At 36.1% G+C, this 128,507-nt stretch overlaps 1 protein-coding gene across 2 annotated transcripts; it reads right to left on the reverse strand.

The window, feature by feature from the left end:
* Positions 1 to 6,485: 6,485 nt before the first annotated feature.
* LOC121414468 (syntaxin-binding protein 5-like) lies at positions 6,486 to 73,225 on the reverse strand. Of its 2 annotated transcripts, XM_041607651.1 has the most exons (26): positions 73,150 to 73,225; positions 72,277 to 72,377; positions 66,165 to 66,299; positions 63,775 to 63,838; positions 63,147 to 63,354; positions 61,899 to 61,977; positions 56,695 to 56,849; positions 54,278 to 54,350; positions 52,534 to 52,690; positions 42,979 to 43,046; positions 42,690 to 42,730; positions 42,168 to 42,373; positions 41,272 to 41,687; positions 39,820 to 40,054; positions 39,005 to 39,116; positions 29,077 to 29,460; positions 26,067 to 26,183; positions 25,058 to 25,180; positions 23,550 to 23,678; positions 22,898 to 22,992; positions 21,846 to 21,936; positions 19,828 to 19,936; positions 18,505 to 18,600; positions 17,107 to 17,231; positions 15,764 to 15,885; positions 6,486 to 14,140 (listed from the first exon to the last, which is right to left on the reverse strand). In XM_041607651.1, exons 1-26 carry the CDS (start codon positions 73,165 to 73,167, stop codon positions 14,003 to 14,005), a joined length of 3,597 nt encoding a protein of 1,198 aa, XP_041463585.1. In that variant the 5' UTR covers positions 73,168 to 73,225; the 3' UTR covers positions 6,486 to 14,002. The 2 variants fall into 2 exon arrangements, with proteins under 2 accessions (XP_041463585.1, XP_041463586.1); XM_041607652.1 differs by lacking the exon at positions 29,077 to 29,460.
* Between the last annotated feature and the right edge of the window lie 55,282 nt (positions 73,226 to 128,507).

Raw genomic sequence — 128,507 nt, forward strand, 5'->3', positions numbered from 1 at the left:
AATAATTGATTTAACCTGCATGTACATGTGATGAGGCATTCAGAATAAGAGAGAATTCCAGAGTGCTGGTGGAGCCTTCCTTAAAAGCCCGATTCCCATATGACGTAGTCTCGACAGAGATTTGAGACAAAGAATTTCTTGAACCGGAACAGGGAATTTGCTTGGGTGAATGAATGAATTGGGACAAGTTCTTGAAGATAAGCAGGGGCAATACCATGTATGCGTTTGAAAGTTCTATAAAGTGACTATTACGGTAACTTTGCCATCCAGTGGTAACTACCATGGTAATGCTGATCAACAGCCAATCAGAATCGAGGATTCCATGCAAGTTACCATTGCATGGCAAAGTTACCGTGATGGTAACTTTTGTGGAACTGGGCCAAGAAATATATATTTGATCCTCGGTTGAATGCCTAGGGTACACACGTGCAACTATGAAATGCAATTTTTTCTAATATGGATGTGCTTTTCTGTAAAGGGTTTCTTGTGGAAATGGCGCTGTTTTCAGAGATTTGTTTCTGAATGAATAAGTCCGTGTAACAAGTGTAACTTCTGAAATGGCTTCCTGTTCTAAGAGATGGGCATTATTCTATCACTAAAATTGATTTAGTTTAGAACTTAGTTGGTATATTCCCTTTTGTAGGTGCTTCCTTCTTTAACTCTGTACAGCATGAAGCAAGAAACTTTATTTCTTCAATATTCTGTATTATTAAGCAATATCTTGAATTATCTAGTAATAATGATGATATTAATATTTACATTTATATAGTTCTTAATGCAATGATTGTAAGCACTGCATACCATTACCGTGGCTTTTGCATGGATACCCTGATCGGATGCTTGAGCATTCAAGGAATTTCTTCCAACCGGGTACCATACCTGGGTGGAGAGTGGCAAATGTAGATAAATGCCTTGACAAAGGATGTGGGTGCTTGGATGGGATTCGAACCCCAGACCTTATGGTTCAAAGTCTGGAGACTTATCCTATGAGCCACAATGCTTTAACAAGTGATAATCCGCTTTAATGTTGCGTGCAATATATTGGAACAACGTGCTAAGCACTTTACAGTGGCTGTCATCGGATCGTTGTGTCGGTGCAGGAATGCCTTTTGCACCACACTTCAGCGCACCCCACATCGGTGCAGAAAAGCCTTTATGCAGTGCCTTTATGTGCGCTACTAAGGGCATTTCATGCACGTAAGGCGTGGTTTTTAGGGCGTTCCTGACAAGACGAGATTAAGTCTTGCGTGTGCATAATTCATACACTTTCGTTACTCCCTGATTCCTAGCAAGATTTCCAAACCCGTTTGCTTGGCCTACATCCTTCTCCAAGCCCCATGTTCCATCATTTAGATGGTGATGTTATACCATGGTTTCCTACAGTATAATGGTGATGAATGAATTGAATGATCAAAGTAGAAAAAAACCCAACATATACCTTGTCAATATGCCTGTAAATTTATATATCAACATGATTAGAATTTATAAGCATTCTTTTATCATAATTTTAATGAGAGTGCTAATTATTGAGACCTGAAATAACATACATTATTGGCAGAATCTAATATTTTTAAACTATAGCTTTATTATACATCCCCGATTGAATTAGTAAACCTTGAATATGTATGTCATAAAATTGAACGAAATTATTTCCTTATTTCGGATAGATTTCATCGGATTTATAGTACGAAATCTGTCTATGGGACCTTAGATATTTAGACTAAATTATATTGATAATGGGATATTGCATTGAATCTGTGTTGCTATGTCGGTGCTTAAATCCTTAAGGAAAACTTGGTTGTGATCCTTCTCACATTAAAATTATAAGGCATCCAAATCCAATCTATTAGATATTATTCTTACAGTGCTCTCATGATACACAATGTAGTAGTATAGTGTCATGTTGGTGTAAGACATTTCTTGGCATGATGTAGTGATTTGTTTCATCAATGCAAGAACACCCAGGCACCGTGTATTTGTGCCTTGTCTAAGGGCACCCCTGTGTTGCAGCTGTCGGACAAAGGTATGCCCATGGGTGGTTCACTCTCAAATACCAGAATAGCTCTTTTGCATTGCGAAAATAGCTCTTTGCCCGTCTTGCGACGAGTCCCCTTTGATTTGGTCAGAGGAATGCAGAAAAAACTTGATAATTCAAGAGCAAATTCTGGCGTTACTGTGGAAGGAAAGATGTTCACCGATATGTCAGGCATGCATGGGTTTAAAGGGCTGTCATACTTGTAGCCAGTGCATGCCCATGTACTTGCTTGTTTGGCAAGTTGTTTTTTTTTCACTGAATTACACCTCTTGATATCACAATTTTCCTTTTGTTAACAAAAAAATAATGATTTAATATGAATAATTTGATTTCTTAATATTTGTTTACAAAGAGTATTGAAGGTTTTATCAAGCATGGAAAAGTGATATCAAGGATTTAGAAATATGAAGAAATGAGCAAATAGCTTTCCATACGCTCACTAGAAAGTCCAGATGTGACAGCCTCTTAACACCATGTTCAGAAAATACTTTGAAGTGACCAATGCATTCTAGACGTTGGCATTGCTGTCTTATAGTGTAGTTGTGATTGATGTCCACTCTTTGTGAAAGTCCACCCTACTGAATAACCACAGGGCCTGTTTCATAAAGAGTTACAAAAACTATAACTTTGGCATTACGGTAACGACCATGGTAATAGGGCTCAGCAGCCAATCACAATCGAGGTTTCCATGCTAGTTTACATTAACTTGAAAGTTACATCAGTTCTAGCTTTTTTGTGAAACAGGCCTCTGGCATAAAATACAGTGTGCAATACAGCATGGCTAGGAGTAGAAAAAAATCTCTGTTCAAAAGATGTTTTCCCCTGGTTGCCATGTACGGAAATGCGGTGCTTAAGGCGTTCTTGCACCAAACAATACGACTTTCTCCTTTCTTCCATATTGCATTGTTTGCTATTATATTTACAATGTACTGTTCTATATTTTTCAAAGTTTCCTATTTTTCATGCAGAGATTTGCAAGAATTCTACATCACATTGGTGTGTCTGTAAATGCGTTGAAGGGTGAACAGGGCCCTGTCTTACAAAGAGTTGCGATTGATCCGATCAACAACTACGAAGGAAAGCCAGCCTTGTTGAACACCTAAAATGCATGTTTGTCCAAAATGTTTTCTAGATATGATATCATTCATACATTCATAGTTGTATTGACAATTTGATGTGCTCCCCTTTGAGTAAAAAAGAGCTTTGTGCAGAATTTCGATAGAAAAGTTATGACAAGGATGGCTTTCCATATAGTTAAGATTGATTGAATCAATCGCAGCTCTTTGTAAGATGGGACCCAGAGTCGGTGTTGTCTTTGAAATCCTGATTGTGGCAGGGTTAGAACTTACTAATATCAATGGAAAGCAGTCTGATTTTTATAGGCTATTGGAATGCTGTAATGATGTCTAGGCACTATCAGTGGCCCGTAACACAAAGCTTGGAAATCATTGTAAAAGAATATCTTTACGACTGATTCAGTTGTATGATCACTCACTCTCCTTTGTGTTATGGAACCCAGGGCCCCCGTTACGATTGATCCAATCAATCGTATCTCTATGGAAATCCATCAGTGTCAATTTTTTCTGCGGGAAATTTGCAAAATGTCCTTTGTAGACAAAGGCAAACACACCAAATTATCAAGTGAACAATGGATTTATTAATATACGTCATATCTAGATAACATTTTCAACTATCGCGCATTTTGGATGTTGACCTTGCTGGCTTTCCATAGTTGAGATTGATCTGGGGAGCATTTCATGAAAGGACTTGTCGGACGTTTTATCCGACAGTTACTGTAGTAACAGTGCTTCTCAACCAATCAGATTCCAGGAAAGTTGTCAGATCTGACAACTTGTCGGACGAAAATATTGATGAAATGCCCCCCAGATCAATCACAACTCTTTGTAAGACAGGGCCCAGATCTTTCTTTTGCTTGCATGAGAAGCATCAGGGGCAGTGTCATCACGAGTTACACCTGACTAAAAATCATTCTTAAGTACCTTTTGTACACAAGATATTTAATTGGCATGTCCAGTCTCCTAGATTGATATGCAGAAGAGCATCTCCTTTATGCAAGATCTAAACCAATGCAGCGATGTGTTATATCGCTTGCAACTGGGAATTCAAGTGTGAGGTTTCAGTCAGACCCGATGCTTTTCGAAACAACCCCTGGTCTACTCTATTCACGTGCAGGCGCTAATTCATTTTGCAGTATGTTGAAAGCAGTCTTAATTTGCAGACTATTAAAGCGAGGAGGATATGACTTTTGCACTGAAGCTCAATTGACACAGCAAGTTGATACTTGAGCTAGTCTTGTGTCAAGATGTATTTGATGATTAAAGTGTCAATTAGGGTCTGTGCCTGCGTACTACTTGTCTCCAAGTCTGACTTTGGTAAACTGCATGAGAATGACATCTTGCTTGCGTTAGCAAGCTGTACAAAGTGGTCCACAGACCTTCGTTTTATGCTATTTGAATGTCTCAAAATCTCTGAAAGAGTCTAACGTGAACACATTGAAATCTTTAATGTGAACACGTGTATCGAGGGAGGCGGGAAATCATCTGTATAGAAAAAACATTTATATATATATCTATAGACATATTTATGGCATGAAATTTAATTACAGATGTGAAGTGAAAGTGTTTGTTTTGAAGGCATTCCTTTCAAATCCATGTCAACGTGTTTTCACCAAATGGTAAGGGTAGAAGTGGTCCACTTTTTCTGATTTCATTCTGTTAATACCCAAGTGCATGTGTGTCTATGTATATTGGAGGCAGGCGAGATGACTCTTTATATGATGTACTTCTGCTTCGCTAGTAATGGGCATATCTTTGCTAGTATTTATCTCTTTCATTTACAAAAAATGCAACTGGATGATGAATATGAGGGATAATGATTCTGTATCAAAATTAATGTTATCAAATGATGTTATAATCATGAAAGCATATATTTTTGTTGGTTTATGATTAAGAGAATATGATTATGTATTATTGAATAGGAAGATGATGAACATGTAAACATAAATTGTGTAACTTTTATCATATTATTCGACGTTGTAACATTTTGCTGATGGAAAAACTCTTGAAGATGACTAAGTTGGATGAAATAAAGCATAAAAAAGATGTATATTGGTTAGATTGCTTAATTACTTATGTGGTATGCAGTTATTTGAGTGTGACATTGTTGGCAGACAATATGAATGTCACTTTTTTGCAAGTTAGAAAGATAGAGACATACAAACTGACAGAGAGACATAGAATAGGAGATTAGCGACAGAAAAGATGAGAAAGGGTGAGAGAAGAGATTACAGAAGACACAGGAAGATACAGGAGAAAAGTACAGGATAGCGAGAAATAAATATACATTTGTAGACAAGGACATTAGTGACAGAAAAGAAGATAAAGGGAGAGCACAATAAGAGAAAAAGAAAAAGAGAAGAGATTACAGAGAGAGTTAAAGAATGAGTTTATTTCTTGCAGTTCATAATACATGCATGCAAGTTGCGCCCCTATACTGGGCGTCACTCCTACGCGGGATAATGAGAGATTGGTCAGTTACAGTGTACATGTCTTAAGGCCTCCGCATGATACCTTAGACCTCGTTCACGATTCAATTTTGGAACTAATCGCATTTTTATTATTTACCGAAAATGTGAATGAGAAGTATCTTTTTTTCTTGAGGTTCAAATTAACAAAAATATTACTAATATAACTGTTTTGGATGATTTCAGGCCTCTATGTTGGAGTAAAGAAAAAAAGAGGAATATGGTTTCAAACCGTAGCCGATCGTACAAATGATATGACATCATTACGAATATTATTCAATTTACTTTCATTCTATGAATGATGGCAGCATAGATTTGAACAATTGCATTCATAACCGATATGTTGGCTCAGTTGGTAGAGCGTCCATCTCACAACCTGGAGGTCGGGGGTTCAAACCCCGGCCACGTCAGACCAAAGGACGTTAAAAGATGTGAGTTGCTGCTATCCTGTTTGGTGTTCAACGATTAAAGGGATAGAGCCTCGTTGATCTGGCGCTGCACAGCGGCTGCCGGGCCCACGATCCATTGGTCAAAGCAAATTCTATTTCGAACAACAAAATATGGATATTCATCATTTTTTTTCATATGATGATTAAGAACTGTGCACAGTAAGATGTTCTGTGTCTCAACATTCGCATCAAATTCTGCTACGTTACATTCCAAAATCGGGTCGTAAACCAATTGTAAGCTATACAGTGTCCTTCACGGAAGAGTTGTCAACCCATGAACCTCTCACCGTAATGAACGTTGGCAATGCATGTATTATGAAACGCACAAATTGAAGAGATAAAGATATGAATATATCACCAACGAATGACTGATGAATATCTAAACTACGCCAAAATGCGACAAAAAATAAAAAATATGAGCGGAATACAAAAAACATAAGAGCACACGGATACCACATGTTTGAGTAATGCGTGAATATACCGTCTTTTAATAGGATGGTGTCTACACAGACAGTTTTTAATCTAGCCACTGTCGTCTGTACATAATTTGCAACAAGGAACATCCACAACTCTCCTCCCGTAACGTACAAGAAGAAAAAAAGGAAAAATAAGAGGAAAAGGGGAAAACACACTGTCCAAATCCGACAGTGACATCAACCATAAGGTTTCAGATATAATATTTGATATAATATAATTCGTAAGAGTCATTTATCTGTTCTTTTTCCATTTTCAAACAAGAAGTACAATGAAAAGAACCACATATTAAACCGATTTGGTATTATGATACATTTATATATATTTCTCTATACTTATATCTAAATATCAATTAGATTTCCTAAGGTTCAGCTATTCACATTGTCGCACCATCACCATCATTATATTGTAGCATTTATGAATCATATATATTTATTTTTTATATATATATATATTTATATTTTCTCTTGCAAATTTCTTCTTTTTTTCTAAACACACATCAATTATTACAATTTTCATCAATCGAATATGAATAATCTGTGATATACAACTACATCATTAGATTGCACAGTATGATGAAGGGAAAATAAATCTGGATTTTTAAAAATCCCGCGCCCTTCGATTGAACAACACTGATGTCCAAAACGCAAGTTTAAGCATTAAGCATACATGAAAACAATTTTTTAAAGAAAAAAAATAGAGTCGCATCATGGCAATGATCAGTTTCTACTCAACTTCACTCGTCACAACCAAAGTGACAACTTCCCTTCTAATATAGCAACTTCTAGCTGGCATAAAACTGTCCTAAAATCCTCATGTAACTTCCTTTTACACGAATACACTTCATATACCAGTTGTATTGCTGATAAAGTATCTCAAATTTTGTAAATTAGTTGTTTCTTTGGCAAAGGCTTTCTTTGTTTAGAAATTATTCATATTATCAAAGATATTGAGATATGCTACATAGGCTTTTTCAAGGAGGGAAAGGGAGGGGGGGTTCAAATAAAGATGCTAATCAATATTGCTTGGGTACATTAAGAATATAACATGTGCAAATCATTGAAGACTTGAAAATTGTTAATTTACCATTAATAATTTAACATAAATTTGCAACGTCCAGTGTATTGCCTTAAGAATAACAAATCATTTCTTTTCAAAGTTATCTGCAGTTAGAATATTATTCGACAGGATTGTGCATTGTGGAGTGGGGCAGAGGTTGACATTTCTTGAAAATTGTATTTTATAACTTTCTTGGGAAAATAACATTTTTATTTGAATTTTTTAGACAGGCTATTTATCTTTATATTTTATGAATTTGATAAAGCTAAACTGGATCAGCAGCATATCAATATTGATCTTATTTAATATAATTAATTTCACTTTTGAAGATAACAAAATGCAATCTACAAGATCTTTTAACAAATCAGTTGTAGCAACACAATTACAACAAAAATTTTTTACTGGGGCATGTCTTACAAAAAGTTGTGATGAATTCAAATCAAACTTAAACTGGAATTAACTGGAATTAATCTTAAATCATGTTTTTTAGAGATAAGAAATTTAAGCAATCATAATCGATCACAGCATTTGAATCGTCTTCTGCATGTATTATTTGATTATGGTTGATATTTTGATGCAAATGTGAAATGAAAATATACAGTTGGTTAATAAATACTGTTGAAAGAAAAAAGAAATGAGTTTCATTTGAATTTATCAAAACTCTTTGTAAGATGGGGCCCAATAAATAAAGCCTGTTGATAGTCCTAAAGATATAGTAATTCTGATGGAGTGAAAGCATATCATCCCATAATGGTAATAAACAAATTAAAAAGGAAAGATGTGTCACTGGATGGGAATACTAAAAAGCAATGAAGTTCATAAAGAGTTCAGTGCCTACAATTTTTTACAACGACATACATTTTTCATCAAATTTCCCAATATAAAAACTGGTGCTATTGGAATGCCAATAAAATGAATTAATCTTTAATAGTTTCCGCAGAATAGCACTGCAAAATAATAACATTTAAACAGTATTTTCAACCATTTTGGAGAGATGGAAATAGATTAATACAAAAATATGGATAGTCAAAGAATGTAAGATTTGAATAGGTATATGTAGCTTTGGAATGTAAGTTACATCATATTCCATAGACAACTTCTGTTGGTATTTGGCAAAAATCCAGAATGTTTCAGTCTTTTAATTAGAACACATAACTCCAATGCAACAACTAATATCTTCATGATCTATCAGAAATATCAAATAAAATAGCAATATATGATTGTGTAAAACGTACATTTCAATTTTCATCAATATCCAAACGTATCATGGAATGGCTTGGCATAAAGGAAATTCAATAATCATTAACTAAAAAAAACAAATACAAATCTTGCAAGCTTCATGATCTATCATTCCACCAACATTATGCATTATAAGCAAATTCCAATAATAATCTAAATAACGGCACTTACAGATGCCTCGACAAATATATAGCTAGACATTTAATCAACAGAATCATATATTCTCGCTAGTCTAATGTTATCAATGTAAAATTACAAACAAATCAGATACAAAATGATTGGCAGATCGGGACACCAAACATATTCAAATTTCATCAATATGATCAATATTTCTGTGTAACGTGCCGTAGATACAAATAACCGAATGAAAAGAACTGTATTATGCAAGAATCGTTGACATGACGTAATTAAAATGAGCCATTCTATGCTGCACCGATGATTAAGTTCAGGTGAGTGCGTTTGTAAGCTATGGAATGTTGGTTGAGTGAATGTTCGTGCGGTGTATGTTACACGCTATATACATACGAGTGCTGTACAAGGTTGCATTCGCAGAAGTGAGCGACAAAAGGTGACTGGATGCTACCTCGTGAGAATAAGAAAGACTTAGACACCAGAAGACAGACTCGTCCTTGAGTGGAGATCATTACAAGATATGTGAGCTATGAATCGTTACTTAAAAAGGCATTGGTTAAAATTGATTTGACAGAAACAAAATCTGAGCGACAAGGTCTCACTTATTACCTCTGTCTGAGATATGTTGCATAAATGAAGCCCTACATAATTACACCTGAATATCATTATTTAAATGCTTTCAAAAAAATGACCAGAAACACCGTCCCAATTTGAGCCCATAGACTACATGTGTTGAAAGGAGAATCCACAGCATCAAAATCAAGTGATTTTTTTCAGGTGCAGATTTCTTGATAGTGTCTTTAGGAATTCATTTTTTTCTTTCTTTCTGGGTGTTCTTTTTCATCCATATGAACAACATTGCATACAACACATATCAAAGTTTGGGAAGATTTTAAACAAGACCTTTGTAAATATTAACCAATGTCTTCAAGCAGCTGAATTGTACTTGCATCTACAAACGCATCTCGGAATAACTGAACAACATTTCTGCTATCAAATGATTTTGTCAAAATAACACAAAACATTCTACACGATAATCTCAAATGGTCAAAATGGATTTTATGGGTATTGTTTGAAATGCAACATTGTAGATGACTGGATTATGTGTGTATTTCGATATATATTTCATGGACAAAGAGTGGGAGGAAATATCAAAAGAGCAGTTGATAATAACGATTACTTTAGATATGTCTCGAAATGTCTTGCAGATGGATAACTTCAACCAATTTCAACCAATTGGTCAAGTCATTATTTGTAAATTAAGCTATTAAAAGAATACAGCTCAAATGAGTACACTTGTCATGCACTTTGTATATTTGGAGCATATTTAAAAATATATAACTATGACAATACAATAATAGCTGGGATTGTAGCTTTTATCTGTTCAATGTAGAACATTTAATCTATCTGATTACTATTTTGAAATGATTTGTATATTTGAACCATAAGAACAGGACCGAAGTTCAATTCAATAATGAATTAATCAAAATTTAATGAGGTATATTAATGCATTTTGCTTGCCAAAGAATACTTTACTCAAGTAATACATGTGTGTATTCGATTAATTACTTAGCATTTTACTTCTCTTAAGCAAATTTCAGCCAAAATTCACACTGAAAACATTATGAAAGTGGCTTGGCAATTGCAAAATAATTTGAAAATCATGTTTCACACAAATTCTGTCTGCCAATGAAGATATTCAAAATAATTGACTTTATTCTGTTTGATAGTATCTCAAATTTCTAACAAAATATTTGAATACCGGAATGGGCTTAGTATTTCATTGTAATAAAAGTCAGAAGTTACATATTTCTTCAGATTTACATGTACCCTATTACATTTAAGTTCTAACAAGACCATATAAGGAAATACGCATATTAACTCGAAGGCAAGAAAGTGGGTCACAAAGCAGAATGAAACCATCTGTACACTAAATGCAAAGAGATTATGAGAATTAAATCCTTTTAAAATTGATATTTGAATACCAATATTTATCCCCCTTCCAAATCCTTATAAAATTGTTCACTACTGTGGATTTCGGTAACTATTACCAAATCACAAAACTCCTCACAACCTGGAAATTTATAGAATGACTTTATATATTCAAGTCATCACTAATTTTCAAACTTTTTAAAAGCAAACTATATGTATACTTCACAGTAGGGATTGAATTAGAAACAAAATTGTAAATTCATGGAAATACATGTTCCTTCATTTATTATAGCTCCTTATTACTTTGAATATGGAGGAAATCTTTGAACATGAATAAATAATGAAAATACTTTTGTAACTGACTTCCTAAACAGTTTACTGAAAACAAAAATAGATTGCACAGCAGTTCGCGATAAATATCGGTAGCATGTAAATTTTCGAATACAAATTAAGCAGTTAACGATTCTCTCCTTTCAAAAAATGCTCTCAGAAATAATATACCACCAGGGTAAAGTTGAAAAAAAAATAAGAAAAGAAAAAATAGGGAGAGCTTTCTGAATTGATGATGCCTCTGATTAACTGGGTATATACACTGTATATAAATAATTAGTAAATAAAGGAGATGTCAATTAAATGTTATCATTATTAGTATGACATGAGTAGGACATGAGTATTTTTATGGCACGTAGTAGGGCAGAAACCTGAGAAAAGCCATGCTAAAACTGAACGTAATATCACCTGCTTGAATAAAGCCCTGGTAACTTCGGTTTGAATAAATAAAAAAGTGATTTTAAATCGTTTACCCATTCCCCAAATTCCAGGTCGACCAATGACTTCTCCTCTCTCCAACACAAAAAACACAATCCCACAACACTGGCAATTTCCAATTCAGACTCGCTGATTAATTCCAAGAAGATATATAAATCAATTTCAAAGCCACAAGCCAGATTGCCTGTTTGAATACATAAAATTGCAACTGCACAAATTAAATAAAACTAGATTATTTTTTTTTACATAATACATGGCATAAATGTTATCATATTCTAGTATAACTAGCATATTTTTTTCCAACTCAATTTTTTTTTATATATACAAAGCGCTATTTACAGGAATAGTATATAATTATGAACATGTTTGCATTTCTGCAAACGGTGTATTGGTATGAAGGATAATTCGTTTTATTTGCCAAGTACAGATATACTGTAATCAAGGGGGAAAACAAATCTTGAGAAAAGGGGAAAAATAGACCAAATGCTAAAAAATATCATACTTCATCCGGCAAAAAACATGGATAAAGACAGTGCGTTATGTGACCTCAAGCACAATGAAATGAAAAATAATGTGAACATACGATGTATATATTTCACAATGTTGTCTATACAAGTTGCACATCATAGCCATAAGTGCTGTGAATGTCATTTTTTTCAGCACAATCATACAAGATAATGCCTCTCTTTCTCTCAAGTCTCACGTTCGTATATGAAATACTTCTATAAACTACATATATTGAGACAATTCTTATGTACAGTATATTATTGAAATATAAACAAACATCAAGGACAACAAAAGTTTGACATGTATTATTATTATTTTTTTTTGCAAGAGCACGTTGCATGTGATAAAAGTATCGTCACTGCAAACACAACGTGAAGACGATGCAAAGCATTGCCGTTGAATTACCTAGAACACTTTTAAGTATAGAAACTAGAATGAACATGTAAATCCAGTTCTAAATGAAAATATGAAATCATCAATCTTCCATAGCAAAACTACCGCTTGGTGTCAGTATGAACTGAAAATGCTGAAGCGAAATCAACTTTCCAAAGAGAAGAAAAGGATTGGATGAAACAAGCAACTTTGTTCAACCGCACGGAAATTCCTATTCTTCCGAACCATAATGGAATGTACATAATAGCAGCAAAAACCATTTCATCCACGAGTTGTGAAGCTGAAGATGGAAGTTACAACGACCTACGACTTCTTAAGAAAAAAAGGGAGAGATTAAATAGCAGAGAGAGGGAGAGAGAGAGAAGAGAAAGGAAATTCCACTCTCAAAATTGTTTTTGTTTTGCATTGTTTTGAGTGATAATTTGGTATATAAATTACATATATATGATATTGTATACGACTAAAGGGAAGAGAACCACACTAGGGGAATATCTAGGGTTACACCAATAACTCTAGTCTACCATCCATTCAGAATCATGTATACAATTATATACTTTGGAAGAAAATCAGGACCCAAGTATTCATTCGTAAAATTTGCTTAGAAACAATCACAAACATTATCTATGATTTAATTAATACACCCTACTTCTCCTGAATAGCTACTGCATCTGTCAGACTAGCTTTGAATTCACCGGATTTCCGTCGAGACTGCCCCGCGTCGTCGTCCCGCGAGGAATACGTCTCAAAATCTATGTCGAGTATTGCCTGAACCCGACGAGTGTGAATGTAATCGCTAAATTGTAATAGCGTGCACTGGGAGAGGCTGAGTCTACCGGCTGTTCCAGCTTTAGATCACTCCCCCTCTCTGTAAATCCCATCTGACGGCGTGTATGCTCTGGCTCCTTCTCTCGACAGCTAATCAAGTCATGCATCGGTACATTGCTAACCACCATCCATCACGTTACCATGGCAACACACCTACCTCCGCCACCGCGTCATCCATTCTTTTAGTCACCCCCGCAACAAAACAGGTTGTCTGAGCAAGCAAGCGTGTGTGATCTTGTGTTTATTGGAAAGTCTTTGCTCCTGACCTCCTCCAACTCACAATACTAATCATCGTCCGAAGTTTGACAATCACCGTCTTGCGTGATCCATCCTTCATTTTTTTTACGAGAGAGAACTGATAAATACAACCATCTTTACGAAAACTCTGTTCCTCTCAGTTTTTTCAAAAAGCAGTTGCATCGAAAACGAAAACCGTGACGCCGACGTGAAGTGGTAAGTGAAATGCTCTGTCGCTCAAATCCTCGGTCCGACCGCGCAAAGAAAAATGCCCGCACCGCTCCCGTCGCTGGGCGGACGCTACACGTATGTCAACCTCGCGCCCACCGCCGCAACGAAGATCCTCGATGACTGGGATAATAAAAGTGGTAAATGAAATCCTACCCCAGGTGTGCAAGCTGCAGTGTGTTAAAATTGATACCACTTCTTGTCTTTGTACTTTTGCATGATTTGGTTAGCCGCCTGTTGGAAGTTCTCTGCATTCGCCATCATCTGGGCTGTCCTCTCTTCGAGTTCGCTCAACTTTTGACCTCTCTCGTACAATGCCTGAAATAAAAGATGGGACATGTATTCATTTATTCATGAGAACACCAACATAGCGACAAAAAGACGTGATACCAAAGTACAGAAAATAGTCAATTATGGTAGCTATCATTCCCCGGTGGGTGTTTCATAAAGCTGTTCGTAAGAGCAACTTTAAGAATGACTGGTGATCCTTTCTCGTGGAAAATGGTATATTCATTGACGACGGTTAAGCGCGTAAGAAAGGTTCACCAGATGTTCTTAAAGTCGCTCTTAACTTACGAACAGCTTTATGAAACAGCCCCCTGGACAGTTTGAGTGCATATATGCTCACATATCACGCAACTGTTACAGATTGTAACATTTGTAAAACCAATAATGATGATAATTGTAATTATTATTTACCCAGGGTAGCCACTCTCAGCTGTAAGCTATTCTTTCAGCAGGCCCTGCATAACATAATATATTATTATTGCCCTTCTCCATTCTCATATGTCGAGCGTGCCTGACAAGAAGGCAGAAGGTCCCATTTTTAAAAAGTCTTTGATATGACTCGGCCGGGATCGATCCCACGACCTCCCGTTCATGAGGCGGGCGCTCTACCACTGAGCCATCATGTCCATAGTATTCATATTGTAGTATATGTTGGATAACTTTTTAAAAAGCCGATATTGTCCAAATTTCGTTCATGTTGTATCTTTCATAAGCTCACCGTACTCCTTCCTTATGCTATAATAGCGAAGAAATGTTTATTCCTATACAATTATGAATTTATGACTTAAAGGACAAGTCCAGCCCAACAAAAACTTGACTTGAATAAAAAGAGAAAAATTCAACAAGCATAACACTGAAAATTTCATCAAAATCGGATGTAAAATAAGAAAGTTATGACATTTTAAAGTTTCGCTTATTTTTAACAAAACAGTTATATGAACAAGCCAGTTACATCCAAATGAGAGAGTCGATGATGTCACTCACTCACTATTTCTTTTGTTTTTTACTGTTTGAAATATGATATATTTTGATTTTCTCATCATTGTCATGTGAAATGAAATTTCATTCCTCCCTGAACACGTGGAATTCCATTATTTTAACATTTTGTGCTTCAGGCAAGGAGGTCCTAATCATCAAATTCGTAAAAATTGAAATATTGTATAATTCAAACAATAAAAAACAAAAGAAATAGTGAGTGAGTGACATCATCGACTCTCTCATCTGGATGTAACTGGCTCGTTCATATAACTATTTTGTTAAAAAAAGGCGAAACTTTGAAATGTCATAACTTTCTTATTTTACATCCGATTTTGATGAAATATTCAGCATTGTGCTTGTCTGATTTTTCTCTATTGATTCAAATCAACATTTTTCTGAGGTGGACTTGACCTTTAAAGAGACAGATAAGCTGATAAATTGAACCTCTACGATTAGAGATTTATGTCACAATTGGCTATCCATGGTTGAACCACATCTTTAGACCAGAGTTTAAATTAAACCTGACTTTAGAATACAGGCCTATATTTCTTATTCATTGGCAATAAGGCTGAATTCCCCATATTAGGAGATTCTGCATTGTGGATGAAACATCTCAAGCACCTTGTATGCAACATGCAACTTTATTAAAAGCACCCTTGAGAATGCGATACTTACAATTCTGGCCTTTGCAACCTCTCCCATGGCCCCTCCTGCCTGGGCCTTCACCCCTTCGAGTCCCCCTGTCCCTGGAATGTGTCTTGCAACGCTCTTCGATGGTTTACCCGCAGTCTCACCGACTAGGAACGAGAACAGAAAGAAGATTATCAGCAGGGGGGTGTGTTTCACAAAAGAGTAGATCTATTCAAATATCCTGACGCGCACATGTTACACACACTCTCATACGCAGCAGCGCTTGTCCTCTTGGCATGATTTGACCAATGCGGTGCTGCCTTTTATACTGCAGGCAACTGGGAATATAAGTGCGACTTAACTCCACACTTAAATCTTTGTGAAACATCCCGGCCCGAATTCACAAAGGTGGTTTTGAAAACCCACCGTTGAGTCCATGGTTTATGCAGATTTCCTGTATAAATTACGTTCATTTTACCACGTATATTAAAAAATGTCCAATGCTTGTGCCCGCTTTCGTCACAGTGCGCCAAATTGACGCCTGTTGCCATGGTTATCCACGCTATTTTATTCATGAGTCAACTGTTTTGAATTAATGAGCCCACTCTTCAAACAGTGGACTCATGAATAAAATAGCGTGGATCTAACCACGGTAACAGGCATCAATTTGGGCACTGACAAAAGCGTGCATCAGCATTGGACACTTTCTATACATGCGTTCGATATGCGCTAGATTAAGCATAATCTATACAGGAAATCTGCATAAACCATGAATACAACCATGGGTTTTCAAAACCACCTTTGTGAATTTGGGCCCCCCTGTTGTGTTTGGTCAAGACATTGCTGCATTCGGTCAGATCATGGTGAGAGTATGCCCAAAGGAGGAGCAGTATAACATCATCATCGATGATATCATGCATTCAATATCGCTTGCACATTGGCACTTGAATTTTAATCATTAAGACGTATCTCTTTGGGTAACATGCAACATACATATCGCTGCTTGGGGCTGATAAAACTCGTATCTCAAAATTCAAATATTTTGCCTCGAAAGACAGGTATGAGGAGACTGTTTTCAGACAATATGAGACTGCCACCATTGCTTTATTTTTAAAATACAGCCTTTTCTATAAAGCTGCAATCAAAAGTTTTAAATTTTGAGATATGGGGTTTTATCAGCCCAGCCACAATATGCATCAAAGATGTGTAATAAATGAATTTGGCCTTTTAATGTGAACATTACAACGTGGGTCATACCACTGCTCCGATTTCTGAATAGTCATTTGAATACTCAAACATCGTGAATATTATTTTTTTTTATACTCTCATACCCCCAAGGGGGGGGTTAGAGTTAATTAATCTTATCTCATCTGTATCTTCCGACTTACAAAGTTCTTCCCTGTCTAGCGCTCCTCCACCACCACCAAAGAGTCCCTTGAAGAAACCTTTACTAGGTGCTTCTGGTGTGTTAACAGGTAAGAACAGATCACCTAGCATATCATGAAGGTTCTCACTGAAATCACAAAAAAGAAAAAGTCAGGGATTCAGTTTCAATCCAATTCAATCCAATAGACACTTGATATAGCTCCCTCTCCTTTCGGTTACAAAGCATTCTACACACACTATTCCATGTTCGGGCCACTAGAACAATATTATTATTTGTTTGGCATCACCTGTGCCTGGGAGGCGAAAAGCGAACTAAATCACTCTGACCCACATGTCTCTCCCGATATAACTGATTGGGGGAGTGCAGGTGGACCATTACACTGGGGTTTTCCTCTTCTCTTTTACGAATAGTTGTTGGCTCTCCTCTACACGGGGCCTCCATTTAACGTCCTATCCGAGGGACGTTTACACACAATGCACTGGCTTCAGTCATCCGCCCGGGGTGGACTCAAACCCACGATCTTTGGTTCTATGGGCAGACGTGTTATCGAATGAGCCAACAGTAATTCAATACCTCAGAATGATCAGCTTAGTCCGTGCAATTCATTATCCTCTTCAGTAAAACAGATGGAATAAGTAAGTAAAGCAAACGCAGCCTGGACTTCAGTGAAGATAAAAGCATGGTTATGGTTGGTCGAAACTACAATGTAATATCATTAGATTAAAGGTGATAGATAACCCCTATTTTTGAAATAGGTATGTGTGTGGGATTGTGACTAGGATTGACCAGAAAATAGCATCATTTATAGATGAAGAGATAACAGTAACCATTAAAAAAGGAGTGATAAGGATGAATACTCCTTTCTTATCATTTTTGCCTACATTAATGTCAATGATCACATTCAATCTATATCATCATCATCATTGCCATAATAATGATCATGATTATGATGACCATGATGATGATCATGATCATCGCCATGATGATGATGATGATGATGATGACGATGATCATCATGATCATGATCATCATGATCATCGTCATCAACATTATCATGATGATCATCGTCTTTGTCATCGTTATCATAATCATCCTCCTCCACATCATCCTCGCCATCACCATCACCATCATCATCATCATCATCATCATCATCACCATCATCATCATCATCCTCGCCATCACCATCACCATCATCATCATCATCATCATCACCATCATCATCATCATCATCATCATCACCATCTCCATCACCATCATCATCATCATCACCATCATCATCATCATCATCACCATCACCATCACCATCATCATCATCATCATCATCATCATCATCATCATCATCATCATCATCATCATCATCACCACCACCACCATCATCATCAATCCCTTAGTTTCTTACCTCGCTTCACTGCATATTGTAAACCTTTGTACCTCTGTGGGTGAGCATTGATACAAGCCTTTACCGTGTGAGCTAAATTGGAATGTTCTGCCGATCCTAGAATAAATATCAACAATTAAAGAATAACAATATTGTTACAAGACAGAGAACTTAAAAACCCACAAATAATACAAGTTTAATTCCAAAAGGGGCTAAATTCACTTTCGAAAAAAATTGAGTTTTAACATCAAATATCTGTATCTTAGATATAACACTATTTAGAAGGTATGCAAAAATTGAAAAATTTTTTTTATTCAAATAGGAGCTTAATTCAAAACATTGTTCTCCAAAAGGAGCTAAATCCACTAAGTCTTATAGTTATTTAGGATTATTGATTTAACCACACATCTCAAATTCTAAATTATTATGGGGGTCCTTGGTTCAGCTGTTATATTTTTTTAACTATAACAAATTGGACCCCTTTAGAGTTTTATTTTTGTTTATTTACTTATTCATTATTTATCCATATGCACCAATTAACCACACAAGTTTCACTGAGTTTTTGTTAATTCTTGCATCTTAATTCCCCTCTTTTTGTAATCATTAATGCATTTTCAATATACATGTACATGTATATCTACATTCTTGTATAATTTCACCAACTATTTCAGAATTTCATGCATTGCACCCCTGTATATTTTATGTCAAGTTATCTACAAACATCTAAAACTAATTTTATTACACAGGAGTTTGAAAAAATGATCACCAAACACATTACGTCAAGGTCAAAGGTTTAAGGACAAAGGTTGAGGTCAAGTCCACCCCAGCAAAATGTTGATTCGAATAAATAAGAGAAAAAACAAACTACACTGTAACAAATTTCATCAAAATTTGATGTAAAATAATAAATTATGGCATTTTAAAGTTTCTTTTTTTTCACAAAACAGTGATGTGCACAACTCAGTGACATGCAAATGAGTCAGTCGATGATGTCCATTACTCACTATTTCTTTCGTTTTTATTGTTTGAATTATACAATATTTCTTTTTGTTTTACAGATTTGATCGAGGGACCGACTTGACTGAACCATATAGTATTAAACAATGCTAATTCCACATGTATAGGGAGGAATTAATCACTGTTTCACTTGACAATATTTCATATAATAAAATTACTAAGAAATAGTGAGTGGATGACGTCATCGGTCTCCTCATTTGCCATAACTTTCTTATTTTACATCCAATTTTGATGAAATTTTCAATGTTATGCTTGCTGGATTTTTCCCTTTTTATTAAAATATTTTTTTTGTTGGGGTGGGCTTGTCCTTGAAAGGTGATAGGTTACCTGAGATCTGTAAGTGGAAGGTATTCTTTGTCTAGTAGAAGCCTGAAGCTAGGTAGACTGTAAGTCATAATATGACCATTGGCTACATAGCACGCCAGGCATACGCTGTCTGTAAAACAAAAACAACAAAAGATATATCATAAGATTGTGATGCTCTTTTTTTCTTCAGCCAAAAATATGCTTTCCACACTGCACATTTTTTCCTTAACCCCGGGAAATTGGTAGGGCTAAAGGGGGGTCTTAGCCCCACCAATTTCCCTGGATTAAACTTAGCCCCCTTCATTTTCACACTACGTTTTAGCAAAGTGGGTTAGCACGGTAAATAGTACGTACTATCTGGCCCTGCAAAAAAGCAGTGTCAGCCTGCTTATTGTGGTGCTAGCACCAGAATTGCGGTGAAAAGAGATGCAGTGTGAAATGAAACTGGGCTAAGGAAAAGTGAGCATTAGCCAATCACAGAAGTAAAAATTGCACATTAATCGTGCTCTGTATGGTAAAATTATCAATATTAATGAGCTGTGTGATAGTCTGGGGTTAAGGCGTTGACCCCGGCTAAGCAGACAGTATGGGGTTAAGAAAGACAGTGTGAATCCAAAAAAGATAGTATGGGGTTAAGGATTTCATTTCATTTCATTTCATTTATTTCACCTTCATGTGTAAAAACAATAAAACATATATTTACAAATCAAAATGTACAATTAAATTAGGAATTGATACATAAGGTGTGGACCCGGGGTTAAGGATAGTATGGGGTTAAGGAAATGCAGTGTGGAAAGCAAAATATGTTATCAGTTACAGTTCATTCATTTCCAATTATAAAATTACAACAATCCATAAAGCTACATAACAATTGTACAAAAGAGAGCTGTATACATGTATTATAAAAGTCTTGTATATGATATAATAATAATGATAATAATATAGGTTATTTATATTGCGCACATATCCACCTTGTTAGGTGCTCAAGGCGCTCCTATATTACCCGGCTAAGCTAGGCGTTCATAGCACACACAGCTTTTTAAGGAATTACTTCCTACCGGTACCCATTTACCTCACCTGGGTTGAGTGCAGCACATTGTGGATCAGTTTCTTGCTGAAGGAAATTACGCCATGGCTGGGATTCGAACCCACGACCCTCTGTTTCAAAGTGCGAAGACTAATCCACTGGGCCACAACGCTCCATATGTACGTATATAATAAGTTTTACCATTTTAAACCCAGAAATAGATTTTGTCGAGATATCTTCCCCTGAAACAACAGGGACATATACTACAACATAGTAAATGTATTGAAAATGCCAGTCAAATCACAATGAACAGCTGAGAGGTCTTTGTCCCAAAAATGGTCAAATGGAACAGCAGATGGCCCTAAGATTCGGAGCTGACAAAAAATTGCATAATAATAATAATAATAATAATTATATTCCGCATTTATATAGCGCTTAATACATCGGAACGACGTCTCTAAGCGCTTTACAGACATATTATTACCCCGGTCATCGGATCCTTGCATGCCCGCATACAATGTATGCACCTTCTCCACTCCCTGGGGAGCATTCCAACAAGAGTTCCAAGACTCAATTGCTAGGCATACTACATAGGCTTTCACATCCTACTGGGTACCCATTTAACACCTGGGTGGAGAGTGGCAAAGTGTGGATTAACGCCTTGCCAAAGGATGCTAGGCCATGGTGGGATTCGAACACACGACCCTCTGATTACAAGGCGAGAGTCAGAACCGCTACACCACGACGCTTCCACAGAATTATACAAGCTGACGCTGCTGTTTTGACTCACAGATTTGACAAAGGCTACTTTGTCATGACAATAGATTCTCAGCATTGTAGAAAGCGTCTGCATAGTGGTTGTGAAAATTCCTATATATTCAGTCTTCGATTCAATTCAATTCAACATTTATTTCCAAATAGAAAAGCATTAATACAGTTTCTGTAAGCAGTGCTTGTGACGAGTGCACCGATCAATTCAAACGTCAAGGTCATGGTATGAAGGTCAACTTACTTTGCATACTGATGACATCACTGCGTACAACATAAGATGATTCTGATATTTTCGTTCTGTACACACAAGTCTGGGAAGGTAGTGATATTACCTATAAAATTGGAAATAAATATAAGGAAAACTTGCATTAAAAGCAAAATATGAAGTGTACACGTTATGCATTCAATGTTGCCAATTTGCTTCGAATTCAATGGTAAACAGCTTCACTACTTATCATGCAAAAAAGCTATACAAATAATTTATTGGGGAGTTGTTTTTTTCAGATGAAGATGAAATAAAGTTAATGTCAGGGATGTTCTTCCATTCAATTCTGTATAATTTATTTAAAGGAAAAATCATTGCAATTATTTGTTGTAAAGATAATATTTCTCAGACTAAAAATGGTAATTAATCTCTCCCCTGAGAGTGTTTCATCGCCAGAGGTGGTTTCAGACCATCTCAAAGTTTGTTAGTTTCAGGTATTTTCTGATCTGGAAATTTACCCCGATCAGAAAATACCAGGCAATATTGGCAATGTGAAAGCAAATTACGCGTAATCTCCCCGAAAGAAAATACCCACTAAATCGTAGGTACTTGACAAAATTACAAGAACTTTCGCGGGGATTTTTCCAAGGTCGCATGTATTTTGGCAATGTGAAAGTGATTTACCAGAACTTTTAGCCCAGCATGTAGTTGGGCGCGGGCACCGTGGGAGGCTGCTGAGCTAGTGACTTTGAATCTCGCACCTTGCCTGCTTATCAGACCATACTGCCCATGCTCTTAACTTCAGGAACTTATCCTGAAGGGTATGTTTTGGGGCGGTGTAAATGCAGAAATAATGGGTATTTTTTTTCCTAAAAAAGGTTCTAGTAATTTAACAGGGATTCTTATGATCAGGGCGGTTTGAAACCACCTACGGTGTCTTCTGACAACTTTCATTGATTTTGATTAGCTGAGAAGCACAGTTTCCATGGTAACTGTCGGATAAATCATAAAATTGCCAGATAAGATATCCAACAAGTCCATTCATGAGACCTTCCCCAGGGGTCAATAGGTTATGATAGATGCGTTACCTTAGCCTCTTTCTCTGAGCAGATGACGACGAACTGACGATCCGCTATCTCCGTGGATGATGAGGGAGACATTCGACTTCTTTGTAGTAACGGCTCTGAAATCAAATCAAAACCAGTTGAAATGAAGAACACAGTAGCATGAATGCAGCAGTAACAGTAACCAAACCAACAACAAATTACAAATGATGTCTTGTAAAGACAGCATAATGAAAGCCACAGCTGCACAACTAATCCCAAGACAACAATAATTGCAAACATGTTATCTAATAAATTAGGGTACTGATATGATTAAAACAAAAAACAAATTCTATCAGCTATTAACATAATTTTTATATTGAAAAAAAATTGATAACGATTGTTTTATCAGTGGACATAAAGAAAATTGCAACTGGATGTATCTATAAAATATCAAAATAAACACTTCTGACAAGACAAAAGTCACATTGTATCTTTTTCAATACTTTTCTTTTCTCATCCCGAATTTTATGAACAAATCCTTCAACATATGTCCTTCTTTCTTCTTGCGATCCTCTTCGTTGCAAAAGTGTCAGAACATTCATTCCCGTCCCCATTCCTCTCTATCAAACCTCAACAAACTGATTGATCCATGCCACAATTATTCATCATAAAAGTCTGTTTACATATGACTTACTTTTATCTCTTCCTTCCCTGGTTTCTTTGTTGGGGTCCCTCCACACATCGCATGCTGGTGGGACCTGAAGACCGTTACAGTCTAGGAAGGCTATGTGTAATACACAGCCTTTCAGCCTGAATACAGTACCTACATTAAAATGAAAAAAAATCCATAATTTATTGTTCGAAATACTCCGAAAATTTGTTTGCCCAATTGATCGTGGGTCCGGCAGCTGCTGTGCAGCGCCAGATCGATGAGGCTCTATCCCTTTAATTGTTGAACGCCAAACAGGGCAGCAGCAACTCCCATCTTTTAACGTCTTTTGGTCTGATGCGGCGGGGTTTGAACCCCCGACCTCCCGGTTGTGAGACAGACGCTCTACCAACTGAGCCGACACACGGTTTATAGAAACCATCAAGAATAATTATTAAAAACAATGACAGTGAAAATCCACAAAAATGAAAATCCATATCTTATTGCTAGAAATGATATCTGAACCAGAAATACTCTGAAAATTCTTTTTGCCCAATGGATCATGGGCCATGGCACCAGATCAATTCAGACCCTGGACTGTTGAATGCCAAGCAGGGTAGCAGCAACTTCCGTCTTTTAACATCTTTTGGTCTGACGTGGCTGGGGTGTGAACTCCCGACCTCCCGGTTGTGAGACGGACTCTCTACCAACTGAGCCAACACACCGGTAGAAAATTATATCAATAAATTCTATCAAATTCTATGAAAGTTCAAGTTAATGTTAAGTAGTGGGGAGAGGTGTCAATTTATGGATTTAACTATTTTGTTCATCGATATAAAAAACTAGATAGAGCTCGTCTCATGTTGCCGCCCATCAACCTTGAAGCTACATGAAACGTACTCCATGACATGATTTGCAGTTTATGGGTACCTACCAACATGTAAGAAACAACCCGCAAACGCAAGCGAAGAAAGTATGGGCACTTGAACTTTTGGAGTACTTTTAAGTGTTTCCGGAGGTCTCAAACAGGCGCGTTGTTGCTTTATCTGATTTTATGATATCAATTACTTTTATTAGCTAGAATGAAAATTGACTACATATTGATGTTAGATCATAAACAGAAACAACAAACATTCCAGTATATAAGAATATAAGGACAACTCAGGTGGGTGTTTCATAAAGCTGTTCGTAAGTTAAGAGCGACTTCAAGAACGACTGGTAATCCTTTCTTGTAGTACATTCATTGGCGCGTTTAGCACGTAAGAAAGGATCACCAGTTGTTCTTAAAGTCACTCTTAACTTACGAACAGTTTTATGAAACGGCCCCCAGGTGTATGATGGTTCATTTCAAGTAAATCCTAAAAATAGATATATATTTCTGCGAGTCTCATTAATGACTTGGTCAGTTTTTCATTCATTTTGGACACTTTTGGGAGGAATTCGGGATCATAATTTAAACACAAGTTGGGCTCAGCTTGTACAAGCAACGGCAAACCAAATAATGATGATTATTATATACTAGAATTCATCAAGGAGAATGGAGACTTGCTTACCACTTGGTGTGACGATGACCGGTTGGGATAGCCTTTGTTCACCAGGAGGTGGAAGATTTACAACAATACCAAGCACTGAACCTAGAGTAGTTCCTACCCATAGACATGGACAAGTCACAGATTCTAAAAAAAAAAAAGAAGACGCAAGCCATGTAGTTTCATTTGAGATCTTTGGTCTCTAATTGTGAGGTGGTTAATTTGAAAGATGAGAGGAGTTAACAGAAAATCCTGATCATCTGCATTATTTTAAAGGGTTGACTGAACTTTGTGTAATCTCTCATTGACTGTGTGTTATAAATACATAGTCTTAAAATATATACGTTTTCAGATATCTACTTATACTGCATAGAATAATTTGACCTATTATTGTTTTTGTACATAGACAAACTAAAATGTTTTGAGAGGAAAAGTAATTGTTTTGCTACTTGGTAACATAATTATTGTGGAATATATGTATTGAGTAGTTAATTAGCATGTTATCATTCAAGTGGGTCTATACTGCTAGACTACACTAGCATTATGGATCAGGAAATGTGCCCACAATGAGTAGTTGAGGACTTGAGATGGCGCTATTGGTTCGTTTCTGCTTTAAAAGACAAAGGAAAGTTATCATTTCAACTTACCTATCTCATCAATTTACTTACTGAATTGCCAATTTGAGACTTGCGTAGACTTAGTGATCTTATTTACTATTATTAACTTCCTTATTCCCGGTCCAATCTCTTTTAAACTTTCACCCTTCTTGTTTACTTTAATTTTCTTTCACCATTCATACAATCATTTTTACTACCCAGGTAATATTCCCTTTTGATTGACAATGTGAGGTTCACGAAATTGGGCTTAGATTGTCTTCAAAATAATTGAATCTTTGTAAATTATTTGAAATAAAGTACAATCAGAGCCTTTTTACAAAAAGAATCCAATCACACAGAAATATTTCAGTAGTTTTAAACTGCTATTGCTAAATTATCATTGTAACAATTTTTATGAAACGGGGACCTGGACTCACCTTCTTTTCTTGTGTAGGACTCTGAAAATATAAGATTCTGGACTCCTTCCCTAGTCTCCTTCTCCAGGCTCGACATGCTGGAGCTCCGTGAGCGTGTGAATGAGCCCTCACTACGATCTGCATATGAAACACCGGGGAAAGGAGACTAAGCACACAAGATGGTATGTGTGTGTGTGTGTAACGTGTGGAGAAAAAAACAAATCATAACAACTGGAGGCAAAAGAATGGTCCTCGTTTAGATCTATTCAACGGAAGACGTCTAATAAAAAAAACTAATGAAGTCTAATAAAAAAAATGTTTCAGGTTCAAGTGAATGATGTGGTATATTCAACTAAAACCAACATAACTGGTTCACAATATAAAACAATGTTATCTTTCACATATTCATTTAAATTTACCGTATGCTCCTTGAGAATTTGACGTGTGAAGCCACCTGTTCTGTATGTCATGTATACAAGACGGGTTATCTTTGTCAAACCTCTGCATTATAACGACCCCTCCACAAATTAAGACTATTGAATTTTAATGTGTTACTTATGATATGTGTTATGTGTAAATTAATTACTATATATATAAATAAACAAATAAATTCTTAATATACATTACATGTACACATATTATTTAATGATGTTGCAGAGTTGTAGATATATTTTTATGTTGTTGTTTAGTTTACGAAAATGAGATATTGGTAATGACAGCTATCTCTTGCATTCTTTAAAATTGTAATTTTGTTTAATGAATAATATATTTTGTTGATATGATTGATCTAATGCTTGTTGTTGGGTAACTGAGACTATGTGACTGAACAACTTTCTATCTCATTTTGGTAGCAGCAGTGGGATGTGTCTTGTTGGGTGACTAAGATGATGTGACTGAACAACTCTCTATCTCATTTTGGTGGCAGCAGTTGGTTATTGTTGTTGGGTAACTGAGACTATGTGACTGAACAACTTTCTATATCATTTTGGTAGCAGCAGTGGGATGTGTCTTGTTGGGTGACTAAGATGATGTGACTGAACAACTCTCTATCTCATTTTGGTGGCAGCAGTGGGATATTGTTGTTGGGTAACTGAGACTATGTGACTGGACAACTTTCTATCCCATTTTGGTAGCAGCAGTGGGATGTGTCTTGTTGGGTGACTAAGATGATGTGACTGAACAACTCTCTATCTCATTTTGGTGGCAGCAGTGGGATATTGCTGTTGGGTAACTGAGACTATGTGACTGAACAACTTTCTATATCATTTTGGTAGCAGCAGTGGGATGTGTCTTGTTGGGTGACAAAGATGATGTGACTGAACAACTCTCTTTCTCATTTTGTTGGCAGCAGTGGGATATTGTTGTTGGGTAACTGAGACTATGCGACTGAACAACTTTCTATCTCATTTTGGTAGCAGCAAATGGGATGTGTATTGTTGGGTAAATGAGACTATGTGACTGTACAACTCTCTATCTCATTTTGGTGGCAGCAGTGGGATGTGTCTTGTTGGGTGACTAAGACTATGTGACTGAACAAATATCTCATTTTGGTGGCAGCAGTGGGATATGTCTTTTTAGGTAACTGAGGATATGAAACTGAACAACTCTCTATCTTATTTTCGTGGTAGCAGAGGGATGTGTCTTGTTGGGTTACTAAGACTATGAGAACAAATATCTCTCAATCTCATTTGGTGGCATAGGTGGGATATATGTTGTTGGGTAACTGAGACTAAGTGACTGAATAAATCATTTAGATGGCAGCAGTGGGATGTGTATTGCTGGGTAACTGAGACTAAGAGACTCAATAACTTTCTACCCCATTGTGGTGGCAGCAGTAGGATATATTTTGTTGGGTCACTGAGACTACGTGACTGAACAACTCTCTACCTCATTTTGGTGGCAGCAGTAGGATATGTTTTGTGGGATTATTTATTGAATGATTTATATTGAATGTTTTTCTCTCTGCTTAGTCACTTGCCCTGCAGGTCTGTGCATTACTGGTTGCAAAGACTAACCTCCGTGTATGGGCACTGTCCTAACACATTTGCAAACTACTTTATTTGTGTAATATTGCATATTTTTGGGAGAAATGATACTTTTGGGTAATTAATGTTTTGAAAGTCATGCAAGAAATGGAAAATACCACAACCTTGAATATGGCCTGCAATAAATGTATATCCTATGATTAAATACTATTACTTTCCATGCAAACATTGACTATATAAATACATACACAATATCGACAATATATACTCCACGTTATTCTAAATAGAACTATGCCACTGCAACCAAGCCTGCTTGCTAAATTTAAAAATATTTCAAATTACCTACATCTAAATTCATTTTCATGCAATGCTGATTTGAAGATGGGGCAATACTATATACTGATAACTACAACTTCAGCCATTCTGTCGCAAATAAATCAATTTCTACACACTTTTAACAGAGGTTAAAATTGCAACACATCATAACCATTTCAGTATACAATAAATCTGAGGCTTGCATATTACACTACACATTATTTCAAGTCAAGTTGATTAACAAAAACTGCATTGACCATGCCCCAAATCACGGCAAAATCCATCTTTGTTTTTATGGCTCACTTCATTTCATCATTAGAAAAATTAAGTTGATTTTGCAAGCAGCAAGTCAATTAATTAATATTTTTCTTAAAAAAAGATATGCAATTTCAGGTATTCAATCTTAAGAAAAGATACCTGATTTCTCTAAATTGATAGATTATTTGACAGGTCTAAAAGATATATATGAGTTGGAATGATAGAATTGAAAATATAAAATATACATGAAAGAAACCGTTATTTTGCATCATCTTATAATCATCTTAAAAAGCAACCTTTTTTAAGAGTGAACTCAAATGCCTCACCATCCTTTCATATGAATAGAGTAATGGTGAAAAAAAACTCTTCTGGGAAATTTGAAGGGAAAATGACAGTTCCCTCTAAGCCCTCCCCCCAGAATACTCTTTAAAGATGTAAACCCACGTTGAAGAGAGAGATATTGCTACACTCACGCTTGCCACTTATGCTTGCTACGACAGACTCAACCAGAAGACGAAACCGGGGTACAGATGACTTTTTGTGACATGCATCGGACTGAGGGGGCGGGTCACCACTAGATTGGTTGGTTTGGGAAAGGGCGGGGTTCGAAGATAAGGAATTGGAAGAAGAGGAACGGGTCGTGGTCGAGGAGAAAGAATTGGTGGCAGAGACCGGTTTGTGTGCGGGCTCGCTGGTGGTGGTGGGGGTGGATGGGGAGGTGTTGGGAGGAGGGGGGCGGGGTGGAGGGGGTCGAGGAGGGGGTTGTTTGGGAGGTTGGGGCGGGGTAGAGGGGCAAGGTGATGTTTGATGGGGGTCAGCGGGGTGTTCAGGGTGGCTGACACCATTGACTTTGGGAGCTGGAGGGGAAAAGAACAAATATGATACCAAACATGACAAGATCAACAAAGACCACCCAATATAACAAACAACACAAAACAAATAAAACATCACCAAAAATGATAGACAAAACACAAACATGAAAGTACGAGGTGATACAATGAATGAATGAGGAATGAATGACAAATTTGGTGTTGGAAATGGAATTGGTGTTTGTGATGAAATGAGCAAGGGAAAGGGGGGTGGGGTGCCAAATAAAAGATGGAAAAGAAAGAAGGAAACAAAAAAATATATATCCATGTAGTAAATATTGGTAGAAGCTCGACAATCAACACTGTATAAATGAGAATATAAATAAGTGAATAAAAACATACAAATGCAAGTATCACCAAGTTGAAAGAAATGTTAGCAGTGATCACAGCAAAATTGATACAAGCCAAAAGATTTTAATCGTGAAAATTAGTGATTATGAAAAAACTTTCAATTCCTTTTAAAAAGTTATATCTAATCTAGAAGTTCTAGAGAAAGAATAGCTGTATTTCAAAGAAAAACATTTGAGGACTTTTTTATCAATGTAAATTCAATCTCCTGACAAACATTAGCCAAAACAGATTTTGATAACATATTTTCATGCACCTTAATAGCACGGCTAGGTTAAAAGTTCATTTTATTTTTTATCTATCATACAAACAGCAAATGATATATCTTTTACAAATCAAATTAATCAATAAAAGTAATGTGTTCTCTAGAAGTTCTACTTGAGGTTAATCTCACATGCAAACAGTAATGAAAAAAAAAGAATTCTAACTACTAAAAGCATTACCTATCTATATTGCTCAAAATGCATGTTTGTGCTTTTTAATCAGTTGCAGGCCATTAATTCAAACTAAAGCCAAAATGCAAGGATTTAAATCAAGCAAGCAAGCAAGAAGCAATATGAGGTAACTTATTATTAAAAAAGAGGTATCAAAATGAAATTAGAAAAAAAAGGATGGAGAAAGGCACAACACATGATGCAATATATTATTTTCTGCTTAAACACAAAGTAGGTTGTATCCTGCATAAAGTTATAATGATTTGTTTATTTAAGTAACCCATCGATTATACAGACACATGTACTTATAATCATTTTGTGGAGTTATCAAAAGTTGACAGGCTGTTGTATAATGTGTTATTGCAGAGTACTGAGTTTTGATAACAATACATTTTTGAATTCTGTATCATAAATCAGACAACACATTTTGAGAAGGGTTAGAAAACTACTAATCTATGCAATATACTTTTTGATATAGAATAATGTGAACAGGTGTACGCATCTGCCTGCAACTTTTCAACTGTTTCAACTTTTGGGTTTCTATATCCCTCTTGAATTTAAAATGTGTGTTCTTATTAGGGGTTAGGGTTATCTCTTATCTTTACCCATAATTCATCCATATAGTTTTACATTATCTATATCACATATTGTTTTCGATCACTCACGTCGCATGCTACACCCCTTTATATTACAAGTAATTTATCATTATTTAGTTATTAATATATATTGTAAATCAATCATTGGAATTGGGAGAGGAGGCTTCATGCCACAGTAATTCAGTTAATTTTTTTTTCTCTCCCTGGCATTCCAATGGTTTATATTTCTTATTTTGTATTGTTTATATTGAAATGTATTTTTGCAATATTTGCCGAATATATAATAATAATTATAACTTTCAAGAAGTTATGTATGAGTACTTATTTTAAGACTTATTCAAGTTGATTTTTATGGAGAATTCAATATAAAAAAAATACTGACAATTTCAGAGAGAGAAGAATAAGTCGAACGATGAAGGAAATTGAATTTTCATCTTTTTTTCAAATTATTTGAGCAAAGCCAAATGTAGCGATGAAGCTTTTTAATAATGCATATTTCTAAAATGGCTAAATGCTACAATTTCCAATCAGGATAAAATTTTATCTTATTTTAATGATTTCTACTTATATAAGTTGCCTGTTCTTGAAAAAGGAGTTAATGTACTTCATAAGCAGATAATACACACATGTATGTAAGGCATTTTAGCTGCTAATAAAAAGCTGTGTTTTGCACCTCTCCTTAACTCAAATTGCAGTTGGCAATAGTTGGCTATATTGCCTTCTTCTGGGACTTCCCTATATACGATGTACAAATGAAAGGGTAACATTCTGTCATATTGCACAATTTTTTAGCATTATAATGACATTTCATCAGTAATTATCAAGCATGTACCACATGTTCCTAACTTTGTAATGCACGATATTTAAAAAATTCACTATTAAATAGGAAAATTTTACATTTCCACTTGCAGAAAATGCTCGAAGGATTTCAGCTCATAAGTATTAGTAAACGGAAAATAAACATGGAAGTATTTTGGTAAATGTTTCTATTGTTGATATTTTACGGTGTGTGCATGATATAGTTAGCCTTAATTTTTCACGGCACTTTTCTGATTTTTTTCCCCCCAAGAAACAATGAAACACATTTAGCGCACAAGTTTCATCTTTAATGCAGTAGGCTTGATAATATATAGATATGAATGAAATAAGTAAATGGTATTTCACTTGCCAAATAGACTTTGGACTTGACAATATGATTACAAATGTAATTCTTAATAAGAAAGCAGACTGTTGATGAAGTGTATGTATAAATTGCATGATACCTGGCTTCTGTTGAATTAACTGTTATTTTTTTGTTCTTTTTGTTAATTGTAATTTGCAAAGCCATGTGCATGTATTTGTTGTTAGAATATTTGTTATCATACGATAGAATTTAGTACAACTTAGTTTTGTTAGATGCCATGAAGAATGTTAATGTCAAAATTTCCCAAACAACAAATTAGTGCATAAGGTATTAGATAAACAAACCAAATCAATGATTTGATCAAAAACAAACATACAAAAAATCTGAAATCAATACCAAAATTAAGATGCAAAAGGATGTAAGTATATAACAAAATAATTGTCTATTCCTTTTGCAATTGAACTGCAAACAAACTATTTTAAAATACACTTTGGAAATAGGAATAACTAATCTTTAATGGATATTTAAGGTAAGAAATAAACAATTTCATATTATATTACAAATTATAACCTGTTAGATTGTTAAAGACATATGATCTTAAGTGAACATTATAAATCTGAAGTGTCTGAGACATGTTTTGAAATGTTAACATCAAATATTTTGCTTAAATTGCGGGCAGAACAGTGTTTTACAAGTTCTTTAGTTTTATTTGGGTTATACCACACAAAAATTGTCATGATTATTATAAAGGTTACACAGATTTATCACTTTTAGTGTTCACTTAAAAATCATATCTTGCAAAACAATGAAAAGGAGATTTTAAAAAATCATCATAAATTCAAAAGTGCATTGTTATTTGGAAATGGGAAGTGTTTCTTAAAAGCTGTTCATACGGTAATGAATTCATATAAACAACTTGGTTATGGAAAGCCGAAATGAGAGTCATTTGAAATAAAATATTTCAACTAAATTTGTAATATCACCTATGACTAAGACTTGTTATTTGTTTGGGACCATTCTAAAGCAATGTATAATTTTAAAATATTTCAAAAAGAGGTCTAAAATAAATTGTGATTTTCAGAAAATATGGTCACATTTTGTTTGATTAAATATCAAGAGAATTGAGCATCTCATATTGGCACTTCATAGACAAGTAGGTCATAAGATCAAGCACTGAACAGCTTTGTGAAACCACCCCCAGGAAATAGAAAACAGATTGTTTATGCCATGTAATTTCATGTGAAGCCTTTCATATCACAAGTGCATTGGTAATGAGTATCAAATGGCAGTACATGTGTGATAAGCTGATGCCATTTTTGATTGATCCCGGAAAATAATAAATCACAATATGGAATATAAATTTTGTCATCCCGTCATGAACTCAAACAGGGTGAAGAGGCGTCCAGGGTCTCGTAACACAAAGATTAGTGATTGATCGTACGCTTGATTTTTCACGATTGATTGTACATTGTAGTCAATGGAATCAATCATAGAAAAATGTTCTACGAACATTGCTAAATTTTTTTGTTACCGGCCCCAGAATCTGACATGAAACATGCTCTCCTCCAACTTGAAAGTCCAGATGATGGATTTATTTCCATATATTGATTCAATGCAGATATGAGTATTTACTGATTTTACAGTAAAGTTTTATTTTCATATCTAGTTCCTTTGAAGACCAACAAATCTTTTCGAAAAGTTCATATACCAGAAAATATGGATGGGGAGAAGGGTATCTTGCCTTTAAAAGGTAAAAAAAAACCCTCAATAGCTGAAAAAAGAGCACAAGTGAATTGTTCCTGTTTTTTCATATTAACAGCGAGTCAATGGAATATATCCTCTTTTAGAACTTCACTGATAGTGGCATTAAAAGGCGTTAGGCTACATCATGAGAAAACATGGCATGTAAAAGAATGTAAAGACTATTAAAGAGTAAAAATGTAAGAAAATTCGAATCTTCAAGAATATACTGAAGTATTTAAAACATGTATATAAACTTCATCTTAAGTAGAAAAGATACAGAGATTTCAACATATAAAATTCACAAGCCAAGAAAAAAACAACAACAGAAAGACACAAATTCATAGCAGTGCAGTGCAAGCATACATACTCTACAGGAATCGGAGGTCAAATGGGGATGGAGGTCAAAGGTCAGAGGTCGGGAGGTCAATGCCCTCTTATGCAGGACAAAGGTCATCATGCTAGCCTCATTCCCAGGCGCAGGCAAATCTTGCTGAACGGAGGAAACGATACCATATTTGCTGAGTTTCTTGAGAGAGAAAGCCCTACGTAAAAGAACGATCTTTCGCAAACGTGTTGCTGTATTTGGGTAAAAATCAACCGGGGGGGACTCCGTATTAAAAGTGGACGAGAGAGTGGAGAACACTGGATGATGGATGGAATTTTGAAAATGGGAAGAGAAGAGACGGCCAAAGAAATTCTGAATGGTTTTTTAGTCCAGAAATGGTGTAGACTATCTAGTTTCCTATATATGTACATGAAGCATGCATTTTTTAATGGTTAGATGAAAAGAAATATAATCCTTATTATTTTATTCGTTTTTATTCTATTGATATATATACCTTTTCTTTAGTAAACTTTCACCAACATAAGGAGAACCCCCAAACATGCGGGTAACTTGATGTCTGTTCCGGGCAATGAACCAAGTTTAAAATGGATAAAGTAAAATTCAAGACTAATCCATGAGAATCCTTTGATTTCTAACTAAACTTAAAATTTATCATAATTGATGGGATGTTTTTGTAAAAAGCCCCTTCCCCCAAAAAAAAAACAGGCTGGAGAAATTTTGATTTTAATGAAATAAGGGCAAATATGCACAAATTAAAATGGAAGTATGAATATGTAGGATAGCGGGGGAAACCATTGCTAGTTTGTTGCATACAAGTACATGTAGTTGAATAATATATAGGTACATGTAAATAGGTACATCAAATACTTGAAATATACTTCAAGAAATTGGCAAAGCGTCAAAGTTTTAAACAGTAGAATATATATACATGTATGTCCAGTTTGGTGGGTACATGCATAAATATTTGAATTGAGGAAGCATGTTTGTTGTTACTGATACAGTTATGGGAACGGGGGAAGGGTACATATGGGGGCAGATTCTAATGCAAAGCTTGAGATTAGTACGCAGGTATGGAAAGAATGTTAAAATTAGAAAGGCAGTGGAGTCAGAGTGAATTAAAAATCTATAAATGTAAATAGCAAAGGTGTTTTGTTTGAATCTAGGCTATGACGTAGATGACTACAAGTGACGGCTACTTGCTTTGAGCGTATTCAAGCGAAATTAGTGCGGTTTTAGTCTGAGTAAGGAGAATATCATGAAAGAAATGCTGGAAGGGATATTAAAGTTTTAACGGAAAAAGAAACATAAGTTTTGGTGAAAAGGAAAGAAAAAGATAAGGTTCTTTTAACGAAAAAAGAGAATGTCCACGAATCGAAGAAGGCATTTCTTAGCATGAAATGTACATGTATATCAATCAAGAAAGTGCGCAGGAAAGTACTATGAATTGTCCTATCCACATACCATCAATATATGAAATATAGGAGGATATTATTGGGAAACGATGCTTCAACCGAAATATAACCACCTATGTGTGGGGAAAACATTCTTTTTTTCACTTTAAAATCTTTAAAAATATTTGCAGTCAAAGAGACATTTTTCGTTGAGAAATATGCTATCGGACTTAGAACAAGGATTTCATTACTGTTCATTTATTTCATATTATATACATCGCCAATTGAGGATTTCTTCAAGCCAAATGCTCAGCAAATCTTATCAGATACATGTAGCACTGAATCAGAAAATTGGCTCAGTGGTTAGACCGTCTGCACAACTACTGGAAGGTCATGGGTTTGAATCTGCAAAAGACTTTTAAAAGAAATTTTACCTACCAGTACTCCCTTTTTAACAGGTGCCTAGCAGTGCAAATGGAAAAAGGGAAGCTCCACACATAAAGCTACGTGAGGGCAAGTTTCATTTCAGTAAATTTTGCTTTTAACTACAGATGTGTGAGCTAACACTAGTAAAGCATTTCTATGTGTCTAATGGCACAACACATGTAACACCCATCTCTGTAACATCATCATCTTTTCTTAATGAAGGCTATAGGTGAACTCTCTAACAGATTTAGCTCTGAATACACTTTAAGACTGGTCCACGACCCAATTTTGGAACAAAATGAATGTTACTCATTTTCTTAAAATGTGAATGAAAATCCTCTTTTTATATGAGGCTCAAATTAACTACTAAGAAAAAAATAATTTTTTGGATGATTGCAAGCCTTTACTTTGGAGTAAAGGTCAAATAATTTGAAAATCATAGCCATACGATTGCTATGACATCATTATGACTAGTTGTTAAATGCGCTTTTATTCTACTAAAGGTGATAGCATAGTCACAGATTAAGTATTCGTGCGAGGGTTTAGAACATGACACAGTCAGATATTCCATGTTTCAATATTAGCATCAAATTCTACTGCGTTTCCCCCCCCCCCCCATTGGGTCGTAGACCAGTTGAAAGGTGTGCGGTGGCCTAAAAGAGAAAGATATTTCCTTTTGATCCCAGTACTTAAAAGTGATTTTATACCAAAAAGATGGGCAACATTATTAGGACTGGGGTATTTTGAGTTTGGATGCTTCAGAGAATTCTACCCATATATCTTACATCCCACGTTTCACCATCAAGGGCCCGTTGCAGAAAGAGTTGCGTTTAAACGCAAGTCAAAAAATCAATCGCAAGTCCCAAATGCGCGCTGTTGATTGGTTGAAAATCAAGTTGCGCATGATTTTTAGAGTTGCGATTGATTGCAACTCTTTCTGCAACGGGCCCCAGGTGTTTTATTACACAATCTTTCATTTCATCAGAAAATTGACACAAAACTTGAAAAATCAACTCAAAATTCAGCAAAATCTTGGGCAAATTTTAAGGTTCACATAAACTCTGGAGGGCAGATTCAGAAAAAAAAATATCAAGGGTAATTTTGTTAGGAGCTTGAATATTATGCATTTAGCATCAGGACTTAAAATTGGCATCTAGAAATCTTTAGACTCTATAGACATTCTTTTAGAAAATTATTCGGAAAGGAATTGCTTTTTTGAGTAAATGAATATTCATAGCTCACAATATAATGGGATAAATGTCCAAAGGAAAACAGCCTGGAGCAATACCTCCTCAAAACGTCTTATAGGAATAAGAAAATACATCAAGGCCAAATATGGAATGGGATATTCTGCGTAATTCTGTCTCAATTTTTGAAGATTAAGCATCGGATCAAGTATGAATATACTTATCTTTTGGAATTTCCCTTTGCAGATTAAATGCAGCCGTATGCCGACAAGAATAGAAGGGTTTTGAGAAAAAGGGATGATGCTAATCCAATTCAGGATTAGCTGAGCTGGAACATGATGGAAATGAGGCTTTAAGAATCGACAGGCAAATATGCAGGAGAATCTTTCCCCGAGGCATGACTTGAAATGAATATAAATGAACCCAGATATTATTTTAGATTTAGTTAACTTTTGCATGATGCAAATGAAAATTTGCTAAAAGTCATGCTTTGGCCACAGTAGAGGTACACTGCATTTTAAAGATCTAATATGAATATATAAGAAGTGAATTTTTTTTTTAAAAATGTGTCATAGGTCGTAATCGCAGCAATTGAATTGAGAAAACTTAGTGAACAAGTAAGAAAGGTGTGAATATGAAAATTTCTAGCAATGTTGAAGTGAAAAGATTTGATGGTTAAGAAACTATTTTATGAGCTATATCTACTCAGCGAGTTGAACTGACAAAGCAAGGAAAATAGTTCTTGAGGGTACCAAAGGCATAAACATCTTTCATTTTCCTTGTCGGAAAATTGAGATGAGATGAAAATTGTTATGATAAACAAGAGGCTTTTAAAAGCTAAAGCTGCTTTTAGAAACAGGTCTTTTTTTTAAGTTTTTTTTTTAACAGGCAGAGTAAGAAAGAACAATAGAGATTGTAGACTATTTTGGAAAGAAAAACATGATTCTATGAAAAATATCTACTTGATAAATTTGAATTGAAAGAAAACAAAGGAAAGAAAAATAAAGGAAATGAAAGATGGTGGACTATTAATTCAAACAAGGAAGGCATTTCATGAAAAGTATCTACTCAAAAAGTTTGAAGAAATTATAGAAAAGGAAATGAAAAACATCGGACTATTATTGAATGAAAAAGGCAATTTATGAATGATATCTACTTGATTATTCATATAAAATACTGGAAAGGAAAGGAAGTATAGCAGAATTTTCAATAGTGAAATGAAAGATAGTGGACTATTTTTGAATGAAAAAGGCAATTTATTAATGATATCTATTTGATGAGTTACAGCTTAAAGAAAATAACAGACATGAAAGGAAAGATAGTGGAAACTTTATTCATGAAAAAGGCATTTTATGTCTCTTATATACTTGACATACAGTGTATTTGAGTTGAAAGAAGAAAAAAGATAAGAAAATTAAAGAAAGGAAAGGAAAGAGAATGGAATATTTATTCATCTACTCTCATCTACTTGATAAGTTTGAGTTTAAAGAAAATTAAGGAAAAGAAGATAAAATAATGAAAAGGAAAGGTAATGGACTATTTATCAATGAAAAAGGCAATTTATGAATCATATTTACTTCATAAATTTTAGTTTAAAGAAAATAATGGAAAGGAAAGATAGTGAACTATTTATGAACGAAAAAGCCAGCTTATGAATCATATTCACTTGATGATTTAGAATTGAAGGAATATGAAGGAAAGCTTTAAGGATGGAGAAATGAAAGTGAAATGGAAGGACAGGGATAGGGTAACGTGTTGGTTTGTTAGGGCACTAACTCAGGAAGCCACCCATGCAGCTCATGGTACTATCGGAGCTACCTCCTCCCATGGATCCTCCGCTGCCTCCACCTCCTCCTCCTCCATCCCCATTGGGTCCTCCGGTGTCGGAGACGGTGGACTGCGTCTTGGCCATCATCTTGCGACAGCCTTGGGACTTACTGCGCCGGAGCTGAGACGGGTCGTGGTTGTTGCGGGGCTTGACTCCGCCGCTGCCTCCGCCGCCGCCGCCCCGCATCGCACTGTTGCCGGTCGGGCTGATGCATACTCCGTTCTGGGGCGGGGTAAAGAAAGGATGAGTGAGAAAGAGAGAGATAGAGAGCATGAGAGAGAGAGAGCGAGAGAAGTGAGAGAAAGAGAGGAGTGAGAGAAAGAGAGGAGTGAGAAAAAGAGAGGAAAACAGAAAAAGATAGATTAGTGAACAAAGAAAAAAAGGATTTGTGGGTTATCCATATCTTTATAAAGATCCACACAAAATATACGAAATGCAATAAGTATGAATTCAAACACAACTAAATAATTTGGCATATTCAATAAAAGCCAGAGGCTGGACAAGGATGACTCCGATGACATCAAAGTCAGAAATATCCGACACAAACATAACACCAAGAATTCTTTAACAACAGAAAAATAAAATCCTCTTCCTCAAAAAACCAACCAGAGGTTGTGCTTTTTGGAGAATTTTGTATTGATAACCGTTCTTTAAAACGCTAAATATGACAATAGAATCATCAAGGATTTACATACATGCAAATTACACAATGCAAATTTTCCCGCTCACAAGGTCTACAAGGGCCGTCTATCATTTTTCTGAAAATGCCAAAGACAAAGTATACTTGTGCTGCTACATGAATGGAAGGGGAATGAATTGACAAGTTTTGTTCATTTGAATCATATCATAAGTGTTTAGCCTTTTAGGGCAAATTCATGTCCTGAAATATCAAATCCCTTTTTGCATTTGAAAAATAATTCTTTACCGACTCTCCCGCCATGCTTGAGCCAACCGGTGACCTACACCTCTCCTGGTCCGACATGTACTGTTCCACAATGTCGCCGAGGCCCTGCGGCTGCGATTTGTTCTTCTTCGGAGATCTTGGGGTGCGCTGGTAAGGGTCTGCTGAGCCATACAGATCGGGCGTGCCCATGTTGAGTAGGCAGGTCCGTTGAAGGTAGTCGACAATTGCCAGCCCGTTGGTGGTCCCAAAAGCCAGTCTATGAGAGGATGAAGTCATGATTTTAATTCAAATTCATGAAAAGGGTTTTTGATTTAAAAATCTTTCCTGAGAAACAGATTAATTTTCAGTTTTCTATGAGCATATTTGATAGGCAACAATGGTATACATGTATATTGGCAAAGTTACAATTCCACAATTAGATCTATAGACCAATAGAGCAAAGCTGGTAATTGCACTACATGTATATTGTAACAACATCATCATCATCATGATCATCATTATCATCATCATCATCATCATCATTATCATCATCCTCCTCATCATCATTATCATCATCATCACCATCACCATCATCATTATCACCATCATCATTATCATCAACATCATCATCATCATCATCATCATCATCATTGTCATCACCATCATCAGTGTTTTTAATAACAAGGTTAACCCTATCTAGGCCGGGGGGGGCCTCGGAGGCCCCCCCCCTCAACAAATCGCGCGATATTTTCGCCGTGCGAAATTTTTTGACCGCGCCGCTCGCTGACTTTTTACTTTCAAGTCTTGCGCAACTTTTGAGACCAATTTTGCGTCACCCGGGTATGTGGTTCCGAAATTACGCAACAATATGTAAGTGCATGTCAGACCGAAAATTGCTCAAAAACGTGATTTCGTGTACAAAGTCAATGCAAATTGTGTTTTTAACCAAAATTCATAAATGTATGATTATTTTTAGTTTTGCTTGTCTAAATGTATCCATTTTATGCTTTTTATGATCACAGAAGAGTCCCCAACAAATTTCATTGAAAAAAACAATGAAAAACAAAAGGTCAAAAAACAAAGAAATACATAAGAAATTGCAAAAAACAATATAATACATAAGAAAACGATTTGATATCACAATTTTTTTCATGTACACTTGCTAAAGACACCACAAAGAGTTTCTATACCAAAAATTAGTACATTTGGAGCTTTATTTTGGGAGTTAGAGGAAAAAGTATGATTTCGCATACTAATTACGCATAAATTAGCATAATCACTTAATAACAATTCGCATGAAATAAATTACTATACGATCTTGTAGATTATGTCCCAGGCGACCCGCGTGCCAATTTTCGGCGCGATCGCGCGGTCGACGGCCGAGATCTTAGGGGGGGGCCTGGGAGGCCCCCCCCCGGCCATAGGAACTCCCAAAATACCCCGGCCTAGATAGGGTTAAGGGCCCTGAAATGAGACAAATAGGTATATACTCACAAGCCATAGGCCGAACTGATCTCCACGCAAGTGATGGTCGGAGGGGGTTCCCCGTCCACCCAGAGCAGCTGCACACATAGCGAGGGCTGGAAGCCCATCCCCCTCTTGTGGGCCCCGCCCTTCACCCTCAGGTTGGGCACGTTGTCCCTCAGCCCCTCCCCGCCCGTCTGATGGGAGTGGTGCTGGTGCTGCTGCTGATGCTGGTGGTGATGATGGGGGTGGTTGATGGGGCTGGGCGCGGGCGTGGTCGACGTCTGCTGGATGGGCGTGGAGGGGAGGGTCGCCGAGGCCACGCTGCTGGCACTCACCGTGCTGGTGTTGCGCTTGAGGGGTGCCGGTTGGATGGGCATAGGGGGCATCTCAGTCTCGGGCGTTTCGGGCTCCTCAGCCTCGTATACTATCGAGATCTCTAGTGTCTGAAAATTTTAGGAGCAAAACAATAAGAGTAAGCCCATTACAGAGCACAGTCTGCAAGAAGCCAGACAGGTATGTTTATGACATGACTTAATGCTTTATTGCATAAGATATAATTTTGAATGTTCTTGAATGCTCCTACAGATACAAACATAAACATTTTTCTCTCTCCATTTTTCTTCTCCCCTTATCTTTCACCTCTCTTTCTCCCCACTTTTCTCTGTCCCCCTCTTCTTAAAAACTTTTTTCTATTCTTTTCTGTCCGGAGGCCTGTTGCATAAAAAAAATCTCTGGCAATTTTTTTCCAGTGTTTTTCAAGGTGTTACTGTCAATGGCATAATTTTGTTTGCCAGAGTTTTTTTTTTATGGCAAGTTGTATGAAATGGACCACTAATGTGGTCTATTTCTTGCTTTCTCTCTTTCTCATCCACTATCTCTTTTTCTCATCTACTCTAGCTCTCTCTCTCATCTCATAAACTGACCGGTAGCTCAGTTGAAGCCTCCATCTTGCTGAAGCGGTAGAGGAGTAGATGACCGCTGGCTCCGGCCACACAGAGCATCCTACTCTCTGAGCAGAGCTTGACCAGCTGGATAGCGAAGGGGTCATCGTCCCCGTCCAGCGTCTTGGCTTGCTTGGCTTTCTCAAACACCTTGGCAGTCTTGAGTTTGTAGAGAACTTGGAGCATGACTAGAAGAGGAAACAAATCATTATCATCTATTATCATTATTTGTTTGGCAAACAGATTGAAACACAAGTAATATCACTGTCTTTTCAAAAGTATCTCATAGTGAGATATTTTTTCAGTAAATAAACTCCACGGTGTCTCTAGTTTTGCAGTTTGTATGGGTAATGCAAAGTTTAGTGAATAAGAGATTACCTTCATGGGTATTTGAAATCATCAATTTGATTCAATAAATGCAATTCAATATCATGTATACCTTATTTGGAAATATTATTCTCAATGAAATTTTATGACAAAAGATGAAATGCATTTTTTCCTTACCCTGTGATGCGTCCCAAAATTTGATTGAGCCATCTGCATGCCTGCAATACGAGAAGATAATAAAAGTGATAGTATTTATTTGAAAAAACAAAATCACCACCATCACTGTAATCATAAGATCACCATCATGGCCAAAATTGTGATCATTATCTAGATCAACATCATCAGCCGCAGCATCAACATCGTTGTAATCATCATCATCATCGTCATCGTCATCATCATCATCATCATCATCATTCTCATCATCATCATCATTCTCACCATCCTCATCTTTCATCAATGGCCTTACCCTGTAATGATGATTTCTTGATCACTGCTGCCACCAGACCCCCACTCTCCTCCTTTCACTGGCCAATTCTGTTTGACAACAAAAAGAAAAACAGAACAGTAATCAAACTTATAACAATTACAGTCAAACCTGCTTTTAGAACACTTGCTTTATTTTCTAATTCTATACCAAGAAAGTAGGAGAGGTTCGATCTCACTGTTTTTTTTTAAGTGAAAGATAAACTACATGGCCCGTATTCTGAAGTCGGGTTTGATTCAAACTCGGGTGTAAAGTTGTGGTTTAAGTATCGGAAGCCTAAAGCATCAAAATTTTTATTAAGTTGTATGTGTCTTATGTTTACTGTGCTCTTTCCAGATTCATCGATGGTGAAAACAATCATCTATTTATACTTCCGAGACAATTATGAATGATTTGAGAGCCAAATGAGCTGAAATATGATATCTCTACTGTTAATGATTTATTTAACAATTGGCTATCCATACTTAAACCACTACTTTAAACCTGAGTTTAATATAAACCTGCTATCAGAATGTGGGTTTTGAATGGGTTCCATGACATTTAATCTGGCTACAATTGCTCTGATGGAAAATCTGTACGTTAAGCCAAATGCAGAACCTAACCTCCAAAACTAAACAATCCCTTATTCTTATCTTTACATTCTGAACCAAAAACTCTAATACCATCCTAACTCTAACCCTCTGCTCTCTGAGATGTTAAGACTGGAGCAAATGTTGGAGGAAGCATGCATTGTTTCACCTTTGAATGATTCTCAGGGGTCTGCTATGATTCTGCTAATCACCCTTACACAGCAAAAACTGTGGTGTTAACCAGTGTACATAGAGGACCACACCAGTCATTTTACACCTGTGTTAAATTGGTGGAGTTAGTTTTACATCTATAGGTGATATTACAACACCTTTTGTTGTTACATTTACACTCTTTGGTGTTATGTTTAATCTCATAGGGTGTAATTCTAACACCTCAGGTGTGTGGTCCTCTATTTACACCAATTGGTGTCAGTTTTAACACCGCAGTTTTTACAGTGTAGGGTGGACCATTTCAAGGATCTGCTGCACAAGGATTTTAAATGACTTCCCAACATAGCGACAGTTCTAAAATTTAACAAGTGGAATGCCTCTGGCCGTCTCACCTGCATCACGCGGTTCAATATAGCAGCAGTGCTGACTATGAATACTACTCTAACTCGCACAAGATGTTCAGTGATACATGGTTACTCTTATGTCCAAGTTTAATGAACTAGACCACTTTTTATGAACTAGACCAATAAACTTACAGAGATATGATGGTTATTCAACAAAAAACCCCAACATGGCCAAAGTTCATTGACCTTACATGACCTTTGACCTTGATCATGTGACCTGAAACTCGCACAGGATGTTCAGTGATACTTGATTACTCTTATGTCCAAGTTCAATGAACTAGACCAATAAACTTTCAAAGTTATGATGGTAATTCAACAGATACCCCCGATTCGGCCAAAGTTCATTGACCCTAAATGACCTTTGACCTTAATCATGAGACCTGAAACTTGCACAAAATGTTCAGTGATGCTTGATTACTATTATGTCCAAGTTTCATTAATCAGATCCATAAACTTTCAAAGTTATGATGGGAATTCAACAGATATCCCCAATTCGGCCAAAGTTCATTGACCTTTGACCTTGGTCATGTGACCTGAAATGAGCACAGGATGTTCAGTGATACTTGATTACTCTAATGTCCAAGTTCAATGAACTAGACCAATAAACTTTCAAAGTTATGATGGTAATTCAACAGATACCCCCGATTCGGCCAAAGTTCATTGACCCTAAATGACCTTTGACCTTAATCATGAGACCTGAAACTTGCACAAAATGTTCAGTGATGCTTGATTACTATTATGTCCAAGTTTCATTAATCAGATCCATAAACTTTCAAAGTTATGATGGGAATTCAACAGATATCCCCAATTCGGCCAAAGTTCATTGACCCTAAATGACCTTTGACCTTGGTCATGTGACGTGAAACTCATGCAGGATGTTCAGTGATACTTTATTAACCTTATGACCAAGTTTCATGAACTAGGTCCATATATTTTCTAAGTTATGATGACATTTCAAAAACTTAACCTCAGGTTAAGATTTTGATGTTGATTCCTCCAACATGGTCTAAGTTCATTGACCCTAAATGACCTTTGACCTTGGTCATGTGACATGAAACTCTAATAGGATGTTCAGTAATACTTGATTAACCTTATGGCCAAGTTATATGAACTAGGTCCATATACTTTCTAAGTTATGACGTCATTTCAAAAACTTAACCTCAGGTTAAGATTTGATGTTGACGCCGCCGCCGCCGCCGCCGTCGGAAAAGCGGCGCCTATAGTCTCACTTTGCTTCGCAGGTGAGACAAAAACTTGTTTAAAGAACAAGGCCCCCCCCTCCCAGTACGGAACCTCAATGCACACTTGCTAAACCAACCACAATGATGGTTGTTTGCTACCGGTACCAAATTAGCACCTGGGTGAGAGTAGCAAAGTGTAGACTCATTGACTGATTGAATTAAAAAAATGAATGAATGAATGAATAAACAGATGATCAAATGAATGAATGGATGAATGAATGAATGATGAATGAATAAACAGATGATCAAATGAATGAATGAATGAATGAACAAACAGATGATCAAGTGAGTGAATGAATGAATGAATGATGAATGAATAAACAGATGATCAAATGGATAAATGAACGAGTGAAAGAAAGAATGAATGAGTGAATGAATGAATAAATGAATAATCAAATGAATAAATGAATGAATGATTAATCAAATTAATGAATGAGTTACTGATTGGCTAAATGAATTAATGAATTACTGATTGACTAAATGAATGAATGAATTACTGATCGACTACATGAATGAATGAATTACTGATTGACTAAATGAATGAATGAATTACTGATTGGCTAAATGAATGAATGAATTAATAATTGATCAAATGAATGAATTAATGATGCTTGGTTGGAAAACATGTGTTCTTTAAGGCGGCATAATTTACAAATGTAGTGAGATATATACACATCATGACTAGCCTATAGTTTTAACCCATCAACGAAGCATACCAGTAGATTTTTTCCAATAAAACTAATTCATTTGTGTGTACATATCATCAAGCATTGGTGTACAAAATTTATAGACAAAAGACCATTGATATGTATGATAAAAACTCAATCTTATTTCAAGGACCACAACTCTGTAATCCTGTTTCTGTAGATGTCAAGCAATCAGTTTCATTAAGTGTTTTTAAGTCAAAATCACTGCAATTTATCAAAAAAAATTATAGTTATTCATTAAGTTTATTTGTATGAATTTCATTATGGCATTATAGGCACCCCCTTTCCGTAGTAGTTTACGTGATTTTTTAAAATCGTTGTTATTTAAGTCTTTGTATAATTATTATGTTATAGGGTCAGCTAATCACAAGGCTTGTTCCTTTCTTGCTGTCCCTCTCATATTCAATCCAATGTTTATTTCTATTTGTCATTGATATTTTTCTATTTTGTGAATATGATACTTTGTATATGTAATGTTTTTGTATAGATTTTATGAGCAAATAAATTGAAATTAAATTGAAATACACATAACATAATATTATCTCCATATACATGTAGGTACATGTACATGTGTAGCAAAATACAGTAAACTGCAACCTCCATCAAATAATAATGTACCTTTTAGCCCCCCCTCTCCTTTCTTTTTGCTGCATGAGTGGTATTTACATGTTTGCATTGTTGACATTTTGCATATTTTGTTATTTGGTCACCCGTTTTTATAAGCGTTGCTTCTCCCCGGGTGACCTCATCATCATTGTATTTGTGTAAAACTCTGTTGTCATTTTGTTTGTATTGTTTTTGTATTTGATGGTTAAACAATGTATTGAATTGACTTGAAGAGGATTGTCTAGAGGTATTGCATAAAACATAATCCTAAAATGTTTGAGGAATTTATGCACTCTTCCTTACAAATAAATGACAAAAATCAATATGAAATATAATACTATATGTATCATATGATGTAAAAAAAAGAGAATGGAATCTGATTATGAAAAATTCCTGCTTTATTGCATTTTTTGGTAAAAGTATGGTGTATGATTACCCCCCCCTCCCCATAATCCAACTAACTTGAACAAATACATTTCTAGTACAAACAGATAATGCACTTGTATTTCTTTGATGTGCTATAACACTTCTAACAGAAAAATACCCAGAGAGAATGCCCTTTAGATACAAACTGGTCATAGCATTTCTGTGTGTGCAGGAGTACATTTGAGAAAATTTCTTTCATTATGACATCATGATTATCATATATCTGATGCAGGCGCTCCAAAATAGAATGCGAAACCTCCAGAGCATGAAGGAGCTTGGAGGGAAATGTCACGATGTTTAGAACATAGTCCTGTATTATTGATTAGCAGAGAGTGCACGCAGACACCTTAAGATGGGGGTGGGGTGGGGGTGGATGGTAGGTGGAGAGGGGGTGGGGAATTGGAGGGGGAGGTAAGGGGACATGCAGACAACTTAAGGTGGGGGGGATGGTAGATTGGGAGTGGGGTGAAGGGAGAAGAGGGGAATAAGGGGTGCATGCAAAAACCTTAAGATGGGGGTGGATGGTAGGTGGAAGGGGGGATTTAGGGAAGGCGCATGCAGAGGGAGAGGACTGGGGTGGAGAGGAATAAGGGGTGCATGCCGACAGCTTAAGATGGGGGGGGGGTGGATGATAGGGATAGGTGGAGAGAGAGAGAGAGAGAGAGTGGGGTTAAGGGGCGAAGTCGGAATGGGAGGGGAGAAATGGGGCGCAGGCAGACACCTTACGATGGGAGGGGGAGAGATAGAGAGGTACATTGAAAGGCAATGACGGTAGGAAAATTGAAAGGAAATTAAAGGAAAGGGGTAGCAAATACATAACAAAAACCAAGGTCCCTAAACTGCTCAAATAACACAATCACTGACAATACATAACAGTGCAGAAATTCAATAGAAGGCAGGCTTAAATCAAGCAGAAGAAGTGACATGCTGAAATACTTAGAATAAAAGTGCACAAGCAGCAATGAAATGATCTGTCAATCTCAATATCTCGGAATATATGCAGCTGGCATCTGCAGTATCTCTGTTACGGTAAGTGACAATATCAACACCTCTTCGTGTCAGCATTGGCTCTTCGGAGGGATATATAGATCTCACTGAACTACGAGTCTACTCGCATGATGTGAAATTACTCGCAAAAGGACACAATGTCATTTGGAACCTTTTTCAGAAATTTGTAACCTACTGTCGCCTGGTTATGAGGAATCTGATTGAGATTATCAGTAAAAGATGTCAAGACTCTTTCTACACAATTTTAAAGATTGATATTATCTTTCTAAGAAGGACTGTCATAACTCATAAGTTTACAGTTACCAATCTGGAATTAAAAAGAAAATACACTCATACACCTTGGTATCAAAAATGCTTGTAAATAAATAATAACAATCATATAAATAACATAAGAATTATATAGCACAGGCATCCACCTCGCTAGGTACTCAAGGCGCTCCTATATTACCCCGTCTAGGCTAGTCTACCGAGTCTGGTGCGCACAGCTTTTTGAGGAATTACCTCCTGCCGGTACCCATTTACCTCACCTAGGTCTAGTGCAGCACAGTGTGGATAAATTTCTTGCTGAAGGAAAATACGCCATGGCTAGGATTTGAACCCACGACCCTCTGTTTGAAAGGCGAGAGTCAGAACCACTAGACCACGACGCGCCCAAATTAATATCTAATTCAATAAACCTCTATCCACAAAAAAATATTTAAAGCTAGCAATGGTATGCGTGACATGTGTAGACTTCCATGACAGTATCAGTTTATTTATTCTAGGATTTTGAATAATCCATTAAAGACGATTTTTTTCTTATTGCGAAATATGTAAACCCTGTCTGCTTTAAGTATCTTTTTAAAAACTTTCTAATTGCCAAATTATTTTCGACAACTTGCCATCTTTCCAAGGAAGTTCAATAGTAAAAAACCATTTTGTAAATCAATCGATTTTATCCATATATCAATAGAGATTCTTATAGAACAGGGTATCATTCATTTTATAACACAACAAAACAAGAATATTGGGATAATGTTTTCAGCACAAATCATAGGTTACATGTACACATACAATATAATTCTAAACAAAAATGAGCTAGTATCAAATCACATTCATAATATTCTGTATATCAGTTGATTGCTTAAGAACTCGACTGAGATTCTATCATCACGTTCTTCTATCATTTATAGGATTTGAAGTTCATTAGCTTTTGAAAAATTCCTTGCGTCATCTACAATGTTTGCAAGCATTTCAAGTGGGTACAGTACATGGAATTCTATACTTTTCCTTCCTGTATCGTTTATATTGATTTTACCAACTGAATGAAAAATTATTGAGCCGAACATCGAAATGAGGAAATATCCGTTGTGAAAAATGAGCCGAAAAACCTACATATTTAATATTAACTGGAGGAAAGTGCAAACCTTGGTCATGAGGGAAGTAGATTCCTGTCACACCTGTCTAGACTATGAGGTTTATTCACACCGATCAGATCAGAAAAATAACTCTAAATCGCATGAACTCATTCAGCTTAGCATTATCATGTGCTTTCACACCAGCCTCTACCAAACAAAGTGTTCATGGTTAATGAGTGACCAACAAGATTTTCTCATTCACACCCATCCAATGAAGAAAACATATCTAAATGTTCTGGACAGCCATAACCAGTAGGGGAAGGCGGGGTAAGTTGTGACAGTTTTTGCTTTTTGCATGTTAGAATTGATATGATTAATAATCTTGTCGAAATAAGTACCTTGCCTTGAAATTTCATTCTTTTGAAATATTTTCCACCTATATATAACTTTCTACCCCAACACTGAAAGTCATCGTGACCTTTGAAAAAAACGATGTCAAATGGCTCAACTTGCCCCATATATGGGGTAAGTTTGAGCCACCTTCTGGGGTAAGTTGAGCCACAAAAACTATGTACAAAATGTATGGGGGGAGAACCAGCATGTCAATTTTTAGTTTAAAGTCTTTTCACTTGCTAATTCTCTATAAATACTAACATCCTGTAAAAGGAAAAGAGCAGTCATATAAATTTGCTCCTTTCAGCCTGCATTTCAATCTATTTTTATGGTTTGTTTGTTTTTTAAGATACATTACCATAGGAATTACCATGGCTCAACTTGCCCCATGCTGTTTGGCTCAACTTACCCCAGTCCGAACTTAGTGCGATAATTTTGTATCCACACATTTATTATGCATCCATCATATAAAAGACTATGACAAGAATGAAGATCCATACCTGGACTAATAATATTGTTATCATGTCTTTATTATATTTAAAGACGTGTGTGTTTATAAAGCACTTATCTATTTCACACTCTTTTTTACTTTTTTGGCTGAAATTCATATTTTTCCCTCTAAAAAACTACTTTTTGTTTCAAAGTTGGAAACAATGTGGTGGGGTTAGGGGTTATGCTATGGGTCATCAATACATGACACCACCACAATGTCTGAATCATTCATTATTGGCCTGGGGCTGGTGGCTCAACTTGCCCCTATGCTCAACTTACCCCGCCTTCCCCTACCATTATTTTGACACGTTCACACCAGCCTCCCCAGATAAAAAATGTCATAGTTAGAGAATGACCCAAAAGAACCTCTCATTGACACCCAACCAACAGGAAAATATCTCTAAATCACAAGAACTTGTTCAGACCTTAAAGAACATTTTTTTAATGCTTTCACACCAGACTCATCCAGAAAGAGTTTTCAGAATTAAGGACTGACCAAAGATGTACACATTTTCTATAGACCTATTGCATACATTACACGTATGACGTCATGACCTAATAGCGCCCTCCCTCAGAGGATACAGGAATACACATTAATGGGGTTGTCAGAGATGCGCCAGCTACAGATCACCTATGCATGCATGGCAATGGCTTCAGCCTCTAAGATGGCGCCAAGAAGAGTCAACACACAAGGTCTATACAGAAGAATGTGCACTCTTTTTATTTTTTAATTCACATCCAGATCAGGGGCCCGTAACACAAAGCTTGGCGATGAATAGCAAATATGACAGAATACTTCTTATTGGTTCCTCGCCGGCACTTTGAACCAAATGCGCATGAAACATTGATCTTGATTGGTCTATAGATTTAGCGATTGATTGTTAATCTTTGTGTTACTGACCGCTGGACTGAAAATTCTCGTAATGTGCTTTCAAATTCTAATACCTTGAAGAAATTTGAGGAAAAGCTTTTGTACTTTTCAAAAGTGCCTTGTGATTCTGAATTATTGTCTTTCAGGGAAAAATAAGGATTATTTTGCTTTCATAATGGGAAAACAGTAACCTGGGAGAGGTGCTTCACAATGACTGAAGTCTGACTAAAACTCACATTTTAAGCCGCGTGTGGTATCATCGCACTGGTACGATCACACTTACGGGGACGACCCCATATCTATCAGATTGTACATTGAAATATCATGTGCATGATGGCACTTAAGCATGACTCGAAGTCATACTTAAATCTTTGTGAAACCGCCGCTGGTATTTTCTGATCAGGGTCAAACACAATATCAGGGAGGTGCGAACGTGGTCTTGTGAGAACCACTCCGGAACCCTGAGGAGGATGTTAGTCATTCATCCATGCACGACTCAGGGCATTCCCCAGCCAATAAATAACCCAGACGTGAGCGCTAGAGGTGTGCATGTACAACAGTCATCTCTCACACAACAATGTAAGAACCAGGGGCACATTTCATACGGACATACCTCGCATGTAAAACTGCCGTGAATCGGCCAGTATTCTAACTTCCATGGAACCCATGTTATTCATAATTGGCTGCTGAACCATGTTACAATGGTAACTGGCAAATTACCACAATTTAAATGTAGTGCTTAATATTGTGATGTACAAATGCCTGGTTTGGTTATCTCTTACATAATGATAACGTAATGGGTCCAAAATACTATATAACAAAGCTATATAGAAGATATGGATTGTTTTCTATACGGGCAATGATTTCAGGGTAACTTAACCAAGTAACTTGGTCAACTACAATGGTTCACATGGTTAGGACTGTGCCAATTTACTCTACTAACACACAATCATGCATCTTTACAAAAAATGGACACCAAGTCAGAACTTCGATTGTAACAATAGATTAGCAATTAGCATCTCCACGATCTTAGTCAGGAGTTAAAGGGACATAGTGGCTAAATTAAATTACATCAGTATAATTGTCAGTGTTTAACTGTCCGCCTACCACTTTGACAAGCCTCTGTGCCACCATGACACAGCACTCGAGCATTCTAAGAATTCCTTCCAAACCAAATACCCATTCACCTCACCTGGGTTGAGAGTGGCAAGAATAGATCAATCTCTTGCCAAAGACAAGGAAAAGGTGAGGAAAGAGGAGGTGTTAACTGATAAATCTTCACAAATTTTTAAATTTTGGGAATGGTTCTTACCCTCTTACTGTAGGCTGTTTTCTTCCTGTTGAGGCCATTCGCTCCAGTTGAGTAGAGAGCGGGTATAAGATCCGATGGGCAATCTGCATAGTACTGTACACATGTTATAGGAGATTCGTGAAGATCCATTGGATATGGGTTCTCAAAGCAAGGGTACCTGCAAGAAAATAAGGAAAATCGAAATAGTTACCGCGGCAATATATCAAAAGATGTTATTTTGGAGGTGATTTATCACCTGATTGCTCAGCATGAATACTTGTAAGCAAGCAAGCAGAGGGCCGACTGCTTAAGGTCCTCTCCGAGGGACCTGGTAAAGAGGATTAGTGCCTTACCAAAGGGCACGAGCACAACAAGTGGGAATTGAACCTGGGTCACCGGAATCCGAAACCACCACTCTACCGACTGAGCTATCGTAATTTATGGTTTAATATACTTCCAATTATGACTATTATTTATACATCGTATCCAGAAGCAATTTGGTTTAGCTGTTTGAATTTCAAATTAGATAGTATTTGGGTAAATTACAAACAGGTCATTCATATCGAACGAAAAAGCTATGTTCCTAAAACAGAGCCCTGTGGAACTCCCATTGAAGGGGATTTAAAACTAATAAACAAAAGTTCTCTGAGATATTAATACAAAAATACAAATACAATGATGGTTGCAGTGTAAGTGAAAGTGTTACAGTTTAGCTGGAACGTCTTGACATGGAAAAGATGAATCAACCGTTCAGTTTCAAATTTCTTTTATGTTGCTGATTGAACTTTTACAATATGACCAAAACCATCTGAAATACCAATCTTACAAATACATTTTTGAAAATCAACTTCAAGCAGTGATGCAAAAAAAGCTGCAATATATACAAATTATGCTTACAGGCAGAAAAACAGCTACATCTGGCTTTAATAAGGAATGGCTACTTGTCTATGAACCAGTTTTCTGTCTCCTTGCATTTATGGTTTCTCATTGAAAAAAATAGTAATGAATTGCTTTCAAGAGGTGATGCAAAAAAAGAAAAACTTGTAAGTTAAATACCCAATCATGCTTACAGGTAGAAATACATGATTGGTTAAACCTGACTTAAGGAATGGCTACCCGACTTAGTACATTTCTGTAATCCTTACATATGGTTTCTCATTAAAAAAGTGATATAAATTATAATGAAACTGTCTATAAATAAATAAAAATAATATAGGATTTTTATAGCGCAAGTATCCACCTTGCTAGGTGCTCAAGGCGCTGCTATATCACCCCCGGCTAAGCTAGTCTACCGATTTTGGCACGCACAGCTTTTTGAGGAATTACTTCCTGCCGGTACTACCTCACTAGAACAGTGTGGATAAATTTCTTACTGAAGGAAAACACGCCATGGCTAGGATTGGGACCCACGACCCTCTGTTTGAAAGGCGAGAGTCAGGACCACTAGGCCACGACACACCCACACTGTCTATTACAACATACATGTACTGTGTGTAAATAATTGACACTGCACGAATGACTATGCCACAATCACACCGAAACCGAGTACAGACCGACAAAAAATAATATATTATTCCCAATAACATACTATTGGTCGCTTTGGAGTCGGTTTCGTTGGTGTGACAGTCACATATACATGTAGAAAGGTATAGAACCAAGGCAAAGATATATTGGATTTCATGCTACATCAATCAGCCTGGACCTGTCCCAATATCTTGTATCGAGAAGGAGACGGTCAGCAAGCTAAAGGTCAGCGACCACTTACCCTGGTGATAAAAGGTCAACGACCACTAGATCACTCTCGAGCAGGACTACCACAGCATAAGGTTCTTGTGGATCTAGATATAGAATGAGATAGAGAGAGAGGGGTAGGGGATGGGGGGGAGATGATGAGGGTAAAGAGCGAGGGAGGGGGAAGGGGATAAAAATAAAAATAGAGGGGTAACATGAGAGGGGGAACGGGTAGGGGAGAAAGAGAACAGATGGTGGAAGGGGTGGGAGAGAGATAGAGACAGAAGTATATTAGTGATGAAATAGGGTAAAAGAGATAGGTGAAAGAAAGATTAAAAGGAAGAGAAAGAGAGAGAGATGAAAACAGAGAGTGAAAAGGAAAAGAACGAGATGGGGTGATATGGTGGGGGAGATAGAAAGAGAAGGATAAAGAGTGATGAAGGCAGGGTAAAAGCATAGAAGTGAAAGAGGAAGAAGGGGAGAGAGAGAGAGAGGGGGAAGAGACAGTGAAGGATAGAAGAGAAGAAACAGAGAAGGGATGTGGGAGGGATAGAAAGACAGAGATAATGGATTGAAAAAAAAGTAATATGGGGGGGGGGAAGGGATAGAGAGAGAGAATGGAAGAGGGGGAGGAGTGTGAGTGAAATATGGTGAGAGCGAGAAAGAGAATGAAAAAAGATGGAATGACAAAACAAAGAGATGGAGATTGAAAATAGAAAGAAAGAGGTGAGAAGAGTTGAGTGAGGACAGACAGAGGAGATAGATAGAGAGAGATAGCATGAATGAACATATTTATAACTCTCTTGACCTTTTCCGGTCACATTTCATTAGCATTAGTGCACTACTCCAATTGGGTCAATACTAATGATATTGATTGCAAGTGCAATACGTCATGGGAGGGGACATATGAATATCACGACCTATGTAACAAAGTAGATTGAAGCCTACATCATTTTTACCTGTAACCAACTGAGAAATTTCATCATCATCATCATCGCGATAGGTAATTTAATCAATTTCAATATTTTTTTGTAACTATGTCATTTACAGTGTATATTAAGAAAAGATAACGATCAGAATGATATACTTTTCATTCTTGGATTATCTAAACCCCAGCTCAGACTATGCGATTCATTGCGATCTGAATTTTAATAAAAAATTGTATTAACATTTGATACGAACATTCCAACCAATAAAATCTTAGCGATCAGAGTTTATAATTGTGGTAGGACTACGGAAATCTAAATTCAGTCTAGTTCGAGCCTCCCCGTAAGAACAAAAACAAATTCAAATCGTGATGACATCATCATCGGCTGCAACTTAAAGGCAATTTGAACTTTACTCCAACCACAGGGCTTGTCGCGAAGCAAAATTATGATTCTATTATTCCTCACATTATGCCGAACTTCAAATAAAATAATCTTACTTCTTGGAACTTTCATATTCAATTTAAAATGTGATTTACTAAAGAATTGCATAGTGTGAGCCGGGCTTTATAATTTGGAATGCAATGAAAACTTAATCAGATATATTATATTCATCACTCAATATCTATTTATATCGCAACTACTATTTATATCATGTAATGATATTAGAATAATTTGATTTTCACTCTTGAGATATCTCATACTTGTATGTTCATCATATCTAATCACTGTCAATATTTCTCTTTGTCTATCTCATCCAGTTTGCACATAACGTAATGATAATAAGCAGAATAATATATATTCGTGAGTTATCTGATGATGGATAGCAATCAATGAAAAAAAGTCGTCTGTTTAATGTCAATAATGTCATAAAATTTCATTCTTTATTATTCTCATTGATTTCACATATAATGATGCAGAAGCAAATGTCAAATTCAGTCACTTTCAATGCTCCAAAATACATGTAGACAACATAAAAGCACCAAAGTTTAAACGCGTAAATATTAAAATTTGCTTGCGTCTGATGGAAGAAGCATCTTGGGGCAGTCGTGTGTATAGCGACAAAATTATCCAAGCTATTAATGAATAAAATCTGTGTACATTATGACAGAACTAAAAGCTAAGATCTATTTTTGTAGCTGTGTTCAAACATATCTTTTTAAACAACAGGTCCTAGAATAAAAGGAAAGCTGACAAACTATCTTGGGACAGTAGTATGGACAGTGCCAAAATTATCCAAGCTATTAATGAAAAATTGCTGCACATTATGACAGAACTGAAAGCTAAGATCTAGTTTTGGAGCTGTGTTCAAACTTGTCCTTTTACACAACAGGTCCCAGAATAAAAGGAGAGCAGACTTACTATCTTGGGACAGTAGTATGGACAATGCCAAAATTATCCAAGCTATTAATGAAAAATCGCTGCACATTATGACAGAACTGAAAGCTAAGATCTAGTTTTGGAGCTGTGTTCAAACATGACTTTTTACACAACGAGTCCCGGAATAAAAGGAGAGCAGACTTACTACTCGGCCATGGATTCTCACAAAGAGTGAGAAAGTCGACGACGGAATGTTCCATTTCTAGTACGGTGGTGGTCTTGCCTTGCATAATAGTGATGCTGGGTGTTTGGGTGGCTTTCTCGTACGTCAGTCCACCCGAAAAGAGAATGTAGGGGTCCCTGGAAGGATTTTAGAAGATGAAAAGAAAATATAATAATGATAATTAATGATAATAATTATAATACACAACAACAATAACAATATAATACAAATGACATTGGTAGGGGATTTTGTACAGATGCTTTCAAAGCATGCGGATGGGCTGACTTCATAATATAATTCACTTACACCAAAAAAAATAATAATATAAAACTGAAATAAAATAAATTTAAAAATTCAAAAAAAAAAAGAAAAAGAAAAAATCCCCCATCAAATAATGCACAGGTTAATTTGATACAATGATTTAAATATTGAATGGAGAGAGCATCTTGAATATGGATTAGTAGTTTGTTCCAGAGGTACATGTAACAAATACTTACATTGCACAATAGATTCTATCATTATGTTACAGGTCAGGCACGTTTGTCAAAATATTCGTTTGCAATTCACAATGATTTAATTTCAGTACTCACTTTCTTTATCGTATGGAAAAAAGGACGCCCTTTAAATATTAAATTATTTATAGATTTCAGACTAAATTGTATTAAACTTAAACTTAATAAGTAAATGTATTTTTCGAAGAGATGACAATATTTTTTCCAAACATTTACTTCATAACAAGTGTACAGAAACATGAAATAGTTAATATAGAATTGTTCCTATTAATATATCCCTCTAAACATTTCAATTAGATGCTATTAACAATTTAATATTGTGTTATATTGTGTAACCCTTGCACAGGATGAATAAAAGCAAATCAAAATCTCTAAAATCCATTCCTTACTGAATTTTTAATTAATTTGCAATATCACTTCATCTGTAAAAACATTCAACAAGATATTTTTATGATAAATAAATTAACAGCAAGAAAAAATTAAATGGTTCCTAAAATAAGTTAAATAACACAGTGACAATACAGCACCTACTTGAAATGTCAAACCAATTGAAAAAAGTATAAAAAAAATAATCATAATAACTCACAACTTTTAAAGGGGAAGATCACCCTGAATAAAAGCTTTTTGTAAAAATAGTAGGAAAAATAATGAAAAATACTGGTGAAGGTTTGAAGAAAATCCATTAAAGATTAAGAAAGTTACGCAGCTGCCCCATGTAATATAAAATGCATAAATTTCAATTATCTGATGTTTTGTGGTGACTTAATTTTGTTGCTTTTAACTTTTAAGAATGTTTGTGAAGTGATTATTGATGTAGGCCTACTGAAGGTACAATAAAAACCATTTTCAATTTTCTGAGACAATGCCATTTCATTGAATTTTTACCATACGATATGTATGAAAGTTGAGCACTGGTACATGACGTCACAAATCAAATAATTAAAAATTCTAATAACTTTTTCATTCTTTGATGGATTTTTCTCAAACCTTTGGCAAATCTTTTCTCAAAAAAAAAGTTCCAATGCTCTCCCTAAAATGTGACCATGTTTAGATTCATTCCAACCGGGTTAGCTTTCCCTAAACATATTTCCATTAATATTTCGTTAAGATAAAAAAATACTGAAATATACTTTATATGGTTTTATGACATTGCTCCGGTGATAGTTGCTACGATGTAATATCTGCACAGTATGCCAAACATAAAATCTAACCTCCAAAACTAAATAAACCCCAATCCTTATCTTTACATTATTCTGAACCAAAAACTCTAATACAATCCTAATCCTAACCCTATTACCTCCAAGACACCGTTCTCACTACCTTCATAAATCTAGTTTACTGGAAACTAGTTAAGTAGAAACTAGTTTAGCATGTAGTGAGAACGGCCAAAGCGATCTTCCAAACTGGTTCAGAAAACCACCTTGCGATGTAGTTTTTAAGATCGCTTTTCCTTGTCGCACTGGTTTTAGCGTGAGGACACGACCATTCTTCAGGAAGCGATCTTTGCACATTTTGAGCACGACAGGTGTAGAATGCCTACACTGCGACTTTGAATTTCACATGAAATGTGTCATCCCATTTAGAGCATTTCCATAGCGACAAGACCTCTTTCGTGAAGTGATTTTGAAAACCACTTTTGTGTGCTCAAGTGGGAACGCTAGCAAAGCGATCTTTCAAACTGGTTTCCTGAACCGGTTTCTAGTAAACTAGTTTTAGAAAGCGTGATGAGGACGGTGTCTACGATAGACCGGAGTAAATGTCACACTAGCCTATGTTGTGTCACCACTACTTACACCATATGAATAATACCCAAGCATTAGATACTGGTAATCGCTAGAGGGTATTCATTTGTCTCGCAATCTACTATGGTCAACAAGGAAATTCGTGATCACTCTCGCAAAAAGTGTTCACTGGCTTTCTAGGAAATTCGTGATCACTCTCGCAAAAAGTGTTCACTAGCTTACAAGTTCACGAGCTTTCGAGTGCTGCTGCAACTCTTTATCAAGTGACACGGATTGTCCGATATCGTACTCTATTTATACTAACCTCCAAGACCGTACGCACAAACGCGAGAACAATAGGTGGGCACTGATCCGTTGTGTGATTGGTCAGGAGGTATGCAAATAAGCCGGGGGTATATGCAAATACGCCGTGGGTCGGCAATATGCAAATGAGACCAATTTTGGTCCTTGTTGACCATAGTAGATTGCGAGACAAATGAATACCCTCTAGCGATTATTTCAATCCGCAATAATGAACCTATTTAGCATTAGATACTGGTGTTTGTAAACACAACCACACTGTCAAAAAAAAAGGTGGGAAAAATAACAAGCCTTTTACAAGTAAGTCATATACATCTCTATTGATGCATTGCCCTTTCTTGTAATGAGATTTTGAAGTTGCACATTCCATGAATGATGAAAAGAATGAGTTAGAAATGCTTAAAAAAATCGCCATAAATCTATTCGCAGTTAAACCATTCCCAACTGGAAATTAATGGTCTGATTAATGAACAATCATGATTTATACTATTAATAAGTATTAATGAACTGAGGACAGCCATGCTGGATAGACAGGTCTGGAAGCACTTCTTCTATGTTCATGGTACCGGAGATGGCATAGGATGAATCCATTCCATGCCCTAAAACTGACTTGACGATAATTATATGCCCTCTTATAATTCATTCTGATTACAAGAATGATATGAGCATGAACATGTACATGACAGCATATATATATATATATGAAATGTTATAAGCCATGTATCTCGCATAGAGCATTCACATCAAATGAAATTTTAATTAAGATTAACACTGATGAACATATTGATAAAACATGAGAATCGCCGGTCTGGCTGCATTTAGCAAATTACAATAAAATTAGGATGAGTTTAGAATTGATGGTAGGAATATGAAATGGATGAATAAACGACAGAGGAGAAACTCACGACTGGAACAGACCAAAACTACACACAAGAGAGGAGAAAACATGAAAAGAATCCTTATAGAAAAATCAAATGACAGAGATAATACCCCCACCCCCAAACCCATTCCCGTCAACCTTCAACCATTTCTCTATAAAAAAACTACTACTTTGGTTTTCCATTAAATACTTTCTGCACAGAAATATGTAATACATAAACCTTCCATAAAAGAGCCTGCTCGTAAAGACTACTTTCTTGTCTCCCTAGAGATGTCTTTTTTTGTTTAACTATTTCTGTAAAAAATGGAAAAAAAAGTCTTGTCTTCAATGTCACAGCATATGCATGTACATTAATGTATTCATATTTTTTTTCAAAGGCCGACTAACCACTAATACATTTCAGAGCTAAAGATATTTAAATGTTCCATAATATCTTGATACCGAAATATAATGAGTATGTGCCCAGGGGGCCCATTTCATAACGCTGTTCTTTAAAGAGTGACTTTAAGAACGACTGGTGAACCTTTCTTGTGTTACATGGGATTCACCAATAAATGTTCATTGGTGATTATTTAGCACATAAGAAAGAACTACCTGTCATTCTCAAAGTCTCTCATAATTACTTTATCAAAATGTGCCTTGAACATCTATTTATTACACAACTATTATAAATGTTCCCATAATAAGAAAGGGACAAACAACAAGGAGTATTTCATGAAAGGTTTGTCAATAATTTCCGCTGACTATCTTGTTTTCAGCCAATCAGATGCAAGGATTTCAGAAGCTTGTAACAATTCGGTGGATTCACAATAAGGTGCAACATCTATCGGTTGCGGCGGACAGGCCGAAATTCGCAATGCATCATGGGGAAAAGTAGACATCTGTTGCGCATGCTAGTGCTATTAAAGTGAATACATGCATGCGATTATTCAGCGCTGGCCAACGCAGCTCGACCGGATATGCTTTTTAAGAGGGCCCAGGAAGTAAGCGGAGATAAATTTGCCCGCATATTTCCTTGCAAAATTTAGACCATTTTTGGTGAATTTTAAAGGTAAAAGCCGGTTGTGGTAACGATATCAAAATGAGTTCGTATAGAATCCAATGTAATGACCACCAAAGTGTCAAAGGATTCTGGAAGAAATTGTGTAACTGCTGAGAAATCAGCAAACAAGCACAGGATTCGGGTCAAGCATCGGGCTGAAATTCAGAGCAATTTTTACACTGTCCCACGGGCGCTTATCTGTGTTGGTGATCTTCAGTGAGAACATTTTTCAGCATAGATTTCAAGATTTCACAAAGTTCACTTTATATGTAACTGTACTAGATCTAGATCCTCGATGATATACTGACAATTAAGCCTGGTTTTACAGACTTTCTCATGAAATCAGTGTTTACTGCAACTACTGGTATTTCTCTTTAAGTTAGAAATTTGGCCTGTTTGCTGCAACCCATAGATGGCGCACCATATTGTAAATCCACCGAATTGTAAGTGAAAATCACAAACAAAATTGCTCACGAAATGCTCCACAGTTCCTTCACTGAAATGAACATAAAAGTGATATAAGAAAGATTTTGACAGGCGAACTTAAATTGTGAAGGCTACAAAGGATGTTTGGTACAAAGAGAAGAAATTTCTTTTGAATGAAAGAAATTGCATAGAATGTATTTGGGGGTATAGTACAGAAGTTGATAAAATCTTGAAAGGGTTTTATGATTTTAAAGAAATTGATTAAAAAATGGTGTCAAACTCACCCGCTTTTGACAGATGCCCATTCGACCTTGGGCACAGGGGCACACGGCTCTGGTTTTAATCCTTTGGCAGGTACTTTGGCTGCAAAGGAACAAATTAAAAAGCAAAAGTTAGTTTTGAGTCAACCAAATATAATCATAATAGTTGTATTTACATGACACTTAACATTTGCGTTTCGAAGCGCTTTACTTGTTATCACGATCCCAGTTCCACTTATAAACTGCACCATCTCCACTCCCTGAGGAGCAGCATGGCTTGGCAACCATTTTATTTTTTACAAGAGGACTCATGCCAATCTAATAACATTGACATTCACATCTCACCATGGCCCTGTCTTACAAAGAGTTGCGATAGATCCAATCAATGACAACTATGGACAGCCAGCAACATCAACATCTATTATGCACGTTTGCTCAAAATATTTTCTATGATGTATATTCATGCATTTATTGGTTTCTTGAAAATTCACTGTGCTTCTCTTTGTTTACAAAGGACATTGTGCAAATTTCATGAAGAAAAAAAATGTGACATTGATGGATTTCCATAGAGTTACGATTGATTGGATCAATCGTAACTCTTTGTAAGATGGGCCCCAGGTAGCCATTTAAACCTGGATGGGGAATGACAAACATGAGAGAGTGACACATATGGATAAGTGCCTTGCCAAATAAAATTAGCACCAGGCAGGAATCGATCCCTCCATATAACATAACGACACCTCCTATTATAGGATAATTTGAACACAAGCACACCTAGAAATGGTCAATCGGCTACATGAAAATAAGACAGAATGGTCATAACATAGCAGTTGTAGATGATAACAGATTAGGCCATTATCATAAACCTTTATCTTCATTGCAAACTTTTATAAATGTTCCTATAAAGTATGTACAAGACCCATCACATTTAATAAGAAATCGGGATAAAAATCCTCAAAATCGGCTCGATTGCCTTGCTCCCTCTCTTGTAAATATCCATAAGTAGTTAACATAATTTTGCACTTAAGGTAAAGAAACCCTACGGAAAGCCGAGCTCCTGTACAGACCTCCTTCATCACAGTTGTTCAAACTTCTTGTACTCCAATACTCTTATGAAAAATGAGAGCATGAAATACACCATATCAAATACATTTTGCATTCAATCTTACTTTTATTATTCCATTTTTTTATCACAGTGGGGTTGCAATGATTTGGTGGGGAGACCTATTCCTCAAGATACTGTGGGAAAGAAAATCCCATCCCAAAACTCACCGTGAGGAGAGATGATATTGGCAGGCTTGTTGCAGTTTTTGACGTTCCATATCGTGAGCGTGCCATCCATGTGGCTGCACACAAACTGCTTGCCCTCGTAGTGCCAGGCGATGCTGCGGACGGGCTGGCTGCAGTTATACCGGTATTCAGCCACTCTCGTCTTCAGGTCCCATAATACCACGGCACCCGTCTCAAAACCTATTAGTAACTGCAGATTAAAAAAAAAGGATTTAAATATCAATAAATTTGAATAGAATGACAATCTTAATAGTGACTGCAGATTTAATAAAATGGTGGTGTTCAACGAAAGCACGCTTGAACACACATGCACCCACTTTAAAGATAAATGCCAGTTGTGGGTACGACCTAAAAATGAATTTGAACAAAATCCAATAAAATAAGTACAAGTATCTGTTATGTATTTGAAAAATATGTGCCAAATTAATCCGGTAGATCATGTGCAATTGCTGAAAAATGGACAAAATCAGAGTGGCATTCTAGCCAGATGTATGGTACTTTTCTAAGCAATAGAAATGAACACATGACACTCTGATTACAAGGTGAGAGTCAGAACCACTACACCATGAAATTTCTTAAAGGATTATATGTACTGTTTTTCATATCTCACCTTATTTCCATCTACTGGGTTATCACTAAGATGTACAACTGGACCTGGATGGGTTTTTCTTGATCTGAGAGGAAAAAGAAATAGGATTGAGTCAATACCAATAGTAAAACCATAAACCATACCACAGATTTGAAAAAAAAGCAAAAAGCAAAACAAAGTAAATAAAAATTTGACATGTCCCAAGGACACAGATGCCCCCTCTTAACAGGATCAGAAATTCATTCAATATGATTGAACCAACTGGCATTATGCTGTGACCTTTGACCTATGAACTCCGAATTCGAACTTGGCCTGTATTTTGGTGCCATCTACCTACGTACCCAAATTGTTTTAAATCCAATAAATATTTTTTGAGTTATTGCATGGAAACCAAGTGGGGGACGGACGGACAGCGGCAACGCTTAATGCCCCCTCTAGACTTCGTCTGCGGGTATAAAAATTCTGAATATATGCAACAATCAGAATTCCAACATCTGTAACTTGCAAATTGAAATCATCTGTATGTATCTCGTTTCCCTTTCCTATCAGAATTCAACCCTTTGCTTGCAGAAGAGTCTTATTATTTTTAGTTCCTAAAATTTGGGGAATTCTTTTCAACTTTGCAGACAACATTCTTAAACTAGTATTGGCCAACAAAGTGGAGCTTTCATCTTGCATGATAAATCTTCCTACAATTACAACAACGAAACTTGCGATTGAACCATCTGAGAAGCAAAGCCTCAGCTATGAGGTTTATCGGGGCCCTCAAGAGTTGACAACTTTCTTGTGATGAATCAACGGTAAGCTGTAATGACAACATGGTCACAGAGTTTTCGTCAAAAGACTTTTTGATAATTATGTCAAGGCAAGTACGTCCTATCTTAAGAATTGGAACGATTTATCCAGTGTTACACTGTTAGAATGTTACACCTGACAGCACAGGGTCCTGTTGCATAATAGTTATCATTATGGTAAACTTTGCCTTCCAATGGTGACTACCATGGTAATGCTGATCGACAGCCAATCAGAATCAAGGATTCCATGAAAGTTACCATTGCATGGCAAAGTTACCATGATGGTAACTTTTATGCCAAAGCATCGTGGGTCCCGTAACACAAAGGTTAGCGATTGATCGTATGCTTGATTTTCACGTTTAATTGTACATAGTAGTCAATGGAATTAATTATATAGAAAAATGTTCTACGATCATTGCTAAGTTTTGTGTTATGGGCCCCAGAAGTAATGTAGTTTTCAAACATCATAGAAGCATATGTTATCCAAAAGAAATGCAATTATACTTTGAGGTACTAAATGTTACGTCCTGAATTCAAATGCAATGACCAAAAAAATTCTGCATTTTGTGAAACTATGCATTCATCAATTCATCAAAAAAGATAAATCCTATACTGAATGGAATAACATACACAATGATTAAGATATGATATTTATACATAACAGTGACAAATAACATGTTGACTTGTATATGCCCCTAGTTTCTCTGTACACGTTGTATTATTCATAATGACGGTTGACATTTCAAGCGCCCTAAATTTCTAGAACCCAGTCGTAATTGTATTTTGATCAGATCAGTAATGGAACAACAAATGCTATCAGTGTGGGCATAAGAGGTTCAATGCAACTCAAAAACACTTGTCTCAATGTACACTCTTATCTCTGTATCTTCTGTGGGGTCAAATTTAGTGGGAGTCAGCTGGAGTCAACTTGATTGAGTCAAATTTTCTTCTTTTCAAAGTAACTTTGACTAGACTTTGAGTCGATTTTCAGTTGATGCAACAAACTAATCTAAAGTCAAAATAGTTTGGAACTCCAAGTCTGTAAACATTTAATTGCTAGCTTGTTTCTATAAGAAAATAAAAGAAAGAATAAAAGATTATGTAATAAATTATAGCATAATATCAAAAGCTGTGTAAAAACATGTCCATTTGTCATTGGGCTGTTTCAACCTTACATCTAAAATAATAATGAAAAATAAGGATAAAAGCTGTATTTTAGAATTATGGCTATAATGGCAAACTCACATTGTCTAGAATTTAAAAATAGTTTGTGAATTCCTGTAGAAAACAATTATGAATACTTATCAATATTCAGTGGTGCTAAAAACAAGAAGCGCCATAGCACGTACAATGTATAAGAAATAATAATAATAAATAACAATCACATTTACAATAATAATCCCAATCAGTTGGTCAAGAAAAATTGAGAAGTGGATTGAGGAAAGATATTCTTTTGAGCTTTTGAGTTACAGAACCATTTCTAGACAAAAGAAGATTGTCATTAATCTCATAAGCCTATACAGGGCTTTTTCTGCGCTATCCTCTATATTCTCAATTTTTTTTTTAGATACAGGGTATCAACAGCCAATCAATGATTTCATCATTCAGAATACTTACAATTCGATTGCTTTGTTCCAATTGATTACATAACCGGAAAGCACAAACGATTCTATGTTAACAACGTGGACGTTCCCCCTTTCTGTTCCGATGTATAGCCATTTACTTTGAAAAGGGAGATCACAGTATGTTATCCTGTAAAACAAGAAAAAAGGAAAAATATTTGCAATTACTATTATATAACATACAGTGCGTCCCAGAAAAAAAGGAAACTGGGACTCCCATGTCTTTTTCTTTAAAGGCAAATAAACTATGATATTTCATTTACGTAATCATATAATTCAATTATTCCTCTTTATTTTGATACCTAACATGAGACAAAATTTCACACCTTAATGAGCGAGACAAGTTTGAAATTTTTATGTCAAAACCAGGTTGCACAGAAAAAATGGGACCAGATTGGTTCGAGATAAGACAACAGTGCTTATTTTACAATTGGCTCATTAGCATTTCTTTTGTATTCTTTGTGAAGATTCTCTCGCTGATCCCTGAAATGAGAGTGGATAAGATTCACACGTGAGCTTCTGTGCAAATCGTTTCTGATGTGGCTCAATATTTATTGTTTGTATCTGCCAAGCATGAACGATTTGCTTAGCTGCTGATTTAAATTGGAGAGGATATTCCACTCTTGCCATGAGTATCAAATCTATATACAGTGCATATCAAAAAAAGGTTTTCACTAGAAAAAATCCTGTAAAATTATATATTTGTAATATCCTGATGATTTTTCCACATTTTAGCATTGGTACAGATCCATTTAAGCAAATGAAGATATAACTGTCAAAAAAAATTTCCGCTTGAGTGAGCACCACTTACTTTTGAAAAGTTGGTAAAAAATGATTTGCGCAGAACTTTGAAATAGTTATGCGAATAAAAGTAGACCTTAATCATGAAGAACAGGTGGAAATTAGTTAGTCAAATTAATTTGAAGATATCTTTTACCTTTTTAAACTTGTTTCCTTGCCCAAACACTTCAAAGAGTGCATTGCGCCCCACCCCACGCCCCCACACACCGAGTCCATCGTGACGATATTTGCTTTACACTGAGCTGTGATTTACATGAAATGGCTTAGGCTTGATTTTCATTTTGTTAATCATTGCCAAGCTTGGGAAAAGTGTGGAGAAACAAGTATTGAATGAAAAATGAAATGTAAACCAACTTTAAATGATAAAATGTCTGATATAAACTTTTGTTCAGATTCAGTTATGTCCTCAGATCCAGCTGGCACAAAAAGGGTAAAGGTTGTGCCTACTAAGTGTTGAAATTTCAAATTTGGGCGGCAAAATTGTTACAATATGCTTGAATGTATCCGTTTTATGTCAATTGGCTAAAAGTGCTAGGGAAATTTATGACAAATGCTTCGCAGGGTAAGTTTGATTTCGCTCTTTCCCCTTAACACAGCGTGAAAACAAGCATTTCTGCGCAAACAGATTTCTGCGAGCTTTACAAAAATGGACAGTGCTCACTCAAGTGTAACATTCTGTCAAAAATTTTTACTTTCATTGGATAGATGAGACCCAAACCCATAATTATATGTGAAAAAATTACCCACATGTTGTATATTTGTTAATTCCCATGGCTTTTTCAAAGTGTAAACTTTTTTTGATACGCACTATATAGTAAAATATATTTTAAATAGTTGTGAAATCTATCTCTGGAAATGGGTTTCCGTTTTTTGTGGGATGCTTTGTATCCACACTTGTACACAAAAGAGTAACCACAGAGCAAAATAATCATTATGGTAACACAACATTTGCTCCTGCGACTGATTGCTGGGGATCTTATTTCATCAAAAGATACAGGGTTAGGGTTGCAATAGGAGTTTTTGTAAGGTTCAGGGTTAGGTTTAGGATAAGGTATAGTGTTAAACCCACACTGTAAAAACTGTGGTGTTAAAACTGACACCAGTTGGTGTTAATAGAGGTCCACATCATGAGGTGTTAAAATAACACCCTAGAGATTGAACATAACACCAAAGAGTGTAAATGTAACAACCATAGGTGTTGTAATAACACCGCCTATAGGTGTAAAACTAACACCACCAATTTAACACCGGTGTAAAATAACTGGTGTGGTCCTCTATGTACACCGGTTAACACCACAGTTTTTGCTGTGCAGGGTTTCATGAAGGACCTTGCCAGTATTTTCAATGACTAATTTGCTCTCAGCCAGTCAGATGCAAGTATTTCAGTAGCTTGTAACAACAGTTGGTGAAAATCACTATTTGTATCATGAAATGCTCCCCAGATTATGATTCATGGACAGAATTCATCGCACAAATAAAATAATGGAATAACCCCTCCGACTGTCGAGCCACGATATATCAGAATCACCCCTCGGACTGCCGAGCCACCTTTCAATCTAGAAAGTCTGCGGACCTGTGGCAAGATCCGCCAACTATTCCATCACATACATTATGCATCGGCCAGAGACAACCTGGCTGGGTCACAAGGGACACGCACATCGCAGGCTATAAATAGATCACTACACATTGTCAATTCAGCAAATTGGCATCACCTCTGCTATGACGACTGTGAATGGAAAAGAAGAGAGAGGAGATCGAGTCATTCCGACCCTCCACTCTAATCACCATCTACAAGTAGTAATTCATTAAATATCCTTTCCAAAAGGCATCATGCAGAAATTAATCCATTTTTTCTGATAAAATTCATAAATCATCTGTTACAGGCATTGGTGTAGGGTCCAAATTCTTACCAAGGTTTGTGATGTGCTGCAAAAATATCATCTTCAAAAATTGTACCTGTAATCATTCAGTCTATTTAGTGCTTTGAAAAAGTGACAACGGACAAGTGACAACGATTAGGAGAAGAAGGAGAGATGGAGCAGAAGGAGGAGGAGGAGAAGTAGGAGGAGAAGGAGGAGAAGAAGAAGAGTAGGGGAAGAAGAAGATGAAGGAGAAGAAGAAGAAAAAAGGGAGGAGATTAAAGAATAGGAAGAAAAAGAAACAAAGAAGGGGGAGGAAGAAGAGGAGGAAAAGAAGATGATGAAAGAAAAAGAAGAAGGAAAAGAAGAGGGAGAAGACAGAAGTGGAATAGAATTAAAAAAATAATAGATGAAATAGAGAGAAGATAAACCTTATGATGAAGGGGATACAAGAATGCAGGGGAAAATAAAAGACCGAGAGCAATAGAACGAGAGACAAATCAGAGGAAGGGTGGATAAAGGGTTGGAAGAGATCGTGTTGTATATATGAGACCCTTGACTGCAGTGACGTCAAACTATTTCAGCATTCACTGGGGTCTCGTCGTTAGCGGCAACGTTATTTCACTGTCTTCCAATATCATGCCTAAGCAAAGAATATATATTGTGCCTTCGATAGACTGAATTATAATATCATACACATATCATTCTATAACACAGGGCTTATGCTCATTCTATACGACAGTTCGTAGTTCCACTCTGCGCATGATCTGAAGATTCTGCGTATATTCCGAGGAAGATCATTTGTACAAGAGTGACATGGTGGTTTAAAATTTAATGAGATAAGCACCAACTTAGATGTCTCAATTATTCCTATGTTCTTTCGAATTGTGTTTTTCATTCACATCCCTAAAAATACAAAAATGCGTCCACGAACGACTGGTATTTCAGTTTGCCAAGTACATTGTACAACATGCTATGATATGCTTTTAAAGTAGAAATGCAACAAATACCTTCATAGATTGTTAATTGATGTGCTATTCTAGTCACCTGGTCTATTCAATTTCTTCATCCTGCTATGTAAGGCATGCTTCCTAATATCTTGCTTTGAAATCTTAATGAAATAAATGAAAGGTCATTTGACCAAAATTGTCCATGAAGAAACTATTAACTGGTCTATTGCATCATAGTATTAAGTTGATAGCAATGATTTCACTAATAATATTCTGTTACTTAAGCATGCCCAATATCAACTTTTGTACATATACAATTCAAAGTGAAATTATTCAAAAGGCTGCTGTTTTCAAACCAATTATTTGTGAAGCAAATGATATGATAAAATGTAGGCAAGTCATACATTAATTTGTTGCAATACAGATGCACTATTAAGTAATATTCTTATCATCATACATCAACAATTTTTGAAAAAAAGTAGAATACAAGAAATATATTTAAAGACATATAAACAAATTAAGGGTAAACAAATACTAGCACACAGAACCTTGTCTTGCATTGTGTACAAGACCCTTTTCATTTCAATGAAATAGTAGAAACAGCCCAAGAATATTAAAGGTACATGAGGATTTTGATATATCTCAACATATGTATTTATTCCTTAATATTTGAAAAAGAATATGCAATCTCTCAAGCTCATGTCAAAGTAAGCAGAGATGCATAACTACCACAGAGTATTTTTTTTTCTTTATCTCTTAGCTGGAGCCCTGTTTCTGTAAAAAATACAGAAACAGAAAAAAAACTATAGAAATTGTTAAATACAGATTTTTATCAAATTCATGGAAAACTCAATTGATTAGGCCTCTTAAAAATTATGAAGAATACAGAAAATATCATTTCAAAATGATGGTAAAATCCAATATGACAAAATCAAGCATCTGAGGAAAATCTGCTGACCAAATTTATTCATGCTGGTCGCAGTTCATATTGTGTTTGTCAATCTTTTTACCTACATACTCCAGTGCATATTGATCAATTGCAAAGTTACATTTTTTATTAGATTTTCACTCGTTGCAATAGTTTTGTACATCCCTCACAGAAATTTCAAGCTCGTGACTAGCAAGTGGATATAAAGCTTTAAAGATAATTATACCAGTCGTGGTAACAATCTCAAAATGAGTTCGAACAGAATCAAATAAAATTACATGTCCCATCAAAGTGTTTGTATGTACATGTATTGATAGAAAATTTGTGCCAAATAGCTTTGGAAGAAAATACATAATTGCTGAGTAATGAGCATAATAGGCCCAGAATTCTATCAAATGTCAGGTATTTTTTCAAAGAAAAATTAATACACTGTCCCACACATGCTTTTCTGTGTTAGTGATCATCAGAATTATCGATTTTGAGCAAGATTTTGTGAGTTTACAAAGATAAGTTTGCATTAATGTACCAGATCTAGATGTGTGATGATACATTGATAATTAACCTTGATTTTATTTTTAAAGACTTTCTCATGAATTTAATTGTTTGCTGCAACTCCTGTCTTTTACCTTTAATAAGCTTGCAATAGGCATGCCGAGAGATGCTTATGTGATCTTTTAGCGAGCATGTACTGTTCACCAGTTTGAAATCGCTTGATTCTTTGCACATTGAATTAATTTTTGGAGGGATAATAATGACAATTGTTTCCATGCCATTTTCTTTAATTTAATATATCCATATTGCACCATTGATACTTATTATTATCATATAGATGTCATCCAAGAGCTATTGCCTTTTATTAGCTTATCTGATTTAAAGGTAGGGGAGAAAACTAATTATTTTGATTGTTCAATTTAATTGTACGAATGTGCAACATCAGCGCACAAAGGGTGAAGGCTCAGTCACATTGTTCCATGCAAGCCTGGTGGGTGATTCCCCGCAACTCACCCGTAACAAGTTTTGAGCATGTTCAAAGCTTTTATGCGTGCAAATCAGACTTGCATGCCCTCTCGCAGGCAACTGTGCGAGATACTATCAATGCGTACGTGTGACGTGGAGGCAACCTGCGGGTAGCAAAGGCAGTCACCCGCAAGTCACACATAAGGCTTGCACGGAACCTTGTGACAGGGCCTATGGAAAGTGAACCACAAGCTTATAAACTCCTATTTTCTCTAAAAGAATAATATTCTTCATTGACCCTTCATGACTATTTCTGCTCGTTTTGCAGCTTTTCAATTCAGACCTCATCCAACACTTTTGAATCCTGCTCGTTTCATGATGACACGATATCATTTTAAAGATAATTAAATGACCTTTTTAATGATATCAAATATGCATTGTATAAAATTGGGAGTTGGGAGAAATTAATGGCCACACTCAGATTTCCAAACTTTTTTGAGGGGTTTATTCTGAAGCAGATGTCACCGAAGCACCTGTAATCTAGCGTTCAGAACATGGAAGAACACAGAATTTGCACTTTGGAAAACCAAAAGCCGGGGACTCTACTCTTACCTTTCTCTATTGAACTTGAGTGAGTGAAGGATTGCTGGTCTTTTCTGACGAAGATTCCATAGATGTAAGCTATCATCTGCACATACACTAACAAGGGCCCCCTGTAAAAATAATTGCAAAGAGGAAAACACCAAATTATCAGAATATATTTCAAATTAATTTTATTAACTAAAACCAAATAAACAGACTATCAACTGAATATTAACATAATATTTTTGAAATTAATCGACTTATAAGTAAATATATGTATTCACAAAACAGCTTTAATGAAGTGTACATACTCATTACGAAAAGCTGTGCAAATGGAGAAGAAAAAAGAAATTGTTTGTATCTCTTTTATGTAATAGAAAAACTTTACCGGATAAAATTTACCGTTTTCGAGCCCTTTTCAGAAGGTCTACAGAATGTCTATAATAAGGAAGAGAAACCAGCTGCAAAATGGCGAGTTGTTCGCTGTTATACATACAGCTATTTTAATACCAGTCTTGATTGGAAAATACATTACGTAATATTCTATATTCTATAACATAATAATCAGGCAACCATTCCGAGCAAAGGGGCTTCAGTATTCTTTTCATTTTAACTTTCTTGCAATATCAATTGATCGAGCCTCATATTTATCAAATTCATGATATTCAGAATTTCTTCTCACCACTTGGTCTATAGTATTAGACCAAGTGGGATGAGACCAAATGGAGAGTAGACCAAAGGGTGCAGACCAAGGCCCAGTTGCACAAAAGTTACCATGGTAACGAGATCATCAGCCAATCAGAATCAAGGATTCTATGCAAGTTACCATTGGAGGGCAAAGTTACCATAACGGTCTCTTCTATGCAACGGAGCCCAATTCGCCAATTTACTGATATATCTTACCTCATTTACAAGAAACATAAGCTGGAGGACTGCTGTGTCAGAATCATGCCTCACGTGACAGTCTACCCCAGGTCTACCAAATCTGTTGGGTTAATGTCTGGGTTAAAGAAAACATCTTGTTCGGCTGAAATCTATCTATTATCTTTTTTCTCAATAACATCATATCTAATAACAATAATAACAACAAGAACAAGAACCACAAAAACAGTAATAACAATAATAATATCAATAGAGACTTCATATGAATTAAAATATTTACTTCCAAACTCCTTCCTCCCCTCCCACCTCCTCTTTCTCTCTCTTATACCTACCTCAATCAATATCTACATTTTTGTTGTATTTTTTTTCTTAAACCATTCTCCCCCCTCTCTATCTTGCTTTTTTTTAAGGCCTGGGGAATTTCTATGAAAAAAAGAAATGAAAACACAGGTAAGTTTAACTTTTCTGTCATTTTCAATCATGCTCATAACTTGTGAATCTCTCCTTGATTACATCCCTAATAAACCAAGCCCCAGGTTCCCACCATTTCCTGGAAGTTGCTGGGAAGACAACAGAGAAGGGGGATGACGGTCTCTACAGGGTGTCTCAGTAAAAGTGGGTCTCCTCAATATCATAATCATCAAAGGGATGAATTAGCATTTCCAAAATTACAAAAAAAATTACTTTTGGCAGAATAAAAGGTATACTGTATCTCTCCCTATAGCATACAGGCGATAATACCTGAACATTTTTTTAATGAAATGGAAGTCATGAACATAATTTATAATGAAAGTCATCATCAACATCATTATCATCATCTTCCTCCTCCTCATCATCATTATCACCATTATCATCATCTTCCTCCTCATCATCATCATCATCACCATTATCATCAACATCACTATCACCATTATCCTCCTCCGCCTCGTCATCATCATCATTATAATCATCAACATCATCATCACTAGAACCACCATCATCATCATCACTACCACCACCACAACCCCCACCACCATCATCATCATCACCATCATCACCATCACCATTATTACTCATCACTGATGATCATTGATTAAAAATATACCAATTACCAGCTATTTTTCAATATAAAAGGTCCATGGCACTTACAATAAAACACATTGTACATTGTTTCCTACAAATATAAAAATGGAATCAAGCAAAATAAGCATGATTTGCAAAGTCAATGAAGAAATATCTCGTATAAAATGACTCATTTCAAACTAGAATGATCTCATGTTGGGGAAGATGAAAGCAAGGAAATCCGGAAGCCTGTGAAGTATGGGAAGTACCACAGGAAATTCAGAAACCATAATCTTGTATTAGTCAGTAATCAGGTGACAATATCTCACAGTAGGACCAAAGAAAAATGAAAAAACAAAACAAAACAAACATCACAGCAAATATTTTCTTTCTGATAACAGAAAAAAAGAGTGAAAGAGAGGAAAAGGATATTCAAGTTTCATGCACTACAATATTCAATAACATAATACCACAAATATGGATTATTCAAGTTTATATGAACACATAACTTGAAGCCTGTCACAGGTATAACAGTATTTATTTCTAAAAAATAGTATTTTTCATGAAATACTAATCATTTATCTAATTATTCATTTTTTTTGCTCACTTGCGTTTCTTCTTGAACAATCAACCATCTTCAGATTCAGCCCCCTTATAACCTTTGCTTCATAATACCCCTTTATCTGCTTGAAAAATTACACTGAAAATGGGTCAATAGCATTCATTTTATACTTACCCTTAAAGAATATTGAAATTTCGAAAACGCAAATGTACTATTTTGTTCGTACGCTACGATCACAATGTATCTCAGCATCAATCTCACTTTCTTACAGCATCTACGGGCTTGCCTTAATGTTTCCATTACCAAACACCTTGTCATTTTCCCCTACCTCACGACACCCACAGCAATTCATCACAGGCGATATTTCATCCCTCTCCCATTCTCAAATGCTTTATTTTCATCCCCCCAAAACGATGCCGGGCGTGCGAGCATCGCCAGGAATAATGGAGACGAATGGTTGCGAGCTGGCCCAGCGAGACGTTTTTCATTTAGCAGACCCCAGAGCATGGGGCTTTTCTTGGTCACATCAGGACAATTAAATTAGCCTCAACTTCCCCCATCAGCCGGGCTCCATTGAAATACCCCCTGACAGATCTCGTACTTACGGAAGGCTTCTCGCAGTTTTTAGCCAAACACGAAGTATGTTAAAGGTTGGCAGTGTAAGTCAGAAATGTGATATTATAAAATATGTTCTTAAAAATTAAAATGTTTCAAATAGAGCTGTTACAATAATCAAACTAAATCTGGGGCAATATGCAGCACTTTAATAGAAACATTATATCAAGAGCTATATAAAAATGCATATTTTTCTTGTAACTTGTGAATGATCTGTCCAATGCAGTCATGCCTTATTGCCTTTCATACCAGGCACAACTAGACATATAAATTTGTAACTTCTGAATGTTTCCATGGCGAAGACAGGGCCACAAGAACACACTTGTCAAAACGTCAAGATTGGGTGGTCCTTTTCAGGACCAACAATCGCCCAAGAAGGATACATGGTGTACCGTGCAACCGTCTACACTTTTCTTATTATTATTGAAATACTTGCGCTGGAAAATTGACCGAGTACTTTGCATATACCAGTCCTGGGGGGGGGGTGTTTCACAAAGATAAGTATGACTTAGAGTCGCATTTATATGTCTAGTTGTGCCTGGTATGAAAGGCATGACTGCATTGGACAGATCATGTAAAGAGGACGCATACTACTGCGTATTGATCAATAAGATTGGGCATTGCATTTTAGATATGCGTCGGCATTCAAGTGCGATTCAAGTCATACTTATATCTTTGTGAAACAAACCCCTCGTGAGCAGTTAGCAGGCGGGATCGACGACTACAGAATACCCAAAATTCAACTGTAATATTGCCGATGTACGGCTCTCTGTTGGAAAGCTTGCCCTCATTTCATTAAGATTACAACTAATGTAACTTTGCCAAATTTCATGGAAACCTTTATTGTGATTGGTAACTAAGCCTAGTATTGTGACCGATGCTAACTGTTCAAGGGTCCCCATTTCATAAAAAGTTGATATGATAGCAAGTCTTGCTGAGAGTCAACTACCACGACAACAGTGAAAATTCTGCTTCCCGATCGGTTTCTTCCGATGGAAGTTGCCATCCCAGCAAGAGTTGCTACCATAGAAACTTTTTATGTAACGGGGCCCGGGAGTACACACACACACACACACAGTTGGTCGTAATATGTGCACAGAATGAAGAAGAAAAAAAAGAAATTCGAGTTAAGCGAGAACAATTTAAGATTAATATTTGATACCAAATGTCAAATGTCTGTGCCACGACTTTTAGCATGAATTCCACTATAAAGACACTGCATCTTTTCATAGCCGACTTGCATTCCCAACTGTCTTATCTGAAATGAGATGAAATATGAGAATCAGAAATGAAAGGCTGTTTGCGACATTCCAGCGCGTACGACGCAGCTCGGCTATTGGCAAGACATCAACCTTAATCTCTATGTTGTATTTCTTGCAATTATTTTTGTTTAGTATCTTGTTTGATGATTTATTTAATAAAAAGGCATTCTTGTATAAAGGTGTAACATTAGATCACTGATAATGCCACCTTGCGTAACAAGAAAGATTCCGAAACTAAAACAAATGAACAATAATAGCCAAGTCTGTACATAAATATGTACTAGTTATGATTTGATAGCGAATGCCTATTTATGAAATCAAATCTACATTCTCGCTATCCCTAGGGTCATGATCTGCATTTCCAGCCCAATGCAAATAGAATTTCAATTAAAATCCCTTTTCAGCAAATCCTTCGCTACACGCTCAAATTGGCAATCAGACATGGCTGTAATCCCAGAATGCAATACTACAAATTAACAATGCATAGAGGGAGATTTGGTGCATGGTTCATCGTCAAATCTCGGTGTTTTTAGAGATTGAATAAGCTTTGGAGAGAAATATAAGACAGATTAGAAGAATATCAATGCCTTCTTTGATACAAAATGTAGGTTACATGTCACATAGCAAAAATGCCTGAATTCAAACCAATACTTGGATAAATATTGCTTTACTCATAGTAATGTATGATGAATATATTACAATACTTCTATTTTAGTTCAGTGAATAACAAACCAACATTCTTAATTACTTTTTAATTAAGATGTCCTACTTTTTTAAATTTCAATAATTCATGTTTTTTTAAGCCAGAAAGAACTATTTGTTAAAAACACAATCAGGAATACAACTTTATTATAACAATAATTTGATAACTTGATATCACAAATCAAATGATTGAAAGTAAGGACAGACCAGCAAAGATAATTTGTTACCATTCATTTATACATATTGATTTTATTCATTATCTATTTATTTACTTATTTATTTCATTGCTTAAGTAATTTCATTCATTTATGTATTTAAATGTATTAATTTCCATTCATTCATTTCATTTAATCATATTTTATCTAATTATTTTATTTATTCAATTATTCATTTCCATGTTATTTTTTATTTATTTATTTATCTCTTTTTGAAGGGGAAGGGCGGGGGGGGGGGTCCCGTGAGGATTAGTCAAAATGTTAATTGTGTACATATTTCAGATTCAATCAAGTTTCTAATAACACAGGTAATAATACTGGTAAACGAGGAACATTATTAATACTAGACACATGTTCACATTTTCCATTTATTGTTTTTACGCTTTGGCACGTTCACACGCCCCACCCCTCGTTTGCACACAGTAAATCTTTCATCAGCCAACCCTGTTACATACCTGCGGTGCTGGCGTGCAACAAGCAACACATGCTTACATGGATTAGCATTTAGTGCCATCAATTTTGCAGCTACGTGTCAGCAAAGCGGGCTAAATTGAGTGTTTAAATTTTGATTTGATTGGGAAAAAGTACAGCTTCATTTGCGCGACGACGACAACGACGAGCAAGCACGCAGGCAGCTATCTGGTGGGAATACTGCAAAGGGGTTCCGGGCCAAGGTCATCTTCTCCTATTAGCTTTATGAAAGGAATTGATTGGATTAAAGATAAATAAATGAATCGTGTTTCATTTGGATGTAATTTGATGACAATTTACCCGGTAAACTCTAAAAGGGAGTACAAAAGAGAATGTTTCTCTCGCCGCTTCCACAGAGGAGGGCATGTAATCGGAGTGAAGAAGAATAAGCGTAAAGCGCCGTTTGGATCTGCATGGCATAGGCATTACATGATTTTAGAAGGACTGTAATATTTTTCTCTTCCTAAGCCCACTATTATGCTGAATGCTTATGCTCTTTCTAGTTAGGCTGGGTCACTTGTCTAATATTCTAAATGGAATCTTGGTCAGGGATATGGTAATGTAGGCCATAGAATCTCCATCCAATGCAATGGCAGAGAACTCTCATTGGACCGCTGATAGGCAAATGAAGGCTGTGGTATATAACACACTGTACTACTACTACTAACAATAATAATAATGGTATATTTACCCAGGGTAGCCACTTCAGTTCCGAAAATTGAAAACATTCAATAATCATCCATATATAAATTGTATATGAAAATGTATCAAATTTGACAACCCCCCCCCCCCCATAGGAGAGCTGCATCTTACAGTTTTAAAGTAAGTTCGCTTTGTAGAAGAGAAATCTACATGTAATTGTGAAAGAAAGCAATCCTAAAGTGTTTATCACATGCCAGAATGCTTATTTAGAACAGCAAAATTTAATAAATAATAATTCAGGCTTGCTGAAAATGATATTAATTTCATTTAATACCATGTTCTTGTCCTAGTGCAGCTAATACACTAAACAACATGTGGGACCACACAATTAACGGACAGGCATTTTTCAGTTATTTTTTCTAATCTTCATCGGCTCATTACTCTGTAATTATACATTTTCCTGATAAATTGTTTGGAAGATATCATTTATTTGGGGTTTTCCATAATTCTGTGTAAGTTTCGTTCAATTCTATGATTATTTTATCTTCTGTTGTACAGCACCTACTTAGCTTGTTGTACGCGATCAAATGGGAGACTGAATGTCAAACATTCGTACCGTTGCACACAAAACGTGCCATCCAAAATGTACTGTCGCATGGCTTTAGGAGGTGACATCACAATACAATTCAATTCATTGCGCTCAGTAAAAATGCAGGTGCAATGCGCATATAGCCTGCTGGCTAAATGCGCAATGCTGCCCCTGGTGTTCGCTTGTGGGATTTTGCTTTTCACTTTCCATATTTTTGCTCGCTTTTCATAGATTACAGCAGGAAAAGCTTTGTTTTTTCATAAATTTGTTAAACTCCGAGACTTTGTACAACACAAATAGAGAATATTCTTATCCGTGCAATGGTGCAAGATTTCACATTCGGTGAAAGAAAGACACTCTATTCAACTCGGCTAATGCCTCGTTGAATAGAGCATCTTTCTTTCACCTCATGCGAAACCTCGCACCATTGCACTCATGCCTATTCGCTATTTGTATACTGTCACCAGCACCAGAGTTTTTTTCTTGAAGATGAAATCAGGTTCAAATTCCCTTACTCTGTGCCGTGCTGGGCTAACATTTTTCCACGATACCATCTGCGATTTCAAAATCAATTACACACCAGTCCAGCGGGATGTGCAGCCAAGCTTAAAAGATGGCCGCCCACTGATAGGCATCGTACCAGGGCCTTACAGTGTCTTATCAAGGCTAGCATCTGTCTATGGGGATGGCTAAGTTCATCCAGTGAATTCGTTTGGTTTATCGTTTGTTGTCGTCGCATTGGCTCCATTCATCGAGTCGGAGCCACCATCTTTGATTTTATCCCATGAAAGATTATTTTATACCGTCCCTGGTGGATTCTTAATCAGATCGATCTTTGTTTTTTTTACCTCAAATGGGTTCAAAATTCGTAGTGCTTACCAACCTTCAAAAGGGCAAAATTTCCATAATAGGATTAGAAACAAACGGAAATATAAATAGCATATATGACTGAAAATTTGAAGAGAATTGGAATAGATTCTTAGTTTGACACTGTGTTTATAGATTCAATCAGCTATCAACAAGGGATGCCCTTAGTGTCACATTTTCATGCATCTCATTATAAATGCAGAAGCACCCTTGCACTATAAATGTTTCCTCCACTAACGGTGAAGAAACAACATCAATTGATGTATTTAGTAAGTGTAACTGTACACATGCATTGAGCAGAGTATGATGTGTGAAAAGTAGATGATGTGTACATCTTGCCTATTACTTTACCCGGCAAACATGCACGGTCCCCCCTTTTTTTAAACCCAGAATAGGGTAAATTTCTACTGAATATTTCTTTCCAAAATGCATGATTTGCACATGTTGTGTGTATATTTGTGTAAAAGTCGTGCTCAAGGCTTTCTTGCACAGAAGTGGCAAAGTCAAGTATCATATATATATAGACTAAGATTTGAACTACAGCACATTGCATAATAATAATAATAATAATGATATCATAATAATAATAAAACACTACTACTTCTACTACTACTTCTACTACTACTTACTACTACTACTACTACTACTACTACTACTACTACTACTACTACTACTACTACTACTACTACTACTACTACTACTACTACTACTACTACTACTACTACTACTACTACTACTACTACTACTACTACTACTACTACTACTACTACTACTACTACTACTACTACTACTACTACTACTACTACTACTACTACTACTACTACTACTACTACTACTACTACTACTACTACTACTACTACTACTACTACTACTACTACTAATACTACTACTACTACTACTACTACTACTACTACTTCTACTAATACTTACTACTACTACTACTACTACTACTACTACTACTACTACTACTACTACTACTACTACTACTATTATTACTTCTACTACTACTACTACTACTACTACTACTACTAATAATAATAATAACAACAACAACAACAATAATAATAATGTCATATTTTAACAAGGGCCAGTAGCCACTTCAGTTCAGAAAACTGAAAAGAGCTATATTTGGAGTTACTGCCTTTGATTGGGGAATATTCCTTAAGAAACACATTCTGACAATGAAAACACAGGAAGAAAGCACAGGTGGTCCGCTTACAATCTCAAACATATGACTGCCTCCAACATCAACTAATAGCTCATATCAAAAGAATGGTTGCTATAAATGTAGCTATCAATACACTATTCATGTTTTATGGTGAGCAGAAGAGAGTCGGCCTAAGAAGGGCATTGAGTCGGCTTAAGGACATTCTACAGTTAAAATGGAATCCTTGTTACTTAAGCACCTAAATATTCCAAAAATTAACAAAAAATATATTAGTTCATGTGTTTTATTTTTTTTTTTTGGTATCAAGCTTTGAAGTTCACTCAATTGAAAGTTCTCAAGAATTATGCAATAAAAAGAATTGGGCATTTTTAGATCTCACCCGATCAAAACGTTGAGTTTACATCTCTATTACTCAGTTGAAATCCACATAAATTTCATTAGATTGCACAGTTCAGAATTGTATACTTAAGATAGCAAATCCATTGATATAGCTATGTCTTTCCTCTTTTTAAGGCTAGCAGCACCTTCGATGTTGAAAAAATGTTGAAAAAATGACAAAAACATATCCAAAAAGACCAGAATTTGAAATTTTTCAATAACAAATTTAAGAAGCTCAATGAATGCTCTACTGTATTAAAAAAAACCATGTAATTTTCACCAGAATTTTCAAAGTTGTGGAGGAAGATTTAGTAAAGAGTTGCAAGATTTGTAAAAAAAAATGCACAAGCGGAGTAGATTCATAACAAAATGATGAAAAGGAGGGGGACTGCTACATCATGCTTAACTGAAGTTATTCTGATTTGGGTCAAAGACCTTCTATTGTACATGTACTTCTATTTCATACACACATAACTTTGCCCCACACTTCAAGGCACTGCATCTCCATGTGAACCATAATCATATCATGCAGGGTGTCATTCTTAAGAGAATTAAATGATCTATTTATTGGTATCAATCACACATTTATACCCTTTTCATAAACCTATCCTCCAATTAGCCGCCTAAGAATAATGCGGATAATTCAATAAAAATTGCGTTCATAAACTCCGAAAATAAGCCGCATTATTTTTACGAGCGCCCGTCCTGAAAAAGGGGGATAATCGCCATGACAACTGGACACGCCCCCTCCGATGCGGTTGTGTTGGAAAAGGGTGACCTTGTGACCGCACCATGGCAATCATCCGCATAATTTGGAAATGCGTTCATAAACTCAAAATCTTGTCCCGATGCTGCTATTATGCGGATAATAGCAGCATCAGAGTAATGCGGATAACTCTGGTCCTCCTCCAATTTTACGACCAAATTATGCTGCTATTAGCCGCCTAATTCATTTTAATGGGGTTTATGAAAGGGGTATAATATTCACTAAAACTGAGGAGGAATTATTGATCAAAGTCAGATTTCCAAACTTCTTTTTGAGGAGTTTATTTGAAATATTTCAATAACAAATTAAGAAGTGCAATGAATAGGCCTACTCTACTTTGTTAAAAAACATGTAATTTTCAGCAAAAATTTGTGGAGGAAGGTTTAGTATTAAAGGAGGTGCAAGATTTAAAAATCCTAAAGCGAAGTAGATTCATAACAATGATAAGAAGGAGGGGAAAAGGAGGGGGACTGCTGCTACACATGCTTAACTCAAGTTATTCTGATTTTGGTCAAAGACCTTCGATTGTACTTTGATACATAACCGACCATATTGAAAAATGGAATAATTTCTTTTGAAGGTATAACCCACTTAGTATTCCCATGTGCTCCTGTACTGTTATAGTCCAAGGAAGTCGCCTAAAACCCGGTCTTATCAATCCAGCATTTAATGCAATTACTGCGATGGTGTGGTAGTAAACAACGCACACGGGACGTAGAACATTGCATACTCGGCTAATTGGCCATGCGTCATGGCGACTTGGCCGTGCTACGCTGGCTGGGTCTGAGCCTTTTTCATCAACTTGTCTTCATCAAAGGGGTAGGATAACAGGTTTATTTCCAACTCGTCCAATTGCCAACTCATCTCCTATCATTTGGTCAACTATCAGTTCGTCCACTATCCACAAGGTCTAAATACCAATTTGTCCACTCATCATTTTGTCTTAATAACCAGTTGGTCGAATAGCCATTCAGTCCATATACCATTAGGTCTAATGGGACTAAGTGTTAATTGTGTAAAATGAATGAAAATGAAATGGATATTAGACCAACTGGTTATGAGACCAAACGGTCGTAGACGGCATGGTGATTAGACGAGGTGATGATTGGACCAAATGGTTGTTTGACGAACTGTTGGATGGAATGGCATTAAACTTAATGAAAGTAGACCATGTGATGAGTGGACGAATTGGCAGTAGGCGAATTGGCAATTTACCAGATAAAATAGGGTGAAGAAGGTACCACATACGGGACTGTAGAATATTCCAAACATGACAAATTTTCTTTTTGTCAGTTCATCATTTATTTTATTTTATTATGTCTTGTACATGTTGGTGACTTAAACCTGAAATTTGATAAATGGGAAACTTCTACAACCAAAAAGTAAAAGATTCTTAGAAAAAAAGTATTTTTTGACAATAAAGAGTATTTTTAAATTTGTCTCAACATAACAATCGCCAACCTGTTGTAGAGAGATCAGAGAAACACCATTTGAAATGACTATACTTGAAAACTTGATAATTCACCATTTCAAACAGGTGCTCGTGGGCAAGAATTTACTTGTTCTTTTCATGCAACAAGTTACTGACCCGACAGTGATTTTTACCAGTCTGGGACTGCCGGACCAGCGCTAGTGTTGCGCACTGTGTACAATACATACTTCATGAGCAAATCATACAAAAAAAGTATTGGCGTATTCATAGCAATAAAGAGGAACAAATAATAAAGAGGGAACAGTTGGTAGGTCTGCAATTTGGCTGACTTAACATTTAATCTGTACTACATCTGATCTCATACCAACTAATTTTAAATCTCACTCGATCTAATGACCATATAGGCCTCATTACCACGTCATATACTTATTATATTTTACCTTTTCCAATGAACATTTGGTCATATATGATTCATCTAACCATATAGAGTAAGAGGTATTAGACCAAGTGGATATTAGACCAAATGGGTGTAGCCTAACTGGAACTAAGGGAAACTAGTAAATGAGCTAAATGGTAATTAGACCAAATGGTAAGTAGACGAAATAGTTAGTAGACGAAATAGATTGACACAAAGTATGCAGCACTAAGAAATATTGTATTAAGCAATATACATGTATACATTTTGCATATTATTATTATTATCAGTACTATCATCATTATTACTATTTCTATTATTATTATTATTGTCATTATTATTATTATTATTACTATTATTATTATCATTATTATTATTATTATCATTATTATTATTATTATTATTATCATCATTATTATTATTATTATCATCATTATCATTATTACTATAATCATTATTATTACCATTATCATCATTATCATCATTATCATTATTATTATTATTTTTATTATGAATATTATTATTATTATTAATATTATAATTATCATCATTATCATTATTATCAAAGTAGGATTTGACCTGGTGGGACGAGACAAAATAGACCAATCAGCAATTAACCGGTCCCAGTGCCCCCTTCCACCAACGACTCATACCCCTAGGGGGCAATCTGGGGGAGCTCCTAATCACCGACGTATGCCTCTTGGGTCCCTGGCCCATCGTCCAATCAAATTACTTTAAATTCAATATTCCACTCCGTTACTCCCTCACGATTAAAGGCCGTCTCAAATTCTTGGAATGATATTATAAAGAGTTATTCTCAAAACAAATCCTCTTTCTAAAATGAAAAAAAAATACAGCCCCCCCCACACCTGAAAGTCTAACTCTACAAATGTAAGTATGCTATTCGGCCACATGATTTGCAAAATGTTTCATTTTCTATCAAATGAGAGGACTAAAAACCTAAAATGTTACATGTTCACATGCTCAAATCAAATTTTAATCACTGGTCAACGAAATTGGTCAATGACAATATGAGCACTGTGAATGAAAAAAAAACATACATGTATACGTTTTGAAAATTTTAATCTAGAACAACAGGCCATGAAGTTATATGATCTAAAATGAAATGGGGGAAAGGAGAGAGAGAGAAAGAAAGACAGACAGGGAGAGAGAGAGAAAGACGGAGAGATAGAGAGAAAGCGAGGGGGGCGACAGAGAAAAACGAAAAATAGATGGACTCGAAAGATGCAGAATTTATAGGAAGGGGGAGGCAACCCAAATGATAATCATATCAAGCAAATATATTTCAAATCAAACTAGTATTTGATATACCATAATGAAATTTTTTGTTTCATATAAAAACTGCCTTGACGGGACTAAACAATTCAGTCCCTAACCAGAAAAATCTGCAATCACCACATCAAGTACAACAACCCCAAATTTTCTACTGTTCCTCAGACAACAACGCAATCATGGTCAAATGTAATGTGATAGCAATCATCGTTTCCTAATGTTTTTGTGTCTGATCCAGTATCCATTATGTTTGACCTTTCCTGCATGATTTGCTCTTATACAGACACAGAAGGACATGCATGGGACTACATGGACAGCCAGCACTGATTGGGGTTTCAATTTCACTAGCATCATGTCGATTCACCGGGAATTTTCTTTTTAAAGGATCAGTCATGTTAGAGATGGTTACATTAACTCTTTGCATGCTGAATTAATTTTCGGGACATCAATAATGACAATTGTTTCCATGTTATTTTCTTTAATTCAAGATTTCCATATTGCAACTGTGATACTTATTGTTATACAGAATTTATCCAAGAACTATTGCCTTTTACATGCTTACCTAATTTGAAGGTAAGGGGAGAAAACTAATTATAACGATTACGAATGTTGAATTTAACTGTATGAATGTGCAAGATTGCGACATCAGCGCACAAAGGATAAAAAAGAAAAGATTACCAAAAAAATCTTACCTCACAGATTTTTTTTCTTTAAAAAAAATCTCTTTTTTCATAAAAACTGGATAAATAGTGCTTTTCCAGTCTTTGCAAGGCTTGCTAACAATGGAGAATAAATGATGAAAGTTAAGACAGAAAAAGGAATTATCACAGATATAGAGATAGCAAATTTCAGACAAAACTGCTGGGGGTGAGCATGGTAAAGAAGAACGCTTAAATCAATATCAGCCAGAAGTTTATTATCCTACTTGATGTCTGTTGAATTGTCTGTTATCCCGAGGTATATTGCAGATTGGAATCGGCCGGGCTGGATCCTACACCAAGGCAGTTTAAGAGTCACAAGGACGTTAGTACCCTGAGAGAGCACAGTGACTTAACTCGTTGACAACTGAATTCTATGATTCCCATAGGCTTTGTACAGGGATTGCCTGGTTCCAGTAGGCAATGGCTTAAAGGACTTTGAAGCAATCATTTTCAGAAATATTCTTGTTTGTTCAAAGGCAGAAAGGTGTTAGGTCACGAAGACATGAATACTGGTTTAAAAAGCCCTTGTAGTTCTCACATCTATGCACACGCATTTACCTCTGCATTCAAAGACATTGGGAGCATTTCTTTCAAAAAAAGTGTCAGTGATTTTCACTGGCTATTGTTATAAGCTACTAAAATCCTTGCATCTGATTGGCTATCTGCCTGGCTATTGTTATAAGCTACTGAAATCAACATGTCAATGAAAATCACTAATTGTTTCATGAAACACTCCCCATGCCTCCGAATTTGAAACCACATTACAAGACATTTAGAACTACAAGAACACTAAACATGTGTCACAGAATATGATATCCATGTTTAGAATATGGAGCAGAGCCATTGACTTTCTTGTGCCCTCCCCCTCCTCCACCCAAGAGAAAATATTACTACATCAATGCGTATTCTGGAGAATATGAAAATATGAAGTGTGGGTTACCTAATCTGTTAACCAACGTAATAATAAAAAAATTATAGTTTGATATCTATGAGCTTTCAGATTCGGTCTAAGAACACTCTGAATTCCAAGGATTTAAAAATAAAAATTCAGATCAGCTGTAAAAAGTGACCAGCTGAAAATTAGATGGAGATTAAACATTGTGGATTTAACTCTAAAGCTAAAAGATTTGAATTTAAACCTTTTGAAATTTAAAAGTTAATCCTTATGATTAAAAATAAATCCAATATTCGGCCGGTCAGTTTTCTCAGCTGATCTGAATTTATTTCAAATCCTTGAAATTTGGAGTCTACTGCATGAGCACTATATATGAGTAAAATATAATGATTATCATTATTATTATTAGAAATATTATGCCATTCTTCCCCTAAAAGGAATTATTGATCCAGGGGATTAGGATATATATGACTACTGGGAGTGGATTAGGGGCCACCTGGCTCTGATTCAACGTTTCTATGGCATCTAAATCTTTAGAAAGATGGCTACAATCTTCAGGGAGGAATATATGGAATCAGACTTAGAATAAAGAATTGAAAAATTAAAAAGCCGGCCTCAAACTGACACTCTCCTCAATTATGGCACATTGGGGCAAACAAAAACTCCCTAGTTTCATGAAAATATATCAAAATATAATATGAAATCTTGATGTATATAAGGTTTCATATAAAATTTGACTCAAGAAAAATTGTAAATTCACCATTTTCGATTTTGCAGTTTATTCACTCTCCATATTTTGTTGTTTAAATTCATAAGTATTAAATTCTTACAAGAAAGTCTCCCACATGAAGTTGTCGGTACCCAAGTATGGTCTTTTAAAACAATGATAAAGCCTAATATATATTTGTAAATTCAATTACTATCAATGTTCTTATCTTATTTTACTTCTTTCCTTGAATTCATGTCATACTTGAAATGCAGTGAGTCACTGACCAGCCCTTTTGATTTTTTTTTCGAGGAAAACTAGTCGGCTATTGTTTACAATAGTAATAGTAATTGAATTACTTATAGTAATGAATTATCTGCATTATCAGTCCACGTTGTATAGGCTACTCCCCAAGTCCCTTTGATTTTTGTTTCTATCTGCCCCTTTCTACAGACAGTGATTTTCTGTTTAAAAAAATGGTCTTTCCTGTTTCTGAAAATTTGTAATTCCGTTTCAAGTTGATCTAAAAATGGATATTCCATTTTGTCACTGAAAATGTACACAGCAAACACCTGAATTCCACTTTGTAAAGGTGAATTCCATGAAGTTTTACATGAAAAGTATAAGAACCAAACAGATTTTCCATTTTATTTACCGGTAAAACAGAAAATCACTGTCTCTACCTTTCATTTCATTTGGATTTCTTTTGGAAGCAACTCGGCCATTTTTTTTACAATTGCATCAATACACAACATAAGTACAAAATGAAAGCCAACCTTCCACTGTCCCGCCAAGCTCCATTTCACTTCTATCTCTATACACTTTTCTTATGAGGGCGTTGCAAGAAACTTGAGATCAATTGCAAGTCTATTTTAGTTCCCGAAAACAAGCATATGCCGTGCAATTTATTGCAAATTTGGGATTGATTGCTAATCTGCTCCATGAAACAAGGGTGTCATCTGATTTGTTAAGTTAAAAGTGATCAATTAATTGTAAAATTGCAACAAAATATTTGTGATTGATTGCATATATTCTGTTGCAACACCACCTAAGTTCTTCCTCAGACTCACCACATGGTGAATCATGAACTTCTTCCACGATTATCCATACCAACTTTGAACACCACACAAAATACAAATAAGAAAATAATATATAGTTTTTAAACCAAAATTGAATTACATTTGATTTGGTAATTATCAACATTATAAACAACTTTGTTCACTCAACCTGATCATCACCAACCCCCCCCCCCCCCCTACATATGGTGACTGCAGAAAAAAACAATTTTGAAAGGAAAAAGTGTATTTTTTATGAAAATGCAAGTGGAACCTAGGAAATGTTTCCTAAAAAGTCAGGGATTTTCACTTCCAAATTTGCTCTGAGCTAATCAGATGCAAGGATTTCATTAGCTTATTACCATAGTCAGTGCATGAAAAGCTCCCCTGGTGGTCAATGTACAAAGCCTGTATGAAATGAACAATACATTTTACATGTAGTCATTCGATTTGTCAACACCACTGTCTATCAACAACAATCGGTTAGCTGACTTTCAGGGAAATGGGAAATAACCCAACAGAAGGTCACTGTGATTGGCAGTTTTTCCTGGAAAGGGGCACAAGGATTGGCTAGTCACCTGTAAAACTGTGCCAACATGATCCTGTAATTTTCCAAGAAAGATCAATGAAATTTGCTATGTGTTCACCCATCAGTGGATGACAACCTCTCACCCAGAATCTTGGGAGGATGCAAGACAACATCACAACCTCACACCCAGTGAGAGCCAATGATATGTACACACAAATGCTTTTGCAATGTCTGTGTGGTATAGGTGCTAATCATTTAGTTATATGATTTGCTTATTCTTTGTTATCATCATATTTTTTTTTACAATTGTAATCATATTATATTTCATTTTTCATTGTTTCTTTTTATTAATGCCTTATTTACCTTTGGATGGTGCAAGTGCGTAAATTTTAATTCATTTATCTATCTTTTGTTCAGCTATTTATTCATATATGGATTCATTCATTCATTCATTCACTTTTCTTTTCAAATCAAATCATTTATTTCCACAATAATATAAAAACATTACAGATATGTACAAAATAGAAAACAAACATAATAAAAAAGGAATGTGAACCGAGTTGTTCAAAAATAATACAAAGAAATGTACATTACTGCGGGGGAGCCAAAGAAGACAAAATAAGTCTTAAAATCAGGCACCCAACAGAAAATAAACAGATAAGTGCTGTTTAGTTTAAATAAATAAATATTTTAATATTAACTATCTGAATTTATTTACCTATATCTTTTTTTCATTTTAATCATTTTATAATTTATATACATTTGTTTTATTCATAATTTCTTTCCATTACTAAGTAAGTGTGTGTGGGGGGGGGGGGGTAGGGGCTTTCAGACACGGGGTACCAACAGATCCCTAGATCCCACAAAACCATGGAAATCAATGCAAATATCAAATCTGAGATTTAAAGCTTATGATAAGCCATAGTAGATCAAGAATAAGTCACAGGTATTGGAAATTTAGGATATAACATTGATGTATGTAGCCATTTTCATTCTCCATTAAAAGTGGTAAAATTTCCAAAGTGCTAACACTTTAAAGAGTAAATTGACTCACACTCAATATATAGCTATCTTATGCTGATGTGAACTCACTGGATATTAAAAAGAGAAGAAATTAAATTAGCTCAAGAAAATAGTCGGATAAGGGGGAAAAATTGGCTGGTTATAATATTAACAATACACCTGAATCGGTTACTAAAAACATGATTGCCAGGATTAATAAAATAAATTCTTGGATAGAATATCCTGTTTAACCTCGACAGTAATTTTGTATAAAAAATATGTTTCATAAGAATTTGCATTAGTTCAAGAAATCACATGCACATATAAATATTTTTTTTCAAAGTAAAATCTGAAGAAAAAAAAAGCTACAACACTGCTCAAATTACATGACATCATGCCTAAATCCACAGCCCTACAAAATACAGCAATTTCATCCCAAAATAGACATCTAATTACTCACTGCTGATCAGATATTCTGAAAGAATAATAGTCCACCAGGAAACGAGGCACTCAAAATACCAAGCCAATGATGTAACAGATCGTTTCCATGGCGATACAAGGCATGGAAATGGTGCCCTCCGCTAAAACTTCAAAGACTTAATAAACTCTTTACAATTCATCAGTCGAAAAATCATGCTTTTACAAAATGGAGGTATCCCTCTCTCTCTCTTGCTTTTCCCTCTTTCCCTCTCTCAAATCACATTCCCCCTAATTTTTCCTGCTCATTTCTTGATTGTAAATTTTTGATTGCTTCCTGTTCTTCCTCAGTAATTGCTCATCTCATTAAAGCATTGCGAATGTGTTTTTATGAACTAAACCATATATATAATTTTCTGTTGGCAGCACAGCCTATGATATACTCTGACTAGGTATACCACAAACAATGAGTGATATCAAAGCCTAATCAATAATTGCTATCATTTCCAATTAACAGATATAAAAAGATAATAAAAAAACATTAAAAACCATCACCATGAACCTCATTTATTTTCATTCATCACATCTGCTTTAATTGCCTATTCTGTGGAGGCGTAATAGCTCGGTCGGTAGAACGGGAGGTTTTGGATTCCGGTGGCCCTGGTTCGATTCCCACTCAGTGCGCTAGTGACCTTTGGTATGGCATTTATACTGATTACCAGGTCCCTTGGAGAGGACCGTAAGCCTTCAGTCCTCTGGTTGCTTGCTTACAAGCATTCATGCTTTCTTGGCAATCAGGTTAAAACAACACCCCTTTGGTGCTTTTTAAAATTGAGTATGAACACCCACATAGATTAAACAATGAAAAAATATAATCTGTATGAATGCACTCTAATTCCTCTTGAGAGGGAGGTCTTGCCAATGTTGACAGCATCAATAAATCAGGGAAGATAAATTCAGAAGCAAGTGTTAGTCAATTATATGGGGAAAGGGGGGGGGGGCAGTTACACGACCAAGATATATTTGTATTTATAACTATCCTTATATCTTTCACAGGCAGTGCCATGGGTAAGAGTGGGAACCGCCCCTCCCCAAAAAAATTAATGACGAAAAATTAAGAAAATAGGGAGAAGAGAGAAGACAAAAATAGGAAAAGTAAAAGAAGACGAAAGATTGAAACAACTTGGTGAAAATGAAAAAACAAACAGAGAAGAAAGGGGGAAAGAAAAGAAGTAAAAGAAGAAAAGATAATTAAGAAGGGAGAGCTGCATCATCATATGACATAAATTTTTATCTATTTCATCCTTCAGGAAAAAAGAAAGTCCCCTTAAGGTCATTCGCCCCTTTCCCCACAATCACCATATACACTGACACTGCCTCTGATGTTCTGCTTTATAAAGACAGGAGCAAAGTCTAAATCCCCAAGACGGGTAAATTGAACAAGTGCAAACGGCAAACAGACACATTACCACCCTCCCCGCAATCATAGCCCGGAATCAAATAACGGATTTAAACTCAAAGTTCAATCAATTCCATCCCAGAGCCTGATCCCTTCCAAAGTGAAAGGAGGCAGGGTCCCCGTTGTCGGGCGTGTTCCCGAAGACCGTCGTGATTGATGCCGCAGCACCCAATCGAATCGAGTCAATAAATAAGAGCCAACAAGTAATATCACCCACTCTCGCTAGCAAAATAAACTCCGCCAAGACAAGAGAAAATAAACGAGGGGGCCAATAGCTGATATGAGAGCTGCAGACGTAGGGGAAGCTAAAATGCAATGATCCTGCACCCCCCGGTTTCCCCAAGCACTACATCCACCTACCACTTGTGAACCATCAATGCATTTAGATAGGCATTTTTGATGACTGGAATGGTTCATGTGTCCTTGTGTAAATGGGGCTCTTTGTACTTTCTAAGACAGTGTGTATAAAGTGATATGAATGTCAACATGGTGTAACATTCTTGGGATCAATCTATCTTTGCACATACCTGAAAACTGTTATGGTTTGTGTTCTCAAGAAGTCGATCTACAAACTAAGTCGCAGAGGAGGATTCTCCTGCAGATGGAATCTATCGCTTGTTGATGAATGGGCTGGATTCAGCCTTCATCAAACTGGCAATGTAGGGGGTTTGTTCTTACTCTTATATTCTCAAATGCATCCATTTATAATTACTGAATATAGTTGTGTCGGTGCAAGAACATCCCTAGCAAAGACATTTTCGGGCACCGTATCAGCGCACAAACGCTCTTATGCAATGCACTTATGTGTGCCGCAAAGGGCATTTTTGTGTGCATGCGATACAAGAAAGTGTGGTGTTAAGATCATTCTTGCACCAACATGACAATATATTCCCTATTTGGAAAACAATCATTATTTAATTTCAGAATATACAAATATTCACTGTTAAGTAAAGACATTTTTTTCTTAAGTTAATCATTTTACCTAAAGTGTCATTTTCTTTCACCAGTATTCTCAGCGGTTACACGAGGGCGGGGTCTTATCAATACCTTTTATTTCAGTCAAAATGATTCATACATCAGCGATTACAAGAGTGATATAGAAACATAATGCCACTTAATCACATTAAACATAATCGGTTCTTTTTAAAGCCTTTATTATAATTTCTATTCAATAATACCTGCACAATCTAGGTCACATTGGCAGTATAGATTATGTTTCTAAAAGATAATCATGACATTTGCTTTCATATATCCTATCAAATGTGAAACACCTTGATAACATTCAATATGAAATTTGATAATTCCACAAAAAGACTTATCCATGTGTATGGTAAATACAATCTTTTCGAGTATTTGTCATCTAAACATCTGTCACGACTAATGTTCAAATGCATTCTGTACCATCTGATAGATGGTAGCATTATATACCGACTCATGATTTGTATTGATTTACTTCAGCTACTTCCACTCTGGAGCACTAACACATCTACATCACCAGATTTAAAGTGTGGCACCTCACAAATACTTCCTGCATATTGAGAGATTACAATTCATAATGGGGACAAAATTCAATCAAAGATAGACAACTCTTGCATGCTCCCGCACCGTATAAAGACTTAATAAAGAGGTGCACACGAACACGCCCTTGGAAATGTGAAAGCGACTTTAAATCCAAACCCTGAGCAATAATGCATTAATACTGCTACGCACCCACATTGCACCATGTTCACATGTATCACATTACTTTAAAAGCAATATAGCATTTATCTGAACATGACTATTTCTTTGTTAAGCTGCCATCTCAAAACACACACCAATATCCACATCACATGAACCTGTTCACACAGGTCCTCAGAAATGTAAATGAGAGATACATTCCCAAAGTATGAACACATCTGTATAACTGTATTTATATTACCAACATGTACAATGCACTTTCTCTATGGTATATCTGACAAACTAACATCCTCACACATAATATGAACACATCGGTATCTACTTTACCACTATGTACAATACACTTTCTCTATATCTGATAAAGTCACATCCTCCCAAAAATACAAACACAAACATCATCCATGTGATCACATAGGTGAACATGAGAAGGTGACCATATGTGAACATCAGTTCAAATGAATGAACAGGGAACACATTATGAGCAAGTTCGCCTTCATTATAAAGCTACAATGCCTACTCACACTTTCTATCTTGCAGGCGCTCCCACACCCACATCTCATGTTACTTGCCAAGGTCTGTTGAACATGAAAGGGGTATCACAATTTGACTGGGACTCTGACCTCCAGACAAGCCTGAACACACCCACATACACCCCTAAAAGTAATTCATATAGGGTTGTTCATACAAATGAAACATTGACGCACACACAAACACACACCCACATCTCTCGAAACTGACCACACTATGCCTAATTAACATGAACTGGGTATCACACATATTACTTTGCCTATTGTTAGACATGTCAGAACTCACACACACCTCAAATCAAATCACACAGGGCTGTTCACATTTGAATGAAACATTAACACACAAAAACACACACACATCTCATGAAACTGACCTCACTATGTCTACTTTATGGGTTTCCCAAATATTACTTTGCCTATTTTTATATTTCATGCCAGAACCCACACCCACACAGACCTCGATTCAAATTATACATGGTTGTTCACATTTATAAATTAAACATCAACACACACATCTTATGAAACTGGCCACATTGTGCATGTTGAACATGATATGGGTATCACAATACTTTGCCTGTATTTATATATCATGTCGCAACACACACCCACACACACCTCAAATCATATCACACAGGGTTGTTCACAATTAAAAGAAACATCAACACACATGCACCCATATTTCATGATACTGGTCACTCTGGGTGTGTTGAACAAGGTGTGGATATCACACATATCACCATTTCTCTGTCTATATCATATCCAAACACTAACCCACACACACCTCAAACCAAATCACAAGGGTTGTTCACATTTATATGAAACATCAACACACGCACATGTAACCTTAGCTCATGAAACTGGTCACTCTATGTGTGTTGAACAAGGCATGGATGTCATACATATCAATATTACTCTGCCTTTATATAGATATGAACTAACTCGAACCCATACATAAACACAACAAATAAAAGCATGCAAACCTGTTCACATTTTATATTCAAATCATAAAGAAAATCCTGACATACCCACACACATCTTATGAAACCTGTAACATGAGCTGATGAGCATGAAAGGAGTAGCACAAATAATGACTTTCCCTGTTTAAATATCCTGACCAAATTCAAACCCACACACAAACTCATCAAATTAAATCACAGACTTGTTCACATTTATATCCTAGTGAACATGAAACATCAACACCATATCAAATCAAAACACACAGACCTGTTCCCATTTTACAGATCCTAGTGTACTTGAAACATCAACACCCACTATCGACAAATAATGTTAACATGACCGTGACGAACATGAAAGGGGTATCACAAATAATAACCTTCCCTCTGTTTAGATATTATGACCAAACTCACACACGCATTCATCACAGCAAGACACACAAACCTGTTCACATTAAATATCTTAGTGAACATGCAAGATCAACACCATATCAAATCAAAACACACAGACCTGTTCACATTTCATATATCCTAGTGCACATGAAACATCGACACCAACACCCACATGCAACCTTGCTATATACCTTACCCACCATGCCCCCCAAAACCTCATAAATAATTAATGAGGTCCCTTCCTCCCAGTCTCTCCATGCAGACGATGGCTGCGGACCGCTTGAGTGAAATGGGACCGTCGTGCTCGCAAGCCTCATAAATTATGCACCGTGCAGCCATTGCTCCGTATAACGGCGTGTGTGGAGAGGAGAAACCCCTCATGAAGTGTTCCATGCCGGCACTTTTTCCGATGGCCGGTGAAAGTGTGTGAATTAGCAGCATAGATAAAAGCAGTCAGTCTCCATTCTCGTAGTGAACTGATTTCTAGTTTCATAGCTGCAATGGGACATCTGATCCCCGTCTTATACAAAGAGCTGCGATTGCTGCGATCGACCACAACTATGGAAAGCCAGCAACATCAATATCTAAAACACCAAGTTTGTTCAAAATATTTTTCTAGAAATGCTGTATATTCATACATTCATAGTTTTCTTGAAAATTCAGTGTGCTTCTCCTTGCTTGCAAAGCGAACATTGTGCAAATTTCCTGTATAAAAAAGTATGACATTGATGGATTTCCATAGAGTTGAGGTTGATTGGATCAATCGTAACTCTCTGTAAGACGGGGCCTAGATGTCACTTTGCAGCTATCAAACAAGAAATCATTTCGCTACGAGAATGGAGAACAGTCCTTGGCTCCTTGTCCAGAGCATATGTGATCTCACAACAACGGTTATTACATTGTTTATTCATAACCGAGCTGGTTCGCAGTACCCTAGATGGAATGAATGGCAAGTTAACTTCATACTCTTTTAAATGGAGCACGAGTTAGCAGTATGGTATTGATGAACCATCATATCAGAAAAAGAAATCTTACATATGAACCACTATGTTCATATCTACCTATGATGATGATTAAAGAATGACAAATGAACTGTATATTTCAAGAAATTTCATCCTTTAAAAAGTATAATTCATACAAATTTGCAAATGTCATCTCTTCTACCTCTAATGCATGTACCACTGTCATATCAATTTACAGGAAATAAGGAATAGTCCTTTACTGAACAGAATACACTAACACAAAAGAGTTCTATTAACATTTTTTTCACTGTTAAATACCAATTCAACGATTTAGGTTATCATGTTCGATTCATGCAATATTCAAATTTGTTGCCATATGGACGGATGAAATGATGGAAGTAGATGAATAAATTGATCATAGTTTTGCTAATTAAATATGCATAACGTGGCTACATGAAGATGTGACAACATACATGACTATATTGAGGAGATCACGGGCAAGGACACTTTCCAGATGAATAAAAGATTGAAGGGCTTTGTTAAAGGGACATGAGACAAACTATGTAGAGCACTCAAGTGGAACATCAAAATGCATATTCTGGTCTGCTCGATTTGCCTGTGCAATATTATAGCATATTGCATGAACACTGTAATCTGACAAATTCCACATAACTGATGTACATGACTTGGTGTACAATATCCTGCAAGATTGCATGGTGTACTATAAAATACTGATAAAAAATAATGCTAGAAATATTCCACTCATCCAACATAATACTGCTTTCCCACGTGCTGTGACCATAAATTCAGAATTACAAATTATTGGGAAGTGATAATGCATAAAGATGCACAGTTAAATCATTTATCATCCACAAAACACAAAAAGACAGTGGAATACATGTATTCTGATTCAACTTGACTCCAATCATATCCAAAAATGAACCCCATTTCTCAAAAGGGAGAGGCTCATATCACATTTTCATAGCATGAAGGGCATTTCATCATACACTCCAGCACAGATATAGTGACTTTCTTGCTCTAAACCCTCTCCAAGATCTACATACAATGCTATGATGGTGTTGGGGGTACGAGAGTGGAGTCATGCATGCAGGACAGTCAAGCTGACTCAGGGTGCGTTCAGACTCATCCTGACTAAGGGCCACAACATGCATCTGAAAAAGGTGTAGTTCAAACAACAGTCAAATCCTTTTTCCATATTTTGACAGTAAGGTATAAAACAGTGTAAACTCACAAAATAGTGTGTTAAAGTGTGGCCATACATTTGCATGGCAGACTAAGCCCATAGAAGTAAAACAAATCGCACTCCCACGAACTGCATTTTCTAGGAATACTATATCATCATGTCAGTGCTAGAAAGCCCTGTGTGAATTATTTTTGCTAAACATCCTTATGTGATGCGCTATTTGTGCTGCTAAGGGCATTTACACATACATGAGATGTGCAAAAGCGTTGTTAAGGGCGTTCTTGCATCAACCCCACGAAATGCACCCAGCTTTTGAAGATTAAGCCTAAACACATGATTACTTTAGCTAGAGGTCTTGTTTTCTGATTATACCAGGATGTTTCAAACGCTTATCCTTGTGTTTGAAGATTAAGCCTGAACGCATCCTTACATAGCTAGAGGTCTTGTTGACTGAGAGACAGACGTGCATGCTAGGGTTAACTCAACATCAGCATGAAATTCAATTTATGGATTACAGAGGTGGCCGTGGAGAGGGGTTAAAATAGCGGGAGGTGAGGGGGGTTGTTAGGTGGTTGTGGTTAGGGGTTTAAGAAGAGGAAGGTGATAGGTAGACGACATCCAAGGGTCAGCAATAGGAATCAATTGTTGAATGGACCATTATGGGTTCAAGGGGAGGAAGGTGATAAGTAGAAGACACACAAGGGTTATCAAAGGAATCATTGGGCACACCATTCTGGGTTTAAGAGATAGGAGGTGATGGGTAGAAGACATCCAAGGGTTACCAAAAGAATCCTTTGGCAGACCTTTCTAAGTTTGCGAGGAGGGAGTTGAGAGGCAGAAGACATCCAAAGTTTATTCAAAGGCAGGAATGTTTGGATGGACAATACTAAAATCAAGAGCAGGAAGATGACAGGTGGAAAGCATCCACGGGTTACCAAAAAAGGAACAGTTGGGTGACCATTCTGGTTTTAAGGGGAAGGAGGTGAGGTGTAGAAGACAACCAAGGGTGATCAAAGGAAAGGATTTTAGGGTGGATCATTCTGGGTTCAAGGAGAAGCGTGGTGAGAGGTAGAAGATATGCAAGGGTAACCAATGGAAGGGATCCTTGGGCACACCATTCTAATGTAACAGAAGCGAGGTAACAGGCAGAAGACTTCCAAGGGTTATCAAAGCTAGAAATCGTTGGGCAGACCAGTCTGAGTTTAAGGGAAGTGAGGTGACAGGTAGAAGTCTCAGGGTTGTCAAAGGAAGGAAGCATTGTGAAGATTATTCTGGTTTTAAGGAGATGAAAATGATAGGCAGAAGACATCCAAGAGTTACCAAATGAAGGAATCCTTGTGTGGACCATTTTGGGTTTTCCAACTGAAGCAATGTGATTTCAAAGAACAAAAAGCAAATGTAACATGCTTGTTTCTTCATATGAAGATCAATAATAATAATAATAATATAGGGTATTTATATTGCGCACATATCCACCTTGTTAGGTGCTCAAGGCGCTCCTATATTGCCCAGCTAAGCTAGGCGTTCATAGCGCACACAGCTTTTTAAGGAATTACTTCCTACCGGTACCCATTTACCTCACCTGGGTTGAGTGCAGCACATTGTGGATCAGTTTCTTGCTGAAGGAAATTACGCCATGGCTGGGATTCGAACCCACGACCCTCTGTTTCAAAGTCCGAAGACTAATCCACTGGGCCACAACGCTCCACAATCAATGATTGTTCATGTGATCTTTCAGTTCAATGTTCCAATCAATCTCAAAAACAAATAAAACTTTTCCAATCCTTTATCTCCCATTTCCTCAAGTACTTGGGTAATATTGATGCAAAATTTATTTCATTCCAATTTTCTGTTGAAAAGTATAATGTGAGAGGGGCGGCTATCAAAATGGGGATGAGGAAGGGGAGGGGGGTAAGCATCTCCATATTCGGTAACGGTCCAGCGATATTCATGCGAACGCACCCAAATGAGTAGACTGGGGACACCGTTTGAATGAGTGCTTTCTTTAGCATGCTTCATCGCATGCAGTGCACCTCCTAAGCCTAGGGCATACATGCACGGCCATGCACACAGAGTGGAGACTGATTAACGTTGAGACCGAACCCATAGCTCGATGCCGATAGCACGCAGTTTCTGTGACTATCACGTGGTGTGTAAGAAGGGCAGAGCATGCTATTGCAGCATCTGCATCCTGGACATATGACTTTCTTCCATAGAACATCCCAATGCAGAAATCACAACAGTAAGAGTTCTTTGGTGGAAAATACATAGAATAACAGGTGTACATACATACTTTTAGCAATTATACACACTTTTTTTCATATGCTCAAAATACTTTACAATATAATAACATAACAATGAATTATTCTATTATACTCACTAGAGATTGCTATATATAAAGGGGAAAATGAGTTGGTTTTCAGCTTGTATATAGTTTCCTTAAGGAATTACTTGATCTTTGTACAACTAGTAGAGCATGACACACTCAAATAAATTACTGTAAGCAATACTTGTATAAGGGAGACAGCCAGTCATCAAATTCTTGATAAATCCATTGATTGCTAGCATTGTCTATTTGCCAGAGACAAAAGTATGAAGGAAAAGATAATGATACGGCAGCCAGCTGTGCTTAAGTAAAATCTTCTTTCCTGCTTTTCTACTTGCCACGTTAAAATTGTAATGATTGGTTTTGTACATGTTAAATCATATACAGGTTAAGTCTGTAGATTGTTTTCATGACAATGATCATATATTTTATCAAAACCACTATAAATCTTAATCGTCTTTACAATTGAAAATAAAAAGATCTGATGAAACAATTTAAAGAGAAACACCTGTTATCTTTCATGCATGCATGTAAAGAATAATGCGGCTTGCATTACACTTTACCGTGCAGAATGAAAAATCAGCAAAGCACCTATGTGAAATGTGCCTCCAATGGTCGTCATACGACTATTAACCATCATCGTTGGTGGGTAATTTCCACCAAACGTGACTACTAATTCCCATACTATGGAACTCTGTCTTGGGAACAGCATACACGTACAGAAAGACATTCGGGAGATAACCCCTGTTCTTTTGAGGGGTTTAACGATGAGTATGTGCGCATTTGGAAAATGCAGATCATATGCTTTGGCCTAATAAGGAGTCAGTGCGTATGTCTGCTGACATATGAGGATTCATAAGATATGACCATGAAATGGAAAAAGAGAGAGGGAGATTGAATCAAAATGCAAGGCCTGTCACTGTTTCGGAAGATGTATTGCAGTATAGAGAAATGTGCCATTTCAGAAAATGTCAAATTTTGAGATTAAAGAATATGAACAAATTGCACAAAATGAATAACATCTCCGGACAAAGAATTGTAACATATTCCTCTTTTCATATGCATGAAGTAATGTAACTTGAGATATTGCTGGAAAGTAAAATAAATTGTGCAAATGTATGTTTAGTCTGCCGAATATTTGCGTGAAATCGTAAGGATTCTTTTGCGATGAACAGTATTGCCAGTGTTTATCCCATTATTCCAAATTCCTTGCAAAATTACATTAACTGCACCTAAGAGTGCAAACAGACAGAAGAACAAAAATTGTAAATACATGTACATAAAAATAAAGAAATTATGGATGTTGTATGATTGTTTCTCAAATATGTTATTTCTGTATGGCCATTTTGACTTTTAATTTGGGGACCAACAAACCTCAACTTGTCAAACGAGTACGAATATCTGCAATTAGGCACAGACTACAATTACCGGAACAATTACAGCAATAAATTCAGAGAATTGAAAATGATATATGTCATATTGCTCATTAGTTATTGATATCTAGATCCAGGCAGTGTTATCAGGATCAACGATCTACCTCCGCATTCCTTCAATTTTTCCATATTTTTACGCCTCCAGGTGCTGGGCAAACAAAAACCGATAAACACGTTCGGTGTCGGGTATCGCATCATCACCACCCTGCTTTGGCAAATGAAGGAAAGAATGCTTTATCCATTAGAGGACCTAGTTTTTCAAAGCCGATGTTTACACTGGATGGACAACAGAGGGAGACAGTTAGGCCGCGGCCGGGAATATCTTACCTTGAAATGTCAGAGACACAAAGAGTGCTCATGAAGGAACTTTTAACATAATGCTTATGGGAAGCAAGTAATTCCTGGACGAAGCTTGTGGGAACTTGAGAATTGACAATCAATGGGTTAGGAGAGAGTGTGTTCACGTTAAGATGTGCAATATAAGTGCTTGAACCAAACAATGGAGGGTGACTATTCGGCTGGAGCCGGAGGTGAGAAGAAACAAAGTGCCACGAAAGGCACTTTTCTATTAGGCAAGAGCATCCTGCATCTAAGGTTCTTCTTGCTCATTCCATCAAAAACTGTTTCTAATGTCTGCAATAGGTTATCCCCTATCAAGCATACAGAAAACAGGATGTCTGGTCGTCTCTTATAACTCACGATTCTCTGTCTTAACCTTTACCTTCTGGAAGTGGTGGTCCGTTACGAGTGCAAAGCCTATGGCAATAACAAAACTCCTTAGTCAACAGGTTAAGCCATTGCCACCGAGAAGCGGGTAATACTTGTACAAAACCTATGAGATTAAAGAGTTCATTAGTCAACAGGTTAAACCACTGCTTACTGGAAACAGGTGGTCCTTGTAGAAAAAAATATGGAAATTATAGAATTCAGTAGTCAATGACTTAAATCTAACAAACCAATGGTCTTTGACCTTGAAAACTCTGAAGACATCACTAACCTCATGCTGTTGTATAAGCAGGAAGGTTTACAGAAGGTTTCAGGACTGGCCATTGTATCGTTGATCTCCTATTAACACACTTCATGAGTTTTTGATAACCTATACTTATGGATAGATTTTCCGTTCAAAGAAACAATTGAACCTTTGTCATACCCTTGATCAATCTAATGACCCTCAACCAACCACCCTGCCCTTATATTATCATTTGTAAAATGCAAGTTTAGTTTTCCAACATGGTAAACAGTTCTTTTCTCAAGAGAAGTTACCTAATTCACAATTTCCAGGGTTCGTTCACACACTTATCACTTCAGTGGCAGTTAGATCAATCACTGAAAATCGTTCGCATCATGAATGGTTCTTTTCTGGCAAAGGCATCAAATACATATTTTCCAGGAAAGGCTTGATTGCTTTCAGGAGCCGCGAAATCAATACATGACCTATTTTTCATGTTTATAGATCCAACACCATCTCTGAATCTACAAGTAGACGCTGCAAACTCTGACATTTCTAAGCCCTTTATCTGAAAGTGTTGCCAAACTTGCCTAATTGTCAGAGTTTGCCATTAGCTGCAAACGTGTCAAGCTTCTGAAACTGGATGATGCAGCTTTACTAAGACAAGTAATGCAAAACAGAACAATTTTTTTTGTTGACTGATAGAAATGTCAAATACACTCACCATATTTGCTTTTTACTCTACTGACCTCCCTTTTTATTGATACTCAACCTATACATTCACTTTCATTTACTTGATTTCCCGTTTTGTCCAATACCTTATCTAGGTCTTGTTTTTATTGATTTTATTGTTTACTTCTGCAATTACATCATTCGTATATAATACATTTTCCATAACATAACAAACATGTACATTGAAAACGTTTTTTTTGGCATGAATCATACATGTAACTAAATGTACCAAAATTATCATTACAGACAAAACTGATCTCATACCAAATTAGTTAACATTTACAATTTGCAGGAGGATTGTCATCATAAGCAGATTGCAGGAAGAAATCAGATTGAACGCAACTTTATTTTCAACCAGTCCTGAACCATGACTTGGTCCCTGGGTTTGATTTTAGTGGTTGCATTTACGCACAACTCTTCCTCCTACAGGTTTCTGGTATCCAGGTTTGTCCAATTAGGGTCACTTTAGGTCAAAAATCAAAAGCAAGTTCCAAATGCTTGCTTCTGGTAGATTGAAAATAAAATTGCGTCCGATTTTTCAAATTGCAACTCATTTTGCAACATGTCGGAGGGCAACTAAACGGTACTTAGACCAAATGGGTGTTAGGAAACACTGGTGTAGTATGAAGTTCTGCTAATTAGATAAATGCTAACTGGGCTCAGTGGCAATTAGAATAAATGGTTTGGGATAAACTGACTGCAAAAAAAAACCCAGATTAGACCATGTGGAATAGGAGAAAATTTCAATAGAGTGATTAGACCAAGATGCAATTTACATATTCACATTTCAACTACTAAACAAAACCAGGGAATTGAACAATTCCCTGAAAGAAAATCAGAATTAAACTTAAAAGAAACATAAAGAACAAGCAAACACATTAAGGATTTTCAACGTCTACAAAACAAAAGCTACAACGACAATATGTCAAACTGGTTGAGACCCAATTATATGTGTAATGTAATTGGGTTGCCAGGCAGCCAAAAGGAGACTCATTTGAGGGCAAATTAAATTTATTTTGGGTGGTATGTTGATGTTGTCAAACATTGGATGGTTGATAAGAAACTGTTCAGATAACTCACAGATCGGCATGACTGTATGGAAGCCTACATGTCAGTCTCATATGCATGCAACATAATACTTGAGAGGGAAATTTGGTAGTGGTGTATAAACGATTGAACAGGAAGGTTCTAGATTCAAGTCCCACTGATCAAATACATGTACATGTATCTCAAAGGAGTACTAAGAAGGAAATGACTATCAAGTGCATAAAGATTAGGCTTACTCAAAAGCTTTATTGATCATAATGTGATAAACGGCCTAAATCTAATAGCAGTTTACAATTAACCAGTCCAGTAGCTAAAAAAAAACAGTTTTGTCCAGTATCATTCATCTTTTAAAAGTAATTCATTTAAAAAACTTTTAATATAAAAAAGACTTTAACATTATTTTGTATCCCAGCCATGGCGTTATTTCCTTCAGCAAGAAATTCATCCATATTGTGCTGCACTCAACCCAGGTGAGGTGAATGGGTACCCGGTAGGATTAATTTCATGAATACATGAGCGCTGAAAGGCAGCTCGAGCTAAAGCCAGGGTAATGATAATAATAACATCGCGCCTCGAAATACAATATTCCTCGAAATAGAATATTTCTAGATAAATGGCGCTATATAAATGCCTATTATTATTATTATCTTGTAAAGGAATGAAGTTGAAAGGAGAGGGAAAGAAAGCAATATTCTAGATTAAAAGTTGTTCAGGCAGAGGAATGCATATACAAGTGTTCTTGACAAAAAAACTGTCCCACATTCCCATCAGCTCACATGAAAATGTTTTTACATTGCTGTATGTATGTATCACATTCACAAAAAAATACATTGCAGATTCGATATATTCTCATCCCATGTATGTTCTGAGCAGGAGGGGGTCCTCTGCCATGCATGCTCAGTTGCTCACACATCGTAAAATCAAAGGCAATGTAAACAGAGCTTCGAATTAGCAATGGACAGCCATCCCAAGATCAAGGGCTCATTCACACTTGACAGTCTCCTAATAACACTAACAAACAAACTCCCCTCAAGCATGCCAATGCCTTATGGCAATGCAAATTAAAGGCCAAGACTGCTTTGAGGGATCAATACATTGGATCAATAGTAACACAGAAGAGTAATGACCACTCTTATAGGGTCAGGAATTCAACAAAAATACAGACACTGAATCATTAAAACCCCTTCTACATTCGATTTTTATGTGATGCGTTTGCTGACGTTTTTTTTATACAGACTACCTATTCCAAACATTCAAATATCTTTAAACGTAATGTCATTATTTTTTCTAACATACTTTAATTCTAATTTAACAGAAATTAGACCACTAGGAAAATGTAGCTTTTTTAATCTTGAAAGTAGTATGTTAATATGTAAAAAAAGTATAAAGAAACTTTGGAGGATATTACAAACTACCAATTGTTCACTGAACATTCCACTTACTTCAATATAGATTTGTTGTCGATTTCAATATTCGGACAGGTGGAAAATAAGGAATAAAAAAGCAATGAAGGCAAAACATAGTGAAAATAAATATTGAGGTCATATCAACTATCATCTTTATAATTAGTACAATTTCTACTTTTGACATATTTTGTAAATAAACAAAATAATTATTCTTCCTTACTTTGCATAACATTTTTCTGAAAATTACCATCTGGCCAAGTAAAAAGTTCAGAACTGTAGGCTTACAAATCTGGAGTTATCAGGAAACAAAATATGTGCTGGAGCTAGCATTTGGCAGCTGTAATGATTTGCAAAAAAGGCCTTAATAGGAATAACAATACCTGGATAATAATCCTTTTTGCCTGTCGATCCGTACAAAGCGCTGCTATTATTATCCCTGCTTTACCTACACTGCCAATATAGACGATCAAGCATTCAAGGAATTTCTTCCGACCGGGTACAGGTTCACCAAACCTGGGTCGAGTGCAGCACAGCGTGTGTGCATTTCTTGCTGAAGGGAGACACTCCATGGCTGACAAGCGAACCCACGTCCCTTAGATTGAAAGACAAGAGTCATAACCACTAGACCACCACGCCCCTACAAGAGATGCGATACATGAATTTTGATAATAAATCAAGCTCAGGCCTTTCAGCCTCTCATTATCCACATTGATCTCCGAACAAGCTATATTTCATCTGATATTAGAACGAGTGCGGGTTCAATCCAGGCATGATAATTTGATGGCAATTTGTAGGAAGGCTCCTGGTATGTTTAGAGGTCCTGAAGCGACAATAAAACCGGCTTCATCTGTAACCCGAGACCAGGGACTTGATTGCAGTCATCTACTCATTTCGGTTTTGAGGGGTTGGTATGGGAAAGTCATCTAAGACATAGAGTTGGGACAACTTGCTTTCTGGCTTTCAACATGATATATATTTCTAAAACTCCATTATGTTTGCCTAACATATCACCAGGTTTGGAGGGGTGAAAGAGAAATATCCATTTATACATAGAGTTGAGACAACTAAGTCTTTTTCTCTTTTTTAAATTTGCTTTACTTGAATGATCAAATTTTGAGATATAGAGCTAGAATATTGCTAAAACATTATTCAAAAGATTTCCTATCTAACTTTAAAAATTCCCACCAAAATATAGGATCTTATTGCCACAGCAATGCTGCATTACCGGAAAGACTAAGAATATATAAGACTTTAACCTGTCAGTTATAGTTGCTAGACCATTATTGGGAATTTGACAGATTAAACTTTAAGTAAATCTCTTTCAAGAAAAATTGTCAAATCCACTATTTGCTTATTGAGAGGAAAAGGGGTTGAAACGTGACTTCATCTGAATATTTGGACCAGGAAACGTTCAAACTGGAGCCACTTGCTGGCAAAGGAGAGCATAAACCCCGAAAAGCAGAGGGATAAATACAAGAAGGATAAAGAGGTATGAAATCATGCTCACTCTACGCATCAACCTGATTAACACTATCAATCCCACTCCAATCACACTCGCCATCGGCCACTCAACACCTCGGCGCTCAAAAGGTTAACGATGCTCCCTCCTTAGGAGCCCTCATCCAGTCGCGCTGAGTGGCTGCGCAAACAGAAATCAGAGCCCGCAATGCTGCCGCAGTAAACGCTGGAATACTCCACAAACCACTTTGCGTGCCTCCACGGCCCAATCGCTTGTTTGCATGCCGTTTGTGGGCTGTGTATTTCACCAGCACAATGAGACGCTCATTTGGAATAGAAAAGGGTCGAGAACGGCCTTAACTCTCCTATCTTGGACAGGGACTGCCTTGAGAGTATTTCTTTTTGATGCCATCATCATCATCATCTTCATGAAGAGCTAAAAGATCATAAAACCTGTACAGCAAGTTCAACTAGTACATTTTAAAGATAAATTCCAGTTTTGGTAACGATCTCAAAATGACTTTTTACAGAATCTAATATAATGACCACCCAAGTGTCTGTTTGTATGAATAAAAAATATGTGCCAAAGGATTCCGGAAAAAATTGTGTAATTGCTGAGAAATAAGCAAAATAAGCGCAGATTCGGTCACTTCCGTCGGGTCTTTATTCCAGCAATAATAATACACTGTCCCACGTGTGCCTATCTGTGTTGGTGATCTTCAGTGTGAACATTTTTCAGCGTAGATTTCAAGATTTCACAATGATTTCTCGATGATATTCTGATAATTAAGCCTGGTTTCACAGACTTTCTCATGAAATCAGTGTTTACTGCAACTACTGGCATTTCTCTTTAAGATACAATATGATCATGTCAGTGTCTAATGATACCCATAGTAATATGTGCTTACTGGTAATAATAAAACATAAACAAACTATAGATGCATGCAAGAATAAAGTCCATGATTTGAATATGATTCTCTTCGCTTTGGGTGCAAAAAAAAACATTATCAAGGGCATTCAGAATTACACGACATGTGAAACAGTGTGATGCTTGATGTGTTTTTAAAGAGATAATGATGTAGATCCTTGTTATTTATATTTAATACAACTTCTAATATAACTGGACAATATAACGCACATCAGTACCGAGTACTTGTCATTATCACTTTTTCCTGTCAGCTAATCAAGTGACAGGTCACATGGATTTCAGCCAATCACCTGATTGGGTTTCTAGTTTCGTCATAATGTCATCAAAGATCTGTATGTACATCTAGTAAGTTATGACAAAGCTTCCAATGAACTGTTAATATGTAAATGGATATTTGTTCATACATAGACCTACTAACAACACAGCTTGCTAGTAATACCTCAGTCACATTTATTCTATGGCAGCCATAAGGCAAGTAAAAAACAGCCGTTTCAGCATTTTTGTACCAGCTACATATAGGTGATTTGAATAAAAAGGAATAAAACGGCTGTTTTTTTACTTGCCGTACGGCCGCCATAGAGCAAATGTTACTGAGTTATAGGTTGCTACGCGGCAAGCTACTAACTAACTAGCAGTTTACCAATAACTATCTAGTGGACAGCTTAATAAACTTGTAATAGGCATGCACATAAATAATTGATCTCTTAGTGAACATGTTCCGTTTGGTAGCAGGGCTCACTAGCTAGTAGGTAAAAGCTGGCGGCACACTTAAATTTGTTTCATTCTAAACCAGTCAGAAGTATTGCAGGACTATTGGATTTTATGAGTATTATGCGGTGCTCATTGGGTACGGTACTTTATTTAAACCAACCTTGACACATATGTTGGTTATAATATATTATGAACCTACCAAGAGTTGTTTAACTCTTAACCAACCAGAGAAATCTAGCTGTATGGGATTTATATCAGGGACAAATTTATAGGCACTTAAGTCCAATCATAAATAAATTGGAATCAACCAACAGTTTTTGAATTTGTATTTCAACCAATTAATCAAAAATAGTTTTCTTTTACAGTAGTTTTGAGAGAGTGGTTTTATATCTCGGAGAGCGTGAGGATGGACCAGTCGCTTAATGTCACAGCAAAAAAAAAACAAACAAACTCATTTTCACATCTGAATGGAAGTCAACGATACACATTACGGTACGGCTGAATGAATCGGGCTTCAAAAACAACTTGTCGAGAAGTCGCTGGCAAAACACACATCACCATTGTCTGGGATCGTGGAGAGGAAGAATGAAAAACATGGAGAGAGGCGACAAGAAATGATGAGAAGGGCATCTCGATGGTGTCACCATGGCAACGGTTGGCTGAGCTCTTTCAAGGATGTGGAGGGTAAGGAGAAGAAGCATTTGGACTGACATTAAGAACAGATTACAGATGCATTAATTGGCTATTGATCCAAATGAACAGTCAAATGAACATGCACTTACAAAGGTCATCAGGGGTGACGACAGAAATCGACTCATGTGATCGGGATGATTCAACATTCGCTACTAAACCCAGTCACATGACATCCTTTCAGACGACCCTGACTTTTGCTCTGACACACAGCATTTCGGTTCATTGTCACTTGGTCTACGAGCAGTTGGTCTAATTCGAAGATACCACATTCATGAGCCCATTTGACCCATTTGCTATCACTTTGGTCTAATTGCCATTTGGTCTACGACATACATGGTCTAATACCCATTTAGTCTCATTCTCATTTAATCTCCAAATTATTCTGCACACTTTTCTAAAAGAGTGTCAACCTCTCTGGCCCGTATTCTGAAGTCAGGTTTAACTTGGACCATGGTCTAACTCTGTGCTAAAATTATGGGAAGCCAAAGGTGTCAACATTTTTATTAAGTTGCATGTTTCTTATGTTTATTGTGCTCTTTCCTGATTCTTCAATGGTGATGACAATCATATATTTATACTTCCTTGACAATTATGGATGATTTGAGAACCAAATGAGCTGAAATATATCTCTACTGTTAGTGATTTATGTAATGATTGGCTATCCATACTTAAACCACAACTTTAAACCTGAGTTTATGTTAAACCCGACTTCAGAATACAGGCCTCTGTCTTTGTTTATATTGAAGTTTAAATCAAATTGTTTTCAAATGCTTTCTCCATTCAATACTTTTAAAATTTATATTATCAATAGTATACATCACGCATTTGAATTCAACGGAATCTTGCACCTATTTCACAATCACTTTCAAACATAAGGGGCTTTGGTCCAGTGGTTATAGCATTGTACTCATAATCACAAGGTTGTGAGGTCGAATCCCCATTCTGCCATTGTCTCCACTTTGATAAAAAGGCCCAAGAGTAATATCTCTCCCGTCTATAAGGTCAGCCATTATGACTGATTAACCTAGACGTAAAATGTTTCCTCGGTAATTGGTTATATACCAGCTTGGCATTTACCAGCAAAATGTTGTCCTGCCGAGTTCCTACTGGAGTTATAAACTGAAACAGAATACCTGAGGCCTGTTGCGTAAAACTTTTTACCTGAGAAACTCTGGTAAAAACTGAAAACTAAGGTTTGTCTGATTTCTGCCATTGACTTTAACACAGGGCAAAAACTCCGGTAAAAACAACCTGAGTTTTCTCAGGTAAAAAGTTTTATGCAACGGGCCCCTGTTGTTGGAATGAGCAGGAGATACAAAGCTATATAAATCCTCCTTCCCCCCCCCCCCCCGACACTCTAATGTCCTCCTTTTGCATTTATGAGTAAGCATTTTTTCTTTCATAATGGCAGATAAAAATGAAAGAGCTGATAACCATTGTGGATAAACAATATTATTCTTTGGTCACTAAAACTGTTTTTTCTCCCCCAAAACTGTATTCTATTGAAAAAATGCACATTGCTCAGATTGCAGATGAAAAAAAAAACATTGAAGCATATGTATAACTCACCCTGGTTTTACAAATTATTAAAGACCAATATTGGTCCATGTTTCTATAATAGAAAAAAAATTGTTACTTGAAAGTTACCTGAAATTACAATGACTGCATTCATCCAATTACCTATATTTGTGTATTAAAGTTTAATGAAATACAGACATTTAGAGATGATTTAGCTCAAAGAAATATAATTTTTAATAAAATAGGAGGAAATGGTATTCATGAAGGAAAAACGTTATGAAAAAAAAATGAAATGCCATAATTTGGTTACAAGAACTTCACTACATAGGGTAAAAACATATGGTTGGCAGATCCGTAATGGCCTAATGCCTCTTCAGCATCAACAAACACTTAAAAACAAAACAAGGCAACACCATAATCCCCCTTCATCAAGCTGTCCTATAGCGTTATAACACTTCTCACATCCCGATCCCGCTGATAGAATTCATCACAGAAACAGAGCTCGACAAAGCTTTTGAAAGTTTTCTTTATCCTCACACGCCGTCGCCCTAGATCGTAAATCGTTTCTGATATATAACTTCAGATGCCACAGTCACATGTCACAGAAAATGAATTACATGAAATCTTAAATATTCTGTTGTATGTTTTGCATGACAGCCAGCTTCAGCAATCGCACTGATTTTCTTTGATATTGACATTGTTGTAGATTTGCTGCACTTGATCCAGGTGAGCTCAATGGATACCTGGGATGAATCTATTCCCTGAAATGCCTTATTGACTTCCTGGCAGCTATGATAAATCTAGGCTAATATCATGGAGTACCATGAGTGTCACATGTTTTTCCTTATTATTTGATTCTTTCAATTGTCTGTAAATCTTATAAAATGTAGGAGTCTTCAATGGTCTCACTCACTCGGTGTGTAGGCTCAGTTGGTAGAGCATCCAGCTCACAACTGGTAGGTCTGGAGTTCAAACCCGGCCACTTCAGACCAAAAGAAGTTAAAAGAGTTGCTGCTATCTTGTTTGTCGTTCAAAGATTGAAGGGATAAGCTATGTCGATCTGGCACTGTAGAGTGGCTGCCAGGCCCACGACCAATTGGGCAAAATGAATTTTCAGCGTATTTCTGTTTCGAACAATAAATTATGGATTTCCTTTTTTTTCATTGCTAAGATATTACAGGCTTTTACCTGCTGAAACTCTCTTTGAACGCTTTGTGAAAATGAAAATGGAGTATTTATTTATACTGACAAGCTGAAATTAAAATTCAATAAAAATTTAATTTTTATATTTCATAGAGATGCATTTTCACCCAATGAGCCATTTTATCCTCTCAATCAAGTCCACAGGTTTTGTTTTGTTTTTTTTTTCTAAATTGCAAATTCCATAATCTTACAAAATATGTAACTTAGCAAAGCTTATAGTAATTCAGATTTCGCAATGACTTTCATGATATTCACGAATTTCACTTCACTTTTCACAATCTACTTTTTCTTGGCTAAAAATGTGTTTTTCCTTCAAATTCTATGCTATTTCAAAACTTGAAGTATTTTGTCATACCCAAAACTGGAGACTTTATTCTATGGGCACATGAAGCCCATTTGACAGATTTTTTTTATAATATAGTGCTTTTGAATATTTATGATCTCATATACTGCTAGTAACAAATCATATCTATATATTTACCCCCTTTTATGGGATGAATGCAGGTCTGGGGCAGACGATACATAAGCAAAAATTAGAGAAAAAATAAAGAGAGGGAAGAGAAAAATGAGGCAACCGCTCTCCAGCGACACCGGGGTGCGATATGTAAAATACCATAGTTCACAGTCCCTGGCCATAGTCTTTGACCTCCAGACTCGGCAATGAATTTATGTAGGACAGAAAATGTTGTATTCATAATATAATGATGATGATGATGTTGTTGATGATGATGTTGTTGATGATGATAATGATGATGATGATGATAATAATACTATTATTACAATAATAATGATTATAATAATGATGCAACATTTATCATTTAAAATACACTATTTCCAAGTGTTGCATACCATCACCAGAGCTTTAGCAAGGCTACTCTGATTGTCATTAAATACATGTAGACTGAATTTCAAACACATTGGTGTAAAACAAACCGATTATTTATTAATTAATATATATATATATATAAATATTCTTGTACATTCTTGCATCACTAGAATTCTTCAAATTCTTCAAATTCAATTCAATTCATGTCATTTTATTTCTATTCTCAGTAAAAGAATAGGAAAACGGATATGTCTGAAATATAGAACAGATCATTGTCACAACATACAAAACATATTTATGAGAATGGAGATGAACAAAAAAAAAAACCCACCTCAGTAGGCCTACATACAATGTTCCATAACAATATATCAGGACTAAATATGTATAAGTAACATAAAATAAATTTGGTTTAATATTATATTTTTCAATTGTTCATATTTCTGATGCTTATGCAGAAAAGCCAGCTAATTTTTAAATACATATTAACATGAAATAAATTTGGTTTAAAATTATATTTTTCAAATTGTTCATTTTTTTGTGATGTATATGCAATGCAGAAAAGCCAGCTATTTGTTTTGTTACAAGTTACAGAAAGATTAATTCATCATGTTTATTTCATTCATTGGCACTTAGCATTAGATTTTACAGGTAAGTGAAGAGTACTCTATAATTATATTCCCATTTCTATATAACGTACATGTATGCATATGTACCTGTATCGTGTATGTAAAAACACATATGCTGATGATTACATACTGTAGATGTTCTACAACTGTCTCGGATTGAAGTGGTATTGCCCCAGCACAAAAATCAATGCATTTAAGCTACCCTCATATTTATACATGCATGCCATACGTACTCACATGCACACGACTGTCATTAATGAGAATTTTAAGGATTATCTTCTGTGGATGTAAATTGGCATTTATACATATTACTTACTGAAGGCAATTTCAAAATATATAGCTTTATGTTTTGTGTTAAAAGCAAAATATTAATGCATAGTATTGTAGTTCATAAACAGAACAAAGGTAAAGTAGCAAATCTATCAAGTGGCCTCCCTGGGTACATATACGGCTATTATTATTATTATTATCATCATTATTATTATTGTTATTATCTATCAAACAATTATGTAATAAATGTGTATAATGATTATTATCTTGTCATTTTGATATTTTGTGTATGTGTTGCCAAACTTAAACTGCATTACTATTGAAATCACGATTTAAACAAAACTTCTAATTCAGCAACATGTCAGATTTTTAAAAATGGGTTTTCATTAAACCTTCAGCAATATTTTCTGCATTTTATCTGCTTTTATTAAAATCACTTATCGCCCTGGTGATTTTCCCCTTTAAGCAGCCGACTCAGTGATGATATGATGATCATGAATCTGGTTATGGGCTGGTGACTCCCATGACCTTTCAATGTTTAGATATTCAAGGGAAATACTTCCTGTTGAGATTAGCTGTTGATTTACTCTGAATTAAAATGATTAAATGAAATATTACTGTGGGCAGATATGCAACTTCATCTGGTTTCGCTTCTGTTGCTGTTCTCTCTCCATCTCTCTGTCTTTTTATCACTCTATCTGTATCTTTTGTTCTTCTTTTTTCTACATGTAGTAATCCTACCTCCCTCTTTCTTTCTTTCTTTCTTCCTTTCTTTCTTTCTTTCATTCTGTCATTCTTTCCTCCTTTCTTTCTTTACTTCAAGATGAGATATTGAATAGAGATCAGAGTGTGTGTTAAGATAAAAAAAAAATATCAATGTGTTCACATCTAAACCTGACAGCAAGTTTCCTTGTGAAACATTCCTTTCCCCTAAGAAACCATGAAGGAGACCTAGGGGGTGTTTCACAAAAATTTAAGTATGACTTAGAGCCGCATTTAAATGCCTAGTTGAATGCGTTATAAAAGGCCTGACCGCATTGGACAGATCATGCTATGAGGACTGTGTATTGACCAAGAAGATTGCATGTTACATATCAAATGCACGTCATCACTAAGCATGACTTAAATCACACGAAACATTTAGTTAAATACTCTCCTGGGGGGTGTTTCACAAAGATTCAAGTATGACTTAGAGTTGCACTTAAATGTCTCGCTGCTTTCGGTATAAAAGGCATGGACGCAGTGGTCAGATCATGCCAAGAAGACGCACACTACTGCGTATTAATCAATAAGATTGCGCATTGCATAACATGACAATATGCGACAGCATTTAACTGCGACTCCAAGTCATACTTACATCTTTGTGAAAACTCCCCCTGATGGTTGTTCCATAAAACAAGACTTTACGCACAACTTTACACACGATTGGAACATGTTCTTAACTGCTAAGTCAGCTACATATCACACAGCACAAGAAAGGGTCACCGGACGTGCGTAGTCTTTTGTAACAGCTTAATGAAACAACCAGAGATCAACTACAGACCAGTTTTCACAGATAATGCGTTCACATCTTCCCCTGAAAGCATGACCGAAATCACCCATGTTCAGGTTCCTTATGGAACGTTCCTTAAGAAATCACGAGGGAGACTTGGTGCTACAGTACACTCATGTGTATTTTACCATTACCATACCTGGACCAAACTACACTGCAAAAACCCCGGTGTTGATTTAACACCAGCCCAGAATCTATACATGTCCACACCAGAGAAGTATTGAAACAACACCAGTTTGGAATCAAACCGATGCCGTTTTAATACAAACTGGTGTTGTATAAACACCTATCTGGTGTTAGACCAAAACCAAACTTGTGTTGTTTCACACCTCTCTAATGTGGACATACAAAGACTCCAGGCTGGTGTTAAATCAACACCGATGTTTTTGCAATGAAGACAAAATAATAGACCTATTTCAAATGGTTTTGGTCCAGTTTTCATTAAAACCTTAAATCAATATCAAGTGCTAAAATTCTGTAACAAATCTGCTCTCAACCAACCATGTGACCCGATTATAGTAGCTTATAACAGTACACTGACATATGCTATTAAATTCAGTTCCCACTGTACAGAACCTAATACAGGTCTGATATACAGCACATCTGTACATGTACCATAATGGTGGATGCACCAAAGGATTAATCATGATATTTCCATCTAAAGGTCCCCTGACATGCAAATGCATAATATCTTCTGTTTATGTGCATGAACCTTTATGTCATCAAATCATCACATGTTCGGTTTGAATGTGCATCATTAATATAATTTCATTATTCTTGCATTTATCTGCACTGATTCTCTATTCATATTCAAAAGCAAATAAATACTGTTTGTGGGAATGATAGAAAAAAACTCATCAATTCCAAAAGAATTTTTGAAGCTTTCTGAAGTGAAAAGCTTTCAGGATGTTGTATAGTTTGTCTTGTGCAATGAAACAAAGGTGATTATTGGCTTCCTATTCGATATAGCTTCCTGCTTGAGCTACCGCAGGGATAACTACATCAAATACCAAATATTAGAAATGATTCAATTACAAAAAGAAAAGGGATATTAGCAATTATTATTCATACAGACAATTTTAGAGCCCAAATACAAGTGTTATTTTGTTGGTGCACTCGACCCACTTAAAAAGTTTGTTGAACTCGCCTAATATTTTTTCCGAGGTGACACAATATTGAAAATATTGGACGACTAGAAGGGGAATTCCCGAAGTGTACGCGCGCGCATGCAGTTTTCAAGGCAAATGCGCACTGTGTGTGGAACTGTGACTGCAGAGTGATGAACAATTCCTATTAAATTTTTTCTACAGAGGCTGCAGTAAATCTCTAAATGCAGAGAAAACCAACAACTGTTAGGAAGTTTGGAGTTATATTCGCTTTAATTTCATTTTATCCTATAATAATTTGAATATATTTTAGAAATTGAGGCACAGGAAATACTATTTTTTTGCATGATAAATCGAGTGCGTAGCTTTAGGACCCCTTCTATATCGGGCGGCGAAATTATGAGGTTTTCGAAAAACACGACAGGATTTTCGTACTATTAGTGAGTTTTGTGATATTTTCTACTTGGTTAATGATCTTTAGAATGTTTGCCACAAATTATTGAAATATTAAAATTGGGACAGTTTTTATTGTTTGAAAACAAAGTGCGTAGCTTTAGGTCCCCCCATCATACAGCAGAGTCAGAGTCTCAGGGCGGGAGGGTAAGTTAAAATTATTTGCTAAAATTCTCTGTATGAATAATAATCATAATACTGGATGTCCCATTTTTCGGTCAATACAAGGAAATATAGGACTCGCTTTGCAAAATATTGGACTCGTCTTCGACTCGTCCAATATTTATGCAAAGCTCGTCCAATATTTCCTTGTATTAACCTCAAGGCCATCCAATATTATATAAATAATATGATTGTGCTAATGGTATCCATCTGTGTGGATCAGACAGGGAAAAAATGTGAGAGAGGGTAAATCGAATAAATGGAATACAGAAAAAGCAATCAACATAAAGAGATAGATAGATAAAATAATAGGAGAGGGAGGGAGGTGGAGAGAGGGGGTGTGGGGGGGGGGTCAGCATCGGGCAGATAAAACGGACACCACATACATACTGTATATCAATAACATGGATAACAGAAAGATAGAGCAAACATAAGAGAGAAAGAGAGAGAGAGAGAAAGCGGGGGTAATCGAGAAACCCCTTAGAGTATTCAAAACATGGACTACTGAAAGAAAACGAGATACATGTAAGAGACAGATAGGGGGGGGGGTAGCAGGGGTAATGACATCACACATTCAGAACATGTATTACAGAGCTTTCCCTCCATAACATAACTATAATACAAATTGGGTGGTGCAAGAGACTATATCACATATACTTCGAAATAAACAGAGAAAATTCAAAGGACTTGGACTCATTTTCTTGTGCCGATGGTGTGGCATCAAACGGCCATGTCGGGAGGCTTTATTGCCATCCTACACGCAAGGCTGCGCTCCTAATTGGCGATCAGACCTTGCCTGTCGTTCCAACTTTCTTCAGTTTTTGCTCAGTTCATCGTCAGGGCATGCAACCTTTCAAAACCATAGTGAATGTCTTTTTTAAAATAATTTTTTCTTGTCATGTTTTGGATAATTGGTATTGTATTCCATACACATGTCATAACTTGTTTATTCCTTTACTAATTGACAGAAGTTAATAATACAAAAGAGAGAAAGAGAGAGAGACAGATAGACAGAAGGTGAGAGAAAAGGTTAGAGAGGGAGAGAGAAGGAGAGTTTTGGCCCTTTGAGAAAAGTGCATTGCAATGTGCTCTAACTTGGATGAAAGTGCAAAGCACTGTTTACTATCAAGGTGAATAAGCACCTTTTCACACATCAATTTTGAATCATCATTGTAATGATGATTGCTATTGTTATCGTGACTGTGATTAGCATTCGTGATTCTAATCATACTCAAGTTTGGCTTCACACGTGCTAAATATTGGTCATTAGCCTTATTTTTCACTGGAATCATCATTCAAATTACTATTTTTTTTACCGTGTAAAAGGGCGGCTGTACACTATGCACATTTAACTCTGTAAAAAAGGAAATATTTGAGATTTCTTTTGACTAACAATACACACTTCATGTAATTGTAAATTTTGACTCAAATGTAGTTTTTGTGGAGCAAACATTTTTAAAATGCAGATGCACACAAAAAAGACAGACTGAATAAATTGCAAAACACGAAAAGAAGATTTGCATAGTGTGCAAAGTTTATCAACATGTGACCTGATGACATCAAACACTATCAAATAGAAAAGAAAAGTTTTGCTTTTTAGCTCTACACATTTAGCTCTAAAGAATCATCATGTAACTTGTATTTATACAAGTTTTTTTTATCTCCTGTTAAAAAAACAAATCCATAAATCTTTACTGTTACTAGTTAATTTCTTTTACTAGTTAACCTACAAAATCTTAAAACATAATTTGTAAACTGAATTAATTTTCATTTTATCTAATGTTAATGCAACAGCAAAAATTGAATTCCATTTAAGGGGTTACATGAATAACCAATTATACTCACTCAAAACTAGAGCTAATAATAACATTACCAACTCACAGTTTAAATTGGAGATACAAAGGAGAAATTGAACTAATTCACTTGAAAATGGAGCCAACATACCATAAGACTAATCAACAATTTTCATCGGAAGTAAAGGCAATTTCACTCGGAAGGGCAATTTCACAAATAAATTACAAAAATGATCTCATGTTCACAGTTGCCTTCTTCCCTAATCACAAACTATATAGAATGAAATGTATCACAGGTGAAAATGGAATGCTAAAGTATTTCTGTATCATGCCAACCACTTTTTTTATCTGTAATTCAATTATCCCATTTGGAAAACAATTCTGCGTGGATAGCGGGGGACATCAAACCCCGGTCTGCGAGTCACAGCTAAAATCTACCCCGAGCGAATTTCATCTCTCGAGCATGGCTGTCCTCAAGTCATTTAATAAGTCCCTCCGTCATCGGCACGGCAACCACTAGCGCCATCATCTTCATCATCGTCGTCAAAAAGAAAACGGGTGATGGAATAACAATAAAGAAGGGATACGGGCTCCTTGCGGCAAAAACTGTGCGCTGGAGTTTATTGTCATATTACAGTCGGTAACGTGATTAATAATGCATAGGGGAAGGGAGGAAAAAAGAAAACAATAATTAAGCCTGTGAGATATGTTTTGTTTTTAAACTCCCAACGCAAAGCACCTTATTTCCCTTCAGCCCTGCTGTAACACTCCTCACCAGAATATCAGGTACACGGGGCCAATCCCCCCATTCCAATACAAAACCAGCCATATGTTTTGGTTTTTCAACAAAAGAATTATCCATGTTGTGCTGCACTCAGCCCAAGTGAGGCGAAGGTTACCCACAACAAAATGTAATTCCTTGAATGCACCAAGAGTGGGACACGGTAGCTGCCATGCAGGGCCAAGGCTAATACAGACGTGTACAAACCAAAAATCAGCAAATTTAATGAAAATGTATGCAATGAAGTGATGGACAAAGATCAATGTCCTGAAAATAGGGATATTCTCTAAAATAACTGGATGCCATTTTCATATGTATACGACTAGATGCTTGGACAATCAGGAGTCATTCTTTGCTGTGCCGTGTACCTGAAATTTGATTTGTGTTTAAAAGGCATTACTGCATTGATTACATCCTACAAGAACTGCAGTCCACGGCATTGAAAATGCCTAAATCTAATGCAGTAAATGTGAGAATTGATACCAAAATTTGTTCATGAAACATACCAAAATTTGTTTATTAAAGGTCAAGTCCACCTCAGAAAAATGTTGATTTGAATCAATAGAGAAAAATCAGACAAGCACAATGCTGAAGATTTCATTGTGCGCTATATAAGTAGCCACTGTGACTGTTGTTATTAAAGGACAAGTCCACCCCAACAAAAACTTGATTTGAATAAAAAGAGAAAAATTCAACAAACATAACATTGAAAATTTCATCAAAATTGGATGAAAAATAAGAAAGTTATGACATTTCAAAATTTCGCTTATTTTTAACAAAAATAGTTATATGAACGAGCCAGTTACATCCAAATGAGAGAGTTGATGATGTCACTCACTCACTATTTCTTTTGTTTTTTATTGTTTGAATTATACAATATTTCAATTTTTACGAATTTGACGATTGGGACCTCCTTGCCTGAAGCACAAAATGTTAAAATAATGGAATTCCACGTGTTCAGGCAGGAATGAAACTTCATTTCACATGACAATGACGAGAAAATCAAAATATTTCATATTTCAAACAATAAAAAACAAAAGAAATAGTGAGTGAATGACATCATCGACTCTCTCATTTGGATGTAGCTGGCTCGTTCATATAACTGTTTTTGTGAAATGAAGCGCAACTTTGAAATGTCATAACTTTCTTATTTTACATCCGATTTTGATGAAATTTTCAGTGTTATGTTTGTTGAATTTTTCTCTTTTTATTCAAATCAAGTTTTTGTTGGGGTGGACTTGTCCTTTAATAACAACAATCATAGTGGCTACTTATATAGCGCACAAGTCCACATGTCGGTGGTCACTATGCTTACTTTTTGTTTGGTTGACATTAGGCATTTTTCATTTAGGTTTGATGCAACTCATGACGGATTTATTCATTGCAGTCATATTTTTATTATAAACCCATATTTCCTTCATCTTCATCGGAAGAATAACAGGCCTTTTTCAATTTCAAGCTCCAAGCTTAAGATGGAGGTCTCCCACATTTCAAAATGTATTATGTCGATATATGTATGTAATTTTTTTTCTGTTATTTGTTTTGATAATTTAAAAAAAGAAATTTATCAGGTATAAATATATTTCAATTAGATTGTTAGAATGTATGTGTGCATATGTTATTCATGAAGTCCTTTGCTTATTGTTATGTTATGCTAAGAAAAAATGATTACACTTGTATATACTTTTGTTATTGGAATGTGGAAATAAATAAATAAATCAAATCAAACAAATCTTCTTTCCCTGCATCAGCTTGTAGAGATTCCCCTTCTTCTACAAGTCCCCATGGAACGAAGAAATGGTGCCTTCCCACAAGAACTCAGATATCTCCCTCCGGCCTCCCACAAATTAAGAGTTCATTAGCCAATTTTCCATGAAAGTTTATTCATTACATTCCCACAGCCCTTCTAAAAGCTTCCATGATGAATTAAACACAAATACACAATTGGGACAAAATTATAACTAAAAAGGTGCAGTTGGGATGGGAAGAAAAGTATCTTTTATTTAATTTGAAAGCGAAAGTAAAAGAGTTGAAGTGTACTGTGTTGGAAGCGTGACCTGGGAGGGAATTCTAGGTCATTGCCGACTCTAACTCAATTTCAGAAACAGAGATTGCGTTTTTTTTTTAAATGATGAGCAACTATTTGCTTTCTGATGTATCTTGTATACTGCAATACTGGAAGGATGTCTAAGAGTTATGATTAATAATGATCAGGTCGAGACTGATATCATTCTCAGTAAGATCTTATACTTCGACTCCACTTGCAAACAATATTATTCATAAATAACCTAAAATAAAATCAAATTATGGTTTTGGGGAAGTTACCCCCCCCCCCCGAAAGCAAAAAGTGTCATACATTGTGATCACAGTGTATTCACAGTCATAGAGGACTATCTGTTGAAATATTATTCACACTGTCAAAATGCTCAAATTTAACAGTGTGAAGATATATGTTCACACTGTGGATCGGCACCTCGACAGTGATACCTAATACTGTACACAATTTGTTTACACGGTCAACTATGTGAATATGTGATTCACACTGCTGAAATGGTCAAATTTAACGGTGTGAAGATATATGTTAACACTGTGGATCGACACCTCGACAGTGTTACTGTCCACAATGTGGTAACACGGTCGACTATGTGAATATGTGATTCACACTGCTGAAATGCTCAAATTTAACGGTGTGAAGATATATGTTAACACTGTGGATCGACACCTCGACAGTGTTACTGTCCACAATGTGGTAACACGGTCGACTATGTGAATATGTGATTCACACTGCTGACATGCTCAAATTTAACAGTGTGAAGATATATGTTAACACTGTGGATCGACACCTCGACAGTGTTACTGTCCACAATGTGGTAACACGGTCGACTATGTGAATATGTGATTCACACTGCTGAAATGCTCAAATTTAACGGAGTGAAGATATATATATTCACACTGTGGATCGGCAGCTTGACAGTGTTACTGTTCACACGGTAGACTATTCACTGCTGAAATGCTAAAATTTAACAGTGGGAAGATGATCTCACAATGTGTTCCACACTGTGAACATAATGTGGCAAACACTGTGGGAAGTTCTTTCATATCTACTACTGAAAGTAATAATATATAAAGTGCGTGAGCGTGTGTGTATGTGAGAGAGAGAAAGAGAAAAAAAATGAGACAGGAGAAGGGCAGACAGAGATGGAGCAAGAGAGAAATGTGGAGAGGAAAACAGAAGAAAGAGAGAAAAAAAAAAAACACAGAGAGGGGAATAGAAAACAGGGAGGGGGAAATAGACAGAGCAGAGGAGAAACATAAATAAAGATCAAGAGAGAAAAGAAAAAAAAAGACAACTAAAAGAAACAAATGAGAGAGAAAGAGAGAGAGGGGGGTGGAGGAAGAGAGAGAGAGAGAGACAGAGAGAAAGAGTTACAGGGTGAAAAATCAAACAATAATGGAATGGTAAGTACAAGTAACACATACAATGAAAGAAAATAAAAATAAAATAATCTAAGATCAGTTAATGGAAATTCTGTGATACTGTCTTATAAAAAAAAGGCAATGGAAGAGACGAGAAAGGATATCGCTCGGTTGCCCCAAGCATTTCTTAGAATGTCCAAGAGAGAGGATGTACAACTTCATTATTTTGAGTTTCATGTATTATTTTCAGATGGCAGATTACTGAAAAACAAATCTGAAATATCATGTGTTCAATAATTCTTTAAGGGGGAGACGGGGGAGGGTGGGGTAATAATATCACAGAACACCCCCTTCTCGTGTTTGTAATCACCCCCACATTTTTAAAAATCTTTGTAAATGCATGTTTGGGAAAATATCTCCAGAGTTCTATCCCTTGGTATTTTGTGAAGTTTCATGAAACAATACCAGTGAAAATTGAAGCCATTTTTTCCATTGAACATTTATACATTTTGCAATTTAAAAAAAATTCAATACTTCAAGGTTTCTCACTGAATAATTTGTGCCATTGAATATGATAAAAAAAATCACAATGAAATAATTATCAAACATTATCTTCATTATCATAATTATGGGACCATTGCTAGTTTCTTTTAAAAAAAATCAAAATAAGTAAATTTATCATTTGGAGTGACCACATCAGTAATCAAAATGGTTCTATGACACTTTGACACTTGCTCCAGGGCCAATTGCTCCAATGGAAAATCTGCATGTAATAATAATAGTCAGTTCTTGTATAGCGCATTACACATTGCAAAATAATGTCTATATGCACTTCCAAAGGACTGGGATATTATTACCCTGGCTGTAGCTCAAGCAGCTTACTACTTGCTTGGTATTTAAAGGAATAAATTCCTGCCAGGTACCCATTCATCTCACCTGGGTTGAGTGCAGCACAATGTGGAATACTCCTAACCATCGTAACTCTAACCCTCTGAGAAATGTATCAAAAAAGAGCAAATGTCACAGGAATATATGTAGTGCCACCCACTAAAATTCCAAAAGTAACACAGATCGCATTTTCCCTCTTTATATTATCATCACCAATGCCATTAATTTAACCCACTCAACCCTCTCTTCTAGCTTGAATTAAAACACATTTACTTTCCCTGAACATGAACAATTCCAGATTCATGCCTTTCTGAAAAAAGTCAGGATAACAAACAAGGTATTGATTAGCTTAACTGAATGATCGGTTGATCTGGCGGGGAAGGAAAAAAAAAAGAGAAAAATATATAGCCTGCCGAGTTTGTCTGGGGCGCGATGACAACGTGATAAGAAGCGGAGCAAAGTGGGGAAGGATGGGGAGAGCTTAATCAAGGATGTGTCAACATACTCCTCAATCAAACTTGTTTTTTAACTGACAAAGGGGTGAGTTCAAGCATTTCCCATAGAGGGACACGAGCAGCTTTTACGAGGTCAAATTCAATCTGCTCAAATTGGCAACAATGATTTATATTCTATTTATTCTTATACTATGAAAAATATTAAACATGGATATAACATGATCAAAACTGTACGTGGTCATTTTAACCCTAAAATTTGCAACAATCAATATTTGATATTCATTTTCATACATGAAAATGAGTAAAAATGAATGAAAAAAAACCACTTACTGAAATGTTACCAATTTGTATCTTTAAACAGCCATTGTTTTTTATTGGATTGCCAAGTCAGAGTGTGTAATAATAAAAGTTTAACAGCTTTTTATTGAGGAACATCATCAAACTGCACATTTATTTCCTTCCTATTATTGCCTTATTCTTTAGCATTTTATGTTTGGGCTTATTTTTTATTGCAGACAATAAACTTGCTTGAAGGCAGTATTAAACTAGATATTTTTTAAAAATTGTGTTCTATATAAAGGTTAAATAGTGTTAGTGAATGCAGCTTAAGACAAGTGTAGGAGCAAAGAGATAAAATATTCACTGTGAGAGAGTGTGTTATGGGCTGATTAACTGCCTGCAATAATAACAGAATTACCAAGAGACATACCCACAACACACCCATGTTAGGAAGCAATATATCCTATACGCACACAACTATAAAGCTATAAATGAGAAATAGCCCCCCCCCAAAAAAAAAAATAAATAAATAATAAATAAATAAAATAAAATAGAATAAAATAATAATAATAAGAAGAAATGACGTAAATTTGATCTAATTATTTATAAAAACAGGTCATCTGTTGGGGAAATTCTAGTGACTTAACTGCTCATGAGGGATGCCGGGAACCATAGTCTTTGAGTGAATTCTAAAGGGTATTTTCTATAAGAGGAAACTGGGTGCTCTGTTTTACAGGTAGAGTTTATGAAAAATCTCAATAATTTTACTCTAAATACAAATTGGTTATCAGGACAGTCCAATTAGTGCCAACAGGAAAATATTTACCTAATTTTCAAACATGAGCTTGTCAACTGCTGTACTAGTGATTATTTATGCTTCTGTCGATTTGCATAACCCTGATAATGATGAATGGTGTTATGATAACTAAAAGTGCCTTGTCAATATTATCAAATGAGACAACACATATCGAGGTGTAAAAATGTAAAAATAGAAGCTCAATCAAACAACACAATCATTTTCATGACATGAGGATAAAAAACATCACCATTTTCACAAAGCAGATTGTACATTTGCTTTTTGAAAGCAAGGTTACAAAGGCAAATTTATAATCACATTTTTAAAAAACCTCTGTTTTTTATTAAGGAGTGATTTAACAGTTCATTATCTAAAACTTTAGGAAAAATATCAGGATTTAAGAAAGACCATACTATATTCTTTTTATCTAGTTTTAGTGCATTTTACTCTATATGTAACTGTCAAAACATTTTTTTAACTGCACATATCAACCAAGGATTATTATAAACCTACCTTTTGTTTAAAAAATCTCATTTTCTATACACATATTATTTTTTAACCAACATTATATGTCTTCATATGTTAACCAATCTATGTTTAATTGAGCGAGTTTAATAAAGTCATTTGGTTATATATACAATTAATACTCCATAAATTAGGTCCCTCTGATATAGCCTTAAGCCATAAGTCCACTGGTTTCTAACAAGCACTCAGGCTTAATACAGTCAAATTAATACCATGCACTAAACCACTCAAAGAATGAATGATTAATGTAACAAAATGTAACTCCAACCATGTGTTTTGGCTGCAATCGACACACAGGATGTGAAGATGTTTATGTCATGTTGATTTCATGTTTTCAATATTTGTGGGAGAGGCAAGAAAATTTGAAATATTACAGGTTACAGATGAAATCAATAGGTTATTAAAAACTTTTGAGGGCTTCATCATTATTATATCACTTTAGTATGTTTTTCTCACTCTGTAATTTCACATCTAATCTAGATATCTGTTGCAATACCTGCAAAGGTCAGTATACGCACATTATTGAAATTCTGAACTTATGAACTATAGAAATGACAGGAAATAGCAAAATGTTAATGATTTGGAGTAAATATATTGATTGAAAGACAAAACAAAAGTGTGGATATGGACGTGCAGATAAGGGTGCGTACATAGAAGCCAATAGCAAGTAATCATTCAAAAAATGAAAATCGATTCCTCATTCTGGATGAGAATGGCGATGTAAGCTTCATTAATCTTTAAGAAGCCATCGTGGACTATGACGAGGAAGACAACGGCAGGATTCCTGATTCCCCTAATTTCCATCAGGCATGGCCGCACCGTCTGCAAATAATTAGCTGTCGCATTATGTTGGTAGCATTATGCCGGGACACATCCATCAATCGACCTAACCCGTGCTCCCAAACACACACCCACGCACACACACACACACACGGACCCACCAACCACCACCACCACGCTACGGGGCACACGCCACAAACATGCACACAGCTAGCATGCAGCATCAATAGTATACCCTCTCTCTCCCTCTCTCTTGCCTCATACATACAATTAGGCATAAAAAATGCTCAACCTCTATGCTCTCTTCATCTCCTGGCTAGCTATGCAAAACCAGTGGAACTTAGACAAGATGGACCGCGGTATGCATGCATGCATGCATACACACTCACTCACCCTCACACACACCCACCAAGGAGCTACATGTAGGTGGATGCTGTGTGAGCACCACGGCGTTCAGATCAGGCATTCAAATTTGCTCACACAATATATATGTACGCAGACCAATGCTCGTCATGTAATAATGCACTCCCAGCTACCGACTCTCCCCCGCTATCTCTATCTCCGTCGTTCTAAAAAGGAAAACAACCTCCAAGAGCACAACTTCAGGATAGCAAACATATGCCAGCAAATGCATTTTCTATTATTTCAATAAAAAGCAATTGCCTGCATGCACAAAATAATTTCTACTCAAAGAGCTTATTCATGTTTAAAAAGCATGAACGAAACCAACTGTTTGTATGGTAAAAAGGAACATATACAGGGCGATAGGTTTATATATTGACTGACTATATATATATATATATAGTTCTTGATGCTTAATTAAGTATGGATAGCTTATCACGGATAGGCACAAATGAGAAAGCCATTGATTTCCAAAACAAATAAAGATTGCAAAATGTAATTGCCTTCTTACATAACATATGGGAGTAATTATCACAACTATGCTTGCTTGTATATATGTAATCTATGTACTATTATGATCTTGTATATTTCATACTCCTTGTAAATCTACATCCATCTTAATGATTGCAAATTAATTCCAGTGACATAAATTAATACTATACACAATAAGTGTACATGCACATGCATTATATTCTTGTAGATTGTGATATAGCGAAAGGACAATTCAAGCTTTGTGGACATGGAAATTACAATACTGGCATCACAGACTTACATTTCTTTAAGTCCCAATATCTACAGAATGTGAAGTTATTACGAGTGCCTTGATCACCCTTAGGAAGGATATGCCTTTCGCATTATAAATGTCTTTATCATAGTCTAATTCAGTAAATTTTGGTCCTTTCTCATCTGTAAATATATGTATGAACTTAAATGAAATCAATTCTGAGGTGTTGGAAATTGCAGACT

The sequence above is a fragment of the Lytechinus variegatus genome, chromosome 4 (genome assembly GCF_018143015.1).
Source record: "Lytechinus variegatus isolate NC3 chromosome 4, Lvar_3.0, whole genome shotgun sequence".
NCBI lineage: Eukaryota > Metazoa > Echinodermata > Echinoidea > Temnopleuroida > Toxopneustidae > Lytechinus > Lytechinus variegatus.

Coding starts and splice junctions, on each gene's coding strand:
- LOC121414468 (XM_041607651.1), bottom strand. Junction 52,691..54,277: donor GTTGACCTTTTATCACCAGG/GTAAGTGGTCGC, acceptor ATTTTCTTGCAG/GTACCCTTGCTTTGAGAACC. Junction 23,679..25,057: donor GGTCATCGTCACACCAAGTG/GTAAGCAAGTCT, acceptor ATTTTAATGTAG/GTACTGTATTCAGGCTGAAA.